The following is a 144,179-nucleotide window of genomic DNA, read 5'->3' as shown; positions in this document are numbered from 1 at the left end:
AGAGAGAGAGAGAGAGAGAAACCCCAAAACCCAATGTAACCTGCCCCAACAGAGTAAAACCACCTCTGAGCCACCGCGATGATGTAGGCCATGTGTGTGGTAGATGTATGTGTGAGCACTTTAGTCAAGGTCACGGGCACTTGTAGTAGCCTTGGACAATTAGAGAGAGAGTGTGTCAAGGACTATGAGTTTAGGGACTTGAGGCACTGGTCGCAGACTATCAAGTAAGAAGGAAACTTGGTATAGGGTCTAGGTGTGCTAGGATTATTCACTTGAGGGGAGGTGTGCTAGGCACTGGTCGCGGACTATCAAGTAAGAGGAAAACTTGGTATAGGGTCCAGGTGTGCTAGGAGTATTCACTTGAGGGGAGGTGTTGAAATATACAAGTGAATAGGGTGTGTGCGGGAACAAGGCCTTGGCAAGAGGCTATAAAAGAGAATCTGTAAATGTGAGAGAACCTGTGAAAAGGTGAGAAGTATCTACTAGGAGAGAATAAAGGGTAGCTTGAGGAGATTTAGGAGGTGTGGAGATATTCTGGGAAGAGGTGGAGAGAATCAAGCAAAAGAGGTGAAGTGAATCAGGGAGAGATTAGTGGGATTAGATGCTTGGATGTAAACTCTATAAATTGAGGCATTGGCCTAATGAGAATTTGTTGGTTTTTGATTATCCATGCCTACATTAAGCTATCAGTTAATTGTTCACTAATCATATCTTAATTATCGTCTAATCTCTTTTCTAATGATGTTGATTCTAGCATTTGATCCACCATAGCTCATCACATTGCTGCAAATTTAACACCCATGGCATTACAAATTTGATCAAACTTTTCTAGATAAAGAATGTGATCTCCAGTCCATCAAATTTTGTCATCATCAATCAGGGTGACAATTCTCTATGTGCACATGGTTGAGTATGGGTGTTGAATCGGTGGCGCTTTCAATGTCCTGATCACAGGCCCAAGTAGTGGTGTGGTTTGATGATATGATCTCTAGATATGGTGGTCTGCTGGCATCGTTGGAGATAATCGGAGGAGGTTGGCTTGCAGATGGTATTCTGTAACGCTCCACCATAGCCAAGTGTGCTTTCAAATCAAGAGCTGTTGAGTTCACGCTGTTTACAGACGCGGGCGTGAGATTGTCACTAGTTGGAGAAGGTATGAAAGGCGGCCTGCAGACGTGCTGCAGCTCATCCCAACAAACTCCATGGAAGAAAGCATGTGATCTGATTTCAGTTGCACCATCTCGGAACCCCAACCGCTCGCAGGGTTGCTTGGTCAGTAACTTACTGATAAGGTCGCGCAGGCCTGGACTCCAAGTGTCCCAAAGCTTGGGCTCTTTGGAGAGAATACTGTGGAGGGTCTCTCTGCGGTTGCGCCCTTTGAAAGGAGTAGTGCCGGACACTAGCTCGTAGAGGAAAACGCCAAGCGCCCACCAGTCCACGGCGAAATCGTGGCCAATGCCCGACACAATCTCCGGCGCAACGTACTCTTCCGTTCCGACCATAGAGTAAGAACGTCCGTCATCTTTGCCTCTTGATAGCGTTTGATCCGCACGAGCTCCCATGCAGGCGGAGATGAAGTTGCCGATGTGGTGAGTGGAGAGCGACCGTTTGCTCTTGGAGGTGGTGTTCGGACGCCGCCCGGCCAGCTTCATGCAGAGGTCGAAGTCAGTAAGCACGATGTGTCCGGTGGAGCAGACAAGCACGTTCTCTGGCTTGAGGTCTCTGTAGGCATAGCCGAGCTGGTGAAGGTGCTGAAGGGCGAGCAAAACCTCGGCACAGTAGAACCTGCACAGAAATGATCATACACTCAGTGACTTCGCTCGCATAAAAGAAGCTTCAAAAAAGAAAAAAAAACTGGCGCACCCCCGGGCCGGGACGACGCCTCTAGGGCATCCCTGGCCGACCTGCCACCCTCAGCACGTGCAGAAAACATCACGTCCGTGCATGCACGTGATGCAGCTCATGAAAGCGACTCCTTTAGGGCCCCTGCCATCCTCGGCACGTGCCGGAAACATCACGTCCATGCATGCACGTGATGCAAACTCAACAGACCTACTACCTTGCTGCTGTCTCTGAGAATCTTTTGTCGGGTGACTGCGCGTTCCTTAATGCGTTCAAATCTCCTCCCACGCAGTAGTCCAGCACTAGCACCTCATGCTCCTCGCTCTCGAAATGGCCCCGCAGCGATGGCAGAAACGGGCTCTTCCGCCCTCCAGACGCAATATTGCACAGAACCTCCTTTTCCATCGCCGCCCTGTTCTCGCAACTCCGCTTCACAATTTCCTCCTTCCTCATCACCTTCAACGCAACCAATTGATCATCCTCCTGCTTGCAGTTAACCTTACCTTGCTCGCCATTGTTATGTCGGTCCGCATGAGCAGTTCTAGCCAGAAAGACGGTCCCGATGCCCCCGAAACCCAACTCTGCGATAAGCTTGAAGTCGTCCATGGAGAAGTTCGTAGGCTGCTCGCAGCCGGAACTCTGCACATGAGCAATCAGGCATTCCTCAATATGGATTGGCAGCCCTGATATCCTGCAGCACTCTCGATATGCTTTGCGCCCTAGGAGTTTGCACCGAGAAATTCCATTAGAACGTCCATTAAGGCGTGGTGTACCAGCCATTTTTTGGCATTAACCAAGGTTCCTAGGCTAGACTGTGATTCCTTACGTTGTTATATATACACTAATAAACTCTGGTTTGGCCGACCATTCTACTCTTTAGGTATCCGACACCCAAATAGTTTTGTTGATACCCAAGCGGGCCTGAGACATATTAAATCAATCTCTCTCTCTTTCTCTTCGGATTGCCTTTGGGATGACATGGACCCACCTAGGTTCAAGTCTCTCCGTTGATTGGTCTCTCTAGATCAATAAAGTCGACGTTAAGCGGCTCTCTCTCTCTTTCCACTCGGGTGGTTTAAACCTTATTTCTCATTGATTAGGTCGTCAAACCACCCTGAGACATATTAAATCAATCTCTCTCTCTTTCTCTTGGGATTGCCTTTGGGATGACATGGACCCACCTAGGTTCAAGTCTCTCCATTGATTGGTCTCTCTAGATCAATAAAGTCGACGTTAAGCGGCTCTCTCTCTCTTTCCACTCAGGTGGTTTAAACCCTCTTTCTCATTGATTAAGTTGTCAAACCACCCTAATTCACGCCCCCTTGAGTTAGAATCTTGGTTTGTGCCAGATAATCCTTCAAGGGTTCTTGATTGCTAGGACATTAAAACATTCTTCTTCTTATTCTTCCTCTCTCCCCCATACAAAGCTTTATTTTTTAAAAAAACATAATTGGTAAACTTTTCTTCTTTCTTACCTACCCATGGAAACCATCCCCTATCATATGTTATTGAATTTGTGATTGGCCATAAAATATTACAGGCCTACAACTTGATAAACAAGTGTAAAACACATAATAACTTCTCCTAGATTGAATTCATTTCAAACATATAGATGATTTACTTTTCTCCCCAAAAAATAGATAAAATTACAAGGTCTGCTTGCCTTATCCAGCTTCCTCCACTTGCTTATATCAAGTGCCAGTGTGATTATAAGTCAAGGATCGCCACATAATTTGTCGTTTAACATTGGATTAGACACCAATGAGCTATAGGGCTCAAGAGATGATTCTATAGCCTATGGGCCAACCCTTAGCTTACTACACTTATGGAGGAGCACACCTCTACCAGACAAAAAACTTGTTTTGCATAGGTATGTTTAGACTACTCAAACATTGGATTTGGAATTATGTAGCTTAAGTTATGAATAAAACACTTAGATAAGGGTGCACGTGTAGATTCAGGATACTTACTACAACATTTAGTTGAAGTGTTGATGAATGTGAACTTTGCCCACAAGCTTGGTTGAAGCTTGATGTTACAAGTTGAACTTGACAAGTTGGAATATATGCATTATTATTAGTAAAAAGCATTTGCTATTGCTACATGCTATTGGAAAGCTCTTGAGAAGCTGATTTACAAGTTGTTGAAAGAGGGGATTGATCTGCTTTCTTTACTAACTTCTCTTGTGTTTCTACGCATTCTTGAAGACGCAAAGTAGAAAAGTCCATCTTAATGATGCATGCTGAATTACAGTTTCTCAATTTAGGGTTCACTTTTTGAGGGTTTCAGCCCAAAATTTAGGTCTTCCCATCCCTCAAATCAGCCCCTACATAAGAGTTTTCAGCTCTATTTATCGGTTTGCATAAACCTTGGGTTTTGCATTTTGCATGTAGAAGAGTCTGCATGTGTCTAGTCTAGGTCTAGTAGGCAGAATCTGCATTTCTTCATCACCAAGGAGCCACCCTATGAGAAGTATTTGCGAAAAATGTGAGGTTGATGAGACGTATTGGCAAAGAAAAGAAGAAGGTGAAGCTTGCTATGGCCAAATTTTAAGAAGAACGTGAAGCTCGAAGGCATCAAGAATACGAAGAACTACAAGCTCAATGGGGTCAAGAATTTAAAGAAAGTCAAGCCCGCTTGAAAGCCATTTGCAGAAACGGAAAGACACGAAAGTGGAGAATTCACTAGAGGTTAAAGCCCAACATGAGGGAGTTTCCAAGGATACCATAGAGCTTCCAGGACCGGAAGTGGATCAGGAGACAGTTACCTCAAGTAAGGAGTGTAGAATCTCAGATGACCAGTAGATTTTCAAGGAGGCAGTAAGCGCCTACTATTCTAGTATGTCTCTCTAAATCCAATACGAAGGAGGATGAGAATAGTTCTACATCAGTTTTCACAAGGACAGAAGAGTCTCCCATGTAAGCAAAGCATCCATTGACAAAAGGGGCCAGGGCCATAAGAAGAGCTAGCAATTCCAATGGAAGTTCCAATGGAGGTAGCATTGGCAAGGACCCAAAAAGTTGGGAGGTGAGCCTACAGAATGACCAAGTCAAGAAAGAAGCAAAGGTGCATGGTTTGCTCTAAGTTTAGCAAGAGGGGCTGTCAGGTGCACACCTTCTGAGATGGTGCCATGTAGACATGATTATTTCTTGGAACTGCCTAAGGGCAAAGTTGGAGGCCATATATCCGCAATTTGAAGCAGTTTTGGGAGCCTATATGGAGACCAGAGTTGCCCAAGAAATGGACCAATAGTTGGCACACCTTTTGGGTATAGTTTGGTAGCTAAATATGATATTTTGAACATTATTATGTAGGTCAAAAAGGCAAAACTGACCTGAATATGCCTTGCTATCAAGATCCCTACAAAAAGGCAAGTCATGGGTCATTTGTAGGCATTCAAAGGCAGAGGTTGTAGAGCCAAGACCAACGGCTTGTAGCCACAACATCTGGATCAGCCAAGTACACCTCCACATCAAGGTTTTCCACTAATGCACAGAGGAGGATAGTATAGCATTCAAGAGTCAGATTTGTGATCTGTAATCATTGTAATTACTCATCCATTCAGTAATATCCATTAGTAGTAGGTTGGGTAAAGAGTCTCTCTTCTCCTTCTCTCTACTCATCATTGTGCATGTGATTAGCATTAATATGTCTTTCTTAGTGCTAATCATCATCATTAATCACACTTCCGCATAGTTAGCATGTTACATTTGAAGCCATTACTACCCACAAAAGTTATGCATACTCTCATGGTCATTTGGGCTTGTTTATAGGGACCTTTCGAATCACGGCCATTGGCTAGGAGTGACATCATCCCAAATTGCAAGGTTTACATAGCCAAGGCCCAATCTGATACAATCTTCACAAGCTTGGTGTAGCAAGCGATAGGTTGACCATCGTAACACACAACAAAGCCTTCTTTAAACCTGTGAGTTTATGCAATCCACTTTACTTTAAGAGTTTCACATGCACCCATGCACTGTGTATTAAGAGACTAAGGTTATGTAGAAGGGTGAGAGAAGGGTGTGAGTGTGAATGGACTTGAGGTCCACTTGTTCACCTATTTAAAGGTGAGGCCATGAGGCATTTTGCATGAGAGCAAGGCCTAGTTGTATGTATAAGCAACTTAATAAGCAAGATATTATTCTTGTATTTTGTGAGTCCCTCTCCTCCACACACTTGATCTATCATGAGCACCACGTTTCTTATCATGGTATCTAGAGCTTAGGTGAGTTCAAACTTTGTGCTGTAGAGAATAGGTCAAAATTATCCATTTTTTGCTCATCTCCTTTTTGTGGAGCACAACCTACTGCCCTTGGAGGCCTTCCACAGTCGTGTAGAGGGCTCATCTGTCCACGACCTCTTCATGAAAGATGAAGATAAGCTCTAGGCATTCACATTCATATGGTCAATTTCATGAATCTTCTCTGCGTCGCTGCGGCATTACAGTCTGAGTGACCCGCCAGCTGCAGCGTCGGCCGTACAAGAATTAAGCGCCTCTAAGCCACCATTTGGTATGGGTTCTTAGGACTATAGTAGCCCATGGAGTGGACACCCTACAGCTCTTATTTGAGCCCAAATGGAGCATCGACGCAACGGCTGTAGACAAAATACCAGGGCAGCCTTCATTTTCTTACCTCAAGCTCTCCATTAAAGCTTGTTTTTGGGTTTTTGCTCTCTCTAATCATCTCTCCCACTCAAGTGTGAGAGTGCATTAGTATTGCTGGTCCTAATCTTGATTTTGAAGTGTTTTCCATCTACATGAGGTAGCCATAAACCTCATACCCGTCAAGCTTCAACACCGACATCAAGTTTTAAGCTTTCAAAGTGATTGAAGTGTGCTTCTAAGCACTAATTGTGTTGTTTAATACTAATCACTCTGTTAATCCAGCAAAGGGAGGTTATCTTAAAGTGTTTTTAAACACTCATAGTGTTATTAAACACTAATGGTGAGTTAATCACCAAAATAAGTGTTATTTTACACTAAAAATGTGCTTTTTAGCACTAATTGTGTTTTATACACACAAATGGTGATATTAATCATCAACTAAAGTGTTGCTAAACACTAAGGTGGTCTTAATCATCAAAGGAGGAGGTCATCTACATTACGGAGGCTCTTCTTCATCAACATGGAGGCCGGGCACACACCATAAGTGCTACATTTCAAGTCTTCATCATCAACCGCTTCTTCCAAAAAGAAATGGTGCAACCATGAACCAATAGTCTTCATCTCATAAGCTAAAGAGGTTGAAGAATTCTGGTTTTTTATCATAAAACTCAGATTTTTGAGTGTTCTTAAAGTTGGGCACATGTACATTAAGTGCTCATCTTCAATGTTTATGTTTATTACCCTTGAGGCCCTTGTTTGTAAGAGGCATAGGCATGCCATGAGCCATATGCTCTCATTTCCCAAGCCCAAGGCATTTCATTCCGCTACATATTCTGCATTTTCATCATCCAAGATGAGTTGTAAGGTTGAGCATAGCATCCCTAAATGCTCTACCTTGTTGGTTGTCATGATTTTAAGCATTTTTTGGCATTACTTTTGTAAGAGGCATTGGCAACATTATGAGCCATGCCCTCTCCTTCTTGAGCCAAAGATGATAAACCTTATTTGTTTGAGTATTTATCTCAACCAATTACTCATTAAGCTTGTAACTTCAAACCCTAAAGGGTATCATTTAACCAACATGCATAAAAGCTATTGTAATTGTGGAGTAGACACTGCCCTTGACCAATGCATAAGGCAAGTGGTAAGACCCTCCCTTTCCCTTTCCCATTTAAATCTACCTCATTACTCATGGAGGAGATATATTATTCAAGGAAGCATAAAGCATGTTGGAGGACCATCTAAAAGCAAACCACTTAAGAAAGGGTGGCAGCCTGCTTATGATCATTGTGTGAGAATGGTCAAGGTGGAAAGCATATGGTGGAAGCAATGGCATGGATGTCACAAACATGTCATCTACTACAAGAAGTCAAGCAAACACAAAGAGTGGGGTGCACCATCATCAAGGTGTACATCTTCATCGACAACAAATAAAGACTTAGATGGCAACAATGAATTAGCCTCTAAGGCTCTAGGAACACATTTGTAAATCCTAGATAATCACACAAGAAGTCAAGCAAACACAAAGAGTGGGGTGCACCATCATCAAGGTGTACATCTTCATCGACAACAAATAAAGACTTAGATGGCAACAATGAATTAGCCTCTAAGGCTCTAGGAACACATTTGTAAATCCTAGATAATCACACCTATATTCCAAGCCTTGTACGCCTAATGTTATAAAGGCATCTTATGTCCAATACCACCTATTCCATCCTTCCATAGTTGGTATTGAGGGGGGGTATTAAGAGACTAAGGTTATGTAGAAGGGTGAGAGAAGGGTGTGAGTGTGAATGGACTTGAGGTCCACTTGTTCACCTATTTAAAGGTGAGGCTATGAGGCATTTTGCATGAGAGCAAGGCCTAGTTATATGTATAAGCAACTTAATAAGCAAGATATTATTCTTGTATTTTGTGAGTCTCTCCTCTCCACATACTTGATCTAGCATGAGCACCACGTTTTCTCATCACTGTGGTACACGGTGACAAACTGGCTCAATAATGCAAGAATTGTTGGTATTGGGAGTGGATTAACAAAACTAAGGAGGATCAAACATGATTATAGTCATGGTTAGGTCATGATTAGAAACATGATTAAGAGTGGATTAGGAGATACTAATGAGACATAGCTTGGGCATAATCATGGAAATACACGAGTTACTTCTTCATTAGCAAGAGCCTCTTATATAGGCAAGTAGTACATGACCACATGACATCACCTATGATGTCTTACAAGCATAAGAGGCCATCTCCCCCATGTGGGTATGCCATCTCCCCCATGTGGGTATGCCATAAATGAGCAATATTCCCTCTAGGCTATATTTGAAGTAGGCGCCCTTTTGAGGATGTATCTTGAGTAAAGTATTCAAGGTTATATAGCCCCTTTCAACCTTTGAATGGATTTGAGTGATATATCCAACAAACCCTCCTTCAACCAAATCCATGACAATGCTACCTTTATGATGGCAATTCTAGGTTCTAGTTACAACATACAAGAACTAGTTATGATGACCATGCTGGTGCCCGTAGGTCTTATTCCAGTTAGGTTTACAATGCTAGCAATGATGGATGATGCTAGAATACCATAGTAAAGCTTACAATGAGATAGTTATGTTTAGGATGGAGAGGTTTTCAAACATGGTATGGGCTATCCCTTGATTTTACTCAAAAGGCCCATTCTTCTTCGATAAAATTGGCCTCTTCGGAGGCCTCTTCTTGCAGCTCTTCTTTGTCTTGACTTGCGAGAAATGCCTTTTGTGCCTTTTGTTTGAAGAAACAATTTTCTTCAATATGATTGTCCTTGCCGCAGAATCCACAAGTCTTCTTCTTTCCTTTTGTGTCGATGAAGTTCTTCTTCTTGAAGTGTGACTTGTTGTTGGAGAAGTATGCCCCTTCCATTATCCCTATATTCTCTTGCTTCTTCTTGTACTCCTCAAGGAGTGCAGCTTCAATGGCTTCTAAAGTAGGATCCGGAAGATTCATGAGAGTTGACACTAAGTGCCCATATTCATCATAAGGCATGCTTTTCAATAAAACTGCAATGGCATCTTCCTCATCTATTGGTGCTCCTATTGTTGCAAGTTGTGACATTAGGCTTTTCATATAATTAAGATGAGAAGGTAAAGACTCAAAAGCTTTCTTTTCAAGTTTAAAGAATTGGATTTTCAGCCCTATCTTGGAATGCTTCCCTTTTGCCCCAAATAATTTCTCTAAGATTTCCCATGCTTCAGCTGAGTTGTTTGCATTAGAGATATGATGTATGTAGTTGTCACTTAGACCTAATGCAATTATGGCAAAAGCTTTCTCATCCCTAGGTAACCATCCTTGTTCACCATCTCTAGTGGTAGGTTTTTTCTCCTTTCCACTAGCAACTCCCCACAGACCTTTCTTCATGAGAATAAATCTTACTCTAACTTGCCAGGTATGAAAGCCTACCCCATTAAACTTATCAACATGAAATGAGGATGTAGACATGATGATAAAGCAAGGTCTTACTACTTGAGTATCCCTCAAGGGCAGTGTCTAATGCTTTTACAAGATTAGATACCTTCACCAAATAGATGAAGGTTATTTATGAAAAATTCAGACCAATCATGCCCTCCTAAAACATTGTTTGCTCTTGAGTTGTAGACATTGTTTCTTACCCGTCTCCTCGGCTTTTTGCTTTTCTTCTTAGGCCTCAAATGTTGAATATTTGATGATTCAGCATCAGATGGTTCAGTCATTGATTAAACAATGATGTAAATTACAACATCATCAACATATAGAAATATCACCACATACATGAAGCTCAACAATTTCTGAAAAATTGTATCACTAGATGTCCTTGAATGAGATAGAAGCCTAAGTCTAAACACCAAATGCCTTTAGCACCTTCAATAGCAATGACTTGAGGCCAGATTAAGCACTAATTACTAGTGATTAAGTGAGTTAATCATTCATGCTTTAACTGTTATCAAATGAGCTTTCTGAGATTATGTCAGACCTGAAGCCACCAAACCACTAAACCATTCAAGAAAATGACTGCACAGGCGTGTTTGCAGCTATTGAAAACCCCCAAAGCCAAGGCAAATTAGTGAATCTTGCACTGGTTCAATCGGTGGACCGATTTCCCCCAAAAAAATTGGCGCCGGTTTCGTCTGCAATGCTGGCGTCTCTGCGCAAAATCCGCCTAATTCCACCAAGCTGCAGCTTCTTTATGATGTTGAGAATGCATAGCTTGAATCCCGTACGAAATTGTGGAGGCGAGTGTGAGCTGTGGATGCTCCAAGGCAACCCTATATTTCAGGCTATGAAATAGGAAGGGATAAGCTTATGATTAAGCTAATTAAACACTAATGATGAGGCAAATGAGAGGGATGAGGTTGTATTAACGTGGCTCTGATACCAAATGTTGGTATTGGGAGTGGATTAACAAAACTAAGGAGGATCAAACATGATTATAGTCATGGTTAGGTCATGATTAGAAACATGATTAAGAGTGGATTAGGAGATACTAATGAGACATAGCTTGGACATAATCATGGAAATACACGAGTTACTTCTTCATTAGCAAGAGCCTCTTATATAGGCAAGTAGTACATGACCACATGACATCACCTATGATGTCTTACAAGCATAAGAGGCCATCTCCCCCATGTGGGTATGCCATCTCCCCCATGTGGGTATGCCATAAATGAGCAATATTCCCTCTAGGCTATATTTGAAGTAGGCGCCCTTTTGAGGATGTATCTTGAGTAAAGTATTCAAGGTTATATAGCCCCTTTCAACCTTTGAATGGATTTGAGTGATATATCCAACAAGAATCATGTACAGAAGTAGTACCTCTTAGGATATATTTGTCATATGCCATGACCCCTTTGTGAGCCCAGTCTAGGACATGTCAACACGAGCTACATAGGTCAGTCTCTAAGCCTTAAGAGTGTTTGGTCAGTCCTCTTAACCCACTGTGGAGAATTTAGCAAGTGTTCATCATATAGGACATGTCGATGTCAGCCATAGCAGTTGGATGCAGGTTAAGCACTCAGTTACATTCCATGTAGAAGAGGGGCCAGCCCTAACTTGGGCAATGCCTTGCAAGGGGTACTTAGACAAGGTGGCAGGCCCCTCATTTCCTGTACAGGCTGTCGGCCAGGTCCTTGTGGACTTGGGCTCCTGTCGGGGCTAGGTATGGTAGCCAGCCGACTAGGCATTTAATGCGAGTCGTGGGCATTTATTGCTAGCCAACAAGCTTTTGAGGTAGCTAACTAAGCACCCTGAAGCATATGAAAGGGAAAGATCAGTTCAGTCCAAAAATCGTGTCATAAATCAAAGATTATCATCAGAAGTCAAGCATGTATGCCTAGGCTCTAGCATGTGCATACCTATAGCCATACTTGTGCTCGTAGCCCAAGGCAAAGAAGCTTAGTCTCTTCACGAGTATTCAGCACACCTACCCTCAGTCTCAGGCTGGTGTATTCTCTCGAAGTTTGCTTCACAGTCGCCTAAAGCTTATACACAATTCTACCCAGTGTATGGTCGCTTTGTCCTTGAATTTGGCAGTCAATCAGTCAGTTTGTCTGCTCAGTCTGGTGGACACAGTTCAGCTTGTATATAGTTCTTCAGAAGAAGAAATAGAGCAAATACTCCTGCTTGTAGGAGGGCCCTTCAGTGTGGGTAATTCGGGACCCCATTTGATGTCGTCTCTACTTCATCTCTTTCAGATTCATGTATGCTATTTTAAAGGATTGCTAAAGACTCACTAAACTTAGGTTTAAAGAAAGGCTTCATTGTTTCACATGGTCCTAGCTCGGCACATGCTACATTGGTATCAGAGCTTGGGATGTGATTCAACCAGGAAACCTAGGGTGAGGGTATCTTGTGGATGGTAAAGCTGAGATCAGGAAAAACCACTCGCCATCCACAATGGCATCAAGCTCCAAAGACATCGCTAAAGAAGAAGAACCATTCGAAGAAACGCTTCCACAAAAAGAAGACGAAGACAACCAAAAGCTAAAGGAGTAGATAAGGAAACTCCGGATTCAACTTGAAAGAGTGCAGATGGAAAAAAAACTGGCAGAATTATAGGCAACCGTGGCCCAACAAGAGACACCTAAAGAAAAAAGTTCCTCAATGGAACAATGGTGTCGATGGATGATTGAAAAGGAAGAGCAAGACCATGAAGCAAGACTGACCAAATAGCTAGTAGAGAAAGCCAAATGCAAGCTGTTGATCCCATGATGACTACCAACAAGTGAATCATGGGCATCATGGAGGAGTGCCGATCGTTTCTCCTTGAGAACACATAGTCAACTCTCATAAAAGAGCCAACCCTCCTGAATAGTATAATGACCTGGTTCTGAATAAAGGGCCATACTGTAAGGAGTTTCAAATTCTGGACACTCTATATACTGTGTCTTCATATTGTCTAAATTCTTTCCTTGTATCTCCAACACAGTGGACTCCTATACTATTTGAATACTACCTTTGTGACTCAGAGCATCTGCGAGACAGGGTTGTTCTTACCTAGTACATACTCAATCATTCCTCCAAATTGTTGGAACAACTGACTCGACCAGTGCTGTCTATCGCTCCACTGGGTACTTGGCATAGTTTGTAACCACTTTGAGGCCTGGTGGTCTTCTCTCGAGGTAAAGCCTTTGTGAATAGATCTGCAACATTATCCTGTGTAAGGCAATATGTGTAAGGCAATAAGATAAACTGATCTCCCTTGCATATAACCTCTCTCTGACATAGTGATAATGAATCTCAATGTGCTTGGTACGTGCATGAAATACGAGATTTCGTGCCACGGTCATAGCACTCTAGCTATTAGTGAGAATGGTGGTGGGTGTCTGCTGACACTCACACGAAGATCAGCCAATAATCTCCTCAACCATACACAATCTACTGTAGTTGTGAAGACTACCATGTACTCAGCCTCACAAGTAAATGTGTTGCTTTTTTCTAAACCAAGATATGCATGAACTGCCAAGAAAAAAATAATTCCCACTGGATTGCCTGGTATCATAATCACCAGCCCGATCTGAATCACTGTATCCATAAAGCTGCAAGCTGCCCCCTGGGATAGAACAAACCAAGATCCAGGGTACCTTGAAGATAACAAAAAATACGTTTGACTGCTTGCAAATGCTTTGTGCCTAGGCTGTGCATGAATTTTCTTAACAAAGACACCCCAAAAGATTGGTCAAGCCTCGTGTTACACAAGTAAATGAGGCATCCCACTGCCTGGCTGTAAATGCCGGCCTCAAAAGGCTCTCCAATATCATGCATAGTAAGCTGTACAGCTGGTTCTACTGGAGTAGAAATTGGCTTACATTCATCCATGTGAAACCTTTTTAACAAACTTTTTATGTACTTAGTTTGCTGCATAACAATGCCATCATCTCTATGCATAAACTGTATGCCGAGATAGTAGTGTAAAGGCCCCAAATCTGACATATCAAATTCAGCTTTCAAATCAGCCTTGAAATCTGAAATTTGTGCTTTGCTAGTCCCTGTTATGAGCATGTCATCTACATACAAGATGACTATGAGAATATTGGCACCGGTTTTCTTCACATACAATGTGCTTTCAGCTGGACTATTCACATAACCTTGGCTAGATAGATGAGCATGTATTTTATCATACCAAGCTCTTGGAGCTTGCTTTAACCCGTACAATGCTTTGTGTAGCCTACAAACTTTATGTTCCTCACCAGGAACTACAAAACCAATGGGCTAATTTACATATACTTCCTCCTGTAAATCCCCATTTAAGAATGCAGTTTTGATGTCCAATTGATGCACTTTCCATTCTTTATGTGCAGCCAATGCAATCATTGATCTTATTGTAGTCATTCTCGAATTAGGAGCAAAAGTCTCCTTATAATCTATTCCCTCTTTCTGAGAATAGCCTTTAGCCACAAGTCTTTCTTTGTACCTGTCAATAGTACCATCAGACTTCCTTTTGACTTTGTACACCCACTTTGTTCCAATGACATTCTTGCCTTTCTGCAACCCATGACTAATGCAGACTCCCCATGATGCATATTCATGATGCATATTCAATGCATGGCTGGAACTATGCATGGCTGGAACTAGCCCTTGTTCTGCCTGTCAATGGAGCTGCAAGTTTGCTATATTGCAAAGTTTTCAGCAACCATCTTGGCACCGACTTGGCTATGTCTATGGCTGTTTGCTCTTCCTTGACAAGATCTTCAACTTCTTCCATAGAAGGGGGCTGAATTGCTGGTTGTTCCACATGTTCTACATGAGGATTTTCTTGTGTAGGGGCTAGCTGATCTGAATCCCCCCTAATTGCAACGGGTAATAGCCCATCAAACATGTCCTATATGCTTGTATCATGACTTTTATACAAGCTGTACATGGGCTATACTGAATTTTCAGCAAATACCACATCTCTACTGACAAAAATCCTGCGTGTTGTTGGATTATAAAGATGGTATCCTTTGCTCTCATTGCTGTAGCCCACAAAAAAGCATTTCATTGCTTTATCATCTAGCTTTGTTCGGAGTTGTTCTGGCACATGTGTGTATGCCAAACACCCAAATGTATGCATATAATCCACTTTTGGCTTTCGGCTATACCAAGTCTCAAATGGTGTTATGGTTTTCAAATCTTTTGTTGGACACCTGTTCAACACGTGAGTTGCACACATTATAGCTTCCATCCAAAAATTGTGAGGCAACTTTTATGCTTTCACCATGCATCTTGCCATCTCCATGAGAGATCTGTTTTTCCTCTCAGCTACACCATTCTGCTGCGGTGTATAAGGCACAATACATTGGTATTTGATGCCCTTGAAGCATATAATCCTTGAATGCATTTGACATGTATTCTCCACCTCTATATGAGCGGAGTGTTTGGACTTTACAATATCCACACATATTTTCAGCCATTGCTACAAAGTGTCGAAAGCATGTAAACACCTCTGCTTTCGCTTTCAAGGGGTAAACCCAAGCAAACCTGGAGTAGTCATCAATGAATGTGACGAAATAAAGATGCCCCCCTATGGATGGTGTCCGCATTGGACCACATACATCATTGTGTATGAGATGTAATTTAATTTCAGCTCTAACAGCTCCATCCCTAGGGAATGTTTTTCGATGCATCTTTCCCAAAATACACCCCTCACATACATGTCTTGTTGGAGACTCAAGAGGCGGCATATTATCAACCATATGATGCTTCTGCAAAAGCATCAAACTCTGAAAATTTACATGCCCAAAACGAGCATGCCATAGCTCTGCATCATGCATAGTAAGAGTGTGGACAGCCATTGTATTTGCATCATAAGTATGCTTGTCATAGCTTTCCAGCTTATACAAGCCTTTATATCATGTTCCGGAAGTGACTATTTCATAACCCTTTGATGGCTCTTTTACCAAACACTTCCTATCTTCAAATTCAACCTTTAAACCTTGGTCGTTTATGATTGAGATGGAGAGCAGATTTTTCTTTATCCCTGGAACATACAACACATTTGTCATACATATATTGGCACCATTGGCCGCAACAAGTATGACATTTCCAATTCCCTTTACAGATATGTGGTATGATCTGCACATGATACAGTGCGGCCGTTTGAAGCATAAACAAAGCGCTGAAATACATCTTTGCATGAAGTGATGTGGCTTGAAGCACCAGTATTAAAATACCATGATACATCCTGTCTGTTGTTAGATGCAATGCAAGACATATCATTGTCTGAAGCACTTGGTGTGTCACTAGTGCATGTGACCAAAAAAGTGTACTCTTCCTCAATTACATTAGCCGATTGCTGTGCTTTGTCATCAGAAGAGTCTGCTAGTATTGCCTGGATCTTTCTTTTTCTCTTTTGCAATCTGCTTTCTACATTCATTGATGTAGTGGCCAAGCTTATGGCAGTAGTGACATTTGCCCTTTTTTTAGGCTTGTTTGCATCCCCTTTGTCCAAATTTTCACCACCAGAAGAGGGCTATCCATGACCAATCTTACTAGACTGTTGTCCCCCATGCTTAAAGCTCTTTGCTTTACCCTTATCCTTGGCTGTAAATGCCTTGTCTCCACCACGATTGCTAGATATGTTTGCTCTTATTTCCTCTTCCTGCAAGAGTAAACCCACCAGCTCTTCAAAAGTGATGGGATCACCACCTCCTCTCATAGAGAGGTTGAGAGAGGTGTGAAAGCCCAAGTAGGAAGGTGGTAAAGAATGAAGAGTGCTAGTGACTAGCTGTCTATTTGGGATAACCTCATCAATGTTGAGAAATTGTTCTTGCAAATCTTTCACTTTGGTGAGATGATCTGACCTGGAGTCACCCTCATCCATAGAAAGAAGATCCAATTGCCTCTTCAAGTAGGCAACTCTTGCCTCGTTGCGTACCTGATACATTGCTTCCAATGTGTCCCATGCAAGCTTCAATGTCTTGCAAGACCAAATGTGTGGAATAATAGACCTTTTCACTAAAAGGGCTATCAAGGACATGGCCTGTGCATCCCTAGAGTCCCATCTCTTCTGCTCTGGTGTGGAAGCAAGTTCTACCTTAGGAGCTCTTTGAGCAACTCCCCTTTGAGGCGTTGCTGGATGTGTGGTAAGTGGGTGTGTGTCGTCACCACACACACGATGCCCCAAAGCCCTTTGGCTACTAGCAAATTACGGATCATGAAACTCCAGAGGGATTAGTTTGATCTATCCAAATTGTCCTCTTGGGTGAGCACACCAAATACATCTGCAGCATTTTGAGCCATGTCGACAAAATACACCTGCAAGCAAACCAAGCACCAATGTGCACCACCAGGCAACCAAGCACCAATGTGCACTGCTAGGCAACCCAATGTCGTGCAAATTTTTTGCTTGCAACCTGAAAGCAAGTATAAACCTACACCAAATTGTCCAATTACACACAATGTGTATATATATGTGACAAATCACTACTGTAATCCCAAATTACATGCTCCAAACTGAAAAGCCCCAATTTTTATGCAGTGCAATTGCTTCAATGTGCAGTCAATTGCCCAATTTTCACAAGAGCCCCAAATTTCTGTACCTAGAAGAGGCTTAATTTTCTGATTTTGAACTTAATTTGAAAAACCCCCAAATTCCAAGCAAAGCAACACGTTCAATTTTTGGCAATTCTACATCAAATTGAGAAGTATACTTATGGTGCTTCATATGCAAAGGGGAATTTTGCCAAACCCCCAAAATTCTCTGAACCTACACCTGAATGTCTGCAACAAATATTTTTTTTTGTTTGAAATAAAAATACCTGCAAGTGATCTTCTTGAGATGACCTAGTATACAGAGAAGCCGAGATCATTCATGGGAGATGGGCGATGGCTTCGGTGGTCGGGATCTTCGTCCGACAAGCGTGGAGTGGTGTGCCATGGTTCGAAGAAGGAGCAGCACCTGGAGCTGTTGCTCGTTTCTCACTCGGAACCCTGTTGGGTACCCAGCAGCAGCTGCTGCTGAAGGGGTGGGTGTAGAGCAAGCGATGGCTGAAGGGGTGGGTGTAGAGCAAGCGATGGGTGGACTTCTTTGATCCGGGCACCCAGGCCGTGGACTGGGCGACTGTTATGTGCACATTATATGTGCATATACTAGGAGGCTAACCCACATTAGGCTTGTGAGCATGGGAGCATGGAAACAAGCTCTAGTGGAGCATGGGTTAGGACTAACCTTAAGGGTTAAGGTTAGGGTCAGGCATCCAAGGGTCACACATGGGAAATGGAGAGTCAAGAGTCACTTGAGGGCCCTCCTATATAATAGGGACATGGGGCACACTCAAGGGATGTTCTCTTGTGTGTAGAGGATTGTATCTATATTCTTGCCATTTCACTATAGAGCTGAGTGCTGTTATATCGGAGTCATACCTCTTGGTGGTATGGGACACCAAGGTTAAGGTATGTGGTACTCCATTATATTTCATGTGTGCAACCCTTGGGCTCGAGCGTGGTTGGGTGGTAGAGTTTATGTCTTATTTATGCATGTTTATGCATGTTGATTATCTAGAGAGATCTTAGGGTTTTAACAGTGGTATCAGAGCAATCTCTAGTTAATTGTTGTTGTTTTTTCTTTATTCTAATTTTTGGTATTTTTTTAAAAGTAAATTTTTATATTTACTAAATAAAAATATTATTTTATTGGTTTATTTTGGTGATTTTGCACGTGGATTGTCGATATGGCGATTGGAACGCGTGTTACTACTACTCAATGGACGAATCATTAGGAACTCAATGGAGTCTTTTTGGGCCCTTTAATTTGCCATTGCCTAATGGAGGTGATTAAGAAATAGACAAATAGGGAGATTACATGTGGACTGAAACCAATGGTTTGTAAGAGCCTAGAAGGTAGTGGTCAAACTTAGAATAATAGGCTAAATAGGCTCTTTTTAAATTTTCAAAATCAACTAAAACTCAAAAATTTAAAACGTATATGCATTTTTCCCCTATTTTTTATAGAAAAGGATAGCTGCAGCCATCATTAACTAAGGTCTCTAAAGTGATAGAGGCCCAAAAACGAGTTCCCATGCATTCAATGCACATTCCCCTTCACTTTCCACTATCCCTCTCTCCCACGTTCCCTCCAAAACGCTCTCTCTTCCCCCTTTCTCATAGCAGGGCGTTTTTCACTCTCTAGACTACTTCTTTTAGCTATCTACCTCTTGATCTACCTCTCTCTTCACTCAGAAACCTAGATCTATAGCTATGGAAGCTTGATCTGCAACCTCCTCTTAGAAGCTATGGAAGTTTGATCCTCACTTACATTTCCTTCCTTCATCCTTCTTCCTTGTCCAACCTCCTTTTATAGAGTGTAACAGCAGAGCTTAGCTATGGAAGCTTGATCTGCAACCTCCTCTCAGAAGCTATAGAAGTTTGATCCTCACTTACATTTCCTTACTTCATCCATCTTCCTTGTCCAACCTCCTTTTACAGAGTGTAACAGCAGAGCTTAGCTATGGAAGCTTGATCTGCAACCTCCTCTCAGAAGCTAGGGAAGTTTGATCCTCACTTACATCCTTCTACCTTGTCCAACCTCCTTTTACAGAGTGTAACAGTGGAGCCAAGCTATGGAAGCTTGAGTTGCAAATGCTTTGGCTCTCATAATCTTACTCATTGTCTCCTCTCACCCCCTCCAATATCCTCTTTCAAAGTGCAGTAATAGCACAGCCAAGCCCTTGGAACTTGCTCTACAACTCCTTCTCTTTTTTACATCTCCCTAGTCTAAGTTTTTTTCTCACCATTCTATTTTTCTTTGCCATCAAGGTTTATAATCTCTCTAATATATACATCTGATGTCTTCTTCTAGAGCTCGAAGGCCTCCGATCAGTATTCAATCTCTCTCTTGTAGCAGTGGTAAAGATGAGGATGGGCACTGGAACATCAAACAGTACGAGAAGTGGAATTGGATTACGATGCAGCCTAGTACAAGAGGAAGCCACAAGGTGTCAAAGCGATACGTTGATATACAAAGTCACCATTGGAAAGGGCGGATATTGGAGCTCAAACAAGATCGTGATGGAAAAAAGCTAGCCAAGGTCCAACATGTTTACAAGGCAACAGAGCTGAAACTAGCAGACCATGACCAACGTCAACGATTTCCTGCAAATTGTAAGTTATTTCACCACTTTATATTCTTGTTTTTAAATCAATTGTGTGCTAATAATGGTATACTGAGCACTGCTTCGATTGTTCTTTTGTTCTTGTGCGTAGATATTTTTCCCTCAAACTATAGTGAGTGGGAGCCTATGGAGGCAATTTCAGGAACCTTTGAAGCATACCATGTGGAGCTTGGTAGTTTAATCTTTGGAGGGTGTCCAGCTGCACAACTTCTTGCACGAAACATCTTCTTCTATGAGGATACATATGTGGTTCCCACGACAGCAAATGGTACTGGAAAATTAGTTCCAAAACCTACGCCAACTCTCACATCTATTGAATGGCCAATTCCAGACAATGCTTCAGTGGCCATGGCTTGTTTGCAGATCGAAAGCAAGGTGCAAAATGCTATGAAGTGCACATATGGATCTCACAAAGCAACCATAACCTGCTTCATACCTCTACACCTCTTTGTGTACCTGTTCCGTACAAGTGACACACATCGTACCCCAACTTTATGGATTGCAAAGGGGGAGAGAGCTCTGACTTGTTTCTTATCACCTGCATGGGATAAAAAAGTTGTTCAACACAATGGAGACACCATCAGATGCGGAGTAATTATTGAGAAGGTTGTGATGCGCTATCATATTGCCAAGCAACAGTTGTCCATTGCGTTTCCTTACAGGCGATGGAAGCTTACAAATGGAGAATGGGAGGCGTTAGACTCCGACACAACCTCTACAGAACAGGGTGTGCTACATATATCCATGCAAGGTGGGGATGTAGAAGATGTTACTGTGAATGATGACTGGTCCCTTGCCAACTTACGTGACTACTTAGTTCTTCTGAGTGGTGATTTTGCTTTGATAATCAATGGTAGAGTAGTGCGCAAAAGGAAGGAACGATCTTTTCTTTGTAGAGAAATTACTTTCCCTGGCTATGTAGCTATCAGATAACCACTGGATATGTAATCTTGAATTGAAGTAAATACAATTTCAATTTTTTTGCCTCATTGTCTTATTAAGGTTTTTCAATTGTCTTGTGCAAGTTTTATTTTTTTGTGATAGTGTAAGGTTGGTCACACAAGCATCTGTGGCGTGAGCCACTAGTAAATTGGAAATGACCTTGCGATGGAAGGATACGTTCTTGCTTTCGCATACCATTTTTTTAAAATTTTTTGGTTCTTACAAATTTTAAAAGTTTTTAAAAATTTTATAACAAGGTCGCCCATTTATAAACGATACTTTACTCATTTACATCAATTGACAATTATCGTTCTCTCCTAACACTTGCTCTCAATTTCGCACACCTTTCTATATCACACACTCTCTATTTCCTCCAATCACTCATAGACATGGCACCTCTACTTGACGCACTTATTGCACAGCTAGGAAAGCTTGAGTTACTTCATAGGGTTAATGAGATCGTCCCTATGTTTGAGGGAGCAATTGATGTGCGTGCAACAATGCATCTACACGCGGATGCTTTTACAGATGTCATTCAGTATATGGATGAACACATCAGCACGTACTCCATCATGTTTGAGGGTGATGAGGGCTTATGGGTTCCAGTTGACCTCATCAAGCAGGGAAGACAAGAATTTTAGATTTCGCCTATCCAGGTTTTTAAAATCCCTCACAGAAAAGGACTACAGAAATGAGGAGGAAGACTTACTCCTGGATCTACAAATGGGCAACATCGGCACTTCTTTCCTAAGCTGGGACATGGTTTTGGTCCTTCTGTTACAAGAGGGTGTGGCGAAAGAAAGTGGCAAGGAAAAAGAAAAGGGCAAAGTAAAGCTAATGGAGCAGGTCCAAGAGGCCCATGCTGAGGAAGAGAATGTTACAGAACAATGGGAGGCCTCAATGGCATTGGTGGCTCTACAAGATAATGTCCCCGAGGAGGTTCCGGACCTAGTTCTAGAGGGCGATGAAGTACTCGAGGAGGTCCCAGACCTTGTTATCATGTCTTTGCATCCAATCATTATTGATGGGAAAGAGTTTTTGTTTTTGGATGACATTGCCAAGACACTCGGGTTTCGTGAGGATGAGGCACTTTCTATTATTGCCGTGAATGCTGGGGGTCAAGACAAAGGAAAAGTGAAAATCTCTTTTGAAGATGACAACCTCACAAAAGCGCTTGCATATGATATTGGTAGCAGTACCTTGGAAGTTGTAGTGGCCAAAGCGCTCGTTGAAATAAAGCAAGAAGTGCAATTCTATGAGAGCGTAGCTGCCTTTGAACCACACATGCCCTTGGTTGCTGGCGATGCTCAAGACCAAGGAAGCATAAACTTGACGAATGTTGCAAGTGACGATGCAACTGAGGTATGTCCTTACTTCTTAGTTGTAAAGCAAATTATTTTTAGTTGTATCATTTCACGCTTCCTAACTTCTATATTGACATGTTGACAGACTGCTTTTGAAGTGGACAAGTTTGCTATGCGCGTAGGAGGAACGCGGCCAAAGTCAGAGGGTCGAGATGCATCCCTTTGGCACTACATACCTGCCCTGAGCCGACATAGTGCGGGTTTTTCATTTAGACTATGCAGAGATCGCCTATGCCGAGCTCCTAAAATGTAAAGCACTTAGTGCAGTCTTGTCGGAGAACCCCTTAGCCTCGAACATAAATAAATGTATTTTGGTAGCTAGGGAAGCTGCCTTGTATTGCTTCACGGGCAACCATCCCGGCTCAGTTTTAGGCCATTGTGCCCTTTCTCAGGCTCAAGGAATCAATGAGCCGAGTGATGTATTCCAAAGCTTAGGCCAGAAACTAGCCTCTAGAACTCTCTCTCCTGAGCTCTTCCAAGAGCTTATTAAAAAGATGTAATGCAAACTTCTCTTCCAAGTTTAATAAAATTTTTTTGTTGTGCATTGTAAGTTGTGATTTTTCCTGGCGTACTTGTGATATACCATTTCAAGCCTCGCAATTTTAAGATTTTGTTCATGTGTTCATAGAAAATATTGTTTAGGATTCATTTTAATTGAGATCGTGATTAAAAAAAGTAATCGAGATTGGGTTAGAGCGGTATGAAAAAATATTGTATTTATAGATGTAAACACACTCACATATATGTATATATATATGTACATATATGTATATATATACATATATATATATATGTGTGTGTGTGTGTGTGTACCTATATATATATATAAGATTCTGGGGCTATTGAAAGATATATATATACATATATATACATATATATATGTATAAGATATATAGGATATATATATATATAAGACATAAGATATTATAAGATTTTAAGGCTATTATAAGATATATATAAATATATATAATATCTTATATAAATATATAAGATTTTGGGGCTGTTAGGGCACCTAAAGGGTCTTATGAGCCTCACCAGACCAAAGACATCAAAAAAAAATAAAAAAATACCATGTGCGCTACGGCGCGTAAATCGACATTTTGACCTGGTCAAAGTACCGATTAACGCGCCGTAGCGCACATGGTATTTTTTTTTATTTTTTTGGCCTTGAGGCTCATAAGGCACTCTATAAGGGTCTCTAGGTGCATTTATAGGATCTACCTTTTTTGTATTTATAAATATACATATATATGTGTGTGTGTGTGTGTGTGTACATATATATATATATATATATATATATATGTGTGTGTGTGTGTGTGTGTGTGTGTGTGTGTGTGTGTATGTATATATATTTGCATATGTATATATATGTGTGTATATATGTTTGTGTGTGTATATATATATATGTGTGTGTGTGTGTGTGTACCTATATATATATATAAGATTCTGGGGCTATTGAAAGATATATATATATAATATATATATATATATATAAAAGATATATAGGATATATATACATAAGACATAAGATATTATAAGATTTTAAGGCTATTATAAGATATATATAAATATATATAATATCTTATATAAATATATAAGATTTGGGGCTGTTAGGGCACCTAAAGGGTCTTATGAGCCTCACCAGACCAAAGATATCAAAAAAAAATAAAAAAAAATACCATGTGCGCTACGGCGCGTAAATCGCCATTTTGACCTGGTCAAACTAGCGATTAACGCGCCGTAGCGCACATGGCATTTTTTTTTATTTTTTTTTATTTTTTTGGCCTTGAGGCTCATAAGGCACTCTATAAGGGTCTCTAGGTGACTTTATAGGATCTACATTTTTTGTATATATAAATATTCATATATATGTGTGTGTGTGTGTGTGTGTGTGTGTGTACATATATATATACATATGTGCATATGTATATATATTTGTATATGTATATATATGTGTGTGTATATATGTTTGTGTGTGTATATATATATATATATGTGTGTGTGTGTGTGTGTGTGTGTGTGTGTGTGTGTGTTTGTGTGTGTTTTTTCCTGTGTGTATAGTGCTTTTATATTTTTTAAATGAAATGTTCATTGGCACTGAGCATACAAAAAAAATGGACTCAACAAAGAATGTAACACAACTCACAAAGCTTTCATTAATGTGTGAAAAAGCTACAAAGGAATTTGGGAACATTACAAAATTTTGTAGGGAGAATTACAAAGTGGGTTAGCCTATTGAGGTAGAAGGCTACGCTCTAAACGTAGACGTAGGGCTAGGGACATATCTACAGGCTTCAAAGTAACTCTCTTGGCATGTACTATAGCCAGCACTGAGTCTTCAAAAACAGAAACTACAATATCTTCAGCAGCTTCTTGAAGAGCTTCAAGAGCTGTGCTCTGTATGCGGTCAACCCTGTCAGAATATTTTTCCATTGTTTCTCTCACCAGTCGAGAGAATGGTGCCTTGGGGATGAGAAGATCTGTGCTTTTTTGATATTTCCTAATCTCTCGTAGCGCGACTGTCCCTGGCCTCCATTTTCTCTTCTTCTTTGTAACTGGTGGAGGCGGTGGTGGTCTTTGATTCTCCCACGGTGGTCATTCAGACCTGAACTTCTTTTTCTTTTGTGCACGCTCTTCCTCTTCTTGTTGGTCCCGAAACTTGCCCTCCATTCTTTTACCACACTTCTTGACTGGCCGTCTGGATGTTGTGGCTGCCTGTGGCTGTGCTTGGCTTGCCCTCCTTGCGTCCTCTTTGGGCTGCTGTCTCTTTTGCATTTCTGTCTCCCAAGCTGCCCTCACAAGAGCAAACTCTTTGTCAATGGTATCTTTCGTGATGCCGTAGGACAAGAGCTCGACCTCCCTGTTCTGTAAGATAACCTCTAGCTGTTCTAGGGTGTCGGCCTCAATAACAATCTCCGGTGGTTGCCCTTGACCTTCCTCGGCTTCTTTTCGACGCCGCTCTTCTTCTGCTTCTCTACTAGGCTCTGCTTCTTCAGCTTCCTTCCTGCGTTGCGCTTCTTCGGCCTCCTTCCTGCGCTCTTCTTCTCTCATCTCCTTTGCCTCTTGCTCTGTTACGATAGGTAGACTTGTCCTTTTTGCTGTAGCAGGTAGTGGGCCGAGTTGATCGAAAAACCGCAAGTCTTGCTCCTGTTCTTCTGGCATGGCCTAGGTATGTACGAGTGCAAGAGATAGTGGGAGGGCAAGAGAGAGTAGAGCACAAAGAAGAAATTGAAATGTGGTGGCTATAAATGAAAAATGACTTAAATATGTCTATAAATATAATTTTTTAAAACTTTTAGAAAATTTAAAAACACAAAAAGATTATAATCAGAGAGTTTAAGCCCATTAGGAACCACACCGACGCTTGCTTGCTACCCGCTGTCGTAGTCTCTCCCTAGCATTTGATCTGTTGTATCCTTCAGTTCTTCTTGCATTAACAGTTTTCATTATTTGATGCCTAAGAGACAAATTGCCGCGACTTTTCTGCCTTTTTTTGCCAACCAGAACGCGATAGAACCAGTTGAACATTTCATGGAGTGCATTACTCTTGACTTTGCCACCACCATGGCGAGTGCCCTTATTAAAATACACAGCCTTTGCTTGGTAATGTGATTTCTCCATGCCTTGATTGCTCCAAAGTGCTAAAGAGCCATATCTATCGAGAAAGTATGGCCCATGTGCATACAATATATGTTGCATAGAAAATTACAAAAAGTCAATAAACAGTATGAAGAACATACTACAAGGACACAAGAAATACAACATTACCATGTAGTGAGTAATGTGTGTTTCTCCCCATGCCTCGACCATTTCTTCTGTGAATCTACAAGTGGCTTGTTTAAGTGCCTCAATACCATGGTCATCCAGGTGAGGTCGCTCTAGAAGATCGACCATTTTATTACACACCTCCCATACATGTGCACGTTTTAGGCCAAGCCTGGCATCATTTCCTCGATATGTTGTGACATCACATATCTTCTTCCAAATTTCAAAGTCAGTGTGGCTATGAGAACCCAAGTGGTTTGATAGCAAGTGTCTTGCCTTTGATCCACCCATGCAAATTTTATTAGGGTTGTCTTGTGTAGGGTTTGATTTTCTGTCCTTTGTCAAGACCACTGCTCCAGCATGTAATCCCATAGAGGAAAGTACACCCTCTAGTGCACGTATTGACTCTTCTCGTCGATCTTCGGGCTCCATGTTCCAGACATAGTTTATGTGGAGCATCAATAGCTTATCCAAAATCCTGAGTCTTGCATGTAATGTGCACACATGCACTTGACATAGTGGAATTTCCAAGATTGGGTTCCAAGCATTGTCCTCCTGGTCACGACTAGGTGGCTTGCTCTGGTCACAACTTAATATGCCATTATGCCATACCTTTGATCCTTTCCTCTGTTCAGCATCAAAAACGATTGCTTTTTTTGCACCCACCTGTTTTTGACTTTTGCCTTTGCTAGGTTGTTTCCCTTTTACTCTTGAGTCTACTGCTGTCTTGGAATGACAACAGTAAACACATGAGAATATAGTATTCGCACCTGTTTTACAACCCAACATACACTTTAAGGTTTTTAGATCGCCACCCAAGTGCCATTCAACGTTAAAGCAGCCTATTCCGAGAACATCAAGCTTCTGACCATTGACCTGACAAGAGACGACATGTTGAATGCCAGACCGTTCAAAATACCACCTCAAGGTATCATGGTTCTCTTTTGGGAGGACCCATGCTGCTTGCCACCAGATGTTCTTCTCTGATTGAATGCCGTAGTAGTCTTGCTTATGCCCTTGACCCCTATTGTTCCTGTCTTCAGTTGCATCCAACTCTTGGGTCTCTAAAGGCTTTCCTCTAAGTGCTCGGCTCATCAAGGTTAAACTAACACGCTCCAGTCTTTGACCTTTAACCACTTGACATTCATCCACCAGCTTCAAGACAAACACGGCATTTCCACCTGTCTCTTCAAGTGTGAGGCCATAGTACTGAATCATTGCTTTTTGTAGCACTTCCATGTAAATGTAGACATTGTTATATGCATTGTATTCAAAGGGTTTGATTGTTGGCATTGGCATAATATCCTCCACCCACTTGTACCCACCCTCGAACATGGATGCAATATCACCATTAGCACACTTCTTTGCCATCTGTAAGCTATAAAGTGTTGGAAGCAAGGATTGCATAACTCCCTTTGCTCGCAACCCTAAAGTGATTGACCTGTACATTGCTCTGTAACCTTTCTGGCTAATACCTGCTGAGTCACATATATCAAGCATCTCTTTGGGTGTGACAATTTCTTTGATTTCCTTCAAGAAATGTTGACGAAGGGTCTCCCGCAGCTTATCATTACCAGAACCTGTTATCATTTCCATAATATCCTTCTCCTGAAGGACATGCTGAAGAAGGGAGGCATTAACATTGTCCTCAGCGTTGTTACATCCTAGTATAGCTGTTGCACAAGCCCTACAATCGTAAGAGTCACCCATGAGAGATGCTTTATTCATTAATTGCTTCTCAAAGCTGCTATAATTCCTACAAAAAATTTTACCTGGTTGTTTGTTTACGCCTCTTGCATGCGCCTGCTGTCTTAGAAAGCAACCCAACAGCTTTACGTTTTCTTTGCCTTGCGTGATATCCCATGGGAAGGTGAGTGAAATGGTGAACACGACGCCGAAGATTACGAGTGGAGTGTTGAAGACGAACATAATTATCGGTAAATTGATTTATTGTGCGCACACGATCCGCTAGATTATTCTTCTGCACCTCAAGCTCCTCTGAGAGCTCTTTAATCCTCTGCATCAAACTATTGATCTGCTTAGTCGATGCCGCTTGAAGCTGGTCGAAGGCAAATTGTGTTTGCCTCTTTTCAGCTGCCTCATCTAGCCACAACATGTGTAATCTCCTACAATAGCCAAGAAGCCCATTGAAACCATCACCAACAAACTTAAGAAAACTTGTAATGCTTTTGAATGGTGGAGGGGCACCAGATATTGGATCTGGTGGATAAAGATTTCCATCAATCCAAAGATCAATGGCCTTTGCTCCTTGCATTCGAAGCTGATCGTATGAAATATTGGGTGCAACATGCCTACTGCGTAGGGTTGCGTATTCTGTCTCCAAATCAACCTGAAGGCGGATCTTAGAAGGCTTATTGGTGATGTCTTGTAGTGCCATCTACAAGAAAGTAGGCTTGTAAGCTTGGGTTGAATAGGAGTGGAAGGAGCAGGATATGGTATCAAAAAATAATGGGAAGAATGGAGATGAGGGTTGCTTCTCTAGAGCTGCATTGTGGATAGAGAAAGAAGCCAGAAAGGGAGCCAAAGAAACATAGAGAGGGTTGGCAATGGTGAGACGAAAATGCAAAGGAGACAATGCATCATGGGAAGCTTCTTTAGTGCAAGCTATGGCTGCTAAGCAATATAGAGAGAGAATACATCATGAAAAGGTTCTTCTGTGCAAGTCATGGCTACTACTGTGGGTTTGGAGAGAGAACCAAGTATTGTAGAAAGAATGCTCCTGGTAAGCTTCTTCCTTGCAAGCCATGGCTACTACTGTGGGTTTGGAGAGAGAAGGCTCATTTAGGAGTACAGACCTGCTAGCTATGGAGAGAGGACCAAGTACTGTAGAGAGAATGCTCATGGTAAGCTTCTTCCCTGCAAGCCATGGCTACTACTGTGGGTTTGGAGAGAGAAGGCTCATTTAGGAGTACAGATCTGTTAGCTATGGCTTTTGGAGTAGAGAAAGATGCTTTTTTCCATGGAGAAGGAGTGCAGGGCATTTTAGAGAGAAGATTTAGAGAGAGAAAGAGATCTGGTGTACACACAAAAAAGGGGGGAAGAAAGTGACGAATTTTTGGAATGTTTGGAGTTCGAAAAGGTTGCTGCAGGCTATGATAACTGACTGACAGCCCATTACAAAGCTTTAAAGTCACCTAGGTGGCCAGATCTAGGAATATCTCCTTTTTTTTATTTTTTTTTGTTTTTGTGAAAAATCAAATATATGCTTTTAGGACTAGGCCTCTAGGCTTGGTCAAAGATGGATTAGCATTTTAAGCATTTCACTAAACGTCCAAATTAAAGGGCCCAAGAAGACTCCATTGAGTTCCTAATGCGACGTTGCGAGGGAATTCTGTGAGTTTTAATGCTATTTTTTCTCTATTTTTTATGGTTTAAAATAAGCATTAATGGAAATTTTTACCAAATACCACATATTTTATTGTGGTTATTTTTGGTAGAATGGATTCCCTAAATTTCTAAAATTTTAGGAAATTTTTTCTAATTTTTTAGAAATTTTTTGAGCATTTTTATGGTTAAAAATGTATTTTTAATGCATTTTGCGGGTTTTCCGCGGCTATGTTTTCGATTTCTGCCAATTTTTTGCTGAAAAGCAATGTGGGGCAGTCAATTGATGCATTGGGTTCTCTCTCGTGCGCGTAAAGTTCTTCTCTTCCCCAAAATCTGAATTTGTTTCTTCTTTTTCTCTCGTGCATGTGAATGCATTTTAATAGGATGATTTAATTAAATATTAATCATAATTAAACTTAATTATGATTAATACAAGATTAATTAGGCCTTAATCATCCATCTCTAACAGAGAAGAGAAGAAGAGGGTGGAGAGAGAAGGTATTGGAGAAGGTGGGGAGGAGAGAAGAGTGAGGAGAGATTCATTCTCTCTCTCTCTCATTTCGGCGCACAGACGGGGGGAGGGGGCTACGCAGCAGCCGCTGCGCGAAAAAAACACCCCCGCCATAAAAAAATTTATTTGTAAGCTTTGCATTAAAGCTTAATTTAAAAAAATTTAGCTTTAAAAAAATTAATAAATTTAAAATAGTTTTCTTTTTTCCTTTTCAAGAGATTTTCAAATGGAAAGAAGCTTGGAAAAGGGAGAAGAAATCTGGAAAAAATATATTATTTCTTTGAAAATTTTATTCTTTCTTCTGGAATTTTTTTTTTCCTTGAACCTTTTGGCTTTCCACATTCTCAAGAAATCTTTTGACCTTCTGAATTCCGGAAAATATTTTGACCTTTCGGATTCCGGAAACTTCTGACCTTTCATATTCCTTTTTTTTTGTCTTTTCATTTTCCCGAAACTGTTGACTTTCCGTATTCAAGGAAAACCATTGGAATTCTGAAATTTTTTTTGATCGTTCATATTCTAAATACGTTTGGGGTAAATTAAAATTTTTATTTTTTTAAATTAGTGAAAAATTAGACAAAGGTTATTTTGATTTTTTGGAATATTTGGGATTAGTGATTGGCATGTGGTATGTCCATTCGAGCACTCGTGACCATTCAAATTCTTTTAAAAATCTATTTTTGACCCAGAAAATTAAGAAATCCATTAAAATTTTTAAATTTTCATTAGATTTGAGAATTGTTGGGCGAAATTGGAAATTTCGACAATGGGATTCTCATGAGAAATTAGGAATATTCTAGAATTTATTTTTAGAGATCCTAGAAATTGGTATTTTTTTAAATATCAATGGTATTTTGGCAAAATTATTTGCTAAAATTTTTTTGGAAAATTATAGGTTTGGAGTGCCATAAGATGGGTTTTGGTGGTTTTAAAAATTAACATATTTTGAGGCCCTAGAAAATTAGAAAAAATTAGAAAAAAATCATGGTAATTCTTTTTTCTCGAGAATTCTTATTTTCGAGGGATATTTGGTGTTATAGTACGTTTTTTATGTACTCACACTAAACAAATGCCGGTTATTTGCATATTATTAATGTGAGCATGCCTTGTATTAATACTTTATTCGTTTGGATTAATTCTAAACAATGTTTTCATGATTTTTAGCCAATATCTAGCCGCCAAATGCTAATTGAAGCATTTTTCTTATGTACAGTTGTTTCTAGTGAAATAATTTTCTAGAACTTTTGGTCAAGAGGGGTCAAGAGAAAGGTGAAGAAAAGTCTAATCTAGATTTATAGAGAACTCATTTACCATGGCTCATATTGACTTTTCGGTCCAATGACAATGTCGATGACATAAGTGATCATCTCAACTCTAGAAGGGAACATCTTAAGTTCCATGAAGAAGAAGAGGAGGCGGTAGCAAAGAGAAAATTTTTGGAGGTGACACAACGTCTTGAGGCTACGATAAACAAAGTACCATGATGAGATGGAATCACTTAAGGTGCAGATTTTAACTCTGCAGAAAGCTCTTCTAGCCACCTCATCTACAGCTGCCAAAACAGTTACTCCGTCTTTTGGACCAAAGGTGTATGGTGGGGAGAAGAAGGAGACGACACAAGAATATGTGGATGCCTGGCTTAACAGGTGGAATACACACTTTGCTTTTCACCCTTTCACTGACGCGCAGAAACTGTAAATGGCACAGGGATAATAAAGGGGAAAGCTTTGACTTGGTGGAAGGATCTAAAAGAAGATTCTATTCCCACTACTTGGCTAGGATTTGAAGTTGCATTCAAGAAGGAATTTGTCTAACTAGAGGATGAATTCGAAGTTATTGCCAAGTTAGTTAAAAATAGCACGGCTAATCAGTCTTTTGATAACTATGTGCAAAAGTTTAGACAGTTGGCTGCTAAAGCCAAGTCTGATGATCATACTTTGTGTGGTATTTTCATCAATGGTTTATCTCGTGATTATCAATACGAGATGAAGAAGTGCAAAGTTAAAATGGCTGAGGATGCTATTCAGGCTGCTCAGGTTTTTCATAAGACAATGGTTGGCGCCGATTCATCAAAACCAGCGTCAAGTGAAAAGAAACCCACGTTCACTAATTCAAACAGTGGACAAAAAAGGAAATTGGTTTACCAAAAAATGGTAACAATGCCAGCAAAAAACCAAAGTTTGTAAGGAAAAACTCACATGCTTTAAGTGCAAAGAGAAAGGGCATACAAAGAAATTTTGTCCTTTGAATGAAGCTACAACAACTTCGGCGCCTGGTCAAAAGGCAGCACCACCGAAAAAGGTTATTCCAAAGAAATATGTACACATTACATAACTTCAAGGTAAATTCTCTGAAGTTAATGTTTCGCATCTTGAAGGAACTCAATGTTCAGATTGTACTTTCAATAAAGACGTTTATGGTCCAAACGAATTATTTTGTGTTTATGGATCAGTGAAAGGACATCAGGTTCATATTTTATTTGATCCTGGTAGTACTCACAATTTTATTGATTGGGTCAAACATTTGATGTCTTTCCATCACAATGGAAGCCTTGTAGTTCTTAAAGGAAACATTGTTGTACCTAAGGAAACTTTTATCAATGAGCTGGAATTAATGGAAGATATTTTTAACTATGAACTTTTCCAGTTGGTTATGGATCCAGTGTCTTCGTGCACTACAAGAATGGTCTATACATAGCGACCCTCATATAAATATGAAGAAAGTAGCGGGGGTCGCTTTCGTGGATGCTTATGCGACCTTTAAAATGCAGTTGTATATGCCACTGTAGTAGCGACCATAGCAAACTGGAAATAAGTGGCATATGCATCGAAATTGCGATGCATAACCCACGTTATTTTTTGGGTCGTTTATGAGACCAAATCTTTAAAAAAACACGTGTATGTCAATTTTCTTTCGCGTTTCGCGCGCACTGTAGCATGTAGCAGCTTCAAACATTCGATTCGTCTCACAATCCCAAGCTCACGGCGACGCGCACTGTAGCAGCTTCCAACATTCGATTCGTCTCACAATCCCAAGCTCACGGCGGCCAGCACAAGTAACATGTGTGTTGTTGGGGTATCGATGTCGTAAAGAACGCCGGACGTGCTGCTGTCTAACGCCAGGCTTACAATGCCACAACCGCCTTGCCCGCTCTGTGTGGTGTGTGTGTGTGTGTGTGGTGTGTGTGGTGTGTGTGTAGTGAGGGGCGACGCTAAGAAGCGGCAGGCGACCAACAATGGGGAAAAAAGAGAACGAGCTAAAGGAGGGGACACGCAGGGCAGGCGGAGAGCACTGGGGCAGACAGAAGCGGGCAGCCAAAAGCAGGCAGGGTGCACAGGGGCGAACACTAGCGGCAGCCAGAAGGCCGCACAGGCAGTGCGTAATTTTTTGCCCTTTCCTTGTTCATCCCCTGCTGGTCCTTTGCCCGTTGGTTGTGTGTGTGTGTTGCCAGTGTTATTTCCTGTTTTATACCCCTTGCCTTCCTTTTCTTGTTCTCTTCTCCCTCATCATGGATTTAGCAGTATTAAATGAAACTCATCAAGTTCCGACACTGTACTTATTTGACTAAGCAAGTGGTTGTAACACCTTTTTGAAACTCTTTGGATTGCCTTAAGAATTCATTACTTGATATTATGTCCCATTGTCTAGACATAACAAGGCTAGCATGGAGGCCAGATAGTTGATTTTAGTGTGATTTGGATTCTGGGGTGCAACTTAGTTTTAAGGGAGTTCCTCTGTGGCAATTAGACCTTGGGAGAGGGGCATCCATAGGACCCACAATTGATTAGTCATGTCGAGCATTAGTTTTGGTTTTAACTATTTATTTCATAGATTGACAATACTTTGATTATTATGAACCAAGTGTGTGGGTTCATGTTGAAACCAAATAGAGGCTTCTTACTTAAGAGTATGATTAAGCTGTGAAGGGAAGTTCAAACATGTGAAAATAGAGGCTTCTTACTTAAGAGTATGATTAAGCTGTGAAGGGAAGTTCAAACATGTGAATTATCTTAACTCTCTCTCTCTCTCTCTCTCTCTCTCTCTCTCTCTCTCTCTCTCTCTCTCTCTCTCTCTCTCTCTCTCTCTCTACCTTAGTTAGACCCACCCTTTCACGCTACCTAAAACTCTCTTAAACCCATAGATTAACCTCTTATGTGCACAAGGAGCGTACTCAGGAGGTCAAAAGACGATGTGCTGATTTGATTTCAAATGCAAGTATGGATGTAGAGGCTCAATATGTTTTTGATACTCTGAAAGAGGACTTCCATCAATCTCGCCAGGATTGGAGCAAGCCTGTTCCTCTCAGGTTACTTATAAATTGCAGCTACCATCTCTGGTACAACCGCTTAAGAAGCTTGTCATTATCTTCTTTCTAGGAAAGATACCATCTGCCAATGATGTTGCGCCATGGATTATCCTTGGTGGCTCTTTTGTGGAGGGGGTGTACTTTGCCTCCCGTGGGTTTTATGAAGTTCACCTCACCGATGCCTTGCAGAAGCAGTGTGTGCTTGAATTTTCTCCTTTATTTTATGGCATGCAAATGGTACATGCTATGCCATGGTCCCCCAATAAGGACTATCAAAGTCTCATACGACATCATTGTCCTGTCTGGGTGGAGGTGGTTAATTTCCCAGACTATATGCGAGAAGAATTGCTAGGATTGGCCGCTGCACTGGGCCAAGTTATCTGCCCCCCTCTCGCCCTGCTGGGAATCGTAATAGATTTTGTTTTGTGGGACATAGATACCCCTACCCTCCCCTCCCCATTGCAGTCGAGGTTGAAGGTTTGCCAATGGGCCAAAAGTACTTTGAATTGAAATGGGGAATTTTTGCAGGTGCTTGTTTTTCATGCCATAAGTACGGGCATCTGGCCTCTGAATGCCCTACTGTCTTGCATCCCCCTCCAGCCACTGCTATACCTTCTCCCCTGGTTCAGCCCACTCATAAGCAAGAGACTATTGGGTCCAAGAATTTGGATAAAAATGCCTCCAAAGTTGGGAAAGTGGCTTCGCAAATGCTAGCCATAGCTAAAGGCAAGGACAAAGGTAAAGAGAAAGAGAAGGCCCCTGACAATGATGGTTTTTTATAGCCCAAGAGGGTGTTGAGGCAAAGACCCCTTCAATCTCGCCACTAGGATGCATCTACTCCTACTCCAGGCCAAGCCTCTACCTCAGCCACTCCCCCGGTTCTTCTCAATTGGGTTGGAGTTCTCAAAAAACACATTCTTGTTTGTGAGTCTGAGGAAGGGCTATCCTTTGACCCAGGGAAGGAAGGGCTGCAGCCCATGATGGTTGATGCTTAAGCACTCTTTGGTTGTATATTCTTGGTCTCCTCCTTTGTATATATCCTCATGCTTAAGCACTCTTTGGTTGTATATTCTTGGTCTCCTCCTTTGTATATATCCTCATGCTTGACAAACTCCATTGTGTCACTCTTAATGTACAGGGCCTCTGCAATCCTTCTAAGTGGAGGCTAGTGTGGAATTATGTTTTAACCAGGTAGCCGGACATTCTCTGTTTGCAAGAACATAACCAACATTCTATGGCTGGCTAGGCTGGTTATTTTGGGGGCTATGATATCCACTATGCAGGTACTAAGCATTTCTCGGGTCTTTGCATATTGGTCAGACATGAACTGCAGCCCCAACTTGCCTTCAATGATTGTGATGGCAGATGGATGGTGATTCAATGTGATGTCAATGGTGATATTTGGGAATTTGCCTCTGTTTATGCCTCGCAAACTTCTGCTTCCAGAGCTTCCATGTGGCATGCCATTGCTTCTTACCCATGGCGATCTTGTGCTCTTCTTGGCGGAGACTTTAATAACTCTCCCATGCCATCAGACAACACTACTCATAGATCTCATATGATCCCTTCTGAAAAGCAATCATGGGAGGAGTTACTTACCACGACACATGCACAAGATTTATGGACAGCCATGCACACTGGAATAGTGGGCTACACCTATCATCATAATGCCTTTACTAACTACTGGGCTCGCTTGGATAGATGGTATTTACTGCATGCTCAACAATATATAGATTTCAGTCTTCATATTGAGGTTGATCACTCTCTTGGTCTCTCTGACCATGCTCCTTTACTAACTACTGGGCTCGCTTGGATAGATGGTATTTACTGCATGCTCAACAATATACAGATTTCAGTCTTCATATTGAGGTTGATCACTCTCTTGGTCTCTCTGACCATGCTCCTTTATGGCTGAATATTCAGTTTGGTCAGCCCTGGGATGACATGCCTTTACATTCCATTCGGATGAAACATATCAATAAAGGATACCTGCAGCATGCACAATTTCAACAATTGATCCGATATGCCATAATTCGTCTTACAGCCCATGTCCATTATGACTGTAATTTTGCATGGCAACGCCTTGTGGACAGGCTTCAGCATGCTATTCATGAATATGGGAGTAATTTCATGCCTGACTAGAGAGCTAAAGTTCAGCATGCCAAAGCAGTAGTTCAGTCCTTGACTGCACATTCCCAATTGCAGCCCCTCTCCTCTCAACAAATGGACACTCTCTCTTAGTCACAACAGCTCTCTTGCAAGCTAATGACCAACGGAAATTGGCCAAGTGGCAGGTTCGGGCAAGGATGACTCAATTCATGGATAAAGGCTGCTCTTCAAAATCTTTCTTTCAAGGGTTACATGCTTCCAGGAGGAAGACCTCTTGCCTCAGAGTCCGTAAACTGGATGGTGAATGGACTCGGTCTTTCTCAGAGCTCCAACATGAATGCTTTTCTTATTTTCAGAAACTGTTTGCATCCCCTGCTCTACCACTTCTTTGCACGAATTACAAGCTCGGGATACTCTTTTACAGCATGTTCTTCCCATTCTCAACCCACAGGAAGCTCTCAAACTTGATATGCCTTTCACTGATGTGGAGCTTAATGATGCCTTGTCCCATCTCAGCACTGGTAAGGCACCAGGGTATGATGGCCTCACGGTGGAATTTTTCTTACACTTTTGGGAAGACCTTAAAGGTGTTATCCTGCAAATGATTAATGAGGCTTGGCATACAGGAGTACTCCCCCAATCATGGAAGCATGGCATAGTTAAACTCATCCCCAAGCGGAATTTGTGTGAGCATCTCATGGATTGGAGGCCCATCACATTGATGCCTGTTGCAAGTGCTTTATGAGGGTCTGCATCCCTTGTAATATGGCTTTGTTCCTAGGCGGCAGATCCATGATAATATTGGCAATGCTCTCATGGCTATTGAATATGCAAAATATTCTGACCAGGATGTTTTTATTATGCAAGTGGACTTTGCTAAAGCTTTTGACAGGGTCAACTAGGATTTTATCTCATAGACAATGGCTCAAATGGGATTCGGGCCAAAAATGGCTAATGTCATCTACTGCTTGTATGCTGACTCTACAGCCCAATGCATCCTTGGCAATCATCTTTCTCAATCTTGGTCCTTGGGTCATTCGGTCAGACAAGGGTGTCCACTCAGTGCCCTCTTATATGCCATTGCCACTCACCCACTTCTCAGATACTTGGATCATCTTACCGCGCAGGACCTTCTCATTGGTCTTCAGATTCCTGGAGCCCCTCCCTTTATGGCTCAGGCATATGCAGATGACTCCTTCTTTATGCAGCATAATTCTCCACAGCAGTTGAAGACTCTTATGGACACTCTCTCTATATATGGCATGGCTACTGGCCTGCATGTCAATTTTGACAAATCCAGCCTCATACCTCTGCATTTATATGATTGGCATGTTCTTTTATGGCCCGGACACATTATGCAACCCTATGATGTGGTCCGCCATCTTGGTTACCCTATTGGCTGGTACATCACTAGGAAACAACAGTTAAAGTGGATTTTTGACAAACTTCATGCCAAGCTCCACTACTGGAAGCTCTCCACCTGGCCACTCCATGTTAGGCTCCAGATTGTCCAGTCGATTATCATGGCCTATGTTCAGTACTATTTGCCTTTGATACATTGGACCTCTCAGAACACTTCTACTTTCATGTCTCAGGCTATGGAGCTATTATGGAAAACAAAGTCTTCTGTGCTAAAGCTTTAAGACTTATGGGGATGGCAAAAGTTTGTTCCCCGAGGATGCATGGCGGATTGAATGTGCTGAATATTGTGCATCATGTCTTGGCAAGGAAAATTCCTCTCCTACTTACCTTTTTTCGTCAGACGCAGCCATGGACTCGTATGCTTGCAACCATGTGCACGGCCTTACGCAATTCTGCACATGGTGCATGGATCACTGATCAACTGGGAGGTCATTTTGGGCAGATTTGTAGGTTCTATCCCGGGCTGCCCTTTTGCCACTTCACTTATTTGCGATTGGAAACAGGTCCTTTCGCATGCTCATTGGGCACCCTTCCTTTTGTCTCATGCCAAATCCCTTTGGCAGGAAAGCATTTACTGGAGTGCTATTTTTGATTCTCCATTGGCCCTGCAAGAGCCGATTCGGGCATACAATCTCAGCAAATTGGGGATTAGGTGCATAAATGATGTTGTTGATGCTACTGGTCAAATGCTTTCCTTCCCTCGGGCTATGGCTTCCTATCCACTAGCCATGCATCACAGGTTCATTTGGAGAAAAATTGCTGACTTGCTGCAGCCTTTTCTTCCTATCCCTCCTTTATCTAACAGGGACAGATTACAGGATTGGCAGTTACACCCGGTGGGCTCAAATTCTCATCCTGTTATTCTTTCTGACCTAACGGTTAGGATGACATACTCTTTCCTCCAGCCATCACCATGGATTCATTCACATGCTAATTCTCTTTGGCATATGACAAAATCACTTGCTTGGTGGTGAAAGAATCTTCGCAATTTATGGAGGAGTAAATTGCCTCTCAAGCAAAAGCTTTTCCTATGGCATTGTCTTACAAGTTCCTTATCTATGGGGGTCACTCTTGCTAAACGAAGGATTGCATCTGCTTCTTGTCTTCGATGCATGGCCCCTTCTGAAACGGTGCCTCATTTGTTTTGGACGTGCTCCAGCACTAAGGCCTTCATCCGCAAAATTTCCATGTTACTTCGCCTTCGTTTCCCTAACTCTTTTTTTGGGAAACACTTTTGGCTTTTTGGCAGACTCCCTACAACCACGGTCCATTCTCAAAAAACACATTCCTGTTTGTGAGTCTGAGGAAGGGCTATCCTTTGACCCAGGGAAGGAAGGGCTGCAGCCCATGATGGCTGATGCTTAAGCACTCTTTGGTTGTATATTCTTGGTCTCCTCCTTTGCATATATCCTCATGCTTGACAAACTCCATTGTGTCACTCTTAATGTACAGGGCCTCTACAATCCTTCTAAGTGGAGGCTAGTGTGGAATTATGTTTTAACCAGGCAGCCGGACATTCTCTGTTTGCAAGAACATAACCAACATTCTATGGCTGGCCAGGCTGGCTATTTTGGGGGCTATGATATCCACTATGCAGGTACTAAGCATTTCTCGGGTCTTTGCATATTGGTCAGACATGAACTACAACCCCAGTTTGCCTTCAATGATTGTGATGGCAGATGGATGGTGATTCAATGTGATGTCAATGGTGATATTTGGGAATTTGCCTCTCTTTATGCCTCGCAAACTTTTGCTTCTAGAGCTTCCATGTGGCATGCCATTGCTATCACGTGCACACCATTCAGGTGTACAGTGACATGGCATTATTTTATGGCATGGCATCATCAGGCATTTAATCAGGATTTATCAAGCATTTTATGGACATTTAAATGAATGTTTTCAGCATGTACCACATGGTATGGGTTGGATTCAGCATTGTAGCATCATATTAACCATCTAGACAAAAAGCATTGGGGCTTGTGGAGGCAGCCGATAGCATTCAAGTCAACCAACCAGCCTTTAAAGCATTTATGGCATTTAAATGGCAGTCGTGAGCGTATTCAGAGCTGGCCGACCAGCACCAATTCTCCATATATAAAGAAACGCATCATTTCAGCATAGACATCTGGATCTTTTCAGCGTTTTCCTTCCTAGGAGCAAAGGGGGATACAGTTCAGCACATCCAACAGTGTGTTCCTTCAGCGTTTCTACACCAAGAGGGCTGGGAACAGCAGCGCATCCATGCATCAGCATATTCAGCCATATTCCCAACTCCTACATAGAGGGATACCAGCATACAAGTGGTGGAACTCAGCATTGGAGTCAGGACAGCCATCTTTCAACCATCCTTCATCATTATTCAGCATGTTTCCCTCTCTTCCAGGGGTAGACATCATCTAAGACAGCATAGATCCCTTTGGATCTCATTGTAACCGCATTCATCATCTAATATAGCTGCATTGCATTGACACATATTTGTCTCTCTTAAAAATCATTAAGTGTAGTTTAGTTAGACTAAGGTTGTGATTACTACGATCGAAGCCTCACATGTCACATTGGTATCAGAGCGTTACAGGGTAACCAGCCTTAGATCATGTTCATTCCATCAGTCATTCAGTCAGACATCATGTTAATCGCTTTCGCACAATTAAACCCAGTTCTCAAAATCTTGCAGGCCACCCTTAGGGATTTTCCCTTAGGTATGCATTAGTAACCCATCCATCTGCATTCTTGCACAACATATAGGGTTGCACTTATGGTTTGCATAGCAGATATCTTAGCAGTCATCTTAGCAGTCCATCTTGCATCTGCAAGGCATACATGTTTGCCCATGAACTCTCTGGGAAAGAATGACATCCATCATCAAAGGAGGACATAAGTTTTGGGCTTCAACTGGCAGCAGAGCAGGGGGTTTCTCTTCCACAGAAGATGGAAGTTTGCTCCAACATCGCCTCTGGAGGTTCAGAGCTTCAGGAACGACGGAGATGGTAGGAGAAAGGTTTCCACAGGCAGGTCAGGGGTGACTCAGGTATTTCCAGCATTTGCCGTTCAGTTCCCGCAGTATATAGAGTCTTGGCTAAAAGGATTTCAGTTCCCGCAGTATATAGAGTCTTGGCTCAAAGGATTTCACTCCTGCAGACGACCTCAGTCCCGGCAGCAAAAGACAGAAGGGGGCAGCGGTTCGGAGGAGAAGGATCACAGAGGAGTCGAAGGTTGCCAGGTATACCACCCAGCAACAGTTTAGCAGTGGGGAATGTCACGTGCACACCATTCAGGTGTACAGTGACATGGCATTATTTTATGGCATGGCATCATCAGGCATTTAATCAAGATTTATCAGGCATTTTATGGACATTTAAATGAATGTTTTCAGCATGTACCACATGGTATGGGTTGGATTCAGCATTGTAGCATCATATTAACCATCTAGACAAAAGCATTGGGGCTTGTGGAGGCAGCCAACAGCATTCAAGTCAGCCGACCATCCTTTAAAGCATTTATGGCATTTAAATGGCAGTCGTGAGCATATTCAGAGCTGGCCGACTGCAGCCAAGCTGGCCAACCAGCACCAATTCCCCATATATAAAGAAACGCATCATTTCAGCATAGACATCTGGATCTCTTCAGCGTTTTCCTTCCTAGGAGCAAAGGGGGATACAGTTCAGCATCCAACAGTGTGTTCCTTCAGCGTTTCTACACCAAGAGGGCTGGCAATAGCAGCGCATCCACGCATCAGCATATTCAGCCATCTTCCCAACTCCTACATAGAGGGATACCAGCATACAAGTGGTGGAACTCAGCATTGGAGTCAGGACAGCCATCTTTCAACCATCCTTCATCATTATTCAGCATGTTTCCCTCTCTTCCAGGGGTAGACATCATCTAGGACAGCATAGATCCCTTTGGATCTCATTGTAACCGCATTCATCATCTAATATAGCTGCATTGCATTGACACATATTTGTCTATCTCTTAAACATCATTAAGTGCAGTTTAGTTAGACTAAGGTTGTGATTACTACGGTTGAAGCCTCACATGTCACAATTGCTTCTTACCCATGGCGATCTTGTGCTCTTCTTGGCAGAGACTTTAATAACTCTCCCATGCCATCAGACAACACTACTCATAGATCTCATATGATCCCTTCTGAAAAGCGATCATGGGAGGAGTTACTTACCACGACACATGCATAAGATTTATGGGACAGCCATGCACACTGGAATAGTGGGCTACACCTATCATCACTCCAAATTTTATATGGCGAGGCTCCCAATGAAACTCTAGCCATGTAGCATCAATATGCTTAAATGCTTTGCTATCGCTTGGAATCCTCATGACTCCGTCTATACTTGCATTTCTCGAACTCCAATCCATAAGCTTGGCTATTTCGGGGCTGCGGAAGATGTGTTCAACTTGTGGTGCCAAGGGAAAGTGTCGCAGAACTTTCATAGGGACATTCAAGGTTTCTGCCTTGAAACGAGCAACACCGCATTTGGGACAAGTGGTTGCATTTTCATACTCTCCACGATACAAAATGCAATCATTGACACATGCATGAATTGTGTTGTATTCGATCCAAGGGATGCGATCATTTTCTTTGCCTCGTCCCTCGACTTTGGGATCACATTGTTTGATGGTAGAATCTTGTTCGAAAGAAGCCTACCACTCAATTGTAAATATTTAATGAGCACAAAAGTGATTGAGAGCCATTATTTTTATGCAAACAAAATACAAATATAACTTACGATAGTAATGCAGAAACCGATGCATTACTCCATTGGTAGCGTGTTTGGAGATTCAAGATGAGTAAGGTCACACTCAATCTTGATATGGATGCACCATCGTAGATGGGCCTTGAAGCTTCTTCTCGTAGAAATTTTTCATGCGGACAAGTTTCTTCTTCACTACTTGCTTGGAACCAATCGTCGATAAACTCATTGATGTCATCATCAACATGTCCCTCATTGGTCGCTTTTTCTCTGCATTTTGCATTGTACTCATCTCTAAGTCGTTGATATGTACTTGGATCTTGTGTACGTAAAAGCCTCATGTACTCCTCTGGCAAGATATGGTGACTTCGGTGAGAGCTAGATACACCCTCAACATCTGGACACTGCATGTATAAACATAGTCTACATGAAGAAATGATTTAAAGTAACAACAATCGAATTATTAAGTGATATAATCATAACATTAAAACCCTTTTTACAACACAATTCAAGCATATTAGCAGCAAAAATCTATACTCAAGATAACCTTAAACAAGACACTAAAATACCCTTAGTTGTATTACTGACGAGACAATGAAATATATCATCAAATATTTATCAAAATTAAACTGATTGGGCTACAAAGCTGGATACATTATTTGAAACATACATAATTTAAGAGGCCGACACTTTATCTCAAATTTCATTCTCAAAGAGGGGCTGGTGATGGCCGACGCCATCCATAATTTACAAATAATTCCTCGCCAGCTTGTAATGATCTTGTAGCACACACTACTATATATATGGGTACATCTCTAATCATATAACATGGCTCATGACTATTCTCACACTCCATAAAGTTACAATTTGTTCTCTCATTTCTCCCTCTACTACTATTGATTAGCCCTGCTATATTTCCTTGAGCATAGGGTCTTCCATCAATATAAAGCCGCGATCCACAATTATATCTAATGTTTCTTTTGGTGAGTGAGGCCGCATTAGCACAAAGCCCATATGTTGTCATACTTCTGATAAAGCGAACAAGTGCATGCCATGCGCCCCAACCATAAATGGGCCCACAAAATGACATAAGAGTCACCTCTGAGTTTGCGGGCACGCGTAAATCCTGTGCAATAAAGAGACCTCGTCCACCATTGGGAATGGTAGATGGGATGACATCACTTACCATGGGATGCTCCCATTCCTCTTACAGTGGCATATCAGGACATGGACCATACTGCTCCATATGGGCAAAACATATGCGTCGCATTCGTCGATGAGTGCCATGGCATGCTGCACACCAACATGGGATTCTTTCAACGTAATATGTTTGTGAGTCGCCTAGTGTCGTAGATGATGTGGAAGAAGAGGAACCATCTCCTCTCGCAACTACAGATGGACACACAGGAAGAGTGGGAGGAGGCGATGTCCCAGAGGATGACCCGGAATCTGCATTCATAAAATATTAATGTCATATTAATATCATTAAAAATCAAAGAAAACTTGAACAAAAATAATACACATACAAAATCATCCTAGAAGTGTTTGTAAATGCTATGGTAGCGCACAATGCATATTTGCTTATCCCCAGGTTAGGAATAATGTTCTTCCCTCAGCAGAAACTAGTTAATTTGTAATCATACCTTCTTATTGTACTTATGTCCATATTAGAGGCTTACAGTAACCTTGCACAAAATAGTTCTTCATGCACCCAAATGCGTTAGCATAGCATATACGGACCGTCGGCCGGTCCGTATGCACTATGGATGTGCAATTGGTCCATTCAGAGAGCCAGTATGCTCTCCAAATGCACCCAATTGAGCATCCATAGTGCATACAGACCGCTACATTTATCTATTTATCTATCCACCTACCTATGTATATGTGTTTATATATCCATCTATATGTTTATTGATCGTAAATTGTGAAACCTTGTAATAACACACTGTTGTTAAATGCTTAGGAAATTTGCGGCCGTCCCTGAGCATACACGCCCACCTGCGATGTGCAGAGATTCTTGGCGGCACTTCAGGAAAGAGATTCGCTTGAGAGTGACATGGCCTCAACAGAAGGTACACAAAGTTAATTCACTCAATGCATATGATAGGTACTTCTCGAATAACATTAATTATATATTCATATAAAAGCGCATTTAATTTGCAAGAGGCAGCATAGGCTCGTGTCCAGTCAGGGCACACCTCTCGGCTTGGGCGGATGGGCTCTAGTGGCTTTCGAGCACTCTTTGTAAGTGCACAAATTTTTTGTTTGTCTATCTATAGCTATTGTGTGTGTGTGTGTGTGTGTGTGTGTGTGTGTGTGTGTGTGTGTGTGTGTGTATATATATATATATATGTATGTATGTATCCATGTATCTATGATCTCATATGCATTCAATTCACTTCTTACTTATATATATGCAATGTTTAAATGACAAAGAAAGGATTATGGTCGAGCACCATCTGCAGACGAGATACGGAGAGCCACAATTTACGGCTACAGAGCGCTACAGAAGGAGATGCCGACACCCGATGCTTTTGTAAGTAATTCTATCAAATATTATTTTATGCCAATCAAGATCTGCATGTGTTATATGTTATGTGGTTTTTTTTATACTCAAATAGCTAATAGACATTTTTAATTGTAGGAGCAATATGGTGAGAACGACATGGACGAGGTTGCTCGACAGGTAGCAGCAAGGTTATCATCGTAACCACCCAAGAATGTACAAGAGGAGGACTCTTCCTCCGATGACTCCAATTAATGATAGAGCCATTTAGTTCTAAGTTTGTAGACATAATTTTTTGGTACATATAGTCGCTCATTCAGAATGATAGCGCTCTTTCATTAACATTTTCTTTATGTATGTGTGTTTTTGGCCATGATGCACATGTGTTACATCTATCAAGAGTTTCTTGAAGTGTCTACCTCCCAAATCTACAGATTTAAATGTTAATTGATTGCAAAATTTAATTTATACTTACCGTAATCGATGTCGGCCATTGCTTTTTCAAAAGTCGATGTATGTCGATTCTTGGGTCTTTTGTCGTACACGAATGCGCGTGCGTGTGTGTGTGTGTGTGTGTGTGTGTGTGTGTGTGTGTGTGTGTGTGTGTGAGAGAGAGAGAGAGAGAGAGAGAGAGAGATTTTATGATGTTTGTATACGTACGAATGTGTGTGTGATAAAGAGGCAAGTGTGTATGAGAGAGAGAGAGAGAGAGAGAGAGACCAATGTTTACGTGAAGTGTGTGTGTATGTGTGTGAGAGAGAGAGAGAGAGGGAGAAAGAGAGAGAGAGAGAGAGAGAGAGAGAGAGACTAATGTTTATGTGAAGTGTGTGTGTGTGAGAGAGAGAGAGAGAGGGAGAAAGAGAGAGAGAATGTGTGTGCAAGAGACACAAGTGGAGATAATGTGTATGAGAGAGAGAGAGAGAGAGAGAGAGAGAATGCGCATCGGCTATAAAAAAAACGTTCAGAACAAAGGTCTTTTAAGCAACCCCAACGACTAAAAATAATAATAAATTATTGGGTCGCTTATGCCACCCAAACTTGGGTGTTTATGCCACTCAAATAGGGTCGTTTATGCCACCTTCGCGGCGTCATTTATGCCACCTAACAACGTGGTTTATGCCACCCTCGTAACGTCGTTTATGCCACCCAAACGCGATGTATATGCCACCCTCAAAACGTGGTTTATGCCACCCAAAAAGCGTCGTTTATGCATCTCAAAAACGTCGCTATAGAGGTCGTTTAAACGATGGTCAAGAGTGACCTTTGGAACGACTTCTGTAGCGACCCCCATAAGGGTCGCTACAGGTTTCTACTCTTGTAGTTCACACATAGCAATGCTTCCTGCAGATTAGGGTTAGATGCAGGGAGAAGAAGCTCACACAGAGGAGAGAGAGAGAGAGAGCCAGACACAAAATGTGTGGTGATCACAAAATGCAAGTCAACCCTTGCATGTGAGTCACATCCATATAATGTAGAAGTACAAAAGTTATATGGATGGAGTGTCCTTTCACACTTGATATCCAAGGGGAAAAACCACATGGGGAAGAGTGCCCTTGGTTAAGCCATGTTCACACATAGTACTACCATAAGTGAGCATATGCCTACACTGTAGAGGCTAGTTGTTTGCTTTTTTTCGCTTGCCATTTGGTACAATCCTTCTTGGCATGTTTTGAATGGTGGAAAAAAAAACGGTTCTCTTTGAAGTACCGTTCCTTCTCACATGACTGTAAGAATCCTCTAGTAAGGCCCTCCTTGATCTTTTCTTTCGTGGTCTTCTTAGGTCTACCTTGGCGCTCCTTTCCACTAAAAGAGCTATTCTTGCCCTTCTTCTTTTCATCCTCGTTGTTGGGAGCACCCTTACCTGACTGCTGCTTAGATGCCTGGTTCTGCCGGGTGGTCTAAGTCTGTTGCCTGGGCTACTAGTTGAGGTTTGGGAGTGACTGGAGTGGGCTTGCCTCCATTGAGCATCATCTCATGATTTTGCGCAAGAGTCAAAGGCCTGTCATATGTCTAAGGTTCAAAAATTCGAACGGGGAACCGAATGCTTGGATCCAATCCCCGAATGAACTGCTTGAGCTTCTCCTCCTCAAACTTCCCCAATTGTTGAGCTGATGTGATCACTTTATTGGAGTAGGTAAGCACAGGGGAACCGTTCTGGGTGAGTTTATAGAACTCATCTTCTAGATTTGTCATGTACTGCAGAGGTAGAAACATGGTCTTCAAATCATACACAAAGGTGTCCCAATCATAGTCCAGTAAGCCAATGTAAGGATCTGTGTAAACGGGACTAATGTTGCCACCAAGTGATTACATTACCTATGAGGTGTGGAGCCGCCAGATGGACGAGGAAAGTGGGCAACAAACTAGTGAATAAAGTGAGTCACAACCGAATGGTCACACTTGCCGTCGTACTTGGTGAAGTTCAGTGAGGCATGGATTACTGTTGTCAAGGCTATGGCTCGGCTTGTGGAGGATTGAGAAGGGTGGAAAGAAGTTACCAGATTTCAGAGTGTCTGTTGGAACTAGTCCCTCAACTAAGGCTTGGGAGATTGACCCGCGTAGCTTTTGCCTGACATACTTGTGAATGTTGATGATTTAAGTAAGGGACCAAGAGGTGCCTTATATATGAGAGGGATGCTTTGCTGAATACTCGTGAATGTCAATGATTTATGTAAGGGACCAAGAGGCACCTTATATATGAGAGGGATGTTGAAAATACCTAATGCTATGGTTGACATCTACATGCACTATACGATGAATTCTCCAAGTGGGTAAGAGGACTGACACATGCAGACTCTCGAAGGATTGGGAGACTGACTTGAATAGCTTGTGCCCTAACATGCTTGTGAATGTTGATGATTTATGTAAGGGACCAAGAGGGGCCTTATATATGAGAGGTATGCTTTGCTAAATACTCGTGAATGTTAATGATTTATGCAAGGGACCAAGAGGTGCCTTATATATGAGAGGGATGCCGCTGTAGTTATAATTATGCTGGCCGTACAAAGCAGTGTTGGACCCAAAGAGTGAAAAACCTTCATCTAAAAATTATGAAATTATTTATATTGAAAATTTTGAAATCTAAAGGTTTTTGTTCTATAACTTTTTAAAATTTGAAGTTATTTGTACCTTTAAGTTCTAAATTTGAAAGTATTTTTCAAAATATGCAGGTACAAATTACACTAAACTCGGGTTTTTTGCGAACACGAATACAAAGCAACCCCATCATGGGTTGCCTTATGGGAGCTAGCCCATGCCCCTAATAATGTGTCCTAATAATGTAATACCTAATGCTAAGGCTGACATCTATATGCACTATAAGATGTCAAAATATGCAGGTACAAATTACACTAAACTCGGGTTTTTTTCGAACACGAATACAAAGCAACCCCATCATGGGGTGCCTTATGGGAGCTAGCCCATGCCCCTAATAATGTGTCCTAATAATGTAATACCTAATGCTAAGGCTGACATCTATATGCACTATAAGATGAATTATTCTCCAAGTGGGTAAGAGGATTGACACATGCGAACTCTCTAAGGCTTGGGAGACTGGCCTACGTAGCCCGTGCCTGACATGTCCCAAACTAAGGCTCACAATGGGGCCACGGCATACGACAAATAATCCTAAAGAGTATTAATGTTGTATAATGTTACATAAAATGCTGAGCAAGTGTGTCACATAGCACCACAATGCAGGGTGCATATGTGACATCGAGACACCTTTTTGGATAATATTAATAACTGCACTACACACTTCTCAAGGCCATGTTGGGTCCAGTGGTGGTTAGAGCGTACACATGGCTAACGGAGGTCTTGGGTTCAATCCACCATTTTCTCTCCTTCTTCGCATGTTCCGCCTAGGGGCAAGGGTGAGAGGCGGTGAGAGGCCGGACAAAAACTGCCCTCCCTCGCCATGAGTCAACATGCCACATCACAATGCCTCCATGTCCGTCCGAATAGGTCTGAAGATGATGGCGGATGACCAAGCATATTCACTTTTTCTGAGTGGCCGAAGCTCCTTGAGCATACATGTCAGTGGACATGTGTGAAGTAAGCCTAAGATATTGTGGACCTTATATGATCTTGAAAAAACTTTCAGATTCTCTTTCCTGGATGGAGTTCATGTAAATCTTGTCTTTTATGTTAGTAGATTGAAAGAGGTGTTGGGTGCAAAAGATAGCTTGGTGTTTGAAAAAGAGTTTGCAAGACTTAGAGAATCTATTTGTTTATGTTCTCCATGAGCAGGTTGCGAGAATGTTGCCTCACCCCATGGCTAGTTTCTGGATTTTCTCTACCGTTCATCCTCTAAATAGGAGCCCCTAAATAGGAGGGGAACAATGTTATGTTCCATTGTTTGAGCATAACAAAGCTAGCATTGAGACTGGATACTCTACATAGCAGATTATTGGGTTATAAATAGTTGGGTTATGGCTCATTCAGTGTGGGACTCAAACCTTGGGAGAGGGAGCACCCAAGGGCCCAGCTATTGGATAACCCACGAGTTGGTCGCATCAATGATGTGCTTTTGTGGTGTGGAGTTGGACCATGCTAGGATTGCATGGTCTCTACCTTGGGGGTAGATTATCATTGTATCCTGTTTGTAGCCTATGGTTGGGTGGCAGGGCTAGCCAAACGCACCAATATTTTCATGGCGGTATTGTTGTGTATGTGACCATTGGTACTTGGATTGCTTCGTAGATGTGTTTGTGTGAATGATTTTTGGGGACGCTTGGGGAAGTGGGCTTTTGTGGGATTAGTGTGTGTGGGTGGGTGGGTGTGTGGGGGGGGGGGGGGGAGGGGTGGGGGGGGGGGGGGAGGGGGGGGGTTGTGGTGGTGGTGGTGGTGTGTGGGGTGTGGGGTGGTGCTTGGGTTCTGGGAAACTTTATTGACTTAGACTGTGACCATTACATCAACAATAGTAAAGCTTTGCATGAAGCCATGTGTTTCATGATGGATCCTACAGTAGGCAAGAAGGTGTGCTATGTCCAGCTCCCTCAACGCTTTGATGGGATTGATCCTAATGATTGTTATGCCAACCATAACACAGTATTCTTTGATGTAAGTACACTATCCACATCTTCCTTTCCATTTGCTCCTTGTTTCTTTTCCTCATCATGATCATAGATATATCCATGAACTTAGACCTTATAAGCAGTTCAATGGTGTGGATCATCATGGTACAAATGTATGTCTGGATGCATGATGCATGCATGTATATGTGTTTATGTATATGCTACTGTGTGCGAAAGTGAACATGCATAGGTGTATGGTTTACAAATTAAATTGTGTGTGTGTGTGTGTGTGTGTGCTCTCATTCAGAGTCTTGCTTTGGTGTCTCAGTCAGAATTAATCACAGATTGTGTGAAGGGTTATGAAGGCAAGATGCTTTAAGCTGAATTAAATCTTGGTTTGTTCACATTTTGCAGATAAACATGAAAGGCTTGGATGGAATCCAGGGTCCTGTATATGTGGGCACTGGGTGCTGCTTTAGAAGGCAAGCCTTGTATGGATATGAAGCACCCTCCAAACTGAAAAAGCAGAGGATGTCTTGTGATTGCCTCTCCACTGTATTATGTGGTCCTAGAAACAAAAAGATCAAGGTCAAAAAAGGAGAAAGGCCAAAGAAACAGCTTCCTGCCAGGTCAAGGAAGGACCGGACTGCACCTGTGCTCAATCTGGAGGACATAGAAGAGGGGATAGAAGGTGGGTAACTAGACTTATTTCAAGCTTCTATGTGACATGTCTTGTACACGTTTTTGGGGTGACTGGAGTCTTTCCAGACATCTATGTGACATGCTTTGCATGTTGTCCAGATGACTGGACTCATTTCAGACTTCTATGGGATATGTTGTACATGTTGTCAAGTGACTAGACTCGTTTCAGACTTCCATGTGGCATGTTGTCGGTGTGCGGAGCTTGTATACAATGTGGACACATGCTGATCACTTCATTTGTGAAGGGTTTGATGATGATAGGATCCTGCTCATGTGCCACAAAAATTTTGAGAATCAATTTGGGCAGTCTTCTGTGTTTGTTGCCTCTACGCTGCTAGAAGAGGGCGCAGTTCCGCAGTCAGTGAGACTGGTCCAGCTGCGCTCTTGAACATGTTATCAGTTGTGGATACGAGGACAAGACAGACTGGGGAAAGGAGGTAACATGCCTTCTTTACGACTCTTTTAAAAAGCGCACAAGCCTTGAGTACACATTTGACCTTGAATTTGATAATAAACTGTGGATGGTTGCAGATTTGGTGGATATATGGATCTGTTACAGAAGACATTCTCACCGGGTTTAAGATGCATGGTAGGGGATGGAGATCCATATACTGTATGCCCCATCCACCAGCATTTAAGGGGTCTGCGCCCATCAATCTATCAGACCGCTTGAATCAGGTGCTTCGGTGGGCTTTAGGTTCTGTGGAGATCTTCCTCAGCCGGCATTGTCCGCTATGGTACGGGTATGGCGGCCGCCTGAAGTGGCTGGAGAGGTTTGCATATGTGAACACCATTGTATACCCTTTCACTTCAATACCTCTCCTCACCTACTGCACTCTTCCAGCTGTGTGCCTCCTCACAGGAGAATTCATGATTCCAACTGTAAGTTCTTAACAGCTTCTAAGATCCTTTTCCTTAGGCTCAATACAAAACTGTCCCCACCCATAGGGGGGCCAGGGATTTGGATGAATAATATAGACTGGCAGCATCGATTCTGTACCCAGCCTTAAAATTGTACATGAGTTCAATCCTCCTTTTGTTGTATATGCAGACAGGAGGTGCTTGACGTAGCCCCATTTTTGTGCTTGTTTCAGATAAGCAACTTTGACAGCCTCTGGTTCATCTCACTTTTCCTCTCGATCTTTGCCACGGGCATCCTCGAGATGCGGTGGAGCGGAGTGGGGATAGATGAATGGTGGAGAAATGAGCAGTTTTGGGTCATTGGAGGTGTTTCAGCCCACCTCTTTGCTGTTTTCCAAGGCCTTCTGAAGGTCCTGGCTGGCATGGACACCAACTTCACAGTCACAGCCAAGGCATCTGATGACACGGAGTATGGGGAACTTTACACCTTCAAGTGGTTGGCATTGCTCATCCCACCCACAACCCTCTTGATAATTAACCTTGTTGGAGTTGTTGCAGGCATTTCTGATGCAATCTCGAATGGCTTCCAGTCTTGGGGTCCCCTTTTTGGGAAGCTTTTCTTTGCTTTTTGGGTCATAGTGCATCTGTACCCTTTCCTCAAAGGGTTGATGGGCAGGCAAAACAGGACTCCACTATAGTCATTGTGTGGTCTGTGCTCTTAGCTTCCATTTTCTCTCTTCTGTGGGTAAGAATAGATCCTTTTCTGATAAGGGTTCAGGGTCCAGATCTAGTAAAGTGTGGCATCAACTGCTAAGAACTACTGGGTGGCTTTGGAGTGTCATGTTGGCACAAGTCTCATGTAAGCATTGGAGTGTTTCTAGTGAGTACACGTGTCACAATGACATTGGTTGGTACACTTGCATTGGTGGACCTCTGTCCCAATCACATCATAGATCCAGCTAAGCTTTGGAGTGGGTACACATGTCACAATCATATTGATGATTGCCCAGGCTTCATCCAAAGGATGTCCCTCATCCTTGCTCATCCAAGGGCATGGTAACTTTTTCATGAAAACCAATCCTCAAAATTTTTTTGAGTAAAATTGTAAAGGACAAGAATTTTCTTTAGAAATTATAGCTAGTACAGATTATATGATAGGAAAATCCTCAAAGGAAATGAATAGGTATGTTCTTACAAGTCTTCAAGGTAGTAATATTTAGTTGGTGCAATATTAGGTATACCTACCTCTAGACTCATGTCTGATTGATGCACGTGTTAACATGTCTAGGCTCACAGCTCACATGTGTTTACTCATGTTTTTGACTCACTTTTTTTTTGTGGGAGGTCACGTCTCCCAACCGAAGAGCTAATTGGGCCTAGTTTTTGGAGTTTTAAAAGTTTTTTGGACTTGATGGGGGTGATTGCAATTTCAAATCCTAGTTAATGGTGTGGCTATGTTTAATTGTTTTTTGTTGTTTTATTTACATGCTTCTAAGCTACCAATTTACACAATATTGTTGCATGAAAAAATATGAAATGCATGAACATAAAGTAACTATCCCACTCTAATCCAAATGTAATGAAGCTTAATACTTATATTTTCAGAGTGAACTTCACTCCAAATCATAATTACTAAGCTACACGATCATAGCCTTATATGGGCTTCAAAATTATGTAAAAGGCCAATCAAATTAGGTTTTTTTCCCTTCCAAGAAATGTAAATAGAATGCAACTAAACTTTAAAATTATGCAAAAGGCCAATCAAATTAGGTTTTTTCCTTTCAAGATATGAAAATAGAATGCCCTAGAATGTAACTAAACTTCAAAACACAATAAATTTTAGTCTCCACTCCATCTTTGGTCTAGTGTTTGATGGTGTGATTGCAGAGACTTGTGATGTGGATTTTCTTTGCAGAGGCTTGTGGTGCAAATCTTTGCTCCTAGGTAGGCTTTTAGCAAATGGTGTCTATCATGTCTCTGCAGCATGGGTATCATACTTTCCTAGTTAGCTAGAGTTTAAGTACTCTTAGACCCACTCCCTCTTAGTGACCTCCCTAAGGGTTGTTAACGTTGAGGTTGGGGGGTGGTCTTCATCTTTGTCTTCATCGCTCTACAAGGTTTGAGATCTCCATAATGGTTTGAGGTGGTGGTCGATGTGGTAAGAGGGTTGTTAAGTGTTAGGGGTTACGAGGGGATGGCTTTTAAGTGAAGGATGAGGCTTGGGATGTTGATAGGTTCAAGATACCCACCAACAACCATCCCGTGTCAGGAACTCTAGTGTTACAATTGTTTTCTGGCAATTGATTACATAATCAATGGCCGTAATCCATCCCCTCTTGAATGATAGGTCACATAAAACTTTCAAGGCAGAGCTGTAGTTCCAATAAATTTATCTTTAAAATAACCCAGAAAGTCATGCATCGGGCATTGTTTACCACCACAGTATTGGTTGCTATGGTAGATGGTGCCAGGGGTGGGTGGCTAAATGAGGTCCATGTCTCACAAGATAACACGTTATGGCTAGTCCCATTGTTAACCAAGGTGGGCCATGTAGCTAGGTGGTCGTTCTAGGAAACTCCAACTCAAGGAAAGCAAGTCCATTGCTAGTTTTTTATTTTAAATATATCGAGCATAAAAAGGGGATGTGATATCGGCACCATCAAGCTTTTCCCAAGCTTCGATAAAAAAGTATACATGGTCGCCAAAACATGAATCCAATCTTCGAAGTTAGCAGGAGGCTCATATTCTTAGTCCTTATCTTCACCATCCAACACCTTGTTACAAGTTATACAAATATGGATTGGCATGTTCCAAGCGGTTATGTCAGGCTTTAGCAAGAATGTCTTGATGACCATGGGATAAAGCTTCCATGTTTTCAAGTATATTTTCAAGGAAAGATTACCCATAAATGTGATTGGTTTCCCAATCGTGAACTAGGCTTGTGTCTCTCATGTAAGATCTTTCAAGGATCATGGTGTATGACCCTATTCTCTGAAAATCCATCACTACAAATGTGTTGTGGAAGCTTAGCCCAAAGGTCTTAATCTTTGCATCCTAAGGATGCCCAAAGGTTTAGCTTTGTTCTCAACAACAATCTTGAGGCTTATGCCTACAAGTGGTGGGCTTCCCTAAGTCTTTCAGCCAATCCTTGGTGAGATGATGCCAACACTACACGACTTGTGAGGATAGAAGACTATGAGTCATGCTATGTCTCTTTGCGTGATATCTATGCTCACTTGATTTGTACTCACTCGCAAAAGTGGGCTTGGACCTCCTGCCATTGTGTAGGGGATATATACTAGTCCTTCCCTAAGAGAAACAGTGGCCCTGATAGGGTTAAAATTATGTTAACCACTCCATAGGTTAATATGGTTTCACCCACCTGACCTACCATAAGGCGCTTTGTCATCTTACCCACTCGAAAGGGCACTTGTGTGTGTGTGTGTGTATGTGTGTGTGTACGCGCACGCGTGTGCACGTGCACGTGCATGTGCGTGCATGGGTATCTTTAGGCTATATATATTTTAGGCCACACACACACATATATATATATGGCTGAAAATCTATTAAGCTATATGTATTTTAGTGTGTGTATATATACACATACACACACACACATAGATATTAGGCTATAAATAAGCTATATATTGCCTAATATGTGTGTGCGCGTGCGCGCACGCATGCATGCACGTGTGTGTGTGTGGCTATATAATATATATATATATATATATATATATATATATATATATATATATTAGGCTGCACACATGCACACACATACAAACACACACACACACACATACAAACACACATGCACACACATATAAACACACACACACATCTGTGTAGCTGAAAATCTATTAGGCTATACGTATGCTAGTGTGTGTGTGTGTGTGTGTGTGTGTATACATATATACATATATATACATATATATATATATAGATATATATACATATATATACATATATATATATATATATACATATATATACATATATATATACATATATATATATATATACATATATATACATATATATATACATATATATATATATATATACATATATATATATATATATACATATATATATGTATGTATGTATGTATTTAAATGTATATCTGTATATATATACATATATATATATGTATATATATACATATATACATATATACATATATGTATATATGTATATATGTATGTATGTATGTATATCTTTATGCTATATCACGTTTTAGGCTATATATGTAAACAAAAATGGAATGAAATACACTAAAGGATTTTCAAATAAGTAAAAAACAAAAACGTAATTACAAAGTTAAAATTTCTCCCTTCTTGGTGACAACCCCAAGGATTCTGATAGTCAAAGAATTCTTTGTGTTTTAAGTTTTGCTTCAATGGACTTAAGCATCACATAGGCACAGTCATTCAATCCTTGGCCATGGCTTAGGGGTTGTCTCAAATCTTATAATTGCCCTTTTTAGAAGGCATCATGAATATGATACAAAAATCTTCTTCTTTGTGGGAGGGGCCAGTTAATACACTCAATTAAGTACTAAGACTCTAACATGTCCAAATAAAAAACCAAAAATTAGAGTAAGAAATTGGGAACTAAAGCTAAAGCTAGGGATGTGAAAGATAACCATTTTTAGGTGTTGAAAATCTGAATGACCTTGTAATACACATAAGGAACACACAGACATGCGCACACACACACACACACACATATAGTAAAAGCATTTTTTTTAAGTTTACCTTCTGTGGGAAGTTTCTCTTTCGAAACCTTTTGAAGAAGGAAAATAGAGACCACGTACACACACATCCCCCTTCTTGAAGGGTGGCCCCTAAATCCTAAACATCTCTAAAGCATGCCTGAATTTGACATGCATGTGGTGCTCTAAAGCGTTATTTTTTTTAAAGTTTACCTTCGGTGAGCAGTTTCTCTTTCAAAACCTTTTGAAGATTGTGGAAGAGGGAAAATAGAGACCATGCACGCGCACACGCACACACACACACACACCCCCTTCTTGAAGGATGACCCCTAAATCCTAAATGGGTGGAAGCATGAATATGTGTACAAAATGCTGTGTCCCCCGGACATTGCTATTTGGGTAGAAAACTGGCTCTTTGAAAGGTGTAAAGCTAGATTTCAATAAATCTATTTTCCTCTACAAAAAAGAGCTCACAATTCTAACTTTTAGGTTTTACAATTCAAACCTTCATGATTCCCTTCTCCCACGTCATGGGCTAGAGTTTATTCAAACTTTTACGTTTTACAATTCATGATTCCCTTCTCCCACGTCGTGAGCTGGAGTTTCTTTCTGTTTCTTTCTCTCACGCTCGTGTGCCCACACGCAAACAAAGCTTGCATTTCTCTCTCTCTCTCTCTCTCTCTCTCTCTCTCTCTCTCTCTCTCTCTCTCTCTCTCTCTCTCTCTCTCTCTCTCTCTCTCTCTCTCTCTCTCTCTCTCCCACACACACACACAGACGATTGAATACTCTCTTTCTCTGTCCAGCTGAATACACAAAAGAGAAACATGGTGGAACTACAAGAGTTAGAAGAGGTTGAAACTTTGTAGGTCTGAACACCGATCTCTCTGTCTCTCTCTCTCTTTCTACGCAATGCAAAAATGGGGATTTAACATAAGTTTATATGTTATAGGTTATTGCACTCCCATCCCAGGAACGTAAGTTCATTAGGGAATATGAAGCACAATGCAAAAGAAAACAAAGAGCCAAAAACAAAAGAAAAGCAAAGGAAGCAAGAAACTAGGACCATGTAGAGACCGTTGATGGCAAAAGAAGAGCAAAAACTTCCAAAGAGATTGTGCGGTATTTTCATCAACGAACAAATGGACATGGACACTAAGAAAGACATGGACATGGACATGGACACTAAGAAAGACATCTTCAATCAGCTAATCCTTTATCCGTCATTAAAAGATTTGCAAGACACAGCTCCAAAGCACCAGAACGATGTTCAAACAGCGCTCATAAGCAAATATTTACAACACGATCCAAAGTTTGAAGAAGCCATGGTCTGGGGATGAATTATTCCTCAAAAGTTCTGCCATGATGATGCTCTTAAACTCAAAAGAATCAGAGGAGTCAGTTGGCCTCAAACTCACTGATGTCTCTAAGCTACTATCCATTGATAGAAGGAACTTTTATGTGGCAAAATCTCAACTGGAACTTGAAAATGACAACTCCATGTTGTCTTTCTCCACATGTCATAGGAAACAACCAAGAAGCCGCATACTTGATGAGGTAAAGGAGCTGGTGGTCACTTTTTGGACAACTGAGACTCATGTCTCCCCTAACAAAAAGGACATATGTCGAAAAAGAATTGGTCGAAAGAACTACATCAAACACCCAATTCATCTACTAGATGTATCACATGTATGCCCAATAGTTGTTTAATAACTATGCATCTAATATTTACCTAATAGCTTTTTCATAGTTGTATATATCTGAAGCCTATCTAATAGGTAACTAGCTATGCTAGTTAATACATAGACAGTTAGAGTGTGTACCTAACTAAGACTTGATTAATACATGCTCACCTAACATATACATAATAGTTATCTAATAGCTATATAATAGCTATATATCTTTTAGATATCTAATAAATAACTAGCTATTTTAACTAGTAGGATATAAATCTAATAGCAACCTTAGTTCAATTATAGTTGTGCACTTAATTTATACGTGATAGCTATCCAATACCTATTTATTAGATGTTGTGTAACTAATTAATAGATGTGCCTCTAATAGCTAACAGCTCTATATATCTAGTTGTGTAATAGTAGTGTAATAGCTTACTAATAGCTCTATGTCTCATAGAATGATATCGAATAGCTATTTATCTTCTAGTTTTAATAGTTGTTAATAGCTATTAATAGCTAACTAATAGTAGTTATTGATAGCTACCTAATAGAATTATATCTAATAGCTATCTATCTTATATCTAACTACCAGTTGGTCATTTTTACTAATAGCTATAGATAGCTATTAGGTACCTAAAAGCTACCTAATAGAATTATATCTAATAGCTATCTATCTTATATCTGACTACCAGTTGGTCATTTTTGCTAATAGCTATAGATAGCTATTAGGTACCTAATAGCTATAGATAGCTATTAGGTACCTAAAAGCTAGTAGACATAGCCTCCTGATAGCTTACTCATAGTTATCTAATGAATGTTTAATAGCCACCCAATAGCTGTCTGCTAGCTCATTGATAGCTAACTATTAAACAACATTATATAATAGCAATTTAATAGCTATCTAATTAATGTGTAATAGCTACCTTATAGTTGTTTATTAGCTATTTGATAGCTACATAATAGCTATTGATAGCTACCTAATAGTAGCTATTGATAGCTACCTAATAGAATTATATCTAATAGCTATCTATCTTATATCTACTAGAGCTGGTCACTACTAATAACTGTAGACCGCTATTAGCTACCTAAAAGCTAGTAGAGACAGCCTCCTAATAGCTTACTAATAGTTGTTTAATGATTGTCTGCCACCCAATAGTTGTCTGCTGTAGCTAATTATTAGTAGACAAGATTCTAGTAGCAATTTAATAGCTGTCTAATAACTTTGTAATAGCTTGCATATAGCTGTTAACAGCAGTGTATAAGTGGTTTAATAGTTATTAATGTTTATAGGTATCTTACATGCTTTCTATGTTCTGGATTATAGACTGAGCTCTTCCAACATTTCAAGGATGCTTTTCCCAATGTCACAATCCAACTTCGTGCTTTTTGAGTCAGTGAAGCCATACTTTGTCCGAAAACTCAAGGACAGGTTATTATGTTATTGTATCTACCATGTGCAAATTTCATTTTTGAAGGATGCTGTCAATCATATGCATAGTCAGGCCTTTGGAATTCATGGTGGGTTGTGCAAATGTACATGCATGGTGTGCATGGATTCATCACTACCATGTCAATGTTTTGCATCTAAACACACTATGAAGAGCATTTCAAAGGTTATAGATTCTTTCTTGTGCCCTAGGCAAGATGGGCCTACTTACCATACAGTAAAATGTCTCTTGGGTAAATGTATGAAGTGTGGAGCAGAGCAACTAAAATGTTGCCCATGCGTGCTGTTTGAAGATGCAAAAACCATCGCAGAGAGTATTTGAGGATGTGGAAACAGGCACTTCTGAAGGTGGAAAGAAGAAAAAAAGGAAGGACCTTGTATGCAAAGAGATGAGTTGCACTGATCTATTGCAGTTGTTTAAGAGATACCTTCAAAAGTTCATCAAACATAACTTCATGTATCGATGGCAGGCTAAACAGTTCCAGCTGATGTAGTTGTTCTAGTCACGGACTTCGCTAAAAATTACTCTTTCAAGGAACAAAATGAAATCCAATCCATGCATTGGTACTCCAATCAAGTCACCATTTTTGTGCACATTACCTACTATCGTGTTGGAGGTGAGGTGAGAAAGACTATGCACTTCTTCATTTTTGACAATAAAAATCATGACACTCTATTGTGCAACATTGCTTCATGCTTCATTGGCAATGGTTGAAGGACAAAGACTTGGATGTCAACCAACATTGGGTTTGGTCTGATGGGGTTGCATATCAATTCAAGGCAAAGAGACCCTTCTATTTTGTTGGGAGATATGCTAGGTTAACAGGAAAAATAATGGTATGGAACTTTTTTGGTAGTGTGTATGGTACGGGAGAACATGATGGGGCAGGTGCAGTTTGTGAAGAGTGCTTTAACACACGAGCAATTGAAGGACAATGGAGCTGAGTTGAAATGTGCAGCAAAAGTCGTGCAATTCCTTCATCAGCACTTATCCAATGGATCTATTGCACACTACCCTTCCAAGCATAAGCATGTAGAACGTATATTTTGGGAGGTCAAGGTGGGAGATGTGAATCGAGAGATTCGATGGGACTGTCAAGCTTTCCCTAAGGCACACTCATTGCATTGTATTCGTGGCTACTCAAAACAAGATGGCTCCGCACTTTCATATAGACAACTGTCTTGTCACTGTAGTGCATGCATGCACGATCAATGGAGAAGATGCAGTCACAAAACACATGTGACAAGCTAGAGCTACCATAAGATAACTCCAACTGACAATGGAAACAGTGATGAAGAATTTGATGAGCCTACATATGAAGGGCATTATGAAGCACTAAGCGAAGCACTCCAAGTAGGAGATAACTTTGCTGTCAATGCAAAGGAGGGCAATGAAGAAGACGTGGACTTCTACTTGATCAAGTGCACAAGTACAAAGGAGCAACAACTCAGAGTAGATGAGGAGGACAGTTGGGGTAATGAAATTGAAGCAGGGTCCTATATTTTTAAATAGATTCTTTTATAAGAAGCTAGATAAATCTTGTTACAAGCTATTAAGTAGAAAGCCTCTGGTCTACATATACTCCCATCTTGTTAGATGTATTAAAATTCCTATGACACCTGTTCAAGGTGCCACAGGATTGTATATGATCTCGCCTGAGGTCTTTGAATTTGTATACAATAGCATGCCATGGGAGCTGTAAACTCATCTTTGGTTATTAAATATATTTTACATTTTAGCTTCAGCCTAGCATTCAAAAGTGTCAATCAATTGGTGAACAAATATTGTCAATCAAAAGTACTTATCAACCCACCTATACACAGCTATTAACAGCTATTAGTAGTTATTAACAATTTTGAACAAGTCATAACACAGCCAGTATAGCTATTAACACAAAAAAAGATTTGCATTATATATCTTTGCACATGTCCGGTACAGTACACTCTCTACATGTCCATTACAGAGGAGATGAGAATATGTTACATTACATCAAAATGTTACACCACAGTACAATCGCCAGCAAAACACGGCCCCATAGAAGCCCTAATTTCTTCGCGAGATCCTTGGCTATTTGTAGAAAGGTGTATCCTAAACCACCTTGGTTGCCACTTTCTCTTCTTGAGCATCCCCACAAATGTCATCGTGTGCCATCCGCATGTCATCCTCGGTCTTGGGAGCTACACGGCCTACCACAACACCCCCACAATAGTTCAGTTTTCTCTTGACATGTTCTTCAATAAGTGTGATAACCTGCAAATCTTCAGCATTGCCATATTCACCAAAGACATCACCTCTCCCAATAAACGAACTTCTATCCAGTGCTTTTAGGTACTTCCACAACCATGGGGCCAACTTGCAAGAAATGGTGCACACCATGGATCACTCGTGGAGCCAAACTTTGGTACAATACAGAAGGTGCCACGAACATTATTCATGCACTTGTAAAGGCTATCATCGATAAGCAATGTGTTGTCTTCGTCAAATTGACTGTTTCTCTCCCAAAAATCATCAAGATGCTTGAAAAACACGTGTTTCTTGCCATGCAAATGATAGCCTTGCAAGAACCTTGCCCAATGAAGCCTATAATAACACCACACAGACTTGGAAAGTAACTACAGAATTGCTCCACCAAGTTCTTTTCTATGCGTGCGCTCCATATGAAGACTTTGAAGTGCCTATTGGCCCATAGCAAAAACTGGCTCACATAAGGGTGCACAAGGAAGTAAATTCTCTTTGGCTTTAGCACTAGAATTTTCTCCCATATCGAATATGCCAAGATGGGAAGAACAACTCTTCTTTTTGATCCACTTTATGAATGAGAAGACCATTAAGGTCAAGAATTAGAGCACGAGGATCCTCCTCGAGACTAACTGGGGTGGCAAAATTCTCCTCAGGTGCTTCAAGCATCGATGTTAGATCATTGCAATTCGAAAAAGCCCATGCACAATAGCTAGACTGGAATACATGTCTCAAAATTTTATAGTATATGTCCTTGAGCTCCTTTACCGTTTCAACCTATCACGATATGGGTGACAGGGGATACGTAGCTTGGGCCTCATCTTGTGCTTTTTGGGTTGAAAGCATACTAAATCCATGCTCATTTCTCTATGGATGACTGCACACATAGCAGGCAAGGAACTCGACATTAAGCACAAAATATTACATAGACAAGTACAGATTTAAGCACAAAACGTGATGTATGCACAAATTGAAAAACTCAATGGTTGCACTCAGAATCATCAAATTTCAAAAGACCAATACATTATTCAATGTTTCTTGGCTCTTGGCCGAAACAGAGTTACCTAGGTATATTTTGGGATAATAAATCACCATCATCAGTATGGCTTTTAGGAGCATCATGCTCAGGAGCAGTGTCAGCACACCAGCAATGGTCTCTGTTGCCCTTTAGCAATAGTATTCTTCATACTTTCCACACACGTGTTTCCTCAGATACTTCCACAACTAGATTACATGCATGCGCAGGAGCTTTCTTGAGCCTCTTGGATGATGCGTTCTCACAACTTGGTTTCTTTTGCTTTGCTTGCGTCAAGCTTTCTTGCAAGGTATCCTCACATGCTTCGTTCGACAAAAATTCTTGCACATAGATAGCATGGAATTTTAGGCAAGAAACTTGACACCAAGCACAATATTTTACATTACACGAACTGAACTGTCAAAATCCCAACAAACCAATGCATCATTCAATGTTTTCATAATCATACTTTGAAACTATGAATCACCATCAACATGGCTAACATGCTCCGGATCACGTGCACACCCTAAGATGCACGCGTGACCCTCCTTGGCACTTGCTTTCCTTCACCGCCTTTCTGTCGCTTTGCGTTCTTCAAAAAGTCCTACAAGGTGTCTCCACATGCTTTATCCACACTAATTGGTATATGTCGGTCTGTACCAATATCAAGTGACCTCTCGGGTGAAGATGTTGCCAAAACAGTAGGAAACATTTAACAACCATCAAAAAATATAAAACTATTAACAACTAACACATCCATCAGCATGTAGGCATCACACAGCTATTGGCTACCAACAACAAAACTGTTAGGTTCCACCATTTGTTACCTGTGCTATCAAGACCAACATTCTCAGCAACATTTTGAACCATGGCAGAGCCTTCAATGGCAACATCCCAAGGGTCATCGACATTGGTTGCCGATTCAAGTGTGCTACAAATAGACCTGGTTGGGCCACTTTCAAGTGATACCCTCCTAGGTGAAGGTGCTAAAAAAATAGTAGAGAAAACGTTATCAACTATTAATACAACTTTAAACACAAGTGCCATATTTATTACTACAATTATTAACACAACTATTAGCACAATTATTAACATTAGCTATTAGAAAATATTAGCACAGCTATCAACAACTATTAACACATGTTTAGAATTTGGGACTTAACAACAGCCATTAAAAGCTATTAGCACGGTCGTTAAAAGCTATTAATGATTATGCTATTAGCACAGTCATTAAAAGCTATTAAAAGCTATTAATGACTGCTTTTTGTATTGACATTCTACCTCAATTTCTATGAGGTGGGGAATTCAAGCTACTTTTTATATTGACATTCAAACTCTCTTAGTGATGTAAATGTAACTACCTTAATTTCTATGAGGTGATAAAGACGATCAAAGTGATTCCATCTGTCTCTTTAGCCCCGTATATGGAAGTGCATGCAAGTCTTTGTTGTTGCCTTGCTCCGTAGCCATGTCCATGTAAATGGGTGGTTGCAAGATGAGATTATCTAGTTTCGTTTAGTAGGCACCCTTGGGTTTATAGCCTGAAAATAGACAATTTTTTAAGAAGAATAGCCAGTCTCTCCTAGTTAGCCAAGGAGTTTCACTTCAAGGTCTTCTAATGAAACATCACATGCAAATTTGGGCAACTAAAACTATAATTTGATTGAATAGCCAATAATTGCAAAGCCCCTTTGGGTAGGGAACCAAAATTGTATACACATAACATAGAGCTTAACTTGATTAATCGAGTAATTCTTGATGTGTTCTACTATTTTCTATATTATTTAAAAGGCATTAGAATTGTTAAAAAACATACTATTTTATCCTCCCACCACATCTACCATTTAAAATGCTCAATTTGTATGGATCTGGTGATGATTAGATTGGGGAAGATTAATAGAATGTGGATCTAAGGTAAAATTACAAATCTAACGGTTAGGTTTTTGTAGATTTACTTTGGAAAATTTATTATGCATTAAATCAATTGTAATTTAATTCTAGAAAATCAAATATTGAATCTTTCAATTTAAAAACTCTAGGGATCAATATACTTGTTACCATGAATTTATTAAAAAAAATAGCTTAATTTGAGTATGGGAAGGTTCTTTTTCAATCTTCTCAAGTGAAAATTCCCGTATTGTGTCCACTCTCCCCTTTTCAAGTCTAAAACCAATCCTAGTTAGGTTTGGAAATCTAGGCTTGGTAATCTTCAAAGCCTAGATATGATGCCATTTGTGAGGCTTGGGTGGGCACAAATCTTATATTTCATGCCACTTTATGTCCACATTAGCTTCTAGAGGATCCACATAAGCACCTTGCCACCTCCACCCTCCATGTCAACATGGTCAACCTAGTTAACTTCCCACCTCATCATCCTAGTCATCATTAATGCCACATCTTCTTGTCACCTTTGCATGCCACCTCGCACTTGGTGATATGGCATGCCACATCATGGAATAGCGACATTAGCCATAATAGTGCCACATGTCAAGAAAATCCCACGTGACATGCATGCCTGTGACACATAGCACCTCCTTCCCACCTTTCCTTTTTTTTCAAAAATATATTTTTGAAAAATTTTAAAAATATATTTTTAAAAAAGTTAATTTAGTATATTTTTTAGTATTTTCCAAAAAAGAGAAATAAAATATAAAATTTTAAAGAATAAAATATATATAACTTATTAATATAAAAGAATTTAAAATCACTAATTTCAAAGGATTATATTTTTAAATTAGATAAATAATAATTTTTTTTAATCCATGTTATTTTATTTTAAAATTTTACTTTTTAAAATTTAATATTTCTTGAAAATATTTTATGTATAGGAAAAACAATTGAATAAAATTTGAAAAAAATACATTATGAAAGAAAATGTAGTTATATAATTACAAAATAAAAGATGAAATTTAAAATATATTTATATATCTACTAATGATAAATATTTAGATTTATAAAAAAATTTATTAATAATATTAATTTTTAAGTAGATAATAGTTTTCTTTTTATCTTTATGTTTATCTTAATTATTCAATCAATCATGCTCAAACATGCTCCAATGCTAACCAAACTTTGCAAGCATGTGGGGGTGCGTCCCCCCACATGCTTGCAAAGTTTGGTTAGCATGTTTGGGTAACGATGGCATAGGGAAGAGTAGGATTTTCCATGGCCTCTCAAGCACTAAGAGACTTGAAAAATCTACACTGGGTGCTAATTACTAACCCAAACATGGTCCGACGCTGACCAAACTTTGCGAGCATGTGGGGGTGGGTCCCCCCCACATGCTTACTATGGCATGGGGAAGAGCGGGATTTTCCATGGCCTCTCAAGCACTAAGAGACCATGCCATAGTGAAAATGAAATAGTACCCAAACATGGGTACCATGACCATGCCATAGTGAATAGATCAAGGCATAATGAAAATGAGCTATCCTAGGTAGTCTGAGGTTAGTCACTGCCAATAAATCTACATACAATATAAGTGAGCTAACCCAACTAGTTTGAGTTTATTCACTATCAACGGGCAATCAATCAATATCATCATCTCTGACTGGTGATTGACATGCACGTCGGGACTGCTGTGCACGTTGAGGAGGCTGTGCCTACTGCAGGGGTCATCGAATATTTATGGGGAGGTCTGTCTCAAAGGCAAGATATCATAAGTTGGCGCTGGTGTACTCGGGAGCTCATGAATCCCATAAGCTGCTATAGCCCTCTCCCTCACTTTACATTGTGCTATTGTAAAATGTCTCTGTCTGTAAACCTAAAATCTGTAATCGGCAATGGTCCATGCCTACCACTCTGCACGTGTAAACTTCCCTATTGTAAGGACACACTGCTCATGTGAAGTAGTACTGTTGTCGCACCATCACCTGAGGTGCCACTGGGACCAGCACCACCCACATGCTTGTGTGCTGTGAGCCGGCTCTCCTGAAGGACTCTCTGGTATCCATCGAACTCGTGTGCACTCTACTCAATCTCTAGAGGCACCTCAGGCTCCTGATCTCTGTCATCTCAGCATCGAGTCCTAAGTCACTAGCTGATGTAAAATCAAGTGGCCTACCAATCCTATATCAACTCAAGCAAAGCCTGGGTGAAGATCGTCAATGCCGAGAACTTTATATGTCATTAGGTCGACTCGTGCTTGGTAAGAGGGACATGCCAAGAAACGTACTAGCTCCTGGTTGATGCTGCAGAGGACAAATGGAAAAAATGTCCACATCCCAAAGCATATCCACCAATACTGTCAATGTCCTCGAGGCGTAGAGTGCAGCAAGCGTCGCAGAGGAATGGTGGTGCATCCTGAGGGAGAGGTCGAAGGCAAGTAAGGCATTGTCACGTCAAAAGACCTGCGAAACTCCTGAACATATAGGATCAACTACTCTGCTCTTTGCTGTAGAATCCTCTGCATAATCATGTGTTGCTATGCCTTAGCTCTAGCACTCTCTACCTCAGTCTAGGCTTACTCAAAAAGTTAAGCATACAAATAATTAATTAGTCTCTCTCAATACGTATTACTTAAATAAATTTATAACTTTAGACCTTGATTATAACTCTTTTACATACAAGAGAGACCTACCAGGTGGATGCCAATCTCTCTTGCATGGCGCGCCTCTGCAGTGGCTGTCTCTGTCATCTAGAATGCTACTCTAAGACGGTCGACGATCTCCGCTCTCACCTACAGAAAATCTTGAGTGAGTCTCTCACTAGGAGGTATGGAACCCTACGTGACATAATCAACCATGCTACTCATTTTAAAAATATAGAAAAGTACATATAAACATGTAAACAAATGACTATGAAAAACGTAAAGAAGCAATGAATATGTATAAATGCCTTGACATCTGTTGGTGTATCGATAAGAAAACAGGCACACCACGTGCTGGATGCTCTCTATGGTACTTCATACGTCGATCCCCACTTGGGCGCCTAGTGCCTCAACAGTAGACAAAGGCACAAACGTAGGATCTGTAGAGCAGCAACTACACGAAGGATGGTGGAGGCCGCCTACCTTGGTCCTGGAGACAACCTCAACCAGCACCGCCGCTAGGCCAATGGCTAGTGTAGTCCACCTTCTCCCCTAGACAACTCTGTATATAATTGCTTTGCAAAGTATATGGGAATCTGGCGGTTTCGGCATCCTCCCATATGCGACAGCAACATATCGACTATAGATATATGTTCCACCATAGGAGGATGTGAACACCACGAAATAACAAGGGGCTTCCTTGCCCCAGGCCACATCCCAACCCTATTAAAGAAAAGGTCTAAGTAGGCTCCATCCCTAATAGGACCAAGCTCACAGGCCTGATGATATGTCAAGCCATGTGATACTGGAGAATGCGGTAGTGTGTTATTCACTCATCTACATAAACAATATCTTGAGGCTACGAGGGGATGAGAACATCACCTCCAAGTCTGACACAATATGTAATGTAGATGGTGTGTCTCTAGCAGTCCTATGGATAGCTGCTAACTCACGGTCTATCTCTGCAATGAGGTCCACAATAGACGAGGGGCCCTCCTCGTGGCCGTCCTCGCGTGACTCCATGCTAGACCCTAAGCCTAACACAAACGGGCAGGTCAATGTGAAAGGTTCAATGCTTAGCGCTAAGAAAATTCTAATGTAGCACTAATGAAGCTATAAAACAACACTAATGAAGCTATAAAACAACACTAATGATGGATTCAAAGCCCACTAATTGGCTTCAATCCAAGAGAGCAAGGAGAGGGAAAATGACATGAGAGAATGAGGGCAAAAAAAAAACTTTGTAGTTTTATAATCTCGATCGAGGTTCAATGGCGTCCATTTTAGGGCTTACAAGATCAACGCCCCAGATGTATCCGTGGTTTTAGGGTTGAAACAAATGGTCTCGATATTCGTTTAATTTTAGGGTTGGTGGTGATCGATGGCTTCAATTTGAAATAGGTATCTCGATTGAGATAAATGGACGGCTTCAATTTTCAGTGAGAGTAACTCGATCAAGATACATTGGAGAACGGTCACGATTCGCGACTACATATCTTGATCGAGATATGTCAACAATTGGGATCGCATCTTGGAATGGATTTAAATGGATGGGTCGGATTATATGGACGTATCTCGATCGAGCTATTTCTACGGCTTTGATTGCATCTTGGTATCTTGAACGAGATATATGAATGGATGAGATCACATCTCCATATCTTGATCGAGATACATCAATGGTCGAGATTATATTTCCCTATCTCGTTCGAGATACGTGGACAGTGGAGACGACATCACTAAATATGCTAAATGTACATCCAAGTGGGCAAGTTGAGGGGGATCCATTGTGGCATTGATGTGGATCCGAGTGGCCTATATATCCCGATCAAGATAATTAGGTGGTGGTGACATGTATTTGTGACATGGATGGTGACTTGCCTCTCGAGCCTGCTAACATGGCGGTTGTTGATTTCTCGATCGAGATATAGGGCTTTTGGCTCGGGAGGGACGTGTCATGTTTTTATTAATGGCGATATCACAATCAAGGTACTTCGCCCGAGAGTTTCGCTCGTTGCGTCGATGTCCCAATTTTAGAGAGAGTGAATGAAAGTGAGTACCCTCATCTTGCAACCACCCAAATGAATATGCATACAAGTTTAAATATGTAAACTGCAATGTCATAAGCATACATAAGTAAGTGATTATAGCTTTTAATATACACACTGACACAAATATATACACATACACTTGGATAATATGTTTGTGTAGCTATGAATATGTGGGAATAGTAGATGAGGTTTATGGACTTAGTTTTGTTCTCCACTGCAAGATGGTAGCACGAAGACAAAATGGATTATTAGAAGTGTATAATACTTCACATTTAGCACACGAACTTCTAAGCTGAGAGTAGTAGTGGTGGTTAATCAAGATCAAAATAGGAATCAAGCATCTATGTTTACAAAAGAAAGGATGGCATATGTTAGAAGAGAAGTAAGTGCATGTAGGGATCAACCTAAGTATCAATCATGCATGGAATGTGACACTATAAAGTTCCATAGTGCTAATAGTTGATCCAGATCAAAATAGTCTCACTCATTTGGAAGGAAAAAGAGGTTCTCATTGCTCAGTTTGTAGGGAACATGGTTCATGGATCAAAGGTGATGTGCCGATGTCAAAGAGTGCCATGTCTTTCTATTGCTCATCAATATCCTACAAGAGATGACATAAGGCATCCAGCAACATATCCATTTGTTTTTTTGCTATGTGTAGTGTTCAATCATTTGGGAGCTCTGGATTATATTTTTAGTTTTTGCTATGCTTAGTTATGGAAAGAAGAAATGCCATCGACAAGTTGTGGGCTCTTTGTGGGGAAGCATTGCTATGGGGTTGGGAAGGTACCTTTGTTGGACTTAAAGAGTCCCCCTAAAGCCATAAAAGCTCTTTTTCTCGGTGTTGATGCCAAAAGCAAGTTATTCTGAAAGGATATACAAGCTTACAATAATGCCTTGGCTTTTCTTTCACTTGGTGCTCATGTTGATGAAAGATTTGGCAGAAATAAAGGTGTTTTTAATTCTCGAATCCATGGTAGTTTATGTCATCATGTCGAAACATAGTTGCTCGACCAAACACTAGAAGACAATCCATGGTATGCACAATTGTATATGTATGACATAGAACATGAGATAGAATTATTTAGATGATATGGCTAGGTTGGATCATCTCGATGTGTTGGGAAAGGTTGCAATAAATGATGCATGAATGTAATCCATATGCTAATGCGTTTCAGTCTGTGGGAGAATTTCTGCAAAGTAATCCACATGCAAAGTTAAGGATGGTAATCCATGAGACACGACGTACTTCAAGGTAGTATTTGGTGCCAACTATTGTGAGGTCACTGCTATTATGCCAGAGCAAGGGGATGATTTTGATCTTGGGTTTTGAGATATTCAAATCTATTCCTACAATGGAGTGGTGAAAAGAATTAGTAACTTGCATCGGTAATATATGCCTCCAATTTCCACGAGGATGGGTGGCATGTACATATTCCACATGCTGATGTGCGCATGCATAACGACAACTAGGACTCATAAATGTGTCACGCAGAGACAATATTATGTATATTGATTGCAAATTAGACCTGATACCATTGCATGCCTTTTTTTGCGAGGGAAGATTATTGTTGCAACAATACATTATTGATGTTTATGGTATTGACAAGGAGTCAAGATTAGTATGGATTCAAAATAATGAGAAAATTTACATGAAGTCTACTGGGGACTATCTAACATGGTCAATGTAGTTGATGGTGTACAAAGTTTGTTAGGGTGTGTAGCAGGGCAAAGAGTTGTATGGGAGGGCCTCATTTTATGTATCAGTTTTACCAAGATGCCATGGAAATTGTAAGGAAGAAGGATAAGCCAGATATGTTTATTACGTTCATGTCCAACCCAAAATGGCATGAAATATCGGATCTTACTACCCATGTGTTTACGAGAAGCATAAGAATAGGATGAGGTTACTTACAAAGCAAAGTTTTTTTGGAAAAGTGGCTGGCTGTACATCTATATGATTTAATTTCAAAAGAGAGGTCTATGCCACACTCGCATAGATTACTGATTTCAAAAAACGAATTCAAGCTAAGTGACATAGCTCATTATGATCAATTGGTATATGTTGAGCTGCCCTATAGAGAAATGTTTCCGGGGTTGCATGAAGTTATGAAACATTGTAATGCTCATGGTCCATGTGGTACATCGATTCCCAATGCTATTTGTATGGTTGATGGGAGATGTATTCGGGGTTATCCATGCAACTTTACTCAGTCACACAGCAGTGATAGTGCTAGTTATCCCGTTTACATGCATCAAGATGATGGTAACAATGTGCAAGTAAAGAGAGCTACATTGGACAATAGGTGGATCATGCCATACTCTCCTTTATTTTCAATGAGCTACAAGGTTCACATTAATATTAAAGTGAGCTCCACAATTTTTGTTGTGAAATATATATACAAGCATGTATATCAGGGTCTTGACAGAGCAACGACAAGGATGGATGATCATAGTGGTGTAGTGGATGGTTTGTAAATATTTGGATGCACGTTATATATTAGCATATCGAAATCTATGAATATGATTTGTATGAAGAGAAGTCGATATCCAGAGATTGCAAGTTCATATTCCACTACAAAATAACATGATGTTTTGAGACACTAATGACTTGCGAGATGTAGTTGAGGAGGATAACAATAAGAAAACTACTCATACAGAGTGAGCTTCATGTCGATGCAAACAATGTGATGTATAGTGACCTGCCTTGAAATTGGGTTTGGAACAAATGCACAAAGAAGTGAACTATAAGAAAGGTGCGTAATACCTTTGGCCACATGTACAATGTTTCTCCATCTGCTCTGGCGAAGCAATATTTTTTACATATCTTACTTACTATTTATAGATGTTGTAAGTCTTTTGATGACTTGTGTATTGTTGACGATTGACTTTATTTGACTCTCAAGGCTGCTTACATAGCTAGAGGTCTATTGGAAAGTGATGAAGAGTGGTTTACATGTATGTAAGAGGCTGTATTTCATCAAAGTGCCAGATAATTGAGACAATTACTTGCAACAATTTTTGACTTCTATGAGCCTGCATTTCTCGAGCGTTTATGGGAAATATTCTCATCAAAATATTTTGGAGGAAATCTTCCATGATTTACAAGGTACAATGCAAACTATTAATGTCTATCAAGTTGTGGCAAAAAACAAGGCTTTGTTTACAAGTAGATAGCAGCATGGGTGGGCAAAGTTTGTCAGAGTTTGAAGAAATGCCTTCGATTGATAGATCGAGTAGAGCAAGAGTTGTGAATGGTTTGTTGCAAGAAGAGATAATGTTTGATCCTATGCAACAAGCATAAATGGCCAATTAGATGCAAATGACAACTACCTTTAATCAAATTCTTGATGCAATTGATAGGAATGTTGGTGATGTATTCTCTCTTGATGGTCAGGGACGATTTGGAAAGAGCTTCCTCTATAATTTCTTGCTTTGTGAAGTACATGGAGATGGCCATATTGCTCTTGCATGTGCTTCATCTGGTATGGCTGCCTGGGCATATGACTCCCTCTTAATTTAAGATATCATTAGATGGCTCACTCTCAATTTAGGATACCATTAGACCTAAATGCCACTAGTACTTACAATATAAAGGTGAACAGTCAACTTGCAGAGGTGTTGAGATTGGCTAGATTGATAATTTGGGATGAGGCACGATGACACATCGATATGCCTTCAAAGCATTAGATAGAACACTACAAGATAGAATGTCTAATGATAAGCTCTTTAGTGGAAAAGTTATGCTTTTTGGTAAGGATTTCAAAAAAAGATATTGGCAAATGTTCTAAAGGGATGAGGAGAGAACATTGTCAATTCAACATTGTGTCATTTAAAAATCTAGAGAGAGACCAAAGTGTTAAAGATTATGTAGAACATGCATGTTCTTCAGAATGCAAGTAACTCGACAGAGAGTGAGAATTTGCATGATGGATCGTAGACATTGGTAATGGGACTATACATAGTGAAATAAAACAAAGTGTTGCATCCCTCCTAGAATGCTTCTTTAGAAAGGGTCTATGCTACAAGTCATTAAATGGGTGTACACGGGGCTTTGGAACGCAAGTTTTTTTAAAGAGCATGCTATCCTTGTCCTCAAAATGTTAAGGTTGATGCTCTTAAATGACATTTCTCTAAGTGCAATGCCTATAGAGAACAAGGAATACTTGCTTGAGTGTGCAGATTTTGTGTTTGGTGAGGCAAACTCTCAGCTAACTTTTTGTATGCAATAGAATAGCTTAATAGCTTGAATCTAGGCAGCAGTTATCCTACTCATCGATTTGTTTTAAAGGAAAATGCTCTTGTTATTTTGTAGTGGAATTTGGATTCACTACAAAAAGGATCATGCAATGGGATGAGATTAATAGGTAAGGACTTCCATTCTAAAGTTATAGAAGTTGAAATAATTTTAGGTGTAAATATTGGGGACATGGTTTTCATCCCTAGAATAACTTTCATACCAATTTTCAGCTTCCTTTTGATATGAGACAAAGGCAATTTCTTGTGAAGCCTGCATTATTTTGTAGTGGAATTTGGATTCGCTACAAAAAGGATCATGCAATGGGATAAGATTAATAGGTAAGGATTTCCATTCTAAAGTTATAGAAGTTGGAATAATTTTAGGTATAAATATTGGGGACATGGTTTTCATCCCTAGAATAACTTTCATACCAATTTTTAGCTTCCTTTTGATATGAGACAAAGGCAATTTCTTGTGAAGCCTGCATTTGCTATGACCATCAAGAAATCATAGGGATAAACACTGTCAATTCTAGGGTTATAGTTGCTAGCACCTATATTTAACCATGGAAAATTATATATGGCTTTCTCACGAGTGAGATTATTAGATGTTGTGAAAGTATTTATTTCAAACACTGCATATGAAACTAACATAAGTACTTCTGGCATTGTTTGCACCATGAATGTGGTTTTCAAGGAGGTCTTGCAATTGGCTACAAGATAAATGTAGAGGTAATTTGGTAAGGTCATTTAATTAATTGTTTTTGTGATACAAATAAATTTTGACATTTCCTCTATTCTTACAAAAATTTTAGAATTTTTGGCTCTACATAGACATTGATACATGTGTGCTTTATATAGAATGAGGAGTTGTTTTTGTGCTGGCTCCTTTGACTCCTTTTATGTTTCTCATTGACTCCTATGCTTGGGTGGAAGATACACAATTGTAGTACTAAGGGTGTTGCCTATGTGTCTTCAAATAATGACATTAAAGTCATTTACCTAAGAAATTATGCAGATCCCTTCCTATGAAGACCTCCTGTCCCTACTCAGTTATTGGTTGAGCTCTTAGACATGGCAAAATTTGTGAGTTAATATTCCAACCTTTTTTTGCTGATTATTCTGTGTGAAGGAGATAGTGTTCTTTGGTACATGCATGAGTATAAGGGATAGTGTTATTATAATAAGTACATTCTTGATGCCTCTATGTTTATTTTATTTTTTTGACGCGATTCTTGCCGGTCTTGAGTGAGTGTATTTTTTAGCTTGATGGGGTTATAGGCTTTAAGAGGCTATTTTGTATCGATGTGTTCTTTTTGACTACCAAAAGCCTATTAACTAGGAGCCTATGGGGCATGGTTGTAATGAAAACTATTTGTATAGCTTTTTTAAGGTCAATATGTACTTGTGTCAAAGAAGATACAGAATCTTTTGACCAATGTTGGTTGAATATTGTGATTGTATGATTGTAGAGCTCTTTGTTTTTGAAAGTCTATAGCTTTTGTGAGTTGTATGTATTAACTAGGTACATGTCAAAGTCCAAAGTATAGGTAGTCTATTCTGTGTGATGATGCAGATTCAGTTTGATAAATTTTGGTACTTACAAAGCTTTCTATTTTAGCCTCTGCATACACATTAACATGTATGTACTTTAAATAGGATTATGATTATAGGATCTTTTACATTTATCATCATTTTTACAGCTCAAGTTGAAGGTCTTGGTATTGAGAGTGGATTAGCAAATCTAAGGAGGATCAAACATGGTTATAGTCATGGTTAGGTCATGATTATAAACATGATTAAGAGTGGATTAGGAGATACTAATGAGACATGACTTAGGCATAATCATGGAAACACACGAGTTACATTCTTCATTAGCAAGAGCCTCTTATATAGGCAAGTAGTACATTACCACATGACATCACCTATGATGTCTTACAAGCATAAGAGGCCATCTCCCCCATGTGGGTATGCCATCTCCCCCATGTGGGTATGCCATAAATGAGCAATATTCCCTCTAGGCTATATTTGAAGTAGGCGCCCTTTTGAGGATGTGTCTTGAGTAAAGTAATCAAGGTTATATAGCCCCTTTCAACCTTTGAATGGATTTGGGTGATATATCCAACAAACCCTCCTTCAACCAAATCCATGACAATGCTACCTTTATGATGGCAATTCTAGGTTCTAGTTACAACATACAAAAACTAGTTATGATGACCATGCTAGTGCCCGTAGGTCTTATTCCAGTTAGGTTTACAATGCTAGCAATGATGGATGATGCTAGAATACCATAGTAAAGCTTACAATGAGATAGTTATGTTTAGGATGGAGAGGTTTTTAAACATGGTATGGGCTATCCCTTGATTTTACTCAAAAGGCCCATTCTTCTTCGATAAAATTGGCCTCTTCGGAGGCCTCTTCTTGCAGCTCTTCTTTATCTTGACTTGCGAGAAATGCCTTTTGTGCCTTTTGTTTGAAGAAACAATTTTCTTCAATATGATTGTCCTTGCCGCAGAATCCACAAGTCTTCTTCTTTCCTTTTGTGTCGATGAAGTTCTTCTTCTTGAAGTGTGACTTGTTGTTGGAGAAGTATGCCCCTTCCATTATCCCTATATTCTCTTGCTTCTTCTTGTACTCCTCAAGGAGTGCAGCTTCAATGGCTTCTAAAGTAGGATCCGGAAGATTCATGAGAGTTGACACTAAGTGCCCATATTCATCATAAGGCATGCTTTTCAATAAAACTGCAATGGCATCTTCCTCATCTATTGGTGCTCCTATTGTTGCAAGTTGTGACATTAGGCTTTTCATATAATTAAGATGAGTAGGTAAAGACTCAGAAGCTTTCTTTTCAAGTTTAAAGAATTGGATTTTCAGCCCTATCTTGGAATGCTTCCCTTTTGCCCCAAATAATTTCTCTAAGATTTCCCATGCTTCAGCTGAGTTGTTTGCATTAGAGATATGATGTATGTAGTTGTCACTTAGACCTAATGCAATTATGGCAAAAGCTTTCTCATCCCTAGGTAACCATCCTTGTTCACCATCTCTAGTGGTAGGTTTTTTCTCCTTTCCACTAGCAACTCCCCACAGACCTTTCTTCATGAGAATAAATCTTACTCTAACTTGCCAGGTATGAAAGCCTACCCCATTAAACTTATCAACATGAAATGAGGATGTAGACATGATGATAAAGCAAGGTCTTACCACTTGAGTATCCCTCAAGGGCAGTGTCTAATGCTTTTACAAGATTAGATACCTTCACCAAATAGATGAAGGTTATTTATGAAAAATTCAGACCAATCATGCCCTCCTAAAACATTGTTTGCTCTTGAGTTGTAGACATTGTTTCTTACCCGTCTCCTCGGCTTTCTGCTTTTCTTCTTAGGCCTCAAATGTTGAATATTTGATGATTCAGCATCAGATGGTTCAGTCATTGTAAATTACAACATCATCAACATATAGAAATATCACCACATACATGAAGCTCAACAATTTCTGAAAAATTGTGTCACTAGATGTCCTTGAATGAGATAGAAGCCTAAGTCTAAACACCAAATGCCTTTAGCACCTTCAATAGCAATGACTTGAGGCCAGATTAAGCACTAATTACTAGTGATTAAGTGAGTTAATCATTCATGCTTTAACTGTTATCAAATGAGCTTTCTGAGATTATGTCAGACCTGAAGCCACCAAACCACTAAACCATTCAAGAAAATGACTGCACAGGCGTGTTTGCAGCTATTGAAAACCCCCAAAGCCAAGGCAAATTAGTGAATCTTGCACTGGTTCAATCGGTGGACTGATTTCCCCCAAAAAAATTGGCGCCGGTTTCGTCTGCAATGCTGGCGTCTTTGCGCAAGATCCGCCTAATTCCACCAAGCTGCAGCTTCTTTATGATGTTGAGAATGCATAACTTGAATCCCGTACGAATTCGTGGAGGCGAGTGTGAGCTGTGGATGCTCCAAGGCAACCCTATATTTCAGGCTATGAAATAGGAAGGGATAAGCTTATGATTAAGCTAATTAAACACTAATGATGAGGCAAATTATGGCTTAATGAGAGAGATGAGGTTGTATTAACGTAGCTCTGATACCAAATCTTGGTATTGAGAGTGGATTAGCAAATCTAAGGAGGATCAAACATGGTTATAGTCATGGTTAGGTCATGATTATAAACATGATTAAGAGTGGATTAGGAGATACTAATGAGACATGACTTAGGCATAATCATGGAAACACACGAGTTACATTCTTCATTAGCAAGAGCCTCTTATATAGGCAAGTAGTACATTACCACATGACATCACCTATGATGTCTTACAAGCATAAGAGGCCATCTCCCCCATGTGGGTATGCCATAAATGAGCAATATTCCCTCTAGGCTATATTTGAAGTAGGCGCCCTTTTGAGGATGTGTCTTGAGTAAAGTAATCAAGGTTATATAGCCCCTTTCAACCTTTGAATGGATTTGGGTGATATATCCAACAGAAGGTGTATAAATGCGCAGTGCTAAGCATTTAGCTTATGTGCTTTCAATAATAATACAAAAGTTATTTACATAAGAAAATATGTAGATCCCTTTTGATGGAGAGCTCCTATCTGTGCGCTCAGTTGTTGGTTGACCTCCTCGTGAGTGATGGCAAGTCTTTGTAGGTACATATTTTAATCTTTTGTTGTTGCTAATTATTCTTTGTGAAGAAGAGTGTTGTTTGGTTTATGCTGCATAAGTGAGTCTAAGGGATCTTCTTTTTGTAATAGGTTCATTCCTAATGTGGCTATGTTTATATTGAATCTCTCTATACAGGATTAGTTCTTTGATGGAGAATATTTTGCTTGGGTTTTATAAGGTAGATCTTCATAGGGTTGCAGGCCCTTGTAGTCCAAATTGCATCACTATGTCTTACTTAGGCTAACGAGAGCTTGCTAGATGGCAAGCTATTGGGCATGGTCATAATGATGACTATATGTATAGCTTTTTGAGGCCTTTTTATACACATATCCATGAAAGTATGCCATCTGGTGACTAAGGTATGCTAAATATTATGATTGTATGATTGTAAAGTTGTTTTGTCTCAAAAATCCAAAATTTTTAATGGTTTTTGATGTATTACCTAGGTATAGGTCAATTTGAGAATAGAGCTGACATTTTTGAGTATAGGTGTCATCGCAGCATAGCATAGGTCAACATGTAGACGTCACCTTTTTGACCAAGAAGGCTCTACATCAGCACACCAAGATTCTATGGCACCATTTGATTCTACTTATTATATCTTGCAGTTTAGGGTTTTGATTATACTTATATCTTTTAGTTTAGGTTTGTTGTATATGAGTTTTTCCTGGTGGTCCTTATATTGGTTATGATGACCTTCATATGTGAAATATTTTTGCTAGCACATTTCAGTATAGTTTATTATATTCATGCGATTTTTTGATAACCATTATATAGCTTATGGGGACTTTTGTATGTAAAGCATTTTGGGCACCATATTTCTGTATAGTTTTCAAATATATTGTTCTTTTGTGTATAATGTTTATTCATGATTCTAATTATTTACAAAATTGAGAGAGAGAGAGAGAGAGAGAGAGAGAGAGAGAGAGAGAGAGAGAGAGAGAGAGAGAGAGAGAGAGAGAGAGAGAGAGAGAGAGAGAGATTATAAGAGATGATGAAATCTACATGAGAGAGAGTGGATTACCTATTGAGTTTGAATGGATTTGTGCCGTTTTCCAACCCATTGTCTTGATAAGAACCCAACAAGTTAGTAGTTTTGCTACACTAGAGTGAACACGCTGCATAATTTATTTGGCTACACTAGAGTGAACACACTGCGTAATTTGTTTGCGTCTTGGTGATGTAAGTCAAGTTGTGATCATTGATGTTATAATACCTATCATTCGTGTCCCAAAGTGCAAGCTTTGGTAGGACATTATCATTGGATGGTAAGGTTGTTTGTTGTGAGAGATTGATGAGAAGATGGTAGGGAGATTCATAGGCCAATATAAAAAGGGCCATGAAGATATGGTAGGAAAAATATTCACATTCCACTTTGTGAAGGAGCTCTTGTTTCTTTATAGCGGCTCCTTTTATATAATCTATTAATTAGAACAAGCGCGGGATTTCATGAGAAATTGGCAAGGAGAAACCTGAGGTACAATTAATCACTTTTTAGTGAAACTCACATCCTCACACATAAAATTTAGAGATGGGGATTTGAATCCAAGTGGTATAATTATATCTCACAAGCTCTATCACTTGCACTACACCAACTTCTTGATGACTTACAATATGAAAATAATTCTTAAATTAATGGATGTGCTATTTTTAAAAGCAAGCATGCACCTATTTGCATGTGCTTTTTTAGAAGTACCCTATTTTTTTTGAATTTACACTACCTAACTTAAGCTTTGCACATCATCCAAGAATATTCTCTCCTTATTAATGGATTAACCATTAAATTCAGTATAATAGCATATTCAAGCTTTAAAATCTCTTAGTTTAAAATTATTTTAGTCTTGATCTTAAAGGAGTTTTTCAAATCAACAAGTTGGGTGCTTTTTAAATTTAGTGCAAGGTAGCATTACATTGTTTCCCATGATCTTGTATCTCATTCATCTACATCTTGAAAAAAGCATAATTGATTTCTTTACAAGCGTGTACAAGCTTTGCGTGGTGGGGTTTTCTAAGGAGTTTCATACATATGCGTGCAAGGGGCACCATCTTTAGTGCTCGTTATTATTAGGATATCCCACACTAAAACCCCCACCACTCCATAATGAATTTAGGACTTGTGTGTAAGAAGCTCAAGGTTGGCTTTACAAGGCACCCCTCCCCACCCCTTGTGAACATAGTGACATGGCAAAACATGATCGTATACAAAGGGCACCCCTCCCCACCCCTTGTGAACATAGTGACATGGCAAAACATGATCGTATACAAAGGGCATGACATGCTGGGCTAATGAACACGCCGACATAGCAAAACATGATCCTATTTACAAAGGGCGCGGCATCATGTAGTGAACATTCCACTATATTTTCATTGGAGGCCTTTGAACTCACGACCCCACCTCTTCTAACCTGACACAATACAATATTATTATTTGTTACTTTTACTTCACATACGTATTTTATTTCTCCTTATCTAAATAGGGAGCCAGATTGTAGAGCACAAACGCTTTATCGCTAGGCTTAGTGTTTGTGAAACATTTTCGAGTGAACATGAGATGAATCCTTCTCATCATGAATTTTCTTCATATTTCATCCAATTATTACTCTTTTTTGGAAAAATAGGAGGCTGCATTTTTCCTTCCCCTCTCAAGATGAGGCGGATTTTTCAAAAGTTGAGCAGATCCATGATAAAGCGAACCTGTCTTTTCCCGAACTCTAGCTAGGCTAACACACCCTTCTCCCCCCCGCTAGGCTAACACACCTCCCCCCCCCCCCCCTCGCTCTTATCTGGTGATGAAAGAAATGAACCTCCTTGTAAAAGCCAGGAAGCCGGACATGTCGATGTTTTGCGACCTATTGAGTTGCCGTCCACATTTGTGGTGGGAGGGCGCCCTATCCACAGGGCTGCCTTGAGTGTGAAAAGGCCCAGGGTGGGTCCATTATTGGAGCATTCAATGTCAAATTTTACTTTCCCATTTGTGCAATATCAATATACCAGATTTGCGTCAAAACCTCTTAGGGCGACTGCTACATCGGCCTGCTCTCTCCTCTCTCCAGGTGCACTGATTACATCTTTTTGCACGCTAATTACTGCTTTCTGCGAGCTAATCCGAGTGCTTAGTAGCATGATTACGCTCGATCGGATTCTGATTATGGAATGCAATTGTGGTGTGTAAGATGTAGAAAAATCTTGACCTAAGTGCATGCCTGAGATACCTGTAGCATGTCGTCCATATCTTGGCACGTGGGAAGTTGGGATGAAATGTCAGCCTAGGGCTTAACCCTTGTTACTCTTAATGTAAATTTGACTAATTTTCTGTAATTAAGTAGATGAAGTTGCAAGCTAAGGTGTTGCCAGTCCAGGGTATATTTCAAGGAATTTTGTTGGAGAGTGTTGTATTTATTTAGTGGTAGGCCTCCGCCACACGACCAGGGACTATTTTCAATCTCATTGATTAGGGCTCCAGATGAAAGTAGTATGGACGGAGGTCTTGAGGGGGTGAGCTCTGGTTTCTTGTTTAGTTCAGGAGTATTGGAACCATCATGGTGGCAAAGGGCAAGCACCGGCTTAACTACTGGGGATGGCTTGCTCGTTTATCCAGATGAAAGTACTATGGACGGAGGTCTTGAGGGGGTGAGCTTGGGTTTCTTGTGTACTTCAGCAGTTATGGAACCATCATGGTGGCAAAGGGCAGGCACTAATCTACCCTTCATGCCACACGAGCTGGGATTGAGTTCAACTTCATTGATGATGGCTTGCTAGTTATTCACATGAAAGTAGTATGGGTGGTCGTCTTGAGGGGGTGAGATTTGGTTTCTTGTGTACTTCTGGAGTATAGGAACCATCATCTGGATAAACTAGCAAGCCATCGATGGCTTGCTAGTTTATCCAGATGAAAGTAGTATGGACGGAGGTCGATGGCTTGCTAGTTTATCCAGATGAAAGTAGTATGGACGGAGGTCTTGAGGCGGTGAGCTTGGGTTTCTTGTGTACTTCAGGAGTTATGGAACCATCATGGTGCCAAAGGGCAGGCACTAATCTACCCTTCATGCCACACGAGCAGGGATTAATTTCAACTTCATTGATGATGGCGTGCTAGTTATTCACATTAAAGTAGTATGGGTGGTTGTCTTGAGGGGGCGAGCTTTGGTTTCTTGTGTACTTCCGGAGTATAGGAACCATCATGGTGGCAAAGGGCAAGTGTTCTCACGATGTGATCCCTAGTGATGATGCAGCTTGAAGGATAGCAGTACTGCAAGCAGGGGTTTCCAAGAATTGTCTATGGGGCGCAGGCGGCATGGAGGTGGTAGAGGCACGATGAGCCTTTAACACCAAATTGGGTGTTTAGAATGGAAAGACAACTCATGGGGACCAGATCAATGCTGAGTCCTTTTAAGAGCTAGATATGGACGATTGAGCCAAAGTTTATCTGCTTTTGTCATTTTTGATTCCAGTTTATCTGGAGATTTGAACAGCCCAAGAGAGCCTCGATGCTCGAGGTAGGAAAATGCACTAAGAGCATTCCAAGGTATAATGCTCTTAGTTTTATGTGGATTTGCCAAGCTTTTGGAAGATGGCATCTCTTGCTCATTAGGAGCATCCTTGCATATAAGTGGCTAGAGGTGGTGTTTCCACTCGATGAGTACGAGTGAGGAATGGTTGATAAAGGAAGCCTTCATAAGTGGTGAGCTATTGAGTAGTGAATATGAGAAGAAAAGCCGTGGTTCTTACTGGAGTTCAGAGCGCATTCGATAATTTGGTTGAATGTAGTTACGTTTGATAAGATCAAATTACAAATAATCATTTCTATGAAGGTATATATATTTCTAGGAGGTGGCTATGCAGCTGAGGCCAGCTGCAGCCTTAGTAGGGATAATATGTCATTTATGCCACACCCCAACATGGACACATGGCCTGCCCTACTTTTAAGTTCATCAACAAGGTAGCTACGGCAATAAAGGTACCCAACTTGTTATAACCCTCTACGTGGGCATGAGAGGATACTGGGGGTTGCTGTGGGTCAAAGGCATTAAAAGACAAAGGTAAAGGTATGTGAATCAAGAGCCCACACAACAATGGAGGTGAAGTGGTGCTTGTTGAAGCAACATAGGCACCTGTGATCTAAGAGTGTAGAAAATCAGCAAGAGAAACCAGCAGCAGTTTATATGCAACAAAACATTGTTGGGAATGGCACAGAAAGGTGTTGGTAGTGGCCTCCACATTTAGCAAATGGTTGGTCCAAAATGGGGCTCAAAAAATGAGTTGAAGTGGGTCTTTGCACAGGTGAAAAGTGGAAGAAAAAGGTTTGCAGCTGGATAATGCACTACTGTACCTAGAGAAAGGGGTCCTTCCCATGAGCTTTGAGTTGGAGTGAGATGCCATGATGTAAGATTCTGCTGTAATTTGCAAGTAAACCTGATATGCATTAGCTAATTTTTGTTTGTCTTGTTGTGTTTGCAAGATCAAAGACACGGAGTGGAATCAGGAGGGATATTCACCCATGGGTACAGCAGGACCTCCTGGAAATTTTGACATCCATAACCTTTTCAAGAGCTCATCACAGCCTGGATATAATCCCCCAGCCCCAGCCCCAGCCCCAGCCCCAGCCCCAGCCCCATATTCAAATCTAAGTCATCCTTTCCATAACTTTCCTGACTTTCCTGCCAATAATCTCAGTCCACCAAATTCGTATGGTCCCTCCACAAGCCCTATATCTGGTTCATATCCTTTTATGGCTCAGGGGTCAACAAACCAGCAGTATCCGCCTTATCTTCAGGATCAGGCACCTCGGTCTCCTCGCTATCAAAATCATGGTTTTCCTCAACCTCCACCTTCTCCACCACCATCCATACCCCTCTCTGCATCCCCCCACCCTACAAGTCTGTCAAGGCCTTCCAGCCCTTCTTTGGATAGTGCACACTTGATGGCGCTCTTAACCTACCAGTCTACGGGTGGCTTGGTTGTTCCGACATCCCTTGAGCTTCCCCCATCAGGTGCACATGCATCTAACACAAACTTTGAAGTGTCGCTTCCTCCTGCAGCCATTGCTCCTGCTGTACCATCAGCCCCTCCTGTGAGCCTTGCTCCAAGTTCTGCTTCTGGGAGGCTTAGTAGCAACAAGCTTCCAAGAGGCAGGCATTTGAAGGGTGAGCATGTCGTGTATGATGTTGATGTTCGACTACCAGGGGAGGCGCAGCCTCAATTAGAAGTCTCACCTATCACAATGTATGCTTCGGATCCTGTACTACTTGTTGGCAGGCAGATAGCTGTGAATAGGAGTTACATATGTTATGGGCTGCGACCCAACCGACACATTCGTATTTTAAACATCAACACAGCTTCACGAAGTCTGCTTCGAGGGCACTCAGAGGTGTGTAAATTTATGGGTTTTTAACCTCAAAACTGGCTAGAATTTTCTTGGTTATTTTTGCAAGCACAAATGCACGCACACAGGTGCACTTCTTAATCTAGTCAATATACAGAGTCGTGTTTGAAGTGGATTTTTGCATAATCAAGACATGGAAACTCTTAGAATAGTCTTTTTGGGGTTGAATCATGGTGCTATGTTTGCCACCTTTTGAGTACAACATGGTGCTGTGCGTGCAGAGGGTGACTGACATGGCATTTTTTGCTGAGGATGTGCACCTTTTGGCAAGGTCAGTATTTTACAAATGGGTTCTCCTCTCTTCCTTTTGACTGTGCTTTGTTGCAGATCTATACAGGGCGCAAAAAATGTTGAGCCCGTAGCTTGCTTTTCTGGCCCTTACAGTGCAAGCTCAGATGGAAGGGTGTTTGTTCGGAGAATTGTTGAAGGCCCTGGTGAAGATAACAAATTGCAAATAACAGATCAGATTTTGCTAGCACTGCAATTTACTGGGAATTGGAAATCTGTGCATCCTCGTGTTTGCTGGCTTTGCCACTCTCAGGTGCTTTGCCTCGATCAGACCTGTGATGCTACATCATCTTCCAAATGTTTTATTATGTTCAAGATGCTTTGTCCTCTCAGTCAGTTTTCTTGTGTTCTCTTTGGAGTGCTGGCATAGTGGTTTATGCACATCGGCCTCCTATTTGAGAGATCCCAGGTTCAAATTGTACTTTGCTGTTTTTGCCACACACAGGTGCTTTTCCTCGAGCGTACCTGTGATGTTACATTATCTTCCAAATGTATCATTGTGTTCAAGATGCTTTGCCCCCTCTGTCAGTTTTCTTGTGCTCTCTGTGTACCGCGGGCATAGTGGTGCGCATCGGGCTCCTAATCGAGAGATCCTGGGTTCACGTTCAAGTCCCATTCCCTGCACTTGGGTGCCATCATATGGATCATATGTGGTTGGCTAGCTTGGCTATACCCCGTCTTCGAGTTTTATGATAATGTTCTTTCTTATCTACATGTTTTACTTTGTTTTGTAGGACATTCTGGTTGTTGGAATGGGCAAACATGTCTTCACCGTAGACATGTCAAAGGTCAGGCTGACTGCTGCTCCCAATGGCTTCACTACAGAAGAACCAGTTCTTTGTCCTGTGGACAACCCGATTGAGGGTGTACGTTCTGTAGTTGGACATGATGGGGAAGTCACAGATCTTTCCACCAGTCAATGGACTGTGTCGGCTTCAGCTTCCAAAGATGGAACAGTACGTAACTTCTTTGTTGCTACAGGGGTTTTAGACTTAGCCTTGTTTTGCCTGTCTTTTGGAATTGTACAATAATTACTCTGGCCATTGCATTGTGCCTTTTTAGATACGGCTATGGAAAGATCAAAATATGCTTTCACTTTCAGTTCTTACACCCCATGAAGGACAGCAAGTTGGTGCAGTTGCATTTCTTTCAGCTCCTCTTAGCTCTGATCACATTGTTCTCCTCTCTGCGGTATTGTTACTTTTCTTTGCTTGCTGCCTTGGAAACATGGTTAGCTATGAAATGCCTTTTGGTGCTGCCTTTTGTGGTGATCATGGAAGGGCAGGAAAGACCTCAATCACTTTTATTGCTGGGTCTGTGGCAGGGACCATTGAACCAAGAACTCAAATTGTGGGTGCCAGCTACTGGAGAGGGCTGGTTTCCTCAATCTGGACCAATCAAATGGAAGTGCATCCAGACACTTGAATTGAAGAGCTCTGCTGGAGGGAGACCTGAAGATGAATTTTTCAATCAAGTTCTCGTGGTGCCCAGAGCACGTGTGATCTTGTTGGCAAATGCCAAAAGAAGTGCTCTATATGTAGTACATGTGGATTTTGGCTCCAATCCCTCTGCTACTCGTCTGAATTATCTGGCAGAATTCTTAGTAGTATGGCCTATTTTGAGCTTTACTGCAACCAGTGAGAATGTTTTTGATGGTGATGGGATTGTGCAAGTGTATTGTGTCCAGACTCAGGCTATACAGCAGTATTCTCTTGATTTGTGTCAGTGTCTTCCACCTGTAGGAGAACCTTCGGTGTTTGCCACAGAGAAGGACTTGGTTTATGGGTCTCAGGTTTCAAGTGGGTCAATTACAAATAGTACAGCATCCACTGAAGCTTCTACCACTGCATTTGAAGTGAGCTCTATATTAAGAGCCAAGTCTCCTGGCCCTATATCTGGGGTATCATTAACTAACAAACCCCTTGGAGTTAGTAAAGCTGCCATGTTTGGCAGCTCAGATAATTTGCCTGGCTCTGGAGGTCAGTCAGCACCAATTAGCATGGAGTCCACCTCCATGGTTGATTCGAGAATGATTATTGTTTCTTCTGAGGAGACAAAAGAGGTTCACACAAGGGAATTGGCACCCTACATTTCTAATATATCAGCCCCAGCTCCTCAGACTGGAGGAACTCCACGGAGTCCAAGAGGTTCACCCCTGGCCAGGGCAAGGGTCAAAAGTCCAATTGAAGATGGGTCCTCTAATCTTGTAGCCTCTCCTAGAGAACATGTGGATTACTTCTGCTCATATGAGCAGTCTGAGCAGTCTGGAGAGAGAAGAATTGGATCTAGCATTCCCTCATCACCTAAGAAAGCAGTTCGGGACCCTTTTTCTCTATCTCCAAGGAGTTTCAATGACAATATGAAGTTGACTGAGGACAACGAGCGGCAGTCAACATCTACTACTCTTACGTCTTCTATTATCCCAGAACTGCAAAGTAGTGCAGGCTCATCAGTGCATCTTATAACGCCTTCTGAACTCATGTCAATGGTGGCAAGGTCAAAGTTGGAGGTTGATGGAGGATCAACAGTCTCTTCACCTCAGGACACTGGCATATCAAAGGAGTTAATAAAACCAGATGCAAACTCAGAGAATCATATTGAAAAAGTGGATTCAGAAGCCTTGATGGTTGAAACCAAAGAAATGACTGAAGGCATGACCTTTCATCCAGATGACACTGGTCCAAATAAAGCGGTTTTGGCAAAGAGCAGTTGTCCTATATCAGATTCTAAGAAAGTGGATCAGGTCAGTATGGCATATGAATACTCACGCATTGATACTGTAAGAGAAGCGGATGTGGTTGAACAGGCAATCAGTGAAGGAGCTCAGCTTGGGGATGATAATGAAGCTGTAGAGGAAAAGGACCCTTTACTAAGGCTTCCAGCAGATGAAGCTTGTGAGCAAGTCCAAGAAGTTACTGCCAAGGTTGATAACTCTCCAGCATTTTCAGTGGTCTCACAGGCTCAGAAAAAGAAAAATAAGAATAAAGCTGATACCAACATACTGTTGGGCATGACACCGCCTTCATCAACACTAATGTCCAGTGTTTTGGCACCTATTGCGAGTACTTCTGAGCAGGATTCAAGCAGCAGCACAAGTAGTGTCTTGTCTTCAGGGCTAGCTGCACAGATTACTACAATGCAAGACTCCTTAAACCAGGTCTATGTCTATGACAACTTGACATCAATCAGCTGCAAACTTGGTGTACATGTTTTTGCATACTAACAAGGCATCCTCAAGGATGCAACTAATTTAATGATGAAGCTTACACTCGGGTCTTTGGTACATTGCAGCTTATAGCTATGCAGAGGGAATTCCAAAAGCAGATGGCTGTGATTTTAGCGGTCCCTGTTGCCAAAGAAGTGAAGCGAATGGAAGCTGTTCTTGGTCAGCGCATGGAGAAGGTGCTCAAAGCTCACATGGATGCAATGTGGGCCCGCTTACAGGAAGATAATGCAAAGCGGGAGAAAGTGGAAAGGGATCAATTGCAACAACTGATCTCATTCCTTGCGAACTCTCTAAACAAAGATCTTCCTGCTGCTGTAGAACGAGCTTTGAAGAAAGAATTCTCTTCTATAGGTCCTTCTGTTGCTCGTTTGGTTACACCGAGCATTGAGAAGACTATTTCGATAGCTGTGAATGAGTCTTTCCAGGTTTGTTCTGGGTTAAAGTTGGCACTCCTTTTTCAAATTGTCTGTTTTTCTTTGTTTATATCTCTAGATGTTCTCCATGGAATTCTAGGTCTGCATCGCCAGCTACTCCCTCTGGGCATATGTTCCTCTCCCCCTCTCTTTGCCTAGGCTGCACAATCTACCCACCTAATTTGTCTGAAGTTTCTGCCTTTGGCTAGAAATGTTTGTAAGCTAGTCAAATAAATGTTACATGTTACACAGAAGGGCATCAGCGAAAAAGGGGTTGCTCAACTTGAAAAGTCTCTCGGTGCAAAAATCGAGTCTTCGCTGTCGAGGCAATTGCAGACGCAATTTCAAACCAGTGGCAAGCATGCATTACAGGTTATCTCATATGATACAGCTGATTAGAAAAGCAAAGATAGCATATGGTCCATTTTTTAGGGATGATTTTTGCATGTGTTTTATTGAGTTTGTGGTATACATTTACTGCATGTGAAGTTGTTTCCTGATAGTGCTAACTGTTGCATTGTTTGCTCTGTACTTTTGGACCATGGCAGGAAGCACTGCGCTCTTGTCTTGAGGGATCAGTGATTCCTGCTTTTGAGAGGGCTTGCCAAGCCATGTTTGGGCAGGTGGATGCCGCATTTCAGAAGGGCATATCTGAGCATCAAACCCATGCACAACAGGAATCGGCTACTTCTCATGCTGCCCTTGCTTCCACCCTGCAGGTATAATATCTGCCTTCAATAGGCAATTTTTGGTGCTCTCCTGTTCCTTTACCAAGCTGAACTTATGCGTTTAAAACTCCCTGATTCTCATGCAATGGTTATCTCAATGCTGCCTTAGCAATGGTCTACTCTGAGCAGGAGGCAGTTGCTTCAGCGAATTCCATTGCTGGATCATTGAAAGGAGAATTGGCAGATGGGCAAAGGAGACTTCTTGCTATCGTTGAAAGTACAGGAGTCCCTCGTGGAGCATATATGATGAATGGCAGCCTTCCCGACAAGGTAACAGGAAAGGTTATGTTCTGGTTTGCAGGTGTTTGATGTGTTAGCAGGAGGTATGTGTGAAAATAATGCCTTCAGTCGATTGAATTTCCTGTCTTCTTATCAGAAATTTTAGATAGTGCATATGGGTGTGGATTAGTGTGTGAGTTTATATGTCATCCCTCTGCATTTGTTTTTTTAACCCTCTTGCACGCTACTGATTAATGGGGCTGTGTTGACAGTGGACACTTCTTATGGTTATCATAGCTGAGAACCCTGTAACTTGTCATGGCTGTTTTAAAGGGAGTAGTTGGATCCATCAAGTGTCCTCGGGCAAAAGTTGAAATGCTCTTGTTTAGAGAACGGAGACCAATCTGCATCCAGAGCACCAAACACACGCGCACATACTCAAAGAGAACACAAGAAAAGCAATTGACGACTCACTAGCCCAACCTAAGGTCCAAGTGCACCAGACCATCCCTCAGCGTAGGAGAGAGGAGTACACTTGAGCATGAGGCCTCAAGATCACAGACCACCTTGCCCACGGAGGACCACTGGTTGTGTCCTTACCACGCCCTGCAACAACCAAGGGGCTCGGCTGTCCTGTATATCCACCCCACAGGCTAGTAGATGGGATCCAAACCCACACACCCACTCACTTACCTAGGTCCTAGGCCCTATTAATAACCCGCTCTTATGGGATTATTAACTTACTTTCCAATAGTTGATTGCTAACCCATGTTACACCTTGCATGACCCATAGAGTAAAAATGCTCTCTCTTAGCCAGTGTGGCCAGAAAAGGTTTGTGAGATAAAGCGATTGTCACTTAATTCTTAGTTAAGCCCGTGTCAGAGGTTTAAGAAGCATGGTTCTCAGGGTTTTGGTGGACCAAAATATCCTTTTTTTTTCTTCGAGAAAAGATCCTTTCATTAGTTATATAAAAAACGCCCGTAGGGCTACAAAAGACCCTCTCCTGCTCATAAGAAAATAGAGCAGAGATCCAAGCAAGGCAGCTAGGGAGACTCTCCCTAGGTGCAGAAAAGTACAAATATCAGTACAAAAAACTGAGGGGCTATATCATACAATAGGAGGGGGGAAAAGCCAAACAGGTGGCCTGTAGTGCCAGCGGCGGGGGGAACCCGTGTGTAGGGTATAGAAGGGGCCGCTGTGCCAAGTGGTGTGAAAGGCCTGGCGCCGCAAGATCGCCTCATCCGAGTCGCCCCGGATGCGGTCATACTGCCCTCGCAGGGTGTGGATCAACTCCTGCCAAATCCCCCGAACAGTCTCTGCTGGTGGCTCTAGTCTCTCCTCAAAGGCCCTGAAACACCGGGCTCTCCAGGTGAACCAGATGGTGAGGTTGCTTAAGGAGCTCCCATCGTAGATCCCTCTCCTGTGTCCAGCCGGCGGACGAGAAATCCGGTGAAGGAACGAGGCGAGGCTGACCCCTAATGAATCTGATGGCTTGGCTGTCCTGCTCCGTCTCGTAGCCCATTAGCAGGCCCTGACGAAGTCGACCAAGCAGCGGCACCCCACGTATACATGCCCTCTGGAGAGAGGGGGGCCAGAATGCGCAGCATCCGCGGCCAAATTTGTTGCGCCTGAGGACAGTCCCATAGGCAATGTCTGTGTGTCTCCAAAGGGTGGCCGCATCGGACGCAGGCCGCCGGAAGACCGCTGTAGACAAGCCAGGTGCCAACTGCAGAGCCCCTTTGGGCGACCAGCCATTGGAAAGTCGAGATCCTGCGTGCTTGTCGACTAGCCCAGAGCCTGGTCCAAAAATCCTCCAGGAACTCCTGTGAGAGTCAGTGTAGCCGCCAATGCTCCGTTGCAGTTGGAGAGACCATCCTCCTCGCCGTCAAAATATGTCTCCCCAACCGAAGTGTACTGGAAAAAGGTGATCTCTGTGGCCTCGGGGGATGCATAAGGATCATGCCACTCGTACTCGCCAGGGTCCCACTGGAGCCGGGCCGAGGGGCGCAATCAGAGTCCACATTTGCAGGGTCTGGATCAATATGCCACTTCCGGGAAGCGGCGGCCACTACCCGTATCCTCTGAAAGATGCACTCTGCAACCAAAGGCGACTCCGCCTCCACTCTCTGAAGTCTGCCCTCATCTTGGATCTCATAGTAGAGGCACCTACCATCCTCAGTGCAAGCTCTGACAGCAATCAGGATCTCCAACTGTGTAAAGGCTCCCATCCACCGTGGGGCCACTGGCTCGAGAGGCGTGAACCACTCCTCTGTGAGTGCCTCCTGAATGTCATCCCTCATAATCAGCCCCCCTCTGAAGTGACTCAGCCTCTCCAACTGGATCTCCTCTGGGAGACTGCAGAAGGCCTGCCAGTCTCCAAAACTACGTGTTGGGCCTGCCGCCAATGGTCCCCAGGCTAGACGAGGCCGAGAACCCAGCATATGACCCTGCTCTGTGCATACCGCTGGGCTCCAGATGAGCGGTTGTCTGGCCCGCTCCTCATCACAAGGAGCAGGTCTCTGAGAGAGTCATGGTCTCAGCAACTCCCAAGCTCGCAGGATGCTCAAGGCAAATTTGTCCTCCCATCCTCTACTGAGGCCTGTCCTCCTCATCTGTATGAAGATCCATCGTATCTCTGGTGCCCAAGTGCCCCCTGCTAGGGGAGCCCGAGCCTGCAGCCGCTGAAAAAGCTGCTCTTTCCAAGGCTCAGCGCCTGGAAGCAGCCCCCGAACAATAAGCTTTCCCAATAAGGATCTATAATGCCCAAGCCTCCCTGGGCCAGCGGAAGTGTAATAACTGCCCAAGCAACCTTAGCCCGGGCTGGCTGACCATCCCGCCCAGACCAAAGAAAGTCTTGATCAGCCTCTGTACCTGGCTGATGCAAGAGCTCGAGAAGATCCAGCAAGACGTGATGTACCACATGGTCCCTAAAAGCACCTGATTTGCCACCACCACCCTCCCAGCCAAGGATAGCCGAGTTGTACTCCAATACAAAAGCTTCTTCCGGATGCTCAGAAGAAGCGGGGCAATCTGTTGCTCAAGTGACAAATCTAGTCCAATCTGGCATCCCAAATACCGCACTGCTGTGCCAGGAGGAATCCATCTAAAACCCGGGTTTGGGCTCCATGCCGGAGTGGGAGCGCTACTGATCCAAAAGGCCACTGTCTTGTGCCAATTGATCAATGCTCCCGAAGCTGCACTAAAAACCTGAAGCGACTGCTCTACCCCCGCTGAAGATTGGCCTCCTGGCCATGCAAAAATAAACCCGTGTCATCAGCAAACTCAGCATCGAGCAGGTCCTCCCCCCGGACTGAGAGCTGGAGTCCTCTCAAACCAACCTCCTCTGTCGTTAGATACATGCTCATAGTGCCGTCAGATACATGCTCATAGCCTCAACAAAGAAGAGAAAAAGAAACGGGGCAAGAGGACACCCCTGACGGACTGATCTGGTCAACTCAAAACTCGGCTCCCGTCCTCCTGCCATCAGCACCTAGCTACGAGCTGTGGAATATAGAGCCGCCACTCCTCGAATCCAAACTGGCTCAAAGCCCAGACGAAGCATAGTGCCCTCTAAGAAACCCCAATCGACTCGATCGTATGCCTTCTCAAAATCGAGAAGCATCAGGACCAGGTCCTCACCGAGAAATCTAGCTCGGGCCGTCGCCTCCCAGAAGGTGAAAATGTTGTCAAGGATACTGCGCTCCTTGACGAATTCTGTCTGGGTAGCATGAATCAACTCCCCCAGGAAGGGCTGGATCCTCAAACTCAAGGCCTTTGCTAAGACCTTGTAGACAGTATTGAGGATCGTAATAGGTCTCCAATGCCGAATATCATCTGATACTCCCTCCCCCTTGGGGATAAGAAAGATCAAGCCCTCTGAAAAGCTCTATGGCATTACCCCAGTGTCCAAAACATACTGAAAGCCCCTGCGGGAGGCCTGGCCCCAAAAGGTCCCAATAGCGCATGAAAAAGGCAAGCGTCAATCCGTCCTCCCCAGGGCAACTATGGCGCGGAAGGACCCTCAAGGCCTCAACAAGCTCAACCTTTGAAAGAGGCTCTCCCAGAATTGTGCGCATACGATCTGTGACCCTCCTCTGCACATGGGCCCACACAGTTTGTCGACAAGCATCCCGAGCCTCAGTGGCTGGCTCCGCTAAAAGCATGTCTCTATAGAACTCAGTGGCAATGGCTCTGATCTCCCCGGGCTCAGTGGCTACCGATCCGTCTTGCCTCCTGAGCTGGCGGACTCCTGCTCGAGCATGGCGAGGTCCAATAATCTCAAAAAACTCCCGAGTCGCTCTATCACCCAGTTGCGTCCACTGGGAGGCCTGGCGACGATAGTAGAACTCATGTCTCTGCTCCTCTGCCTCTCTGACCTCCTGGCGTGCCTGGCTCAGCTGGGACGCCACCCACTCACATGTAGGCTGCTGTTTCTGAAGGCGCTGAAGCGAAGCAAGGCTACGTCTCAACCAACGCTCCCGCTCGCGAGTCTCTCCCAGCCGTGTCAAGGTTGCAGCGTGCAAAAAAGAGCTGAGCTCAATGAGTCCCTGAGCACACTGGCCTGTTGCATCCTGGTCTGAGCTCTGGCTGTCATGCCAAATCCTCTCAATGTCCTCAGCGAGACTAGGATCTGTAAGTACCCTCTCTGGGATCCTCAACTGCAAGTTGGTCTCCCGTGTCCTCTCCTCAAGTGTCAAAATAACAGGCGCATGGTCTGAAAAAGAGGTGCCAGTGAGAATGCCGACGGAGCCCCCTCGCTCCCCTAGTCTGTCGCCCACATAGAAGCGATCAATCCGTGATAGATTAGTCCCTCCCTGCCGGCGATCCGACCGAGAGAAACTAAGACTGTCCTGAGAGCGGGAGAAAGCCTCATGCTGCCATGCATCAGTGATCCTCAGTGTCATGCAAAATCGCTCCCACGCTGCAAGCTCCGTGCCGTGCACTGTAACATGACTGCCTCCCACCCTATCGGCCGGGTCCTCAAGCATGTTGAAGTCTCCCCCGACACACCAATGTGCGGCCTCTGGCAATGCATCCGTAACCTGGGTCCAGAACTCTGCTCTGGCACTAGCATGGTTGGGCGCATAGACATTGAGCACGCCAAAGAGCTCATCATGCATCCTCAGAATGACATACAGTGCTCTACCAGGCACAATGATCCCGCGATCCACAATGGCCTGCCGCCATACATCCGCAATGACCATACATACTCCTCCTTGCCCACCCAAGGGGCCAAACCCTACAGACCAAAAGGTGTCCCATCTACCAGGCATCACCGAACCGTATCTCTGGATCCTGCTCTCACCCAAATGGTGCTCCTGCATCATCACAATATCAATACTGCCCCCAACCAGGCATCTCTGAAGCTCTTGCCTCAAGCAACCACGATAACGTATATAGTGTGCGCCGCCAAGGCCCTGTACATTCCATGAGATGATCCTCATGGATGACCTGCTGAGGTGGAGGCTGTCTCAGCCGTACGGCGGGCCTTCGCAAGCGGCTTGGATGGAGAATAGTCCCCATCCGAGCGGCTACGAATCTGCCCACCCGGTGTGCTGCAAGAATCTCGGATCAGGCGCCAGTGGCTGTGTCCCATGGCGACTGCCTCCCGCTCAGACAGAGCAACCTCGTGTATGCATACATATCCAGGGTCGCGTGCGAAGTCTGCCACTATGCGTAGCACCAAATGTCGAATCCCGGAGGCATCCACACTCCCGGTATCAAAGAAAAAATTAGCCAACTCCCATAGTCGGCCTATCACGTCTGTGACCTCCAGATCGCTCACATGGTGAGAAAACTCAACTGCCAGAGTCTTCAAAATGCTAAGAGCGAGATCCAGAGTCCACTCCCGGTCGCTAGGGCCACAGAGAGGGAATGAGAAGGCCACCGCTGAATCAAGTGCCTCCTCCCCTCGGGCCGGAGGTATCACTACATGAACTCTGATGGTGCTGGCTCATGGGGGCCCTCCGCTCCAAAAAGCCGTGTGAAGGAGTAATCAAAAGCCTCCGAGCGCTGTCTAGTGTCGAGACGACTCAGCCGACTGCGGATAGAGGATATCCGTGAAGCCCGAATCGGCATGGCAGGTCTCCTCTGCGGTGCTCGAGCAAGGTCGGTGCTCAGTGTTCGCTGGACTGTAGGTGAGCGCCAGGGAACTGCCAAGGCCTCCCAGGGAGATGAGGCGAGCGGGGGGGGGGGAGGAGGGGGGGGAGAAGGGGGTGGAGAAGGAGCCGCTGCCAAAACCGGAGCGGGAACGGGAGGAGGCGAAGGTGGAAGCGAGGCGGGAGGGGGGGTGGGGGCGAAGGAGGGGGTGCTGGCATCTCCTGGTCCTCAGTCGGCGCTAGGGTCTCCTCCTGGAGGGGAGCAAAGCTGTTCCTCACGGGAACCCAGTGATGCTGAGACTGTGGGGCTGCTGCTGCATCGGTCTCTGGGCGTGCTGTTGTGGTTGTCTCCCTCGACGGCGCCCCTGTCCAGGTTGCCACTCCGAGGTCTCTGTGGGCTGAGCAGGTGTCCCGGAGGCTGCCTGCCGAGCCGCATCTGTGGGCGGGCCATCGGGGGCCTGCTGGTGCGGTGAAGGTTGGGGTCTCCTGCGAGGGCAGGCCTTGGCCATGTGGCCGACCTGCCTGCAGATAAAGCACTGGTTCGGGAGCCCCGAAAACTCCACTCTCTGATCAATCCATCCCCCTCCCCTATCCTAGGTAGCTGAATGACCTTCGGAAGGGAGGAGATGTCAGGAACCAAAACTCTGACCGAAGGTAGCCCAGCTGCTCTAGCCACCACTGAAGCTGCTGTGGGGCTCATTTCAAGCACCGAGCCCACCAATGCTCCTAGCCTAGAAAGGAGCGGAAGGTACTCACGGCGGAGTCCAGGGAAGCAAACTGTAACATGGAAAAGGCGCTCTCCCTGCTTGGCCGCTGCTGGGTCAAAGCCATGCAGCCAAGGTCTGAAGAATGCCCGAGCGCCCCTGATGTCAAGGGGACTCATGGCTAGGACTTGGGCCACACTCTAGGCTGTCTCGAACTCTATCTGGTAGTGTCCACGGCCCAGTAGCTGAACGTCTAGGATCTTGCCCATATCTGCAAGAAGGCGGGCCTGGAGAAGATCCCGGATCTCCCCTCTGCTGGGGCGAGTGCCGACTATACGGCAGATGGTGGAATGTGCCTGGAGGCGTTCCACCTCTGCGGCGAGGCTCGCTTCCTCTTCTGGCGAAAGAGAAAGCCTGATGGGGGTATCCTCAGGGGCGGGCGAGGGGGCTGCGGAAGAGTCCCTCTGAGGTGGGGCGGGAGGAGCCTCCATCAAAGTTTGAAGCTATGTCGAAGGCAGAGCGAATGCGGAGAGTGCCGAGCTGTACACAAATGGCGGAGGGGGAAGGCGGAAGGCAAAAAAAAAAACCCAGGGGGACGGAAAAAAACAAAAAGAAGGGGAGGGGGGGGGGTAAGGTGGCGGTGAAGAAAAAAAACCCAGGGGGGGGCGGAAGCAACGCGAAAGGGTGAGAGGGCGGAGACTGGCGGAGGGGGCCGGGGCGTTGAAGAAGGGAGGGGGGCGCGATGGAGAGGAGCAGGGGGCGGGCGCTACAGCGCTGGGGCGGGGGGCGCAAGAGAACCAAGCGGGGCGGGGGGGGGGGGGGGGGGCAAGCGCGAGGGCGGCAGAAGCAAAGGGTAGGCGGGGGGGGGGGACAGACGCGTGGGCGGGAAGGGGGGGAGGGCATGCAGGCAGCAGCGCGAGCAGGGGGGGAGCGGGAGCTTCAGCGAGTCCTTCAGTCTATCTTGGGCTCCTATCTATATCTTGGACCAAAATATCCTTAATTGTCAGGTTTCTTTCAACCTACAACCCTACGAGACACACACCACAATTGCCATTCTCAGTAGCCAGTGTGGCCAGAAAAGGTTTGCAAGATAAAGCACTTGTCACTGAATTCAAGGCTGTGCACGAGGTTTAAGAAGCATGGTTCTCAGGGTTTTGGTGGACCAAAGTATACTTAATTGACAGCTTTCTTTCAACCTACAACCCCACGAGACACACACCACAATTGTCCTTTACTCACACACACTCGTCCAAGATGAGTGAGATTGGTCACAACCATAAAACACGCCCTTAGTGCAAGCAAAAGCCATGTGAAAAAAGATGCATGAGATATGCCCCCTGCGCATGTATGGGCAGTCGTGAAAATATATTCTTTGGACAAGATCCCCGCCCATATGAACTTAACCCTTAACAAGAAGCCAAAAGGTGAAGAATAGTGAAACCTTCATCTCTATGTGAACGCCCCCAAACCTCCTTTACACGTGAACAATCATCATAGGAACCATGTGAACACAATTGCAACTAGGTATGTAGACTGGGTCCTCCACCATGTGAACACAATTGCAACTAGGGGGTCCTCCACCCTTTTTGAAAGAAAAGCTCCTGTGTATGTTCCCTTTGTTGGAGCATCCACAAGCAGAAGCATAGACGAGGAGAGAGAGAGCACTGGTTGACAGGATCACCTTTATTATAGCATGAGGCTTTTACAAAGGCAATAGCCAACAAAGAGCATTACAACGTGCAAGGATTGGATACAACAAGTGATGATGAAAAGGCCCTTTATATAGGGATGCAAGGAGCTGGCCGACTGTCCCACGACACATAAATCAAGAAGAAAAAGCATAAAAGCCCAATAAATAGGCATAGTCCCCAAACACTGAGATGCACAATATTCTAACACGCCTCGTGCAACTCAGTGTGTGCAAGAGTCTAAAGAAGATAGATGCAACCATGGACCCTCCAGTACTGCAGATGCTGGAATCACCTCGGAGAGAGCACCCGCCAACCTGTTTCCTCAAAACACAATGCCACCACGAACAACAAAGAAATCTGCTTGGCTCCGAATTTTCACACCAGTGTGCAGTGAATTCCAAGAATAGAATGATGAGCTGCCGGACACATCGCACCCATTATCCCCAAACACTGGACTGTGAACACATCACATCCCAAAACCTCGAACAATGAACTTGGAACACATCATGTCCATAGTCTCTGCTACACCAAAGCTGATCTTGGTCTTGCCAGATTTTTAATGCTTGGAACTCGGAGTCACGATTCCCATGCACTAGAAAATGGAGCTGCTTACAGCCCTTGCCCACAACCCTCATCTGGCGGGAAGCACATGGGGTAAACTACATGTATACTAGAGAAGAACACCATCTTGGTCCTCCCGAGCCGGATGCGCCTTGGGAGCCCTAGATTGTTAGCACATTCATCCCTAGTTTCTGCCCATATTTGGTGTCCCTTTTGGTCCCTTTTCATGGCCCTTGATTGTGGGCTGGCCACCCCTTTTTTATATATTTTTTTGGGATTTTTCCCAGCCTGGATGTATTTTCCCCATTCGACTAGCTACATCATGTCGAGTCGGCCAGTTTATCATGTCCAATCGGCCAGCCCCTCTTACCTGTAAATAGGTTGGCTGGCCTCTCACTTTTCCATCTTGCCTAGTCTTTCTTTTGCTCTCTCACTTATGGATCTAGGTTGAAAACCATACATAAGCATGAAAGAACTAAAACTTGTACTCGTATGCTTAGTACTATTATATGTAAATTCTAACATAGGAAGATAATCCTCCCATGAACTCTGTCTTTTGGATACATATGCTCAAAGCATATTCTTCAAAATCTGATTCACTCTTTCAGTCTGGCCATCAGATTGAGGATGATCTGAGGAACTCAAATTCAAAGTTGTTTCCAACTTCTCAAAAACAAGTCTTCAAAAGTCACTTGTAAACTTAGAGTCCCTATCACTGACTATGTCTTGCGGTAACCCGTACAATCTAAACAATTGCTCGATAAACTGCCTCGCTAATTGCGTAGCTGTAATGGTCTTCCGTGTCGGTAAAAATCTAGCCATTTTTGTCAAGCGATCTACCACAACCCAAATAGAATCGTTGCCTTGATGTGTTCTTGGTAATCCGGTAATAAAATCCATGGAAATACTTTCCCATTTATTACGTGGGATTTGCAAAGGATGCAACTGTCATATGCACTCTGCACTCAGTGCATGGTGACAAGATGGCTCATCATCAGAAGTGCAGCATTTGTACAGTTTTAGAACCCGATAGGATGATAATTGTCGTACGCCGTGACCCCATTGTACATCCTCAGTCTAGGATAAGTCAGGCACGAGCTACGTAGGTCATTCCTCAGCCTTAGTGGGTCAGTCAGTTAGTCAAGTCCCTTAACCCACTTGGAGAGAATCATTCATGCATGTAGAGTCAGTAGAAGCCTTAGGGTTTGCATCAGAAAGCACTCTGCATCTTGCATAATATGCATACATATGCCTGTGCATCATTTAGAACATCCCCAAAGCCTTAGGGAATTTACTGGGATTTATCTGGTATTTTTTCCATATTTATTAGTATTTATTTATCATTATTTGCATTATTGGGCATTTATAAATATTAACTTTATTAAATGACCAACCTCCAGTTAGTATAAATAGGCTTGCCTAGAGCCTCTTTTGCTCATTCAGTCTTCATTGTGCTAAGAGCTCTCCTCTCTCTTGCTTTCAGCCCAAGACTAATCCAACCCTAGAGCTCATAAGCTTTCTTCTCCAGCCCCTTGAGATCCATAGCTTCAGCCCAGCCCTAGGTGCTTGTCCTCAGCATCAGTTCATATCCTAGAATCAGCATACATCCTCAGCTCAGTTCCACGCCTGAAAACCAGTAGCATTCAGCCTGCATATCTGCGTTTTGGTGCAGCCTTACAGCAGTCTACCTGCGTTTTGCTCCAGCCGTACAGTTTCCAGCACTACAGTCATCAGTTGCTCATGCGTTTCAGTCCACAGCCCTCTCCAGACACATGCGTTTCTGTCCACAGCAGAATCCAGCCTTGAAGCAACAGTCTACAACAGTTTCCAGCCCTGAAACAGTTGTTTGCATCAGTGTCCAGCATTCTGTGCATCATCAACACATTCAGCAGTCATCTGGTGAAGGTAACACAGCATTCATATGTGTTTTCAGCATTCTAACAGTGTGTAGAACAGTCCACCTTCTTCTTCTTTGAGCCTCAGGTGTGCAGCCCTTCCTCATGCCCTTGGGAGGAGTGCATAGGCTCAAGATCAAGTCATTGAGGTGTTTCTACAGCAGTGTACAGATCAGCCATACTCCGATCCTCCGAGATCTTGCGTTTTCTGATGAAAAAGCAGTTTCAGATGCAAAACTATGGCATGCTCGTTTTGGTCATCTGAACTTTGCTAGTTTGCTGCGTTTGCAGAAATTTGATATGGTTGCTTCATTCGTGTGTATTTTGGGCAAAATGCAGCGTTCTGCGTTTCCAAAGGATGGTTCTGTGCGGGCCACTCGCAAATTGCAACTTGTACATAGTGATGTATGTGGGCCTATGCAAACTCCGTCATTTGGTAAACACTTGTACTTCGTGACTTTCATTGATGATTACTCAAGACATGCATGGGTATATCCACTGAAGGCAAAGTCCGAAGTTGTCACATGCACTCTGCACTCAGTGCATGGTGACAAGATGGCTCATCATCAGAAGTGCAGCAGTTGTACAGTTTTAGAACCCAGTAGGATGATATTTGTCGTACGCCGTGACCCCATTGTACATCCTCAGTCCAGGATAAGTCAGGCACGAGCTACGTAGGTCATTCCTCAGCCTTAGCGGGTCAGTCAGTCAGTCAAGTCCCTTAACCCACTTGGAGAGAATCATTCATGCATGTAGAGTTAGTAGAAGCCTTAGGGTTTGCATCAGAAAGCACTCTGCATCTTGCATAATATGCATACATATGCCTGTGCATCATTTAGAACATCCCCAAAGCCTTAGGGAATTTACTGGGATTTATCTGGTATTTTTTCCATATTTATTAGTATTTATTTATCATTATTTGCATTATTGGGCATTTATAAATATTAACTTTATTAAATGACCAACCTCCAGTTAGTATAAATAGGCTTGCCTAGAGCCTCTTTTCCTCATTTAGTCTTCATTGTGCTAAGAGCTCTCCTCTCTCTTGCTTTCAGCCCAAGACTAATCCAACCCTAGAGCCCATAAGCTTGCTTCTCCAGCCCTTGAGAAACCCTAGCTTCATTCAGCCCTAGGTGCTTGCATTCAGCCCTGAATTCAGCACTCAGTTCAGGCCCAGATTCAGCATACCCTTCACCTTCAGTTCAACGCCAGTTTGCAGCCTGTATACACCTGCGTTTTCTGATCCAGCAGCAGCAGTGCTGCGTTTCTGTCCCAGCCGTACAGCAGCAGCTCCTGCAGTCCCAGATTCACATGTGTTTCAGTCCACAGCATCCTCCACAGCTCAGCGTTTCTGTCCACAGCAGATTCCAGCCCTGAAGCAACAGTCTACAGCAGTTTCCAGCCTTGAAACTGTTGTTTGCATCAGTGTTCAGCATTTTGTGCATCATCCACACATTCAGCAGTCATCTGGTGAAGGTAACACAGCATTCATATGTGTTTTCAGCATTCTAACAGTGTGTAGAACAGTCCACCTTCTTCTTCTTTGAGCCTCAGGTGTGCAGCCCTTCCTCATGCCCTTGGGAGGAGTGCATAGGCTCGAGATCAAGTCATTGAGGTGTTTCTACAGCAGTGTACAGATCAGCCGCTCTCCGATCCTCCGAGATCTTGCGTTTGGCTTATCTACAGTCCAAAGTCATTCTCTCTAAAGTAATAAAGCAAATACTATCTCGTTATCGGGATAGGGGGCCCTTCAGTGGGTAATTCGGGACCCAATCTGGTGTACAGTTCTCATCTCTCTCTCTCTGTCATCTCTTTAAAGTTTGAAGTAATGAAATGGATTGCTAAACTCACGAAACTCAGGATACAGAAGACGGTGTGAGCATTTGTGTGACAGGATCAACCAATACAAAGACTTCCGTTGCATATCACATTGGTATCAGATTCAGATAGTCCACACACACCGTATCCTAGCGTGGGGGCATCCTTGGATGGTTAGATTGCGTTCCAGCACGACCACCGACTTCAGCATCATGTCTACAGGAGAGAGTACTCATTAGCCGGAAGACGTCTCCCCCGAAGGAGACCTTGTTCTTCCAAGTTCCGCCTACAGCAGACACCATAGCTCTTCTTAGAGCTCAGAACCAGCTACTCATGGAGCGTCTTCAACTCTTGGAGGCAGCAGCAGCACGTCCTTCTACACCTCCAGCAGCACCCGACTACATCTCCCTCTTCTTTCAGATGGAACAACAAAGGAGAGAGGACGAGGCCCGAAGGAGAAGAGAAAAAGAAGAAAGACGGGACTATGAGGAAGCCCAACGCAAGATCGACGAAGACCGACGTCAAGCTGAACTCGCCGCTCGGGAACACCAACGTGAGCTTGATCGAGAACGTATGTTACTCGAACACCAACGGGAAAAGGAGGCCATACACTTGAGGTATCAGCAGCTCTCCTCAGTCTCCCCAGTCATAGGTGTCACCAGCCAGCATCCCGCAGCAGCATCAACCACCATCATTCGCAGTCAACCGAATTTCAGCAAGTATGATGGTAAGTGTGATCATTCTTCAGTTAATCAATTTATTCATCAGTTTAATGCTCATTTTCCATTAGCTAAGATCACAGACCCACAAGACAAAGTCCACTTAGCGGCTCCCCATCTCACTGGTGAGGCAGTCACTTGGTGGCAGCATTGGTCTAGTATTCATACTGACCAGGCCACAGGTGTCACAGCCTTTGACTGGGACATCTTTGTCCATGACCTGAAGACCAGATTTCTCCTGCCCAGTACATGACCGGTCTGAAAGACGAGTTCTATGGACTCAGACAGAATGGTTCCCTAGTGCTTCAGTTTTCCGGTAAGGTTATTACTTTAGCACAGCAGTTAGGATTATCTGAGCAAGCCAAGATGGAGCAATTCATTCGTGGATTGGACTCCAACATTCGGTTCACAGTTCGTAACTTTGAACCAAGTACATATGACCGGGCTCTGACTCTCGCTCAGAATGAAGAAATGAAGCTCAATGGGGGCAAGCCCAAGCAGACATCTCAGTCCAGTACCAAACCCTAGCAGCAACAATCAGCTGCACAGACAGGGAAAGGTAACGCATCTTCTAAAGATGCTAAGAAGGACAGCAGTAATAGCTCCAGTTCAGGGGGTAAGAAGGATAAAGAACCTAAGAAAACCCCTGATGAAAAGGCTAAAGCAGGCATTACTGGAGGTTATCTTCCTCCAGAGGAGCAAAGGAAGTACCAGTCAGAAAATAGATGTTTTTTCTGTCACATTATAGGGCATGGTAAGAAGGATTGCCACAAATGGCAAGCGGCACAAGCTGCCAAAGCCCCTTCTGCCACAGTTGCCACAGCCTCCCCAGCTCCTCCAGCCCCGCCTACTACCTCAAATGTAGTTCAACTTTTACCTTCCCTAAATCCTATGCCATCCGTGGTATTTGATGCTAAGCAGGAGGGTGAGAGCGATGCTGCTCAGAAGAGCCTTATCCGAGCTTATGGCTCTGCCCAGGGCCAACAGTTTGTAGTCCTTTTCGATATGGGTAGTTCTGAAGACGCCATCTCTCCCGAGTTGGCTAATAAATTGAACTGCACATTAGTCCCATATCATTTGGATGTGGACGGGTTTACACCTGGTCTTCGCATCCACATTTCCCAAAAGGCACAACAGTTTGCCTTTGAAGTTCAGAAGGCCTCATTTCAGCGAGATTTCATCGTCTCCCCTCTGTTAGGGTGTGACATGATCTTAGGAATTCAGTGGTTCCGTCAGTATGAGCCTATTCCCAATTGGGGGCAGGACACTTTTACTATTTGTAAAGGTTTGCCTGAGCCTGTCATGATTCGGGGGGGATAGAAGCATTCTTGGCATCCCATTGATTTCCCATCTCCAGGCCAGACGAGCTATCCGCAAGGGAGCAGAAGGAGCACTCCTTTATGTTCGTGCTCAAACAGTCCCTCCCTCATTAGTAGCATCCATTACATCTTCAGTCCCTCAGTTAGCAGACCTCCTATATCTGAGCTTCTCCGAGCCGGATTCATTCGGCCTTCTTCCTCCCCATTTGCTGCACGTATCCTATTTGTCCAAAAGAAGGACAAGTTTGCACGCCTTTGTGTAGACTACAGGGCATTAAACAAACTCACTATCAAGAATAAGTTTCCTATGCCCAGGATAGAGTATATTTTGGAGCGTTTAGACGGTGCTAAGTTTTTCACTAAGATCGACCTCAAGAGTGGTTACCATCAGGTCCGCATTTTTGAAGCTGACATTTCAAAAACAGCTTTCAGGACAAAGCGTGGTCACTACGAGTTCGTAGTCATGCCTTTTGGGCTTACAAATGCACCCGCAACGTTCAATAAGATGATGTCTAGGATTTTCGCAGTCCATATTGGGAAGTGTGTTTTCATATTCCTTGATGACATACTAGTCATCTCAGCCACTGCGGAGCAGCATGAGAAAGATGTGGAGAAAGTCTTGCAACTTTTGCGAGATAATCAGCTCTACATAAACGCCAAAAAGTCTATCTTTGGTGTTAAGGAAGTTCAGTATTTGGGCTACATCATCGGTTCCGATGGGATTAGACTGGACCCATCAAAGGTTCAGGAGATCTTAGATTGGCATATTCCTAAGACCGCCCAAGAAATCCGTTCATTCGTAGGTCTTTGTTAGGCCTATAGCACACATGTTCATCAGTTTTCCAACCTTGCAACACCTCTTACCGACTTGCTCAAGGGGGTGAAGACTCGCAAGCAGAAAGTCTCAGTTACAGGTAAGGCACTTGATGCATTCCGAGCACTCCAGAAAGCTGCCTCAGAAGCACCTGTATTAAAGTTAGCATCATGGGACGAATCTTTCGAGGTCATCACCGATGCCAGCAATGTAGCCATAGGTGCAATCCTCCAGCAGGACAATAGACCCGTGGCTTATTACAGCAGAAAGTTGGATGTCGCCGAAAAGAATTATTCGGTATATGACAAAGAGCTTTTGGGTGTGATCACAGCGCTCAAACATTGGAAGCCTTTTCTTTATGGACAGGCTTTCACAGTGAAAACAGACCACCAAGCACTTAAGTGGCTTCAGACTATGCCAAGTGCCCAGTGGAGTGATCGACAGGCCAAGTGGAGTCAAATCTTCCAACAGTTTGGAGGTATGATTGAATACATCCCTGGTAAGCATAACCCAGTAGCAGATGCTCTCAGTCGAAAGTCCAGCATCCAGGCAGTCCAAGAAGCTACCATTCTCGAAATAACGGGGAATGACTTGGATAGTATGAAAGACCAATATGTTGACTCTCCTGTGTTTGGTACTCAGTATAGTTTGGCCCTCACTTCTGAGCCTGGCCACTATTCAGTACAGAACGGTTGGTTGTTCTACAAGAACCGTCTCTGTGTCACTCGGGAAAAGCGTTCCGCTCTTCTCCACGATGCCCATGACTCCTTAGTTGGAGGACATAGGGGTATCAACAGTACCCTCGAGAAATTAGAACGGTCCTTTTATTGGCCAAAGATGAGGCGTGATGTCTATGCACATGTACAAGCCTGTAAGATTTGTCAAAAAGTCAAGGTTCCCCATACAAAGAAGGTAGGTTTACTTCAACCTTTGCCTATCCCCGACGGACCTTTCATCGACATATCTATGGACTTTGTAGGGCCTCTACCAGCATCCACTGGATCCTGTAACACTCAATGTTTTACCATTGTGGATCGCTTTAGTAAGTTCTGCATGCTCATCCCATGCAAGCATACGGCCACAGCCGAGGACATAGCCTGTCTGTTTCTCAAGCATTGGTATCCAATTTGTGGTTTGCCTAGCACCATAACATCAGACAGAGATTCCAAGTTTACCTCGCATTTCTGGAGGGCATTATTTGAAAACTTTGGAACTAAGTTGCAGTTGTCTACTAGTGCATTCCATCCCCAGACAGATGGCAAGACAGAAATTTATTATCAGTTGGCCTTTGATGTCCTCAAGTCATACTGTCATGACCAGCAGTCCAAATGGGAGCACTATCTTCCGTTGGTCCAAGCTATCTTGAATGACACGCATTCATCCAGTGTCGGACGGACTCCATATGAAGCAGCCTTTGGTCGCCGTTTTTCTTCTCTTTTGACGAGAATGGTGTCTCCATCTTTAGAGGCTAATAAAACCACGGAAGCATTTTCCGAGATCATTGAGTCAGTCAAAGACCGCTTGACCAAAGCTCAGGAAGCATATAGCAGACAGGCAAATAAGTCTAGACGAGATGTCCACTTCAAGGAAGGGGATTGGGTCTATTTGCGTGTCATGAAGCAGAGATTGAAACAAGTGGGCAAACGTTGTCCCAAGCTTTCTTTCCGTAGTTTTGGCCCTTTTCCAATAGTTAAGAAGATAAGTGATGTCTCAATGAAGTTAAAGTTGTCTGCCAGTTGGACAATGCATGATGTTTTCCATGTTTCTTGGCTAAAACCATATGTTGGTCCAAAAGTGTTTGATGTTTCAGATGAACAATAGCCAGCCGTGGTAGACGAGGGAGAAGTGATTGAGCCTGAGCAGATCCTTCTTCATCGATGGAAGCATGGTTCCGGTCGACGGATTCTTCAGTTCTATACGAAATTCCGAGATCGAGGCACCCACGAAGCCGTATGGCTCGACGAGGAGTTCTTCCAGGAGTACCCCCAGTTATTGGCGGACTACTTGGAAGCCATGAACCTGCCGCCAAGCTAATCAGGAGGGAATGTCACATGCACTCTGCACTCAGTGCATGGTGACAAGATGGCTCATCATCAGAAGTGCAGCAGTTGTACAGTTTTAGAACCCAGTAGGATGATATTTGTCGTACGCCGTGACCCCATTGTACATCCTCAGTCCAGGATAAGTCAGGCACGAGCTACGTAGGTCATTCCTCAGCCTTAGCGGGTCAGTCAGTCAGTCAAGTCCCTTAACCCACTTGGAGAGAATCATTCATGCATGTAGAGTCAGTAGAAGCCTTAGGGTTTGCATCAGAAAGCACTCTGCATCTTGCATAATATGCATACATATGCCTGTGCATCATTTAGAACATCCCCAAAGCCTTAGGGAATTTACTGGGATTTATCTGGTATTTTTTCCATATTTATTAGTATTTATTTATCATTATTTGCATTATTGGGCATTTATAAATATTAACTTTATTAAATAACCAACCTCCAGTTAGTATAAATAGGCTTGCCTAGAGGCTCTTTTCCTCATTCAGTCTTCATTGTGCTAAGAGCTCTCCTCTCTCTTGCTTTCAGCCCAAGACTAATCCAACCCTAGAGCCCATAAGCTTGCTTCTCCAGCCCTTGAGAAACCCTAGCTTCATTCAGCCCTAGGTGCTTGCATTCAGCCCTAAATTCAGCACTCAGTTCAGGCCCAGATTCAGCATACCCTTCACCTTCAGTTCAACGCCAGTTTGCAGCCTGTATACACCTGCGTTTTTTGATCCAGCAGCAGCAGTGCTGCGTTTCTGTCCCAGCCGTACAGCAGTAGCTCCTGCAGTCCCAGATTCACATGCGTTTCAGTCCACAGCATCCTCCACAGCTCAGCGTTTCTGTCCACAGCAGATTCCAGCCCTGAAGCAACAGTCTACAGCAGTTTCGAGCCTTGAAACTGTTGTTTGCATCAGTGTTCAGCATTCTGTGCATCATCCACACATTCAGCAGTCATCTGGTGAAGGTAACACAGCATTCATATGTGTTTTCAGCATTCTAACAGTGTGTAGAACAGTCCACCTTCTTCTTCTTTGAGCCTCAGGTGTGCAGCCCTTCCTCATGCCCTTTGGAGGAGTGCATAGGCTCGAGATCAAGTCATTGAGGTGTTTCTACAGCAGTGTACAGATCAGCCGCTCTCCGATCCTCCGAGATCTTGCGTTTGGCTTATCTACAGTCCAAAGTTATTCTCTCTAAAGTAATAAAGCAAATACTATCTCGTTATCGAGATAGGGGGCCCTTCAGTGGGTAACGGGATCCAATCTGGTGTACAGTTCTCATCTCTCTCTCTCTCTCATCTCTTTAAAGTTTGAAGTAATGAAATGGATTGCTAAACTCACGAAACTCAGGACACAGAAGACGGTGTGAGCATTTGTGTGACAGGATCAACCAATACAAAGACTTCCGCTGCATATCACAGAAGTGTTTTTGTGCTTCAAACAGTTTTTTCTTATGGTTGAAAATGTATCCAATTGTACTGTGGACACCCTCCGTTCTGATCGAGGGGGGGAGTACATGTCTAAAGAGTTTGATGCATTTCTGGCTAGTCGTGGGATAAAACACCAATGTACAGTGCCGTATACCCCTCAGAAAAATGGTGTTGCTGAGAGGAAAAACAGGTCACTTATGGAGATGGCACGATGTATGGTCAAGAGCCAAGCTTTGTCACATGCGTTTTGGCTTGAGGCTGTCATCTGTGTTTCATATGTACTCAACAGGTGTCCCACTAAGGCCTTGCAGTCTATTACTCCATACGGAGCTTGGCATGGCAGGAAGCCTTCTATTGGTCACTTGCGTGTCTTTGGTTGCTTGGCCTATGCTTTAGTGCCTGTGCAACAACGCAGAAAATTGGATGATAAGGCTGTCAAATGCATTTTTGTTGGTTACAGTGCTGAGAGCAAGGGTTATAGATTGTATCATCCGCAGTCAAAGCGTATCTTGATTAGTCGAGATGTTGTTTTTGTGGAAGATGCTGTGCAGCCCTTGTTATCATGTACCAAAGAGACAGGTGTGAGCTCACGGGATGTATTTGATACATTGTTGCCTCTGTTTACAGGTGGGAATTCAAATGTAAGTCCTAATGAGGCAAATATTCAGCCTATGCAGATTTCAAACGACATCATAGATCAGCCTATTTCTGATGCAGATTTACAGGATGTAATTTCTGAGCATAGGGCTGAAAATGAGCAGGCTAGAGGTATGCCTAAATGGCTGGTGCAAACCTTGCGTGATAGTAAAATTGATGCACCTATATCTAGTCGTACTCGTTCAAGTTTTCAGCATGCCTCTTATGCATCAGATTGTTATGCTTTGGCTGTGTCTAGTATGTGTGAAGAGAAAGAACCTCTTTCATTTGATGAGGCACAAAAATCAGAAAATTGGTTGGCTGCAATGCAAAGTGAATATGATGCTATAATGAAGAATGGTACATGGTCTTTGTGTGATTTGCCTATTGGTAAAAAGGCCATTGGATGTAAGTGGGTTTTTAAGTTGAAACGAAAGCCAGATGGCAGTGTTGATCGCTATAAGGCTAGACTTGTTGCAAAGGGTTATGCTCAAGAAAAGGGCATTGATTTTGATGAGACCTTTGCTCCCACTTGTCGTATGACTACCATTCGTAGCATTTGTGCATTGGCAGCTCATAATGGTTGGAATGTACATCAGTTGGACATAAAGACTGCGTTCTTGAATGGAGATTTGCATGAGGAGGTGTATGTATCGCAGCCTCGTGGTTTTGTTCAAAGAGGGCAGGAAAACAAAGTGTGCAGGTTGAAAAAGGCTTTATATGGTTTAAAGCAAGCTCCACGAGCTTGGTATGAAAAGATACATGCATATTTATAGTCCAACAGAAAGCACTTTGTATGTTAAATGTGTGGATGATGTACATCTAATCATTGCTCTCTATGTCGATGACATGCTGCTCACAGGACCAAATGAAAGTCATATTGCTGATTTTAAGACTGATTTGAATGCCTCTTTTGAGATGTCAGATTTGGGACATTTGCATCATTATTTGGAGATACAATTTAAGCAGTGTGATGGAGGTATTGCTTTGTGTCAGACAAAGTATATTGAGACATTGTTGCGGAGATTTGGCCTTGAAGACTGCAAGTCTATTGCTACTCCAATGGAGACAGGTTTAAAGTTGAGTCTTCATGATGCTGGAGATCACTTTGATGTCACACTCTATCAGACAGCTGTTGGTTGCCTCATTTATGTATGCATTACGAGGCCGGACATTCAGTTTGCAGTCTCACAGGTGAGCAGGTTTATGCATAGCCCAGGGTCTCAGCATTGGAAGGCAGTTAAACGCATCTTTCGCTACTTGAGTGGCACCATACATCTTGGGTTGTTTTATCCCAAGGGGGGATCGTTGCCGCCAGATTTACATGCTTTTTCGGACTCAGATTGGGCTGGTTGCTATGACACAAGAGTGTCCACAAGTGGTTTTTGTTTCATGCTCAGTAGTTCATGCATATCTTGGTTGAGCAAGAAGCAACCTACTGTGGCCACTTCTAGTTCTGAAGCTGAGTACAGGGTAGCTTTCACAGCTACGGTTGAGTGTGTGTGGCTCAGACGGCTTATGGCTGACTTGGGTGTTGGACAGGAGTCTGCCACCTCTATCTTCACTGACAGTCAGAGCGCATTGGCAGTTGCGAGAAACCCAGTTTTTCATGCTCGCACAAAGCACATTGAGGTGCATTATCACTATGTCAGGGAGAGACTCTCAGCAGGAGAGATCAGCTTGGCCTATGTGCCAACACAGGACAACCTCGCCGATCTTTTCACAAAGGCGCTTTCTCGTGAGAAGTTCGAAGCTTTCCGCAAAGCTTTGGGCTTGCTCCCCTTTGTGGACTGATCTACTTCGGGCATGGCACTCCCCTATACATGAGTGCTAGCTCTCGTTCACACCATCACTCCCAGGGGGGATTTGTTGCCATATATATAGGCAGTGATGTGTGTGAACACACTTGGGACCGCCGGGGCACTTTTTCCCTCTTTAGGAAGTTTTTTCCCCCGGCTTGTATATACGCCCATCATTTTAGGGCTAACTTATCTTTTGTACATTGACACAATCTAATACATTGTGTGTTGTGTGCATTCTTGCTTCTTCTTCTCCAAGCTTTGTGTGCTTTCCTGCAACCCTAATTCCAACACAATGCTCAATTCATCTCTAGTGATCTTGTGTCCCAAGTAAATGATGTCTGTCATGAAAAACTCACATTTACTTAATTTAGCATACAGTCGATTCTGTCTTAAAATAGTTAAGACAATCGTGAGATATCTAACGTGATCTTCAAGAGTACGACTATATATCAAAATATCATCCAAGAACACAACCACAAATTTTCCCAAATGTTTACGAAAAAGATCGTTCATCATTTGCTGGAAAGTGGCTAGAGCATTGGTTAACCCAAAAGGTAATACGAGAAACTCGTAATGGCCATACCTAGTCCGAAAGGCGGTTCTTTCGATATGCCCTTCATGAATACGTATTTGGTGATAGCCAGTACGCAAATCTATCTTTGTGAAATACTTCGCTCCGGCTAACCGGTCAATAAGGTCATTTGATCTAGGGAGAGGATAACGGTTCTTAATTGTCAGCTTGTTTAATCTCTTGTAATTGATACACATTCTCCAGGTGTTATCCTTCTTTCTCCTAAGCAACACAGGTGCACCCCAAGGTGATTTACTTGGACGGATCTGGCCCATCCGTAAATAATCTTTGAGTTGTTTGGCCAACTCATCTTCCTCATCTTGGCTCATCCTGTAAGGTGGAATACTAACAGGGTGAGCACTAGGGACCAGGTCAATACGATGATCTACTGCTCTTTTAGGTGGTAAGTCTGATGGCAGTTCCTTAGGAAATACATCTTAAAACAAATCAAGTATCTTCGTTAATTCTTTGCTTTCAAACACACTTAATTCATTGACATCCATAAAAGGTATGAGAAATGAAGAAAGTGAAATCAAGACACAATGGAAAGCTGTATACAAAAAAGAATCCATTATATTACCAAAATAAACTGTATGTACAAGAGGTCCCTGAGAGGGATGTGTACAATCACCTAATACACTATACTGGGTGTACCTATGTTCAAAAGAAAAAGTATGACTAGACCAATCTATCTGGACTTGAAGAGTCTTAAACCACTTAATCCCTAATAACAAGTCTACATGCTCTAGATGCATAATATAACATTCCAGAGTATCCTTGTAGTCATGAATCCAGATCGGTAGCGTCTCCACCTTTCGATCCCATACTTGCCGACCCGCAGGTAGGCGTACCTCATTTGTATGATCGCTGGGTGTTGTGTCAAGATCCAATTTCTGCACAAGTTTGTAATTAACAAAATTGTGTGAGCTGCCGGGGTCTAGAAGAATGTGGATTCTATGGCCATTCACTTCTCCATAAACTCGGAGAAGATCATGGACGCCAAAAACTTTAGAGATGAACAGACAATCTGAACATGAACTAGGGCGAGAAAGTACAGTAACTGACGTACCTGTCAAAGACAACTGGTTAGTTGCCTTTGGCTTGGGTCCTGCGTTGGTCTTTGCACCCTTTTGCTTCGGGCACTCGTTATGCATATGTCCTTTTTCGTAGATGAAGCAACGTCCCTTCTCCTTGAGCTTCAAAGCCTTAAGGAGACGTTTTTTCTTCGCTGGGGTCGAAGTTGAATTCTTCGAAGGTTGGTCCAAAGACTTTCCTTCTGTCGTGCTAGCCATCGGTGCGGAGAACTTCCTTTTGTGCTTGTTCCCCTGCCCGGTCACGGGTTGGCCTCTTCACATGAGACACTGGCCTGGCCTCAAGTGGACGAGACACAAAAACTGGAGATGGACCAAATGGTCGGCCAATTGGTGACAGCTACATTCAATAGAATGATGGATTGCATATTTCGTGGGTACTGGAAATTTACAGGTGTCTTCTTTGATGACATCCTAGTCTTCTCGAAGACCAAAGAAGAGCATAGAGCTTATTTGGCTGTTATTTTTGAAGAACTCCGTAAGCATAAACTCTTCATAAATCCAAAGAAGAGGGAGTTCTTCTTATCAGAGATACATTATCTTGGTCCTGCAAAGATTGATGCAATTTGGAATTGGCCCGAATTGAGTTCAGTGCATGAGATCCGTAGTTTTCTTGGATTATGCTCTTACTACCGCAGGTTCATTCGGCACTTTGCATGGATTGCTTTTCCTTTGCATAATTTGACAAAGAAGGCGGCTACATTCAGATGGACTATTGTAGAGAGGGATGCATTCCTCAAATTGAAAGATGCAACTACTCGTGGTCCAATGTTGATCATTCCGGATTTGCAAAAGCCTTTTAGTGTGGAATGTGATGCATTTGGAAATTGCATAGGAGCTGTCCTAAATTAAGAGGGACATGCCGTGGCTTATGAGAGGCATAGATTGCATGATGCAGAGCTCTCTCTTGGTATTTATGAGAAAGAGCACTTGGTTGTAATTCATGCACTTACCATATGGAAACATTACCTTCTTTGGACTGATTTCACTGTGAAAACAGATCACCAATTGACTCTCCCATAATGGGTCACCCGTGTTGACGAACTCCAACAAAGTTATCACCATGCATAGAAACATGGGACGGGGAACGGGGATGGGGACGGGGAACGGGACGGGGACGGGGCAAAAGGCCGTCCCGGGGATGGTGGAAAAAACGGCAATCTGAAAACGATTGTTTTTTTGCAATTTTTTTTAACACACTTGATTTACACTTAGAAACCAAGACATTAAGCACAAAATTGCACCAAAAAGAGGAGAAATGCATAGTCGTATTAGCAAAAAACTATAATGGGGCGCCGATGGCGTGATAAACAAAAGTGAGTGTACAATCTAAACAAAAATGCTAAATGGCATAATGAAAGGCCCAAGGAGGGTGTACACTCAAGGCAAAATGACTAAGTGCCAAGATACAAGATTACTAGCAAAAAAGTGGGGCAAGAGTCGAGACTCGAGACTCTAGACTCAAGAGACTAGGCAAGAGGCTGAAAAGGGTGAAGATCAATCGTGACCTCCTCAGTGAAGTCCTCCATAGGCTGGTCCTCAAGTGGGAGGGGAGGGGGAGGTGGGGGGGACAATGCCTCAGGCACAACCTCAAGCTCCTCTAAAATCTCGGCCCTCTGCTGATCAGAGAGATGTGGGTCCTGCTGTGCCTGCTCCCATTCGGTGAAAGGATCTGCCTTCTTTGTCAAGCCCTTGCAAAGCATTCGCAAGTTGGCACTGACAAATACCAAATCATTTGCACGCTGTACACCAAGGCGGTTCCTCTTCTTAGAGGCAATGTGGCTATAAAGTGACCAGAGTTGCTCTAGGCAACTGCTACTGCAAACCTGTGAGAGTACGCGCACAGCAAATTCCTGCAACTTTGGAGTTTCCGCACCATAATCCTCCCACCAAAGTGCAGACCCTACCTTGAAGCGGTCCGCCTGTGCCTCTGCCAAACCAAAAGCCCCCCGCTTCTCTCTATAAATCTGCGATTGGTCCTTGATTGTGCGGCGATCCTCCTCACTAGTGTAAAGGCGATCCAAGGTTTGTCGAAGGCCTTTGCTCACCTCTTTGTCCTTGTGTTGCCCTTTGCCTTGAAACTCAGGATCAACAATGTAGGCAGCAGCATGGAGGGGAGAGTGGTAGGCTTGCCACCTTTTCAAACATAGGGATTTGACCTGTTTATAGTGAGGCCTGACTTTGAACATTGCTTTTAGCTTCTCTGTCATGCGATCCATTGCCTCGTACACTTTGCCAATGCATGGTTGAGTGGAATCCACTACCCTAAGGAGATCAATAATCGGTTGCACCATCTCCACAAGCGCCTTGGCCTCCTCCCACCATGCCGCATCGTCCGCCCTTTCCTTGCAAAATTTGCCGACCGTCGTGGAAGCCTCTGAAGTGCGTGCAAACTCATCACTGAGGAAGAGTCCCCTCAATGTCCCGCTACATGTACACAAGCGGCCTAGCATGAGAAAGTTGAATGCAAACCTCGTCTCGGAATACTTAAGAAGAGAGAGGCTTGACTTCTTGGAAAACTCGTGCTGCACCCTTTGATGGTTGAGGACAAAGGTCACTATTTTGTTGGCACCCTCAATGACAGGTGCAATCCAATCCAAGGCCCCTATGTCTTTGATAAGGTTGTTGAGGCAATGGACCATGCAAAAGCACACGGTGATGCGAGGATAAGTTGCTTGGAGAATTGTCCCCGCTGCCCTATTTGCCGGTTCTCCATCCGCACATATGGCAATGACATTCTCCGCCCCCACCGTCTCTAGTGTTGTTGCCCACTCCGCAGCAAGTATCTCGGCACTCTTCCTCGTCCTGGAAGCATCTTGGGAGTCGACAAAGTATGTCTCCCCTCGTGAGTAGGCAACAACTCCATGGATGGAGCGCTTTCTAGTGTCACTCCACCCATCAACGACGAGGGTAACACCATTTTCAGCCCATTGCTCTTTCATGTGGTTGGCCGCCACCTCCACGCTTGCCTTCTCCTTCTCAAGAAGAGAGGTGCGGATGGTCTCCGAAGAGGGGGGAACGTAAGAGGGTCCATACTCCGCTATCAATTTGCACATGGCCCGAAAGTATGGAGATCTATCCAAAACACCATATGCAAAACACAAACAAGATTCATATTTTTACCTTCATTTAGTCTTTTAAGTTTTAGTCTTTAGAGCATGATATTTGAATAGTACATGAGCAAAGTGCCAAGGACTTACCGTGCCACCCGAAATGCTATGTGGTCATGAAAGAAGAATCGTGCCACCGCCATGTCCACCTCCTCTTTCAATTGAGGGTTCCAATTCTCATCAAGAGTACTTTGGCGTCCCCGGGAAGCGGATGCCTCTCTTGATGAACGAGGTACATGCGGCGTTGATGTCCTCACAAAGGATGTGGGGTCGACGGCCACTTGAGGATTGCGTTTTGCCAACTCGGCCGCCTCATAAACCACAAGCTTTTCAAGGAGCTCCTTCTTCTTCTCGGCCGAAACCTCCTTGCAAAATTGCACTTCGTTGCCGGGTTCATGCAAGAAGTGAGCACGCACTTTGTGGGCACCGCCGGTTCGCTTGTAGCTGCAAAGCTTACATACCCATGGTCTTGAACCACCCCCTTGACCGTATTGCGAGCACTCTACCTCATCCCACCAACTCCATCGATGTACGGCGGGCCTCTTCCTTCGTGATGGAGCGGGTGTTGAAGTGGTGGAGGTGGCGGCGGACCCGGGTTGAGGGAGGAAGGGGTTTGAGAAGAGGATGCCATAGTGATAGAGTAGAGCTTGAGATCATAGTGACATGGGACGGGGGGAACGGACCCTAGGGACGGGGGGAACGGACCCTAGGGACGGGGAACGCCTGGGACGGGGGCGGGACGTCCGCGGGACGGCAGCCAGACAGCGAAACGGGGACGCCGGGAACGCGTTCCGGGAACGTTCCGGGAACGGCGTTCCCTGTCCGTACGGGGACGGTCAAACTGACCGTTGGCCCATTTTTTGACCGTTGGCGGGGCTTCAACGGCTGTCTCTCCTAGCCGTTTGGTGATGCGCAACTCCTCCTCAAGGCTCAAGCTCTCCCACATGGCTCCCCATCTTCTATATAAGAGACCTCCATGCTCTCCTCAAGCCATCTCCTCTCCAAGCTCTCCCTCTCCAAGACCCAAGGCTCAAGGCTCAAGCTCTCCCTCTCCAAGCTCTCCTTCTCCAACATCCAAGCTCTCCCTCTCCAAGCTCACCCTCTTCAAGCTCTCCTTCTCCAACATCCAAGCTCTCCCTCTCCAAGCTCACCCTCTCCATTGTCCAAGCTCTCCTTCTCCAACATCTCCATCCCAATTCTCCATCTTGACTCTTTCTCAAGCTCTACCATCCATCTCAAGCTCTACTCTAGTCTCTATCACTATGGCATCCTCTTCTCAAACCCCTTCCTCTCCTCAACCCGGGTCCGCCGCCGCCTCCACCACTTCAACACCCGCTCCATCACGAAGAAGGAGGCCCGCCGTACATCGATGGAGTTGGTGGGATGAGGTAGAGTGCTCGCAATACGGTCAAGGGGGTGGTTCAAGACCATGGGTATGTAAGCTTTGCGGCTACAAGCGAACCGGCGGTGCCCACAAAGTGCGTGCTCACTTCTTGCATGAGCCCGGCAACGAAGTGCAATTTTGCAAGGAGGTTTCGGCCGAGAAGAAGAAGGAGCTCCTTGAAAAGCTTGTGGTTTATGAGGCGGCCGAGTTGGCAAAACGCAATCCTCAAGTGGCCGTCGACCCCACATCCTTTGTGAGGACATCAACGCCGCATGTACCTCGTTCATCAAGAGAGGCATCCGCTTCCCGGGGACGCCAAAGTACTCTTGATGAGAATTGGAACCCTCAATTGAAAGAGGAGGTGGACATGGCGGTGGCACGATTCTTCTTTCATGACCACATAGCATTTCGGGCGGCACGGTAAGTCCTTGGCACTATGCTCATGTACTATTCAAAATTCAAATATCATGCTCTAAACTTTAAAGACTAAAACTTAAAAGACTAAATGATGGTAAAAATCTGAATTTTGTTTGTGTTTTGCATATGGTGTTTTGGATAGATCTCCATACTTTCGGGCCATGTGCAAATTGATAGCGGAGTATGGACCCTCTTATGTTCCCCCCTCTTCGGAGACCATCCGCACCTCTCTCCTTGACAAGGAGAAGGCAAGCGTGGAGGTGGCGGCCAACCACATGAAAGAGCAATGGGCTGAAAATGGTGTTATCCTCGTCGTTGATGGGTGGAGTGACACTAGAAAGCGCTCCATCCATGGAGTTGTTGCCTACTCACGAGGGGAGACATACTTTGTCGACTCCCATGATGCTTCCGGGACGGGGAAGAGTGCCGAGATACTTGCTGCGGAGTGGGCAACAACACTAGAGACGGTGGGGGCGGAGAATGTCATTGCCATATGTGCGGATGGAGAACCGGCAAATAGGGCGACGGGGACAATTCTCCAAGCAACTTATCCTCGCATCACCGTGTGCTTTTGCATGGCCCATTGCCTCAACAACCTTATCAAAGACATAGGGGCCTTGGATTGGGTTGCACCTGTCATTGAGGGTGCCAACAAAATAGTGACCTTTGTCCTCAACCATCACAGGGTGCAGCACGAGTTTTCCAAGAAGTCAAGCCTCTCTCTTCTTAAGTATTCCGAGACGAGGTTTGCATTCAACTTTCTCATGCTAGGCCGCTTGTGTACATGTAGCGGGGCATTGAGGGGACTCTTCCTCAGTGATGAGTTTGCACGCACTTCAGAGGCTTCCACGACGGTCGGCAAATTTTGCAGGGAAAGGGCGGATGATGCGGCATGGTGGGAGGAGGCCAAGGCGCTTGTGGAGATGGTGCAACCGATTATTGATCTCCTTAGGGTGGTGGATTCCACTCAACCATGCATTGGCAAAGTGTACGAGGCAATGGATCGCATGACAGAGAAGCTAAAAGCAATGTTCAAAGTCAAGCCTCACTATAAACAGGTCAAATCCCTATGTTTGAAAAGGTGGCAAGCCTACCACTCTCCCCTCCATGCTGCTGCCTACATTGTTGATCCTGAGTTTCAAGGCAAAGGGCAACACAAGGACAAAGAGGTGAGCAAAGGCCTTCGACAAACCTTGGATCGCCTTTACACTAGTGAGGAGGATCGCCGCACAATCAAGGACCAATTGCAGATTTATAGAGAGAAGCGGGGGGCTTTTGGTTTGGCAGATGCACAGGCGGACCGCTTCAAGGTAGGGTCTGTACTTTGGTGGGAGGATTATGGTGCGGAAACTCCAAAGTTGCAGGAATTTGCTGTGCGTGTACTCTCACAGGCTTGCAGTAGCAGTTGCCTAGAGCAACTCTGGTCAGTTTATAGCCACATTGCCTCTAAGAAGAGGAACCGCCTTGGTGTACAGCGTGCAAATGATTTGGTGTTTGTCAGTGCCAACTTGCGAATGCTTTGCAAGGGCTTGACAAAGAAGGCAGATCCTTTCACCGAATGGGAGCAGGCACAGCAGGACCCACATCTCTCTGATCAGCAGAGGGCCGAGATTTTAGAGGAGCTTGAGGTTGTGCCCGAGGCATTGTCCCCCCCACCTCCCCCTCCCCTCCCACTTGAGGACCAGCCTATGGAGGACTTCACCGAGGAGGTCACGATTGATCTTCACCCTTTTCAGCCTCTTGCCTAGTCTCTTGAGTCTTGTATCTTGGCACTTAGTCATTTTGCCTTGAGTGTACACCCTCCTTGGGCCTTTCATTATGCCATTTGGCATTTTTGTTTAGATTGATCATTGTACACTCACTTTTGTTTATCACGCCATCGGCGCCCCATTATAGTTTTTTGCTAATACGACTATGCATTTCTCCTCTTTTTGGTGCAATTTTGTGCTTAATGTCTTGGTTTCTAAGTGTAAATCAAGTGTGTTAAAAAAATTTGCAAAAAAACAATCGTTTTCATATTGCCGTTTTTTCCACCGTCCCCGGGACGGCCTTTTGCCCCGTCCCCGTCCCGTTCCCCGTCCCCGTCCCCGTTCCCGTTCCCCGTCCCATGTTTCTATGCTTGAGATGGATGGTAGAGCTTGAGAAAGAGTCAAGACGGAGAATCGGGATGGAGATGTTGGAGAAGGAGAGCTTGGACAATGGAGAGGGTGAGCTTGAAGAGGGAGAGCTTGGATGTTGGAGAAGGAGAGCTTGAAGAGGGTGAGCTTGGAGAGGGAGAGCTTGGATGTTGGAGAAGGAGAGCTTGGAGAGGGTGAGCTTGGAGAGGTTGGAGAGGGTGAGCTTGGAGAGGGAGAGCTTGAGCCTTGGGTCTTGGAGAGGGAGAGCTTGGAGCCTTGGGTCTTGGAGAGGGAGAGCTTGGAGAGGAGAGGGCTTGAGGAGAGCATGGAGGTAGAGGTCTCTTATATAGAAGAAGAGGGGAGCCATGTGGGAGAGAGAGACTCAAGGAAGAAGCCTTGGAGCCTTGGAGGAGTTGCGCAAGGGAAACGGCCAGGACAGATAGCCGTTGGCGCCCCGCCAACAGCGGTCAGTTTGACCGTCCTCGTACGGACAGGGAACGCCGTTCCTGGAATGCGTTCCCGGCGTCCCTCCGTCCCGCCGTCAGGAAGCCGTCCCCGTCCCTCCGTCCCGCGGACGTCCCGCCCCCGTCCCACGCGTTCCCCGTCCCTAGGGTCCGTTCCCCCCGTCCCATGTCACTTTGTCACCATGGCACATAGATCGTCAGTATTGCAATTGTATACACATCGAGTGCATAATCACCAAAAACGAGAAACAGGAATGGAAACGTTCGAGGAATGGAAACGGAGAAACGAGTTTTTAGTGGAGGAAACAATCAGGAAACGATTGTTTCCTGTGGCAATATCACTTGGGAAACGAGAAACGGCCATGGAAACGGATGGAGTCCTGAAACAGAGAAAAGCGTTTCTAGGGACTGAAACGGCCGTTTTCTGTGATTATGATCGTGTAGCTAGAAAATTAGTTATTTGCAAATTATCCTTGCAAAGAGAGGGGTAGAGAGAGAAAGAGAACAAAGCTCAAAAGAGAGATTGTATTGCACGTACAATGTAATGCTTGTATTGCACGTACAATGTAATGCTTGTATTGATGTGTAAAAAGTTCACAAAGTAAAATGCTTTTATGGCCTTAAAGGCTCTCTTGGATGACATCACTGCTTATGTCCACAAGCAGGTATAATATCTAGATATTATCTAAATCACTAAGAGTGAGTTCACACACACACACACACACACACACACACACACACACACACACACACACACTCATAGGGAGTGTTCACACTCATGAACTCTGATTTTCCCAAGAAGATATCTTTAGCCCCCTCAGCTTGAGGAGTGGGCATTCCACCACTGTCAGCTGATGCTCCTCGCGTTCCACTATTTGGCATCACACTTCCATCACTTGTGCCTCTACCCTAGAAAGAGCTACAATGTTTGCACCCACCTTCACTTCCTCTTGTGGGTCATGAGGAACATCATCATCCCTCGCATACAACACACCTATATTGCTTGGTGTCAAAGCCTGCTCATGATCACCGTCAAGATTAGCATTTGAGCTTTAATCACAATATGGCAAAGTTGACATTTCACCACAAATCTTGTCATAGGGCTATCCCCATCCCTTGCACATACATCTTTCAAGTTATGCAAAATCCCATCTAGGTGTCATCTTATTTGTTCATGCCAATTTCCACATGGGCACCCGTTTGTGAATTTGCTGCCACACACTAAGCCCTAGTGAAGCCTTTACTTTAGCACACAACGTGGAGAAGTCACTCTAAGACCTCATTACGAATGCCATCATCATCAAACTCATCACACTATCACTGTCACATGCACTCTGCACTATAGTGCATGGTGACAAGATGGCTCATCATCAATCCCCATTGTAATCCTCAGTCTAGGATATGTCAGTCTAGGATATGTCAGGCGTGAGGTACGTAGTGTTGGAGGTGGCAATTCTCGTAGCTACTCTCGGGTTATCGCATGACTAGAAGTTGTGGTGGATTATCCCATATGCAAGAGCATGGGAAGTCGAAGAGCCATATATAGGGTGTGGTGGCACCTTGTCATAGATATCTCCTCCGGTCGGGTTTTTGGGAGGAAGCAATGGCTAGGAGATGGAAGTCCAACCACTCACGTTGCTCAGTGCCCTAGGGTGGTGTGTGTGCTACTGTTGCGTGACTGACATGGTATCAGAGCTTGGCCTGTGTCACATGTGGTCCTGGGTGGTCCTAATATCTGTTTGATCAAGGTGCTCGAATTGAAGGAGGGTGTTGGAGGTGGCAATTCTCGTAGCTACTCTCGGGCTATCGCATAACTAGAAGGTGTGGTGGATTATACCTTGTCATAGATATCTTCTCCGGTCGGGTTTTTGGGAGGGAGCAACGGCTAGGAGCTGGGAGCCCAACCACTTGTAGGGTTTGAGTTGTTAGGGTTAGGGTTTAGAAGGCACTTCAGCAAGAGGCATGAGAGTCAGAGAGAGGAACACGACTGCTCATATATTGAGTGTTGATAAAATGAAGTACAATAGCCACATAAAAGATGTGACCTAAAAGGTGTGTTCACATGGTCCGGCCATAAAGTGTGCCAAGTGGACCAAATCACTTATAAACCATTATAAGTGAAACTAAGCTAAAACTGGGAGAAAAAACCTCCACTAACTGAAGTAAAAAGTGCCCCAGTAACCTACTGATGATCACTAGCACTCCCCTGGGTGCATACACAGCATAAAACCCAACAAACCCCCCTGGAGTGATATGTGATCACTATCCATCATCCACCAAAAGGAAACAAATTCAAAGCAGTGCGGAATGCTTCGAATTTCGGACGTGGTAATGCCTTGGTGAAGATGTCTGCCACATTCTGATCTGTAGGGCAGTAGATCAGACTGATATCACCTTCCTGGAGTCTCTCCCGAACAAAATGATAGTGAATCTCAATGTGTTTCGTGCGAGCATGAAATAGAGGATTCCTGGCCACGGCAATGGCACTTTGATTATCAGTATAGATAGGTGTAGGCTCCTCCACTGAAATATCCATATCAGTCATGAGACGACGCAGCCAGACACACTCAACGGTAGTAGTGTAAGCTGCTCTGTACTCTGCCTCACAAGACGAAGTGGCCACTGTGGTCTGTTTCTTGCTTAGCCAAGAAATACATGAAGAGCCAAGAAAGAAACAATTTCCACTAGTGGAATGTCTGGTATCAAAATCACCAGCCCAATCTGAATCGCTGTAAGCATATAACTGCATGTCACCCCCCTCAGGATAAAGCAATCCAAGAGACAAGGTACCCTGTAAATACCGAAATACACGCTTCACAGCTTGCCAATGTGACAATCGCGGGCTGTGCATGAATCTGCTCAACTGAGATACGGCATACTGAATATCTGGCCGTGTAGTACACAAGTAAATAAGGCACCCAACAGCCTGAGCATATGTAGTGGCATCAAATAAAATACCGTCATCCTGTAGTGACAGTTTCATCCTAGGCTCCATAGGAGTGCTAATAGGCTTGCAATCCTGAAATTTAAACTTCTCCATAAGTTTAGCAACATACCGAGATTGCAACAACCCAATGCCTTTGTTATCCTGTACAAATTGTATGCCCAAATAGTAGTGTACGGGCCCCAAATCATACATGGCAAATGTCTGTTGCAGTATCTCTTTAAAAGCTGCAATTTTGTCATCATTTGATCCCATGAGCAAAAGATCATCTACATAAAGACTGATGACCAGCAGATCTTTCTCTTCTTTCTTTACATACAAAGTGGCTTTTGATGGACTGTTCACAAAGCCTTGAGTGAGTAGGAAAGCATCTATCTTTGCATACCAAGCTCATGGAGCTTGTTTCAAACCATACAAGGCCTTTTTCAGCCTGCATACTTTCCCTTCATGACCATGTTCTGCAAAACCTATGGGCTGATGTACATAAACTTCCTCCTCGAGGTCCCCATGTAGGAAAGCAGTCTTGATGTCCAACTGATGAACAACCCAACCACGATGTGCAGCCAATGCAATGACGCACCTAAGTGTCGACATACGGGATGTAGGAGCAAATGTCTCCTCATAATCAATGCCCTTCTTCTGTGCATAGCCCTTTGCAACTAGACGGGCTTTGTACCTGTCAATGGATCCATCTGCATGTCTTTTCAACTTATAGACCCACTTAGTACCAATGGCTTTCTTGCCTTTGGGCAGATCAACCAAATCCCATGTTTGATTCGTTTTAATAGAATCAAGTTCATCCTGCATGGCTTTGTTCCAATGCACATTGTCTCGTGCATCCACAAATGAATCAAGCTCATCATCATCCTGTAAACTGGCTGCCATAACCATATTTAAATCCATGATGTGTGCATGCTCATTGGTCCATGTCTCCCTACGAGTACGACCAGCAAGAGGACCCTCTAGATGGCTGTCCTGTAATGTCCTCAAGTACCATCTAGGTATGTGTCTGACCTGTGGAGCCTGTTGCCCCATATGTGGCTCAACTTCTGGCTCAATTTGCTGCTGAATTTCTGCACCACCTTCATGATTGGCTGGCTGTCCTGCACCCTCATGGGTTGGATCACCAACTGTGGAATGAAACTCCATAGGTAGTAGATCTTCAAACACATCATTTTCAGCCTGATTTGCATCATAACCAGCCATGGATATTTCTGATTTTTCATCAAAAATCACATCCTGACTAGTAAATATCTTCTTGGACAGTGGGTCATATAACCGGTAGCCCTTGCTCTCACGGCTATACCCAACAAAAATACATTTTGTGACTTTATCATCTAACTTCCTCCTCAACTCTTTGGGTATGTGTGCATATGCAAGACACCCAAAAGTACGAAAATGTGATACCGAAGGCTCGCGGCCATGCCAAGCCTCAAAAGGAGTAATGGAAACCAATGCCTTTGTGGGACATCGATTCAAAAAAGATATGTGGTAGCTTCTTTGCCTTTAACATACATCTGGCCATCTCCATGAGTGACCGATTCTTCCTTTCTGCAACCCCATTCTGCTGTGGAGTATAAGGAGTAGTATACTGATGTTTGATACCTCTACTCTCAAGAAAGGAATTCAACATGTGTGACACATATTCCCCCCCTCGGTCAGAACGGAGAGTCTTAACCTTGCATCCTGACTCTGTTTCAGCAAGTGCTACAAAGGCCAAAAATGCATCATATACCTGTGATTTCTGTGTCAACGGATAGACCCAGCATATACGAGAGAAGTCATCAATAAATGTAGCAAAATAGAAGCAGCCTCCTAATGACTTTGTCTGCATGGGACCACAAAGATCACTGTGTATAAGCTGCAACTTTGCAGTTGCTCGTAGAGCCTGATCACGTGGAAAGGAAAACCGATGCATTTTTCCCAAAATACATCCTTCACATATGTGATCTGGAGGCTTCTCCATAAGAGGTAGGTCTGTCAACATGTTATGTCGCTGCATAAGCATAAGATTACCGATATTTACATGCCCCATGCGAGCATGCCATAACTCCGCATCAACCATAGCTGGAGTAAGAGTGAATGCATTATAAGCAAACTGATCCACTGGCTGAAATGCATCCAACTGATAAAGTCCATGACATAATGTACCAGTAAGCATCAAGGTCAAAGCATTAGTTTTGTCTCTGACCATGCATTTGTCATGATCAAAGTTGATTTGCATACCACACTGTGCTAAAGAAGAAATGGACAACAGATTCTTCTTTATCCTTGGTACATATAAGGCATCTGTAAGGCGAAGAATAGAGCCATCAATGGCTGTGAGCTGAATCTCCCCAATGCCACGAACTGGATATGAAGCATTATTGGCACATTGAACAGTTTTGCCAACAGGGGCAGGGCATACATTACAAAACAAATCCCTGCGAGATGTGATATGCTTTGAAGCACCACTATCAAAATACCAAGTACATGCATGCTCAGTCACACTGAGTGCCTGTGAAGACCAAGAGGCATCATAACTGCATGTGTAGAAACAGTAATCCCTGTCTTCAACAAAAGAAGCAGTCTCCGGAGGAGCTTTAGAGGCATCATTTACAGACATCCTAGATTCCTTTGCCTTCTCTTTGGCAATCCTCTTCCTACACTCTGTGATGTAGTGACCTGGCTTCTTACAGTAATGGCATTTGCCCTTCTTCTTGGGCTGTCCATCACCTTTCTTGGTGTCCTGAGATGAACCACCATCACTTGAATTCTGATTTGAACTCTTTGGCTGATATTTGCCTTTCCCTTTTTGACCTGTCGTAAATGCTTGTTCAGCACTTGTGTTCATGTTCATATTCTTCTTGATTTGCTCTTCCTGTAACAAGAGAGCAACAAGTTCCTGATACTTAAGGGGTTCAACAGCATTCCTCATGCTGAGGTTCAAAGAGGTATGAAAAGCCAAGTAGGATCTTGGCAAAGAGTTTAAGATGGTGGACACAAGCTGTGTCTCAGGAATAATCTCATCCACATTGTGAGTTGCTCTCTCAAATCCTGCAGCTTGTTCAAGTGGCTAGACATATCATCTCCTTCATGCATCTTCTGATTTTCCAGCTCTCTTTTCAAAAATGAGATCCGTAACTCATTACGAGCAGCATACAACTGCTCCAAAGTCACCCATGCATTTCGTGAAGAGCCAGCTGGACGAATATGAGGTATAATAAACCTCTGTACTGACAATGCAATAAGTGATAAGGCTTGTGCATCTCTGGCATCCCATGTCTTCTTAGCATTTGTTCTTTGAACAGGCAGTGGTGGCTGACCTGGTGCATGTGCATGTGCCTGTTGTCCTCTTCCACGAGCACCCCCTTGGGGAGGAGTCTCTGGAGCCAATGGACCTGGACGTGGTTCATCACCACTAACAAAATCCCAAAGACCTTTTGCCACGAGCACATTTCTCAGCATAAAACTCCACAAGTAGTTCATGCCATCCAACTTGTCTTCCTTAGACAAGTACGTGAACACATCACTTTGCTGTTGATTTGCCATTATGCCAATGCACAATGTTGTACATGTGTATCAAAAAACCCAATAGCAACAACCCTGAAAGCAACTGTACTCCACTGAATACAGCTTACCCAAATATGCCTGCACTCTCAATCCTCTGAATGTGCAACACAATGCACCACTGACTGAGTAGAGCAACAAAAATGGCTCACACAGTGCCAAAATGCCCAAAATTACTGCACCCAAAGCCTTGCAAAAGCTTGTAGAGATTTCTTTGCAAGAAAACCTCCCTGTATCTGCCAGAAAACTTTCACAGAGAAAATGCCCAAATTTCAAAACATGTAAAGCTTACCACTTATGTGATTTTGCAGGTACAGGCGGCTGTAGGCTGTACAGAACAAGTGTACGGTACAGTGCAGGTACAGGTCGACTGCCTGCAGGCAGCTGTACGGAAACAGGCCGACTGTACGGTGACTGTACAGAGCAGGTACTGTCCAGAGCAAAGTACTGGTCGACTGTACGGCGGCTGTACGGAGCTGCAGGTATTGGGCGACTGTGAACCAGTATGGACAGAGCAGACGAACCAGTACTGACACGCTTGTGGCGAACTGGTTGTACGGGCGATTGTGTACGGAGCAGCCGCAGGGTACGGAACAGAACAGGTCGCCTGCAGGTACTGTACGGGGCTGCAAGTTCTGGGCGTGCAGCAGACGGCGAATGTACGGACAGCTAGGCGACGAACTGTACGGACAGCTGTGCAGGAGTACTTGTACGGGCAGCTGATGGCGACTGACTGAGTGGCTGGCTGAACTGAAAACAGGCGAACTGATGGCTATGGCCTGTACGGACAGCTTGACTAACCTGCTCTGATACCAAATGTAGGGTTTGAGCTGTTAGGGTTAGGGTTTAGAAGGCACTTCAGCAAGAGGCGTGAGAGTCAGAGAGAGGAACACGACTGCTCATATATTGAGTGTTGATAAAATGAAGTACAATAGCCACATAAAAGATGTGACCTAAAAGGTGTGTTCACATGGTCCGGCCATAAAGTGTGCCAAGTGGACCAAATCACTTATAAACCATTATAAGTGAAACTAAGCTAAAACTGGGGGAAAAAACCTCCACTAACTGAAGTAAAAAGTGCCCCAGTAACCTACTGATGATCACTAGCACTCCCCTGGGTGCATACACAGCATAAAACCCAACATCACTGACGTTGCTCAGTGCCCTAGGGTGGTGTGCGTGCTGTTGTTGCGTGACTTTGACACGTAGGTCATTCCTCAGCCTTAGAGAGTCAGTCAGTCAATCAAGTCCCTTAACCCACTTGGAGAGAATCATTCATGCATATAGAGTCAGTAGAAGCCTTAGGGTTTACATTAGATCATGGTTGCATATTGCGTATCATTCATCTCATTTGCACATAGACCACTGCAGAAGCCTTGGAATATCATCTACTATTTTTACCATATTTAATTATAATTTATTTGGCATTTTCACCATATTATTCCAACATTATCCTTTTATGCAAGTCGTGTAGCTGTCGGCCAGCTTTCAGCCAGCCGACCAGCACATGAGAGCATATAAATAGCATAGCTTCACTTCATCTCATTCATTCATCATCAAATCAGCCAAGCGATTCAGTCCCACAACACGGGAGCATCATCGTTTGGATCACACAAGCATACATCAGCAAAACGCTTCATCCTCAGCATTCCGCCAAGGAAGGTGCTCCAGTACCTTGCGTTTTCAGCACACAAACAGAATTCAGCACTCATACACTCCATCGTTTTGCTACAGCCACCTCAGGGAAGGTAAAACGCATTCATTCATTCATTTACAGTACAACCTAGAACAGTCCCAATCAACCCCTTCTCTTAGCCTCAGATTTGCAGGCTTTGAAACTCGCGGCAGATGCCTGGGGGACTAGGGCCTTGTTGATACCATCAATGCATATTAAAACACACTTAAACATGGCCACAACCTTAACACATATCCATCATCACTTTGCATAAAACATAAAAGCTGGACAAAACATCCACAAATGCTGAAAATGGGGCTTGCACATGTGACACCACATAGAGGCTGGAATGGGCCGACATCCCCCCCCCCCCCCCCTTGGAGTATTTTATTACCCAAGGAGAATAATTTCATGTACAAGCTTTGAGGGTAAGGCATCGAGTTCTTCTATTCAATCGCCGTCCACCCATGGAAGTTTTAACTACTCCCCATGGCAGAACGTCAATGATGATCTGATGTCCTCTTCTCACGCCGACATTGCCAAAATTCCTAACCATCTACAGACGGGTTCCTAGACCGCCTATGGGTGGGGGTTCTCTATGTGCCTACAGGTGGAGAAAAGCTTCACTGATGCAGATCTCACTGGAAAAATAACATTTAGATGCCTTTAGTAATTTTGTGATCTTTACCTGACACCAAGAGCTGAATTTATCATCAAGTTGCTGTTTGGTGTATTACCCTTATCCACTGGCTCAGCAACTGCAATTGCCAGGCTGAAAAGTGCCATCTTTTCTGAACAAAAGTAGAGCTGTACAATCTCATTGTGTCTGCTTAGCTTGCTGAACAAGGTTTCTTTTGCAGACTCTGTTTTGGAGATGGTTGAATTTATCAAAGTTTTCTGAAAAAAGTTTTGTTGAAATTTGTTCTCATGTGTTCATGCAATTTAAGTTCTTAATGACTCCTGTTTTTTGATCCTTTCAAACACTAGGCTATGACTGTACAGCATGTTGAGGAGTATCTGGATCCCACTAAAGAACTAGCAAGATTGATCTCAGAGAGGAAGTTGGAAGAGGCTTTTAACAAGGCACTCTCACTAACTGATGTTGGGGTTGTCTCTTGGTTGTGCAATCAGGTATGTCTCTTTCCGAGTTAGAGATTGTATTTTGAGGGTACCCTGATGAACTGCTTCTTCACTTATTTGAATAGTTGTAAGGGACTCACTTTTTTGATGTTTTTGTTAAAATGTCTCAAACAGGTAGATCTAGCAACACTTCTCACGATGACACCTCCTCCTTTGAGCCAAGGGGTGCTGTTGGCTTTGGTGCAGCAGCTTGGCTGTGACCTTGCTAATGACACTGGTAAGAAACTGATGTGGATCAAGGATGCAGCTCTGGCTTTGAATCCTCATGATCCTGGGCTCCCTCCACATGTCATGCGGCATTTTCTCGAGAAGCTTTACAACAATCTTCACGCGCTACTGGCCACGAGTTTGAGTACTGATCTGATACACATGACAAGATTAGTTACGCATGTTGTGAACTCGCTGTTGACTGCATGCAAATGAGGCCATGGTTCAGGGTGCTCGCAGCCAGTGTAACATATGGGATGCTGCAAACCTGAAGCTTCTGTACTGTTGTGAGATGAAAACACCACACAAAGTGGAGTTGCAACACGATAGACTAAGATGTTAAGCCATTAAAATGTGTAGGCTTGCGTCCTACTCCTCTTTGTATTTGACCACATTTTGGAATGTTCCTGTTTGCTCAGAAACATAGTAGCTGTCTTGGGTGTTCGGTAGGAGATTGAATGATAGCCACAAAAGAATCCCAAAGTGTTTGCCAGAAACTATGCTTATAGTTGATTAATGGGTGAACAGCGATGGTCCTCCCTTGCTGCCGAAGGCTTTGATAAGCAAGGTGTAGCTACTTTGAAGCAGAAAGCATTTATACATGTCTGTGCTGAAAACATGGATTTCAATGGGGCTTCACACATTCTGATTCTAGTGGGCGCTGCCCATTGATGAGGGTGGATTTACAGCTGCGCAGCTGTGTGTTGCTTTACATGTTTATATATATGATTTACTTTTTATTCCAATCAATTTTAGACAGCTGGAGATTGTTGTTGTACGTCACTGGTTATTAGTTTTGTGGTGATTGGTTTGAATGCACGAAAGACGAGGATTTTTAAACATAAGATACTCGGTGACTATTCCAATGTTGAAGTATAACATTGTTAAATGTGGAAGTACCACAACCAATTCCATAATGTTGGCTAACACCTTGAGCTACTAATTTAGCCTCATACTTGATTGAACCATCATTACTGTATTTGACTAAAACCACTTGTAGCTTACTAGTTTCTTGCTAGCTTGCTGACAAGGGAGCCAAATCCCATGTTCAATTTCTTTGTAAGCTGGCCATCTCATCATCCATGGTTGCTTGTCATTGGCAATGATGGTAGGTACTTGAGTATGACTAATTACTTGACCTTGCTTATTCTTGTATGTTTTTTGAAATCTCATCATTGCTATGCATTTGATTTGTGGCAGGAATAAAGTTGTGATTTGTGTAGGAGAGATGCACATTTGTAGTGGAATTGTATGTAGGAGTTACGAGGTGATAGTGCTTGGCACACTAGGCCTTATAGTGGTTTTTAAACCATGGAGTCACTTACACTTTGATAGGGACACATGACACATTATGCTTGGACCCCTTTGCGGGCATTTGATTTAGAGGTTTTTGCTTTTAGCTAGCGAAACGGCGCTCACTCGCTCATGCGAGGTTCCACTGCCAACTCTCCCTCTCTGTGTGCTCGTCCAGCTCTGCTCTACTTGTGTGTGGGGTAGCTACTAGTAGTAAGCTTCAAAGCCCTAAAACCCAAACATTTGGCATCATAGGTAGGCTCTCAAGTTGCCGTTGCCACCTCAAACCGGACACCATTGCCCATAGCTCGTTGCCGCTGCTTCAGAGCTGGGAGCTGCTGCGCTGCTTGTTGCATACCCATGGCCAGAGCTGATAATTGCTGCTGCTGTTGCCCATTTTCGTTGCTAGATCTGGGCAGTGCTAGTGCAGGGCGCCAACCAGCTCGTCGGTGGCGTCACCCCTTTACTTAGTGGTGCTAGTGCTGGGACTTCTGCCTCCTTGGTTTGCTCTACCCCTATTCTGCCCAGCTTTAGGATCACTGCCGCCCATCTCTGGTCGCCATCCAACAGACACATAGTTTTTGATAGCTTCACGGTTTGCACTTATAGGAGGGACTTCTTAGCAAGGCATTGACAGTCCGTTGAAGGAGAAGAGGAAGAGGAGCAGAGGGGGTATCTCTAGATACTGCTCGGCATTACACAGTTTCTATGGGCATTACACACACAATTTCTGTGTCCATGTGCATAGACGAAAAGGGTGCTTATCAGTCAGCAAGTATACTTTTGATACAGTGCATTCGAGCTTTTGTACTACAATTCAATCCGTTACCAAGGGTGATAGTTCTTCCAAGGGTAATGCCTCAAAGAGCAAGAAGAAAAAGGAAAATGTCATTTTTGCCATAAGCCGAGGCACTATTTCAATGATTGTAGGAAGAGGATTGTTCAAGTTAAAGAGAAGAAGCATCCAGGCAAGGAGTTAGGCAATGTGGTGGAATCTTTGATGACAAAAACGAGAATTCAACCAATCTTATGGAGGATGATTGGGTGCTTTTGACCATAGAAGAGGTCATGGATGAGTTATCTCTAAGCGCATGTGAGAAGAGTCAACTTGTTTGGTACATAGACAGTGGAGCTTCTAGGCATATCACATCGAGACGTGATGTATCCAGCTACATGGAAGTTGTGGATAATGGGAGCAGTGTCTCATGTGCATATCACTCTTCATATCATATAAAAGGCATAGGCAAGGTGCCTTTGGTGCTTGTTAATGGTAAGCAAAATCAAATGAAAGGTGTCTCATGTGCATATCACTCTTCATATCATATAAAAGGCATAGGCAAGGTGCCTTTGGTGCTTGTTAATGGTAAGCAAAATCAAATGAAAGGTGTGCTTGAAGTGCCGAGCATAAACAAGAACTTGGTGTCTGTGTCTCCTATTGCTATGCAAGGTTTGCCATGGAGTTCCTCATCAAAGACCCTTCCAATGGGTTTCATATTGTCTCTATTGGTACATTATGCAATGGGTTATATAGGTTGGATACCTATGATTTGCAGGCACATAATATATGTTCAGTTACAAGTGATACTTCCTCTATGCAGGCAATTGAATTGTGGCATGCACGCTTTGGGCATGTTAACTTTGGAAGTTTAATGCTTCTATGGTAGTACAATATGGTTCAATGTATGCCTCATGTTGAGATCCATGTAGATCATGTGAGGGTTGTATTTTGGAAAAATATATCGAAAGCCCTTCCCTCGTGATGGTGTGGTGCGAGCTAAAAGTAAATTACAACTCATACATAGCAATGTTTGTTGTCCGATGAGGACTCCATCCTTGGGAGGACACTTGTATTTTGTCACTTTCATTGATGACTACTTGAGATTCACATGGTCGTATCCAATGAAGGAGAAATATCTCAAGCGTTTATGCATTTTCTGCACTTCCAGGCAATGGTTGAAAATGTTGTGGGTTCTAAAATTCACTCTCTTTGTAGAGATAGAGGAGGTGAATATATGTCCAATGCTTTCAAGCCACACTTGTAGAGGCCACTTGCAAGAAAATGGCATTAAACATCAATGCACGGTGCCATAGACACCACAATGAAATGGTGTAGCAGAGAGGAAGAACACATCTTTGATTGAAATGGCGAGATGCTTGATAAAAGGTAAAGATTTGCCGCAGAAGGTTTGGATTGAGGCCATCTTATGCATAGCTCATGTACTAAACCGATGCCTCACAAAAGCCTTGGTCACACCATTTGAGGCTTTGTTGCAAGAGGATTGTGATCCTCATGCACAAATTTAATAAAATAATTGACAAAACTTACTCTACCTCTCTCAAAACACCATAGCTTATTGAGAAATAAACTTGCATGAACATGAAAGAAGAGAAGATGCACGACATACATTGGGTATAATCTCCCCTCGCTTGCTTGATGGCCCACGCTTTCAAGCAAGTGTATTTAGATATCTTTATTATTATTTTGTGAGCCAAAAATGACTTTTACACTCCACTTTGGACCTTCCCCCTAACTTTAGGAAAGTGTCATGCGTTAAGCAATATGAATCATCTACTAAGGGTAAACAAACCATTTGAATAAATATGTCCTTATAATAAATGTGCATAATAAATATGTGCTGCCATTTTATGTACAAGATAATGACGGCCACCAAGCCACTACATAAAATGTCGCATAAATATAATGTTGCCAAAAATATGATATCGCCACCATGAATATAGTGATACCAAAATGTGCATCCAATATGCATGCCAAAAATGTGTAACCATCATCATGTCGCTCACACCAGCCCACTAATCTGCTATAAAAAACACATACACAAGATTATTCCAGTGACTATCTACCTAACATGGTGTGACCAGTACCTAGTGGTAAGTCACTAACCATGTGGCAAATAATAAAAAATAAATATCTACAAAAATATTTCAATAATTTTTATAATCCGTAACATGTCCCGAGGTTGGAAAGCAACTGATCTCAGTTGGTCATGAAACTAGAAAGATGCCTCAATCGGCAAGTCTTCTTCCTCTACTTGTGTTGCCTTAATTGGTGAGTCTACACGAAATCATGTTGTCTCAATCGATGAGTCTGCATATAAAGAGTTTTTTGTCTTAATCGACGAGTCTGAACATAGTGTATTGCCTCAATTGGCGAGTCGATACACACAAATGGATATATGTACACTGCCTCAATCAGCGAGTTTATGCACATATTTGGAATCAAGGTGATTGTGAATGGTAGACATCAATCAGGGCATGGTAGGTGGATAATGATGATTCAAGTATCCATTGTGCTTTCTCAGTAGAGTGGTTCTCATATTTAATTAATTATTGATGATAAATAGTACCTGTACGAGTGGTGGTCTTGTCATGGTCAAGGATAGATTCTAGGACTAAAATTTCTGAGTCTTCTTGTAAAAGAGGTGGGTCATCTAGAACAAGGTAAAGTGGAAGAGTTCCCTTAAATGGGCGTAGCAAACTGATATGGAAGGAGTTGTGTATACGCCACTGAGGTGGGATGTCCAATCTAAAAGCATTGTTATTGATTTTCTTGAGAATCGTGAAAGGTCCATAAAAACGTGGAGCAAGTTTAAGCTTGGGGTGCTTCTCAATGCTCTTATGTCTACGTTTTTCGTTTCTTAGCTTAACGATGCTTGTTCTCTTGAAATCGCATAGGTCTTCGCTTCTTCTTTACTTGTTTTGTATATCTTTCTTGAGCTTTTTGAATAGATTGAGTCACTTCACCAAAATCTGGGTATGGTCATGGGCAAAATGGTCTACGGGGCTGGAACTTGTGTTCCGATTCTAGAAGTCAGAGTAGGTAACTTTTTACCATAGACAACTTCGAAGGGTGCCTTTCTTGTGTGTGTGGCAGAGTGGGTGGTATTGTTATAAGAAAATTGCAAAATGTGCAAATGCTCATTCTAATTAGAAGGTTTGTAAATGATATAAGTCCTCAAAAGGTCCATGATAGTGATATTGGAAGTAGAGAAACTAAAGTCCATCTTAACAAAACCATGATGAGTGAAAACAGTTTTAATAAATATCTTTACAACAAGTGGAGCAGTCAATGTCTTCTTGCATGCCACAAAGTATGCTTGTTTACTAAACCTATCTACTATGGTCCAAATCATGTCATTATGCAAGGAAGTAGTAGGTAATCCCGTAATGAAATCCATTAAAATATCTTCCCAAGGACCATTCGAAATTGGCAAAGGCATCAATAGTCCATATGGTTTTACATGATGACGCTTGACACATTGACAAACAATGCAATCAGAGACATATTTTGCAATATCTTTTTTCATGTTAGGCCTTTTTTTTTTCACATGATGTCAAACTAGAAAGTATGCCACAGTTCCCATCATAAGGTGGTTCATGCAGCATTTCTTGCAAAACAATATGCCTAAATGGTGCAATATTGCATAATCTTTTCTCAAAGAATAGGAAACCATCATTGAGAAGCAAATAGTTAATATGAACAAGTGCATTCCAATCATTTGAAAAATCAATATCATGGGCATAACTGTCATGCATAGCATCAAAAGATTCAATATGAATAACAGAAATGTTAGTAATTGACAGTCTACGGCTCAAAGCATATGCAACAACATTAGCACGACGCAGTTGATATTGGATCATGGGGTGAAAATTTTGAATGAAGAAAGCCATTTAATATGACGGTTGGAGATCAAGGGATGACGACTAAGTAGCTGCCTTATGAATTCTGAACCCATGAGGTAGTGTTTCCACATGTGAAGAGCATGTACTATGGCCAAAAGTTCCTTATCATAGGTGCTATAGTTGAGTTCATTGGGTTGTAGTTTACGACTTTCAAATGTTAAGGGATGGTCATCTTGCATCAAAATGGCTCTTATACCAGATCCACTAGCGTCAATGAAACAACTATGAAAAATGGTCTAATAAAGTCAGGTTATTGTAGGATTGGGGTGTGAGTTCAAAGATATTTTAGACAGTCAAAGGACTTTTGTTGACTGTCACTCTAATGAAAAGATTTTTTTTTTCCAACAATAATGTCAATGATAATGCAATGAGAGAAAAGTTTCGCACAAATTTTCTATAAAAGCCTGAAAGTCCTAGAAAAGATCTCACATCATTCCTGAGTACATCCCTTAAGCTTGGTTTGATAACCGCATAGTCATTCAATCTACATCCCTTAAGCTTGGTTTGATAACCGCATAGTCATTCAATCTACAAACATAAATTTTCAAAATTAAATGACTTAATAAGATGAAAATAGACACAAACAAGAAAGGAAAAAGAGAAAAAGGCTTATGAGTTCATCCTTTGTAGCCCTTTAAGCAGCGCAATTTCACTTGTCTTCTGTGGGTCTATCAAAGTGCACATGACCTGAATATGCCGTGCTCGAGTCTCTCTGTGTACGACTTCGCAATCACAGACATCCAAGCCATGGTTCTATGGTTGCCCTTCCACACATAGAACATCTTCCCAGAAAGGTACTGGAACTCTAGCTTAACTTCTAACTCCTTCTCGAATAGTTAATCCACCTCCCTGTGGAAGTTGGCCAATCTCTAATGGTTGCTATCTTTTTAGGGTCAACATGAATGCCATCGAAAACAATGTGCCCAAGATATTCAATTTCACTTTGAAAGAAAGAGCTTTTGTCAAGATTTGCATACAAATGGTTCTCTTTAAGAAGTTTAAAAACAAATCTCAAATGGTTTTCGTTGTCTTTTTCAGAGCAACTAAAAATAAGAATGTCATCAAAAAAGACAATCACAAAATCTTGATGGTTCAAAAAGATTCTATGCATCATGCGAACAAATGTGGCCGGTGCATTTGTAAGGCCAAAGGGCATTACTAGAAATTCATAGTCACCAAATTGAGTGCAAAATACAGTTTTGTAAATATCAATGGGGTCCATATGCACTTGATGATAACCCGATTTTAAATCTGTCTTGCTAAAAACACAAGCACTTTTCAATTTGTCAAGTAAATCGTCTACTCGAGGAATAGGATAATGATTTTTGAGAGTCACTTTATTTAATGCACGATAATCGACACACATGTGATAAGTCTTATTCTTGTTTTGAACTAACAAGATTGGTGCTCCAAATGGTGAACTACTAGTAGGTCATATCAGTCCTTTATCTAGTAATTCCTTAATTTGGCGTTGAATTTTGTGCTGTTGAAAATAGTTTTGTCTATAAGGTGCACGATATGGTGGTTGATGAAGAATGTAAAGGTGCAATCAAGAAATCACGATGCTCTTTATATGCCCCAATTTTAATTTTAAGATTTTTAATTTCAGGAGTGCCATCGTAATGAGTTACTTGGAATGCAAATGTTACTTTATATGTAGAGGGATATGTGTGCAGTTGTAATTTCCTTACAATTTTTTTGAAATAAAATCATGCGAACTCCCATCATTATGCAAAACAAAAACTTGATGACCATCAATAGAACCTTGCATGCGTAATCATGAGTGGATAGATTGAGGAATACCTAGAGGGTTGTTTGATTCTAGATTAACTTCGTCATGAAGAGTGTCCTTCGTCCATTCTGGTGTCATCATCGACCTCACGAGCTTCTTCTTTGATGTAGTGGACCATGGTGGTTGGTTACTTTAGCGGTGGTAACTTGGCGAAGTAATTTGCTGCAATATAACCCAGCTTTAGGCAACGATGACAAGTAGGAGTAGGCCTAGGTGCTGCAATATAACCGAGCTTTAGGCAACGATGACAAGTAGGAGTAGGCCTAGATGCTTTTGATGAGACATCGTGAACACTATTGTGGCGAGGCTTGGGGTTTGAATTTACAAAATTTGGCTTTGAAGTTGTCTCATTAAATACATTTTTAGGAGGAAATATGGGTGCGCGTGAGTGTTGAACATTGCTAGTGCGATTTGAAATGAAAGAATTAGGTTGAACAAATTGTCTAAATGGACGATTATTACCCACAAAAGATGATTGCCGATTTGTTAGACTAGGCCCTTGCATAGGCATAACAAACTTGCTGATGGAGCAACGCTTCTTCTCTACATTATGAGCAAGAGAAATAGATAAATAAAGAGAAGAAGGTTTGAATATATTCACTTCTTCTTGCAAGCCTTCTTCAAGACCATGCTCATAATTTTATCACGAAGTGTCATCATGCACATCTCCTAACATGCAAAGATGTAATAATGTTTGCTAAAAACGCTCAGTGTATTGTGACACATTGTCACGATCATTCCAAGAGAATTTTTCCATGCACGACATGCCTACAAATGAAACTGAGGTGGAAGAAAAGACTCTTTGACTTTGTCTTGGAACTCAAGCCAAGCGGTTGGCTTGTCAGCAGCATTGTGAAGTACATTCCACCATAGAGATTTTTTATCAACCATGTGATTAGTGGCACATTTAATTTTTTCTCTTTCGAAGAAGCTCATCATCAGCAAAGTAATCATCAAATTGACTTAAACATGAAAGAACAATGCGGTCATCCTTTCTACCATCAAATTTTGTAAAAGTGAAAGAGTGATGACTTATCTTTGATTCCTTTGCATGTGCTTTGGGCTTCAAAAAATGCTTTGAGAATCTTGGTGAGGCAATCATCTTCTAGAGAATCATTGGCCCACGCACGCTTCTCATGCTCCATAAGGATTTGGTGTGCATGCGGCATTGTTGCTCTCCTTGGAGTTGAGCTTGGATCAAGGAAAGTCTTTGATCGAGTGTGCGATCATAAAGTTGAGAATTGGTGAAACCATGAGCATTGTCCATATGCAAATCAGCATTTGAAGAAGAAGAATTCATTTTGAATTTGGGACATTGGTTACCTTGTTTGCACAATGAAGATCATGACCGGGTTGAGAAAAGAGATGCCGATTGTTGAATGTGGGAAGAGGATCACCTTGCTTTGAATAGATCAAGGATGAGAGGTAATACTTCCACGACCAATCTGCTTTAATTTTTTGCTTTTGCAGCACAAAATAAAGATTTGAAGGCGTTGTTGATGAAGCCAGAGGGTTCATTTTAGAGGGAAATTGTTGATGGAGAGGCCTTCATTCATAAGCACATTGCTTATGAAGCTTGCAAATCACTTTGCACATGAATTAACAATGTTTTTTTAATTGCTATTTAAAATAAAATAGGGGTGTATTAGCTTAAAATAAAATAGGGGTGTATTAGCTTAAAATACACCCCTATTTAAAATAAAATAGGGGTGTATTAGCTTAAAATGACGGGGTCGACGAGGTGAATAGGGGGAATTTATAGAGGTGAATTTGGAGGTGTGATGGATTTTAAAAACAAAATAGTGTAATTTGGGGAGAAATTTTGAGGGGAGGTGAGTTTATGAAAAAGTGGGAGGGTGAATGAGGAGAGGGGAGAAGGAAAAGGACATATCCCATAAGCCAAAACATGGGGAGTGGGAAGAGGGGTATATATAGTGTGTTGGTTTCATTTGCATGTATCTAAGAGAATAAAGAGAAGGGAGAAAGTTTGTGGGCTTTACTCACTTGATCCTACTAATGACCTTGATCCTCTACAGGGCCTTGGGACCTCTGTGCGCCTATGCTAGGATGTACCTGGCTATTGTCGAGTGTATCCAATTTGCAAAAAGCTGCCACCGCACAGCGTGTCTCTGGGATGCTTCTTTGCATAGCAGGTGTGGCATGCTTATCGAGGATTGGTTTTTTTCCTGGCGGGTGACACAATTACCAAGGAGGACTGGTTATTGCAGCACTTCTGGATGTGTCTCTGGGATGCTTCTTTGCATAGCAGGTGTGGTACGCTTACCGAGGACTGGTTCGGGTGATATGATTACCAAGGACTAGTTGCTGCAGCACTTCTGGATGTGGGCCTGGCTCTGGTACCACCATTGCAAGAGGGTTGTGGTGCTCATGCACAATTCAATATGGACAAAAATCACTCTACCTCTCTCAAAACATCATAACTTATTAAGAAATAAACTTGTATGAACATGAAAGAAGAGAAGATGCACGACACACATTGGGTACAATCTCCCCCCACTTGCTTGATGCCTTATGCTTTCAAGCAAGTGTATTTAGATATCTTTTATTATTATTTTGTGAGCCAAAAATGACTTTTACACGCCACTTTGGGCCTTGTTCCTAAACTTTAGGAAAGTATCATGCATGAAGTAATATGAACCATCTACTAAGGGTAAACAAAGCATTTGAATAAATATGTCTCTACAACAAATGTGCATAATAAATATGTGTGCCTTCATTTTATGTACAAGATAACGGCCACCAAGCCACTACATAAAATGTCACATAAATATAATGTCGCCAAAAATTTAATATCGCCATGAACATAGTGATGCCAAAATGTGCATCTAATATGCACGCCAAAAATGCGTAACCATCATCATGCCACCCGCACCTAGCCCTGCCACCACTGATCTCTATCAAAAATACATGCACAAGATTATATCCAATGACTATCTACCTAACATGGTGCGACCCAATACCTCACCGGTAAGTCACTAACCATGTGGCAAATAATAAAAAATAAATATCCACAAAAATATTTCAATAATTTTCATAATCCATAACATAGCATGAGTAGAAGCCCAAAGTTGATAACTTTCGTGTGTTGGTAGTTTGGCATATGCATATATACCCCAAGAGAAAAGGAACAAGCTGGATGGTAAGGTTGTGAAATGTATTTTCGTGGGCTACAGTCATGAGAGTAAGGGTTACAAAATTTATGATCTCTCTAGTCACAAGATCATCATAAGTAGAGATGTCATATCTACTAAAAATTAGGTTTAGCCTCTTGCCTCTTCACATAAGCAAGTTTTGGTGACTTGGATGACTTGTTTTGTCATCACAACATTCCCACATTCTGTGGACAACTAGGGGCAATAAACACCACCAGATGAGCTTGGAAATCAGCCCATAAATGAGCCCTATGGTCATATCAGTTTTGATGAAGCTATAAGGGATGAACAAACATGTGTACAAGAGGGTAGAACAATACCTAGATGGCTAATCCATACCCTTAAAGAAAGCAAGCTTGGTGCTCCTTTTGAGAGAAGGACAAGGGCAGCAAGAAGACGTGAATCTAGCAGGCATGAAGTGGATTATGTTTGCATGGGTAGCATGTTTGATTATGAGGAGGAACTGTCTTCTTATGTGAGCAGGCTCATGGCAATGAGATTTGGGAGACAGCCATGTAGGAAGAGTATAGTTCCATAAAGATACGTGAGAACTAGTTGACTTGCCTCCATGGAATAATGTGATTGGTACAAAATGGGTGTACAAGATTAAATACAAGCCAGATGGGTTCATTGATAGGTACAAAGCAAGGCTCGAGAGTACTATTTATGTGCTGTAAAGAGATGGTTCACCTCATAAATGGGAGCCTTAAAGTGTAGAGCTAATTGATACTTGCAATAGTCAATCTCATGACAAGGGTAGAGCATTAATTTCCAACACTATGAGACTCCACATCTTCTAGGATTTCTATCCTCTCTACACATTAAAGTGTGGATTTTATCACTACACATTAAGCTGTGGATAGGACATTTAAAGATGGCCACATCTCAAATTCACACATTCAGTCATCCTGTATGTGGATGATGTGATCTTGATGGACAGGGAACATTGAGCTAAAAATTTTAGCATTCAATATTGAATTATAGAAGGAATTTGATATGTTAGATCATAGTTGGTTGCATTTCTATTTGGGCATATAGTTTTAGCAGGATGGTGGCATTGTTATGTCTTGATTGAAGTATGCTCATGGCATTTTGAAAGGTTTTGTATGGAGGATTGCAAGCCTATTGCCACACACTGGTTGAAATAGGTATAAAGCTCAATAGCTTTGATGTAGGTGAGCATTTTGATGCTACCATGTATATCCATCTATGGGATGTCTTATATATTTGTGTTCAACATGACTAGATATAGCTCAATAGCTCTGATGCAGGTGAGCATTTTGATGCTACCATGTATATCCATGTATGGGATGTCTTATATATTTGTGTTCAACATGACTAGATATAGCTCAATAGCTCTGATGCAGGTGAGCATTTTGATGCTACCATGTATATCCATCTATGGGATGTCTTATATATTTGTGTTCAACATGGTTGGATATAGCTTATGGTGTTTCTTTGTTGAGAAAATTTATGCATAGCCCAGGGACAACATTGGCAGGCTATTAAGAACATTTTTGGTTGCCTCCATGGTACACAGACTTATGGATTATTCTATGCTAGGGGGTGATTTTTAGCTTTGCACCTATAGTGATCCAAACTGGGCATGTCGACTAGTGGTTTTTGCTCTTTTTTTGGGGAATTATTCCATCTCATGGCTTAGCAAAAAGCAACCTACAGTGGTAATATCTTCATGTGAAATTGAGTACATAGTAGTTTTCATAGCCACACGATTGAGTGCATATAGCTGAGGAGGTTACTTAAAGTGTATGCATGCGATTAGCAGGGTGCTACTCCCCTACTTATAAAGCAATATTCACAACCACACTTGAGTGCATATGGCTGAGGACGTTACTTGATGATGTGTATGCATGTGATTAGTAAGGTTCTACTCCCCTAGTTATAGAGCAATCTTCACATTCATGGTTGAGTGCTTATGGGGCTGAGGAGGTTACTTGATGACATGTATGCATATGATCAGCAGGGTGCTACCCCCCTACTTATAGACAGTTAGAATGCTATCATCTACTGCATAGAATCTAGTTTTCCATGCATGGACCAAGCACAAAAGGTATAATATCATTATGTGCGGGAGAGGCTTCTTGGCAGATGATATTAGCCTCATCTATTGTCCATCATTGGACAACCTGATAGATCTCTTCACCATGGAGCTTCCTTGTGAGATGTTTTTGAAGCTTTTTGTAAAGCTTTGGGCTTGATTTCTTTTGGAGATTGATCTACTCTATACATGTACATTTCCACTACAGGGGGGATTTGTAGGAGATATGCACATTTATAGTGGAATTGTATATAGGAGTTAGGAAATAGAGCTAGACGGCACACTAGGCCTTATAGCATTTATTTTGAGTGGTTTTTAAACCTTACACTCGCTTACACTTTTATAGGGACACATGGCACATTATGCTTGGACCCCTTTGGGGCTTTGATTTAGGGGATTTTACTTTAGCTAATGAGACAGCACTCACTCACTTACATGAGGTTCCACTGCCAACTCTCCGCCTCTCTCTCATCAAGATCTGCTCTACTTGTCTGTGTGTGTGTGTGGTAGCTACCAACATTAAGCTTAAAGTCCTAAAGCCCCAAGAGTTTGCTCACACAAGTTTAGATGGTAACAAATGATAGGATACATAACCAACACCTACAAAGAGGTGATCATAACTCAATGGGCGAAAACAATCTATTATCCCTAGACATTATACATTTGCATTATTTGAGTTCTATAAATATAGCATTTATCTTTCTAAGTGCTTTGAATTGTTGTTCAATCAATAAAAAAGTTTTGCATTCAAACAAACGGGTGTAGAACAAAGAAAGAACTTCATGGAGGTTATCTTGCTTGTTATATTTTGTTTTCCATCATGTCATTGTGTACATGCATGTAACAACAAAAAAGTTTGGTTAGTGTGAGTCATCAACATAAATTTATTTGTTTAAAAGTGGAAACATTTGATAGAATTGGATTGATAAAAATAAGATTGACTTGCCTCATGCATCAAGATCACAATTTTAAATGTTCTTGGTCCGCATATGAGAATATCTAGTATGGGAGAGTTTGGCATACTTTTTATTCAAAGTTTCTAAAATAGTCCCCCCTTATAAAATTTGATCAAAAACATTGAGAGTAATGATTTTATAGAACATTCAAAGAGAAATCTATTTTGTTCTTATGTGTGTTTGCTTGGCAATAAAAAGCATAACAAATCACTACCCATAGAGGGATGATGACCAAGTCCACCATGTTGGTCCTTGATGTCTAGGTAGTGGGTGTCTTGAACAGGGCACTCATGTCCAAGATCTTCATGTGGTAGCATTATATTATTAGTTTTGGTTTGGTGTTATGTCATGACACACCTAAAACTATTGAAAGAAAAAAATCCAATCATAGGAGCTATAATGATATAATGATTACTATTTATACAAAAAAATATGAAAAGAAAAAGAAAAAGGGAAAACTACCATTTTAACGGTCAAAGAATCCAATAAGGAGATATGTATTCTCTTCCTCTTCTCATTTCTCTCTTCTTGAGGATCTAGGAATTACACAACTTGGAGCTTGAGGCAAGACCACACAAGC

General features: G+C 42.7%; 2 protein-coding genes and 2 pseudogenes across 7 annotated transcripts; 3 read left to right on the top strand and 1 right to left on the bottom strand.

Moving 5' to 3' along the window:
- Positions 1-872: 872 nt before the first annotated feature.
- LOC147607963 (serine/threonine-protein kinase UCN-like) lies at positions 873-2,622 on the bottom strand. Its single transcript, XM_086790136.1, has 2 exons — positions 2,060-2,622; positions 873-1,785 (listed from the first exon to the last, which is right to left on the bottom strand). Exons 1-2 carry the CDS (start codon positions 2,620-2,622, stop codon positions 873-875), a joined length of 1,476 nt encoding a protein of 491 aa, XP_086646262.1.
- Positions 2,623-49,900: 47,278 nt separating this feature from the next.
- On the top strand, positions 49,901-52,703 carry LOC147607962 (cellulose synthase A catalytic subunit 3 [UDP-forming]-like; annotated as a pseudogene). Its single transcript, XR_015264552.1, has 5 exons — positions 49,901-50,092; positions 50,461-50,737; positions 50,994-51,185; positions 51,280-51,630; positions 51,843-52,703. The product of XR_015264552.1 is annotated as a cellulose synthase A catalytic subunit 3 [UDP-forming]-like (transcript).
- Positions 52,704-57,492: 4,789 nt separating this feature from the next.
- Positions 57,493-60,956, top strand: LOC147607961 (uncharacterized; annotated as a pseudogene).
- A 20,145-nt stretch (positions 60,957-81,101) lies between these two features.
- LOC147607960 (enhancer of mRNA-decapping protein 4-like) lies at positions 81,102-130,371 on the top strand. Of its 5 annotated transcripts, none has more exons than XM_086790199.1 (13): positions 81,102-81,230; positions 83,636-84,544; positions 84,781-84,830; positions 84,944-85,100; positions 85,582-85,803; positions 85,910-86,038; positions 86,172-88,004; positions 88,139-88,498; positions 88,742-88,858; positions 89,035-89,205; positions 89,344-89,484; positions 129,266-129,409; positions 129,533-130,371. In XM_086790199.1, the coding sequence occupies exons 2-13, from the start codon at positions 83,675-83,677 to the stop codon at positions 129,839-129,841; spliced, it is 4,503 nt and encodes a 1,500-aa protein (XP_086646325.1). In that variant the 5' UTR covers positions 81,102-81,230; positions 83,636-83,674; the 3' UTR covers positions 129,842-130,371. The 5 variants fall into 5 exon arrangements, with proteins under 5 accessions (XP_086646325.1, XP_086646324.1, XP_086646322.1 ...); XM_086790198.1 differs by having other exon boundaries at positions 88,739-88,858; XM_086790196.1 differs by having other exon boundaries at positions 81,116-81,230; positions 83,643-84,544.
- Positions 130,372-144,179: the final 13,808 nt, after the last annotated feature.

Source organism: Cibotium barometz, chromosome 54, assembly GCF_041138505.1.
Source record: "Cibotium barometz isolate CiBa-2024 chromosome 54, ASM4113850v1, whole genome shotgun sequence".
Taxonomy (NCBI): domain Eukaryota; kingdom Viridiplantae; phylum Streptophyta; class Polypodiopsida; order Cyatheales; family Cibotiaceae; genus Cibotium; species Cibotium barometz.
Note: the sequence above shows the minus strand (reverse complement) of the source record. Positions and strands in the feature narration are given on the sequence as shown.

Excerpts from the sequence above, each read along its gene's own strand:
- LOC147607960 (XM_086790195.1), top strand. The coding sequence starts at position 81,128 with ATGTCAAATTTTACTTTCCCATTTGTGCAATATCAATATACCAGATTT. Across the intron at positions 88,005-88,138 it reads TGCAAGACTCCTTAAACCAG|CTTATAGCTATGCAGAGGGA; the intron begins GTCTATGTCTAT and ends GGTACATTGCAG. Across the intron at positions 88,859-89,034 it reads GTGGCAAGCATGCATTACAG|GAAGCACTGCGCTCTTGTCT; the intron begins GTTATCTCATAT and ends GGACCATGGCAG.
- LOC147607963 (XM_086790136.1), bottom strand. The coding sequence starts at position 2,622 with ATGGCTGGTACACCACGCCTTAATGGACGTTCTAATGGAATTTCTCGG. Across the intron at positions 1,786-2,059 it reads TTCTCAGAGACAGCAGCAAG|GTTCTACTGTGCCGAGGTTT; the intron begins GTAGTAGGTCTG and ends ATTTCTGTGCAG.